This window comes from Notolepis coatsorum (assembly GCF_963971535.1).
Source record: "Notolepis coatsorum genome assembly, chromosome: 2".
NCBI lineage: Eukaryota > Metazoa > Chordata > Actinopteri > Aulopiformes > Paralepididae > Notolepis > Notolepis coatsorum.
The window spans coordinates 51,836,506-51,980,684 of record NC_140166.1 but is presented as its reverse complement, the minus strand read 5'-3'; the positions used below and the strand labels follow the sequence as shown (position 1 = coordinate 51,980,684).

At 43.5% G+C, this 144,179-nt stretch overlaps 3 protein-coding genes across 3 annotated transcripts in view; 1 reads left to right on the top strand and 2 right to left on the bottom strand.

Annotated features, from left to right (window-relative positions):
• The window catches only part of LOC311224179 (SEC14-like protein 2), a 74,325-nt gene extending 54,087 nt beyond the window's left edge, over positions 1-20,238 (bottom strand). The window contains exons 1-2 of the mRNA XM_084309053.1: positions 20,143-20,238; positions 18,063-18,138 (exon numbers count right to left, since the gene is read on the bottom strand). Of these exons, the coding sequence (XP_084165179.1) occupies positions 18,063-18,138; positions 20,143-20,196 (130 nt within the window). The 5' untranslated portion in view covers positions 20,197-20,238. The remainder of the gene's footprint in view (positions 1-18,062; positions 18,139-20,142) is intronic.
• An 8,902-nt stretch (positions 20,239-29,140) lies between these two features.
• On the top strand, positions 29,141-61,197 carry rnf215 (ring finger protein 215). Its single transcript, XM_084309346.1, has 10 exons — positions 29,141-29,478; positions 30,322-30,477; positions 37,602-37,673; positions 37,999-38,084; positions 43,420-43,474; positions 43,569-43,673; positions 45,315-45,431; positions 47,156-47,299; positions 54,058-54,160; positions 60,968-61,197. Exons 1-10 carry the CDS (start codon positions 29,206-29,208, stop codon positions 60,988-60,990), a joined length of 1,134 nt encoding a protein of 377 aa, XP_084165472.1. The 5' UTR covers positions 29,141-29,205; the 3' UTR covers positions 60,991-61,197.
• A 2,276-nt stretch (positions 61,198-63,473) lies between these two features.
• On the bottom strand, positions 63,474-136,198 carry ascc2 (activating signal cointegrator 1 complex subunit 2). Its single transcript, XM_084338164.1, has 19 exons — positions 136,070-136,198; positions 134,906-135,011; positions 117,528-117,686; positions 114,205-114,378; positions 110,658-110,787; positions 106,402-106,469; positions 105,566-105,676; positions 100,333-100,445; positions 98,218-98,292; positions 97,998-98,102; positions 87,278-87,346; positions 87,094-87,168; positions 79,582-79,801; positions 78,671-78,867; positions 77,145-77,264; positions 73,265-73,489; positions 66,324-66,420; positions 66,087-66,181; positions 63,474-64,873 (listed from the first exon to the last, which is right to left on the bottom strand). The coding sequence occupies exons 2-19, from the start codon at positions 134,987-134,989 to the stop codon at positions 64,699-64,701; spliced, it is 2,292 nt and encodes a 763-aa protein (XP_084194290.1). The 5' UTR covers positions 134,990-135,011; positions 136,070-136,198; the 3' UTR covers positions 63,474-64,698.
• Between the last annotated feature and the right edge of the window lie 7,981 nt (positions 136,199-144,179).

The following is a 144,179-nucleotide window of genomic DNA, read 5'->3' as shown; positions in this document are numbered from 1 at the left end:
TTAACCCTTTCACTGCAACAATACAGAAGGTTAACCCCTTCACTGCCACACAACAAATGATTAACCCTTTCACTAACCGCCTGTAGTGTGGTAGTGAAAGGTTAACCTTCTGTAGTGTGGTCGTGAAAGGGTTAAGAGCAATTGTGGGGGACCATAGAATTCTTTAGACAATAGAAAAGCTTTATTTAATTACAACTAACGTTTCGACACAGGGTGCATCTTCATCTTCATCAAACCAAGCCTGCTAACAAGCCTTTTTATTAGAGTGGATAAAAAGGGAAATTATTGAAACGTTCTTTTATCACCATGAGGCAAGTCACCAGGTACAGAATAACAACAGACCAAGATGAACCATGAGGTACAGTAGGCTACTCATGTCTGTCCCAACATGCAAAGGAGGGGGAAGACAACTTGTTGTTTCAACGCTGCATATTTCAGAGACAGAGAGCGTCTTTGTTCCCGCCCTCCATTACCGATGGTTGAAACGTGACCCCGGGATACTCGCTGCTGGCACACTAATGGGGAAGAAGAGGCTCCCCGGATACTCGCTGCTGGCACACTAATGGGGAAGAAGAGGCTCCCCGGATACTCGCTGCTGGCACACTAATGGGGAAGAAGAGGCTCCCCGGATACTCGCTGCTGGCACACTAATGGGGAAGAAGAGGCTCCCCGGATACTCGCTGCTGGCACACTAATGGGGAAGAAGAGGCTCCCCGGATACTCGCTGCTGGCACACTAATGGGGAAGAAGAGGCTCCCCGGATACTCGCTGCTGGCACACTAATGGGGAAGAAGAGGCTCCCCGGATACTCGCTGCTGGCACACTAATGGGGAAGAAGAGGCTCCCCGGATACTCGCTGCTGGCACACTAATGGGGAAGAAGAGGCTCCCCGGATACTCGCTGCTGGCACACTAATGGGGAAGAAGAGGCTCCCCGGATACTCGCTGCTGGCACACTAATGGGGAAGAAGAGGCTCCCCGGATACTCGCTGCTGGCACACTAATGGGGAAGAAGAGGCTCCCCGGATACTCGCTGCTGGCACACTAATGGGGAAGAAGAGGCTCCCCGGATACTCGCTGCTGGCACACTAATGGGGAAGAAGAGGCTCCCCGGCCAGCTCTGGCCGTGGATGTTTTCTAGCCTTCAGTCACTTGGGTCGGTGGCATCTTCACCCAATGTGCAAATAATATGACTTCATCATGATGAATGTAAGAAAACTAAAATAATAATCCTTGGGTTATCAGAGGTTAGGAAAGAAGCCCCTTTTATACAGTGGCATAGAGACTACTGCACTTCCGCGTTACATTGAGCTCATGGGAGGAGAGAACGGGGGGGAGAACATGAATGAATGTGGATGAGAGAGCCTTGACATTAAGTCACTTTGTCGCACCTGCTCCCGAACTACGCACTCGCAGATTGCCCACGGAGTCTAGGTTCATCAATCTGGGCGTGCGTAGTTCGGGAGAAGGTGCGACAAAGTGACTATAGCTCGGCCGAGAAAGTGCCGATCGACTTGGGATTGGTCTCTCCGTGTTCAGGAGACTCAGGTGTATAACAGTCTATTGGATCATGTCTCCAGCACCCACGCAGCCGTAGCTACAACCACTTAATGTCGAGGCTCTCATCCACATTCATTAATTTTCTCCCCCCGCTCTCTCTCCCACGATTTCAGAATACCGGAAGTGTTACGATGGTCTATGGCTATTCTATTCCACAGCGAAGGCTACTTGGATTAAACCAGGGCAAGGCAAGACTGGTATAGTAACCATGACAACAACGGCTTATCCCTGCCCTTCATTGTACTTCTTTAAATGAGAGCGGTCAATAAATCCATCAGTAGGTAGTAGCAGAGGTGTTGCTAATGTACTGCATGGTCCTCCTGACTGCACCACTGACCCAGAATAGAAGGGACACTGAGTATCTACACTAACACTCTATTTAAGGTGATTAGCTGGGCAGGTGACAACAGAGCTACGCAGGCTAGACACTCTGGAGGAACTGCAGCCCAGGTCTGTGGTGTTACTATGAAGTGAGTCTACCACCAGACTTGGATAACAGCAGGGGTGTAAAAAGTACCCAGAAATTATACTTAAGTGAAAGTATGGGTACCGTCTCAAAATCTAGATAAAGTATAGTATTGAATAGATAGTATAGATAAAAACAGTTTCTACTTTTAAATGTAAAAGTAAAAACTTTTTTTTAATTCCGGGGCAATGAAATGTTCTGTTTTCGTCCTCTTCATCACTCGTACTATCGTTTGTGGCCGTCTTCTGTAGCTTGTCACTCTGACTGTCTATTCTTCTGATAGCAAGTGTTTAATCAAAGATCCCTGCTTTCTAGTCAAGGACCAATCAGCATGGGTATGGGTGGGTTCATTTTCCATTGATGGGGATTTGATTGGCTGTTTTTAAATAAAGTGCGGCCGCAGGATTAATAACGTTAACGTTAGTTCGGCAAGAGAAACAAATATACTAATTAAAATGGTTGGACATGTGAGATTTGTACTTTGTAGGTCTGCATTTTAAATGTAAGGAGTAAAAAGTATGTTTTTTTTCCTCTGAAATGTAATTGAGTAAAAGTATACAAACCGAATAATACTCGAGTAAAGTACAGATCCCCAAAAACAGTACTTAAGTATTGTAAAGTACTTGAGTACAATTACTCAAGTACTTTACACCCCTGGATAACAGGCCTATTGGTCTGTGGTGTTATTATGAAGTGAGACTACGACCGGACTTGGAGAACAGCTTCAATCTCATTTAGCTCCAATCACCCCCAGCCTCTAGTTTAGTCCTAAATAATCTTTTCTCACAAGCATACTGATTTTAAGTTTTAACTGCAAATCATCGTGAGTTTTAGCTACAATGAGTGAGTGCAGAACATACAGCCAGTCCCCCGGGATTTAATCAGAGTCTGTAAGCTGCAGTCATCCAGGTGACCCATCCTCCACCTGCTTTGGTTCTACTCTTGGAATGTACCAAGGGAGGGGGTGTAGTATTGGGAATGTACCAAGGGAGAGGGTGTAGTATTGGGAATGTACCAAGGGAGAGGGTGTAGTATTGGGAATGTACCAAGGGGGGGGTGTAGTATTGGGAATGTACCAAGGGAGGGGGTGTAGTATTGGGAATGTACCAAGGGAGAGGGTGTAGTATTGGGAATGTACCAAGGGAGAGGGTGTAGTATTGGGAATGTACCAAGGGGGGGGGGGGTGTAGTATTGGGAATGTACCAAGGGAGAGGGTGTAGTATTGGGAATGTACCAAGGGAGGGGGTGTAGTATTGGGAATGTACCAAGGGAGAGGGTGTAGTATTGGGAATGTACCAAGGGAGAGGGTGTAGTATTGGGAATGTACCAAGGGGGGGGGGGTGTAGTATTGGGAATGTACCAAGGGAGGGGGTGTAGTATTGGGAATGTACCAAGGGAGAGGGTGTAGTATTGCACTCCCTGGGGTACATGGTGTGTTATGCTTTATACCTGCACCAGTGGGTACCTGTAAAGAATTGAACAGTTCCACAACGCCCGACTGCGTTTGCCACTGAGCTGTAAGAGATGGTTAAATGTACAACATGATTCCTGAATGAATGTGTATCAATACAAGGCCTCATCCCAGGGGCGGCAGCAGGTAATTCTTAGAAACAGATGATCTCACTGAACTCTAGTACAGTACGTCCATAATCTTTCCATAATCAGGATACCGTACACTTGATTGAATAGACAGATGCCATATAACTTGGTCTTTATCTCTTAAGGCGAGGTTCTGTGAAAGATAAACACATCTATCTCCAGCTGAAGTCTGAGTCATTCTAGAGTTGCATCACGGTCTGACTGGACACGTGGTTCCTCTCTGCGACAGAGAGGAGAAGAGGAAGGTCATTACCCTCGTTCTTCCCGTCAAATAATGCCATGTTAGGGTTCTACAGTGTCACCATTTATAATATTAAGTGTATGGCGACTGTCCAAACATTTACATAGTCGATAGATGCCTTCAAATCTAGGCTCAAAACCCACTTCTACCTACTAGCCTTTCCCGTTCACCGACTCATGCCCTGTTTTCCTGTGTGCTTTCCTGTGTGCTCTCCCATACAACGGAGTGTGATTGTTGTCAATATGTATCTATGTATCTACCCTCTGTACAGCACTTTGGTTGACACGTGTCATGTTAAATGTGCTCTATAAATAAATCTGATTGATTGATTGATTGATTGATTGACAAGAGACTAAATCTGGGAAATAATGCTACCTGCCAGACGCGCCGCTTGTCATAAAATCACTGCTCCAGGATACTGTGTTTGGTTAGTTTATTGAAGTTAAAACAGTTCATATACTAGTATCAAAATAAAGTGAATCACGGCTTGATTTATCATAGTGTAGCGTGCGTGCGGTCAGCAAAATATGACTTCCCCGTTCACCCCCTCATCATTAACGTACCTGAAACCTGCGGGTGAACAGCTGACTTTTACTACAACTAACTACACCACGTGACCCCTTTGTGAATGACGTGACATAACAACCCATGTTGTCTATACCCGTCACCAACATTAACACTTTAAGGACCAGCCACGAGTTTATACGTGTTACGGTGCCATGCGTTGTGGACCAGAGCCACGAGTTAACTCGTGGCGAGTTGTAATTGTTTTATTCCATATTAATAACGCTATTAACGTCCCCGATCGACTTGCAGGACCTACCCGCATATTTGATTTCCGAAACATGCAATACCGGCCAGATCCGCTTAGGGGCGCCATCGCTCCACTGCAGTATCATTGAGGGCGATTGACATTTTTTTTTACTGTCTGTGGGCGTTTCATATGAGCCAGCATCCCAAACGAACATCCTCCATCTTTGATCACCTTACGGAACGCAGATTTCAATGGACATATCGATCTACCAGATTCCGATGACTAATGACGAAATGCTGCCGGCGATCACATGGGCTGACTGTAGGATACTATTCCCCCAAATTACAGATGGATTGGACATTGTTTTAAAACGCAACGTGATAGATCAGTGAAAATGGCTACTTGAACGCACACTGTATTGCTAATCAATAATAGTAATCGGCGTCCCCCGCCGCCCCCATTTCATCCATAGATGCTCTGTAATAGTCCGGATGCTACGCAGTTTGTTTTATTTCATTCGTATATATACAGCAGAAATGGCGTTTGATATAACGTGACTAGCCTTTAGCCTATTATCTAGCTCCCCAGAAAAAAGACGAGGCGAAAACTGCGATAAACCTTATATTCATGGCGCTATAAAATGACAACCAACCGATGGATTTTTATTTTCTTTAAGCCATTATGAAGGCACGGTTTATGCACTCAAGTGACAATGAGAATGGACAGATAGCAATACTATAAAGTATATATATAGCTGTTAGAAAGTACATCGGTTTGTTGACAAAGCGTTGTCCTCCAGCCATATATTACACTGCAAGCCGTGGTCGTCAATGTGTTAAGTGAAGTTATCTTTATTTATCAAGCTCATTTTTACACGTGACCTGAAATTCGTCCTCTGCCTTTAACCCATCCCAACCAGTTAGGACTAGTTAGAAGCAGTAGTTAGAAGCCACAGTCTCTGGGAACAAACTCCAGCCACAATGTATTTATGGTGTGGGAGGAAACCGGAGTATGCTGAGGAGAATATGCAAACTCCACACAGAAAGGCTTTCCACCGGGGCTACGACCCAGGACCTTCTTGCTGTGAGAAATATTATTTCATGCTACTTGGATAACTGAGATGGGGAGGGGACTAAAAATCTGCTAAGATATGCGTTATTACTGTCTAATCTGATAACGGTGGGCAGAGTGAAACTTGTGGCCATGGACAGACTGAAAGCTATGATAAAAATGGTACTTATTATACTATTATCTCTCATTGTGATAACGTCTAACGTCAATGAGATCATATTCATTCAAACCTTTATTTATTTTCGAAAATTGAGGTCACCCTCATTTTCAATGTCGTTGAGACTTTACAGACATTTCAATACATACATTTTTTACAATATAATAATAAATATTAATAACTCTATCTATATAGGACTTTTCACACATGGACCGCAGTCCAGAGTGCCCCACAGCAATTTATAGAAAATGAACATAGGCATAAAATCAGCACACAGTTGACAGAATAAAAACAATGCATAAAGAGCAGACATAAGCATGATGGGTATAAAATAAAATAAAAGTAGTGCAATGTAGAACGTGCAGACATAAGAATAGGCATAAAGTAAAGTACAATAAGTACAATGTCGCTCGAAGGCATGTGAACAGCCAGTCCCCAAAACACCCCACACATCAATCCCCAACACATCCCCATCCAAGACACCCCCCCGATAAAGCATGTCATGACCGAAGGAAAACCCAAACAGCCCGCGTGCCACTCACACCGCCATGCACGGCGACAGGAATCTCCCGGTCCCGGCGACCCCGCCACCATGAGGAAACCAGCGAGTCCCACGACCCCACTCCCAAACTCCACGGAGGAATGACCATGTGCGGCCAGGACCCGCGCAGCCGCGCCAAAGGAGACACGAATTTGAGAGATTTTTTGGGTTTGGCCTAGTTGGTTCCGTAACCAATTGGGTTAGGTTTTTTCACTAACTTCCTTGAGATTACCCAGAATTACTACCCAGCCAATCTAAATTAAAGTCACCCATTATGAGCATTTCAGTATCAGGATACAGAGATAAAACATTTGCTATTTTATCAACAGAGCCGGCATCAGCCGATGGCGGTCTATACACTCCAATGACAATTAGTGAATTATTTGTGCCCAAGTTACCTTTCACATACATGGTCACCCCACCCCCCCTTCCAACTCTATCTATTCTAAATACATTATAATGGCTTAGTGCAATGGAGGAGTCATCATCAGATTGTTTCAACCATGATTCCGTTATTACTACGACATCTGGATCCGTCTGAGAGATACATTTTTAATGTTGCAATATACTCCTCACATGTATAAAACCCAGGCCAATTCTTTTTTTTTTAAGTAAATGGATTCATACTGACTAACAGACAGTGTTACACAGACTGGTTAACCATCTGTAGGGTGGTAGTGAAAGGGTTAACCTTCTGTAGTGTGGTAGTGAAAGGGTTAACAGTCTGTAGTGTGGTAGTGAAAGGGTTAACCGTCTGTAGTGTGGTAGTGAAAGGGTTAACCTTCTGTAGTGTGGTAGTGAAAGGGTTAACCGTCTGTATTGTGGTAGTGAAAGGGTTAACCTTCTGTAGTGTGGTAGTGACAGGGTTAACCTTCTGTAGTGTGGTAGTGAAAAGGGTTAACCCTTTGTTGTGTGGCAGTGAAAGGCTTAACCTTCTGTATTGTCACAGTGAAAGGGTTAACCCTTTGGTAGTGTGGCAGTGAAAGGGTTAACCTTCTGTATTGTCACAGTGAAAGGGTTAACCCTTTGGGCTGTGTTCTCTCTCCTCTGCTCTACTGTCTATACACTAATGACTGTGCCTCCCACTCTGATTCTGTCTGATTTTTTAAATACGCGGATGACACAACAGTAGTGGGACTAATTAAGAACGGGGATGAATCGGCCTATAGAGCTGAAGTCGATAGCTTTGCTGTATGGTGCAAGGAGAATGACCTGCTTTTAAACATCTCTAAGACAAAGGAAATTATAGTTGACTTCCGGCGCGGGGAGGCAGTCCACCCTCCTCTGTACATAAACGGCCAGCAGGTGGAGAGGGTAGACAGTTTTAAATTCCTCGGCATCACCATATGTGATCATTTAAAATGGGAAGTTAACACCAGCCTCATAATTAGCAAAGCCCACCAGAGGCTCCACTCCCTGCGCCAGCTTAAAACGTTTGGTGTGTCCAGGGAGGCGATGCTCAGCTTTTATAGAGCCACTGTGGAGAGTGTCCTTACCTTCTCAATGACTGTGTGGTATGGAAACACCACCGTCCATGATAGGGGACATCTAGAAAGAACTGTACGCACAGCGTCAAAAATCATCGGCTGTGAGCTCCCCTCTGTGGCCTCCATTTATGCCACACAAATCAGGCGGAAAGGGGAAAAGGTGATCAGGGACCCTTCTCACCCTGCTTATGACCTCTTTAACCCCCTTCCCTCTGGCAGAAGACTCCAAAGTCTCAGGTGCAGGACATCCCGTTTTAAAAACAGTACATATCCTGAGGCTGTCCGTCACCTGAACTCAAGTACAAATGTTCAGGCACTTTGCACAACAAGGGCTAGCACCAGCCGACATGCACTTTAAGGCAATATGCACTTTAAACTGGAACACTGAGCAATTTATTTTAGGTACTGTAGCATTTTTTCTTTTTAATTGTTTGTGTAAAACTTTTTATTGTGGGGATTGTATTCTTGTGTTTTTATATTGTATGTTTTTAACAATGTCTGTACTGTATGTGGCACCAAGACAAATCCCAATCAACCGTGTTGAAATGGCAATAAAGTTTCTATCTAGTGTGGCAGTGAAAGGGCTAATCTGAATCTCAGTCACATTTAGTTTTGAATCTGCTTCAGTCTAGCTACTATATATTAAGAGTCATTTCGCCAAGGGGATCAATAAAGGAATATCTTATCTTATGACAGATTTTCACTGGGATCACTTCCTAGTTTCCCCACAGCATCATCCAGCCCTTCTGTTTACACACACAGGTGCAATTATTTGTCTAGGATGCAAATATCTTCCCCCTTTCCCCTTACCACAGTTTCCAACCACATCAGTGAGACATGACATTCTCACAGGGGGCACAGATTCACTGACAGAGGGACAGAAGGTGGAGCATTCAGAGCGCAGAACCCCCCCCCCCCCCCCCCCCTAACCCCAAACAGGCTCTCATTGTCTGGGCTTGGAGCTCTCCAACGCTGACCCTTCTGGAAGAGGAGGACGGGCTTCACAAGCACGGTGCATTTAATCCAGGCTCTACTTGAGAGGAGAATACACAAACAGAGAGGTAGAGTAGGCTACCCTTGCTGTCACCAATGACTAGGCCCCACGATAAGATAATTTATGACGATACTAGTCACAATATTGTAATATGACGATATTACAATATATTGCGATTTTCTTTACATCAATACTTGGTGTCACTGTATCAATATAATATGGTCACACAAAACAGTGCGCTATATTGCTGTATACATCCCCCCCCACCCACACCAATTACAACTTGATTCGCCTACTTCCCCTGTGCATCGATGGAGTCCCTATTATGATTTGATTTCTCCTGATCTCGTTAGAAATCTTTTCTGAGGGACAACGGGGAAAATGCCGGGAAAAGCATACTACTACTCAACAGACGCAACAGGAGGAAAAGGAACACTCTATCCTCGGGTTCACTTTAGTTCAGCTACCACTGACAGATGCGCTGTCTGCTGCGGCCACCAGGTTGTCCAGCTTTAATGCGCTTAGCCGCGGATTAAGATGATTCACAGAGCTAGCCCTCCACCTCGGAGCAGAGCACGGCAGGTCTTTATGACGCTCTTCTTAAGTCTGCGAGTGTGTAATCGCAGGCTATATAGGCTGGTTCACGTCAGTCTGAAAAACAAACTAATTCTTCTGTCCACATAATGGCCTCTCCCAGGTTCTGGTTTTGCCATGAAGGAATGGTCACAATAAAAGCGAAGTTTATTTAAAGGTCTCTATTAAGGAATGAGTTTTTTTTTTAATATGAATGAAATTATATAATATTATATACTGGGACGTTGGCTACCCTATGAGGATTGTACTCCCTGGTAGTTCTTATGACTGCTTTTTCAAAGAGAAGCAGAGAGCCGATTGTTCGAGCTTAGCTCCCCCTGAATATGTGATGTTGACATGAGACAGAATGAATAAGTTCCTGTGTGTTCATAAAACAACTGTCTTTACATCATACTGTAGCTTGTAAACTAAATCTGATTGATTGATTGAACATTTTGATTAACAGATTGCAGAATGGGTACAATACAGTATGGCTCAATACACACGTCTTGTTTACATCAGGGTCCCCCATTTTCAATTCACCATATATCTGGTTAATATTAGGTATGAATGTTGATACAGTCAGTTATACAAGCCACTGCAAGCCCTGGTTCCAATGTCTTTTTGTTTAGGTGTGAAAGTGGTCAGTCCCTTTCTCAACATCTCTCTCTGCAACCAAGGAGGTTGTTTCCAATAAACTGTCCAAAAATTGTTATTGTGTCCATATACTTAAGCAATAATATAGAGAAGTTGCTTGTAAACCACTGTTACATCAGGGGAAACGATGGTAGAATATATGGTTTACAAGCCATTGCAACTTCTCTGTATTCTTGCTTAAAGGAACACGCCAACATTTTTGGAAATTTGCTTACCGTCTTCTCCAGAGAGACAAGAAGATAGATACCAGTTTCCTCTCTGTGCGTTTAGTAGAAAGCTATCTGGCTGCATGTTAGCCTAGCTTAGCACAATGAATGGAATCGGACATGACCGGTTAGCCTAGGCATTGGCCAACTAACACCTCTCCAGAAGGCTAACCGGTCATGTCTGCTTCCATTCATTGTGCTAAGCTAGGCTAACGTGCAGCCAGATAGCTTTCTACTAAACGCACAGAGAGGAAACTGGTATCTATCTTCTTGTCTCTCTCTGGAGAAGACGATGAGTTAATTTCCCAAAATGTTGGCGTGTTCTCTCTCTCTCTCTCTCTCTCTCTCTCTCATTTCAGCAGCCTCCTTTTACCATATTTGGGCATCTTCCTGTTCCCCCTTCATCATGGCTCATCCTCTTCACCTGCTCAGCCTGCACAGCTGCCTACCATCACACCAGTCTACAATAGATCTACCTTGGTTTTCCATGTACTCACTGCTAGACTCAGTTCACAGAGATAGTAATAGTCAGGGTTCCCACAGACATTGCAAGGACTTTCAAGTACTTTTCCAAGCAAAGTTTTTCGGATCCAATATGTATGGCTTAAAACCCATTTCCGTCAATTAGTTACACTTTACATAAAGAAAATGTCAATTTCTTGATTCAGAACAATTTTATCATGGATGAACAAAACTTTCAATGTGAATGATTGATTTGAATTTCAAGGACTTTTTAAGCACCTTGTTAAAAATGGGCTGTTTTCAAGGAATTCCAGGCCTGGACTTTTTTTTTGGTAAATCAAGCACTTTAAGCACTTCAAGGACCTTGTGCGAACCCTGAATAGTCACACTTCTAGCCTTTTCCTCTAGCAGTTCCGTCTTTGTTCCTTTGTTCCTATGTTCCTAGTGGACTAAACTACCCAGTTAGGATACCTTGTGTACAGTATACTGCACCTTGTGTATACGGTTTAATTTTACTCTTACTCATAGTATACATTCAGATTCAAATTATTTGCCTATATTTATTGTAACATATCATATAACCAATAGGGCATCAAACCCTCATCTGCACCTTTGTTTACACTTTTGTTTATTTTTCCTCATTTTTATATTCTGATCTAATAGGGAGGTGTAGTGGTTACGTCATTTTCGTTTTTTCCTGTTCCACCCTCTGTTCCACTTAGGGTGCTTTCACACCAGAGCTGTTTGGTCCGGACTATCCGACCAGAGTTCGTTTTTTCAGATAGTCCGCTTTTTTTGGGGTGGTGTGAATGCTCAGTCGAACTTTGGTGCGGACCAAACGCGTGAATATTTTAGGCAACCAACTTGTGTTCAGCGTTTCTCTGATTGGCCACTACGCCCATGTGACCGCGGCAGCGCGAGAGAGCGGCAGTGCGGAAATAGGCTGCATTCTATTGCCATTCTCTGCGACAAACTCTAACCTTAACCAACTCCGAAACAGCGCCTAAACTTAACCCTTCTAACCTTAACCAACTCCGAAACAATGCCTAACCTTAACCCTAACCAGGGGAGGAAATTAGGCCACTTTACTCGCCAATTGCGAGTATTTTTTACGTTTGGCGAGTAATTCATGAAGAGCACTCGCCAGTCTGGCGAGTACTAGTAATTACAAAACAAAACAAAAAAATCATTCTGCAATCTGCTGATTCGCTCACTGGCACAAACCGAACTCTGACTCCCCCCTTGATTCCTCCCATTTGCGCCACATAATAATCAGACCATAACCAATGAACATCATCGTTGTACAGATGCGCTCTAAGCTCCTCCAATGAACACTCGTTTTCTAGAAGATGCCGCCCATCTAGGGGAAGTGGACAGACCACTGCGTGCGGCCCTACAGACTCCTGTCACCGGCTTGACAACGTAGACAAACTTACAAAAACACATGAGTGGATGAAAATAATTGCATGTAGAGTCGTCGCTTTCGGATATCGGTGCGGTCTGACATGGGGGCGAACAACAGCACGCGACGCGTCTCCTTCGAGTCGGATGAGAATGACAAGTCAACCAGCATTAGCCGGCTAGCTACCTAGCATGTAACAAGCTACCATAAGGCGCATTCAACATAGTGGACGACTATACTGAGCGGCTTTGCTTAAATGCAGCCGAGTGACATTTTATTATTACCGGGTTTCCCAGCATATCACCACTCGCCCATATGCCCTTCACAACGGTGATGTTGTCATATTTGGCATTCAGAATACACCTGCTGAACCCCTAGCGTTGTCGATTCGGTTCCAATGTATTGTCATCTTACAGCACAAGTACAGTACAACCAGAATACATTTGGCATACAACCAGAGTGCAAATGTAACAAGTCAAGTTCAAGTTGTTTTATTTAGCTATTACATTACAGTGAAATGCTTGGTTCTTTCACTGCCCAACCCAGTATTGATTGATTGATTGATTGAAAACTTTATTAACAGATTGCAGAATGGGTACAATACAGTACAGCTCAATACACACAATTGTTAAGGGGATGCAGACCAGAGAAGGACTTTAGTCTTGTTTACATCAGGGTCCCCCATTTCAGTCCTGTTTGCTTAATGCCTTGTCCACTTCCTCCACACTCCAATATGTTATGATGAATTGAAAATGGGGGACCCTGATGTAAACAAGACGAAAGTCTTTCTCTGGTCTGCATCCCCTTAACAATTGTATGTATTGAACTGTACTGTATTGTACCCATTCTGCAATCTGTTAATAAACTTTTCAATCAATCAATCCCTTCAACCCTGCTCCTGTCAAACCTGCTCTTTCCATTCCCTCCATCATGTCCCCCCTTTCTGATGAATATTTCCTGCACTTAAGAGTCAGACACACATTCCTAGTAGTTGAGCTGTGATGAATGAAAACTTTATTTAACAGATTGCAGAATGGGTACAGTACAGTACGGCTCAATACATGCAATTGTTAAGGGGATGCAGACCAGAGAAAGACTTTCGTCTTGTTTACATCAGGGTCCCCCATTTTCAATTCATTTTCAATTCATCATTCAGTATAACCTAGACCAGCCCAACCCAGCATCTTTCACTGCCCAGTTCAGCCCAACCCAGTCCAGAATAGTTCCCTCTTTCATGTTAATATGTGATTTAATGATGTAATATTTTGAAGAGTAGAGACAGTGTGATTAATTTACTATGATTGAAAATCAATTTAGACGAAGACGTACAAAGAAGTAATTATCACAATTAGCGATTTTTTTTGTCTGGTAAAAAATCTATTTGGCTGGTAAAAAAAATCAGATACCCGCCAGTTGGCTGGTAAGCCAAAAAGTTAGTTTCCTCCCCTGACCCTAACCTTAACCAACTCCGAAACAATGCCTAAACGTAACCATAACCTTAACCAACTCCGAAAGAATATTGCCATGCTCTAAGACAAACTCTAACCTTAACCAACTCCGAAACAGCGCCTAAACTTAACCCTTCTAACCTTAACACTTTGAGTGCCACGCCGGGTTTTCCTTTTTACCCCCTTGATGCCACGGTCCACTTCAATGTTAACGTTAATATCGCCTAATCTATGTTTTAAATTATTGCTATGTGTCTAATCTGCCGGTCGCTTATCAAAGAATACTTTTCCAGTCTGTGCTGTCAAGGCAGATTGGTTTTTTATCGCTTCATTTCCATTTCAGAGCATTTTGAAAAGCACCCGTTTTGAGGTAAAAACCTTCCATTCTGGGGCATTCTATGATAATCGTCTTTTACTGGAATATTCCAGAACGTTGATATTTGTCGGCCTATTTATGAATCGTTTTCAAATAAACGCTAGATGATCAATATTATACATACACGCACGCCCATTCGAGGCGCGCACGGATAATCGGCGTGTTCATTTCCTCATGGATTTTTTTAATAAAACCGAAAGAGCCCATTTCACAAAACAGCCTATATCTTCATCAAAATGTGTCTGATTATCCTAACACTGATAACATAGATTCCTTACCTGACATCAGATGGTATCCAACTGGTATATTCCAATTCCTGATCACCATTCGAAAAAATCGATAAGTGTATGGATCCAACGTGATACAGTAGTAAACATGATTCCGCGGGGCTGAGAGGCTCCAGAATGAACTGTGGTAACCCCGGCTGGATCAGTGGACTGGAAAATGTGGAGTACCGGAATTTTTTCCCCATCCATTTTCATTGAGTCCATTCCAAAATCCCTTATGTCATCTGGGAGACGATAGGGGGCGCTTTTTTCCACATATGATCGCCGGCGGCGCTCGGGTATACTCGGGTAGGCTCGCGTGATGCAATATGATTTCAGATCGCAAAAAAAAAAAAAAAAAATTCGAGAGATCTTGTGAGTGGCTTTCAACATAACTATCGGAAACCCGAGATATCTCGTGTGTGGCAGTGAAAGTGTTAACCAACTCCGAAACAATGCCTAAACTTAACCCTAACCTTAACCAACTCCGAAACAATGCCTAAACTTAACCGGCGAAAGAATGCACGCTAAAAAAAAAAAAAGAAAAAAAAATTGAAGGGATTCGAACTTGTCACCAACGCACTGCAGGATCCACAGCAAGGCGGCGAACCAGTTGAGCTAACCGTCGATGTTAAAAGAGGGGGAATTACGGCTACATAATGCTGCCGCCGCTCTGCCGCTGCCGCGTCGCCGTGGCTAGACGCAAGTTGGTTACCTTAAATAATTACGCGGACCAAACACGCAAACTCTGGTCCGCCTGAAAACGTAGGTCTCGGTTCACTTCATCAGACCAAACGCGGACCAAATATAGGAAGTGACCTGATAAACTGTGCATCTTGGGTAGAAGGAAAAAACAAACACTGCGGTGCGCCTGATAGACATATGGGCAGAAGACCAAATTAAACAGCTACTTGTGGGCACTCATAAAAACAACGCGGTGTACAAGTTGTTTAGCGAGAGGATGGTGGTAATGGGTTTCAATAGAACAATGGATCAATGCCATGTCAAAATAAAAAAAAATCCGCCTCCGCTGATCTGGAGTCAGACAGGGCTCGCAGTCACACACACACATTTCCACTCTCTATTGTGTCCAATAGACGAGCGCCCTTTTCGACTGCGTGACAATGTGACATTGTTCAGACAAATTGCAATGTGAATGCAAACGAACCAAATGAAGAATGCAACAATGTTGCAACTTCACCCCCCGAACCGCACTGAGTCCGCACCGAGTCCACCGAAACTATAATGTGAAAGCGCCCTTAATGTATTTCCCCATTGACCATTTCTAAATCGGCTCGTTTTAGATAAATAAAGCATTAACATTGGCATGGTGTACCTTTCTTTGCGTATTTATCCACAATCTATAGCTCAACATGAAAATATTCGCAATTAATCGTAAAGGTAGCAAAATAACAACGTTTATGTTTTCGTTCGCTGGGAAACTACACTGCTATTTGGCGCTGCTGACTGACGTCACCACAGCGTAGCCTGCCTCCTGCCTGTAGTCACAGACCTAGGATCAGATTTCCCTTACATTCCATAAGCTTAACAATTCGTACAATGGGAAAATAACTGACCCTGAATCTGTGGCTAGTATCCGTTTCACCAAACACTAGTGTTACAGGCTGGTCTACAGCTCATTGTACAGCTACACTTGCAAACAACTAGTGCTCCGGTGATTTATCTCTAAAGCTAACCACTATTTGTAAAAGCCACAACCACATTTGTATTTATAATTTAAATCGTATAACGTTATTTCGCTGCATATTAAATTACTGTAAATCAATTTTTTTTTTTTTTACATTTCTAGAACCTTTATTTACCCAGGCAAGCAAGTAAAAACAAATTCTGATTTTATTTATTGTCAAAAGTATGCATAATGTTGTGTTAATTCCACAACAAGAGATATGTAATGTTAATTACCTGAAATTATTCAGTTTTTTGGGGGGGAAACCCTGCATATATCGGTATCGGTTGATATCGGTATCGGAAATTAAGAGTTGGACAATATCGGTATATCGGTATCGGTAAAAAAGCCAATATCGAGCATCCCTACTGTAAATACTAATGTAAATCATTGTTTGATTGTACATATTGTGTATAGTTTATATTGTTTTTTACATGACGTTAGTAGCTAGCTAGCTTGCTAGCCGGCATTCCCAAAACTCCTAACATGCCCCGATTTAAAATGGTTCTCTCCTCTTTGTATACCTTTGTCCTCACAAACAAAGTATTCTACCAGGGAACTTATGGACACGACAGTAGTAGTAGTTATAAGGTTTTTGAGCTTGTAACATTAGTTAGCTATCGTGGCATCAATGGGCCGTGTAGCTAGCTAGCTTGCTAGCCGGCATGATGCGTGTGCAGTGCTTGCGTGTGCAGTGCTTGCCCCACAGGTCTGAGAAGAGGACCTGCACATTTTACTCATTCCCGAAACTCCTCTACATGCCCCAATTTAAAATGGTTCACGACAGTAGACATTGCTAACGTCTAGTACGTTTAGCTAAGTAATCTTAACGTTAGCTAGCTAGCTAGCTTGATATCAGCTTGCCGTGACACACGTGACTAACAGGCTGCCTACTGGCTACTGAACAACAGGCTGCCTACTGGTAATTGTAGTTCTTTTTTTACGACAAATTAAAAACCTTATAACTACCTTTATTTCAACCAAAAATGCTTAAACAATAATGTTAGTGGTAGAAGGGAACTCATTTTGTGCAAAAATGGAAAGCTTGCCAATGTTCATGCGGCAGAATTGTTACAATAGCCGATAATCCATTTCCCCAATGCTAAATCCCTATACGGGTGGAACAACCAGTGACGTCAGACTACACCTCCCTATTGTATTGCCTATATTTATGTCTTTCTTCTATTACTCTACCGCAGGGGTTCTCAAACTTTTTCATACCGTGATCCCATTTTATTTAGAGTTTTTTTTGGGGACCCTACACTTAACCTTTTCACTGCCATACGACAGAAGGTTAACACTTTACTATCACACAACCGACGGTCGCCGTGGCAGTGAAAGGGTTAACCTGCTGTTGTGTGGCAGTGAAAGGGTTAACCTTCCGTGTATTGTCGCAATGAAAGGGTTAACCGTTTTCATAGTGCGGCAGTGAAAGGGTTAATATATTGCATAATTTCTACATGGAATTAAGGAATATCAAAATAAAAGCACACGTTGTTGAACTTGATCATGCATATTTATTCGAAAATTGTATCACAGCACTATGTTATCAATACACATTTATAAAACGAGGCATATTTAGAAAAAATATGTTGCCAGAACATTAAAAAAATATATATTAAAAGAAATAGTATTTTTTCTTTACTACCCGCAACCCCAATTTGGGAACCACTGCTCTACCCATACCTGTACCCCCCCCCCCCCCCACCCTCCCCATACTGCTATGATTTCCCCAAGGAGATCAGTAAAGGAATATGTTGTCTTATCCTCATTCCTATTCGTCTCCTGTGCCTACAGAAGATTCCACCTGTCTCCTGCCTGCCTCACTCTTTCCCCAGCCTGCTCTCACTCGCTCACCCTGGACTCTGTTCAGCCCCCCAATCAGCCGTGGCCCCTCCTCCTCCTTTCCCCAGCCCTGCCTGCTCGACATATCAAACTCACCCAGTATTGGGTTTTACCTTTTGCCTGTCTGCCTGTCTGTCTCTGTGTTCAGTGCCTGGGTTCCCAGTACTAGCTGTGACACAGTGATCATTGAAATGTGTGTCTTCCCCATCTGATAGGGGTCGTGGGGTCACCCACTGATGAAGTTGCTTGTGTCCGACCTTGGTTAGCTCACCTCTAAGCCACCGCAACAGGAAGTGGTCACTCTGGGCAGGAAGCTGAGTGATAACGTCTTGAATCCTCTCTCGAAACTGGTCACGTTTAAAGATGGGAAAGTTGGGGGAGGGATGTGAAGGAAAAAGATAAGTTTTCATATCTTAGTCCAAACTATGCACACACGCAGCCTTGAAGATCAGACAAGCATATCTGAGGTAATGTTTTTTTTTTTTTTAGATAACGGACTGCCCTAATAACAAAGCACAACAAATAGCTCAAGTATTTTTAATATTATTGCATTTCCACTTTTCCTTTGAAATCATCAGTTCCATTTCCTAATGTTGCTTATATCATGTGACATGACGCCTAAACAAGATTGCGTAGTATGAGATGTTTGTGTCACCTTGACTAGTCTATATGAGCCAACTAGTCCGTTAGAATGGGCAACACTGGCAAGTAAAATATTTTCAACACAAAAACATACCGTTCGTTAAAAGGTGCTGCAAGTGTTGTTCAAATAAGTGTTAAAGAGCTCTACATTCTGACAGCCATCACTGATGAGAGTGTTTGGTCAGTAACATGGGTCTCACAGTCCCCCCACTCTGCAGTAAGCAAAGCATACATTGTATCCAATCAGGAGAGAGAACCATAGATATTTACTTATTTCAAGAAATCTTGCCAAGCCAAATTATCTTGGCAGATTATTTTACTTGTTTCAAGCACATTATTTGCATACAGGGGCACTTCAGCTAAAAACAATGTTTTGCACACATTCATTTAGTTTGAAATATTTAGAGTTAATGAGTGATGTCATCAGAGGACACTGAATCCTTGAGTTGTGTTAATTACAACTCAATTCAATTATGTAGATGAAAAATAGAGAAGGATTATAATAATAGGTATTGCTATTTTTCATCTACATAATTAAATGTAACTGCAATTAACAAAACATGAATGAATTAAAACTTTATTTAACAGATTGCAGAATGGGTACAATACAGTACGGCTCAATACACACAATTGTTAAGGGGGTGCAGACCAGAGAAAGCCGTTTGTCTTGTTTACATCAGGGTCCCCCATTTTCAATTCATAATGAGTGAGACATGATGACATTACTGGTGGCCATATTCAAACTCATTACTCAAAATAAATGTCCCTTGTGGCCAATAAAGAACATAACTGTCAATACCTGTCAAACTAAGTAAATGTGTGCCTTGGGATATGTGTGAGATTATGTGCAAAATAAATTGGCGTTGTTTTTCAGTGAAGTGCCCCTTTAAAACTAGTTTGTATTTCTTATTTTTTGTCAGACCCTTTTTGCAGTGTAGAGTTCTCTCTCCTGGTTGGATAAAGTGGGAACCAGAACATGTATTTTCTCTTCACTGCAGAGTGGAGGTCCTGGCAGACAGACAGACCCATGTTACTGACCAAACACTAGATCTTCACTGCAGAGTGGAGGTCCTGGCAGACAGACAGACCCATGTTACTGACCAAACACTAGATCTTCACTGCAGAGTGGAGGTCCTGGCAGACAGACAGACCCATATTACTGACCAAACACTAGATCTTCACTGCAGAGTGGAGGTCCTGGCAGACAGACAGACCCATGTTACTGACCAAACACTAGATCTTCACTGCAGAGTGGAGGTCCTGGCAGACAGACAGACCCATGTTACTGACCAAACACTAGATCGGCGATGGCTGTCGGAATGTAGAGCTATTATTTTAACACGTAGATCTCTCATTTCAACACAAACATAATATAGCTTACAGCACCTACGACGTGTTTATATTTGAGGCTGAAACATAGTGCACTACGTAATCCACGCCCCCCCCCCCCCCCCCCCCCCCCCCCCCCGACGTTGCATCATAATAATAACCTAACCCAAGTCATAAAAGCACTGTCAGGGATATAATTCTGCATGAAAAACTAAACATTCTGTTGAAAGACTGCAACTGTCGCCACATGCTGGCTTGGGGAAAAAGGCAGAACTGCGCCGATGTCACCTAACATAACATAAGCATCATCATCATCACCACCACCTTACCTCAACAGCGTTGTTATGATGAAAACATGCGCCAATAACGTGATAATGTACCTGTTCCAAAGTGTCAGCCTGTTTGGGACTGAGGTCTCCAACCCGTCCGCTCATCGCGCCGTTCCAAAAAATATGAGGATAATTATTCTATTTTTGATCCGAAGTTGGAACGAAAAACACGCGTGTTGTTCTCACGAGAACCACCGCGCCTGCAGGCTGCTCTGTCTGACGTCCCCGACCCCGACTGAAGTGCGCGTGTGCGTGTGCGTGTGTGTTTGTGTGTGTGTGTGTGTGTGTGTGTGTGTGTGTGTGTGTGTGTGTGTCCGAGGGGGGCGCTGTTGTCAAGCCTGCTGTCAGTTTGAAGGAAGAAATATATAAACAGACAAATGGGGAACGCCCATTTAAAGTGACAATACGCTTGTTTTGATTGATTGAAAACTTTATTAACAACAGATTGCAGAAAGGGTACAATATACAGTACTAACAACTGCTAAGAGTGAATGAATGAATGAATGAATGAATGAATGAATGAATGAATGAATGAAAACTTTATTTAACAGATTGCAGAATGGGTACAATATAGTACGGCTCATAAGTCAAGTCAAGAGTCAAGTCAAGTCAAGTCAAGAGTTTTATTTGTCACGGCATACAAGTATAATGAAATGCGGGGGGTCTAGCCCGCAACGTTTGTGCATAATACAATAGTAATATATAATAATATAATAAGAATCCAATAGAACGGCATTGTGCAATAAACAAGTAAACAAAGTAGGGCATATCGGTATATGTACATGAGTTATTTACAGAGCATAGGACATGCTAGGTCCTGTGGTAGTGCAATACACTGTTAGCAACGGATGATGCACTGGGTCTTTATGTACACTGCTATACAATGCTATATTATACAATCTCAAGTTATACTATACTATTCTTAAAGTGACCTTTCCTTTTGTAAAGTGACCATGAGTGTGAGCGTGTGCAGCATGAGTGTGTGTGTGCTCATGTTAAAGTGGCTGCTAGTGTGTGAGCGTGTACAGTGTGTGTGTTGTGTGTGTGCTCATGTGTGCTTGTGTGTGGAGAGTGTTCAAGACTCTGGTGGCCTGGGGGAAGAAGCTGAGCCGAAGTCTCTCTGTCCTAGTTGCTGGTGTTCGCAGGCGTTTGCCTGACCGCAGCAGCTTGAGCAGGCTGTTGTTGGGGTGGTGAGGGTCTTTCATTATTCTGCAGGCTCTGGATTTGCACCTCTTGTTGTATAGGACGTGCAGGGGTGGTAGTGCAATACCCGTGGTACGCTCGGCTGAGCACACCACTCTCTGTAGGGTCTTCTTGTCCTGTACCGTGCTGTTTCCATACCAGGCAGTGATGTTTCCAGTCAAGATGCTCTCTACAGCTCCGGAGTATAAGGACTGGAGTATCTTCCCAGATACTCTGAACTTCCTTAACTGTCTCAGGTGGTAGAGGTGCTGCTTCGCCTTTTTTACGACTGAGTCTATGTGTGTTGTCCATGTCAGATACTCTGAGATGTTGTTGAGATCAGAGACTCTGTATAGGATTGTTAGTAACTGTCTAACTGTACATATGACTGTTTACACTAGTAACTGTTTACCTGCATAGACAATTGTTTCCACCAGTGATTGCCTTGTTGCATATATATCTGTCCCCACTGGAGGGCACTCTGGGCGGAGCCACCCAGGTATTCTACCTTAGGGCAACTATAAAAGGAAAGGTGCCCACCCCTTTCGTTCTCTCCTCCAACGTCTCTCAGAGAGAGAAGAGTTGTACAACTGCTGCTTATATGTGAATAAAAGAAGCCACGCCAGTTCAGGCACAAGATAGAAACCATGCCTCTTGACCACATTATTGTCGCCCTAAACTGAGTTCTGTTAACAGGTTATGGGCCCAGATAACGCCGGGGCGAAATAGTGGAGGTACTGTAGCAAGCTTAGCTGAAGTTATAGGCTAGGATAGCGCCGGGAGCACCGCGTGGCTAGTCGCTAGGCCGACCAGAGTAAAAGCTAAGCATACCATTAACGAAGAGGATGGAAAACAAGAGAAGAGACAAGTGGCCGACATTCAGTGGAAAAGCAGAGAACTACGAACTCTGGGAAGAGCGCATGCTGTGCTGCATGCACAGGGCGGGGCTGAAGGAGACAATCCTGGGGGCCCCCACCGGAGAACTGACAGCGGAAGAGCAAGCCCTGGACGACCAGCGGAATGCTAACGCGTACTGTGAGTTAGGGCCGATGCTTGACGACACCAGCCTGGGGCTGATATTCCGCGACACTAAAGACAGAGGCCGAGAAAGCCTGGCGGTACTGAGAGAGCATTTCATCGGGCGAGGAAGACCCAGAGTCGTGGCCCTCTACACAGCACTAACGGGCCTGAGGAAGGGGATCACCGAAACTGTGACCGAATACGTCAACAGAGCGGAGCAAATCACGACGCCATTGAGGAGTGCCGGAGAAGCACAGAGCAATGGGCTAATGATGGCGATGATAATGATTCAATTCCAGAGAGACGTTAGAGACTGCAATGTTCTTTGCTTCACCGAAACATGGCTGACGCCGGAGGTTCCAGATCACGCGATTCAACCAGCGGATCACTTCTTTATCCATAGAAAGGATCGGTCATCATCAGAGTCCGGTAAACAACGTGGAGGGGGTATTGCCTTCATGTTTAACAAAAATTGGAGTGACCCAACGAACGTGAAGGAACTATCCAACCACTGCTCCCCAGAACTGGAATATATAACCATCAAGTGTCGTCCTTTCTTCCTCCCGAGGGAGTTAACGGCGATCGTCCTGGTCGGAGTGTATATTCCACCGCAAGCTGAAGCCAGCAACAAGGTTGCGCTCTCCAGACTACACGACGAGGTAAACAGAATCCAAGAGGCGAATGTTAACGCCGCCATTTTAGTTCTGGGAGATTTCAATAGCGCCAATCTGAGAAAGGTATTACCCGACTTCTATCAGCATGTGACTTGCAACACCAGAGGCGGTAACATCCTAGATCACTGTTACACGCAATTTAAAGGTGGCTACAAGGCTCATTCTGATAGTGGCTTCGGTAAGTCAGATCACGCATCAATTTTTCTTACACCGAAGTACAGACAGAAAATTAAAAGTACTCCCATAGTCTCGCGAGAGGTGCAGAAATGGGATGTGACGTCAGAGGATACGATCCGGTCAGTGTTTCACAACACAGACTGGAACGTGTTCCGCGACACAGATAACATTAATGCCTACACGGAGACAGTGCTGGACTATGTTTGTACTAGGGTGAAAGAAACAATCCCCACTACCAAAATGAAAGTTTACCCAAATCAAAAACCCTGGGTAGACAAATCCGTCCGTGAAGCTCTGAGAGAGCGCACCAAAGCATACAACGACGGCCTAGAGGCAGGCAACATGAATGACCACAAGGTGGCGCGATACAACGTAAGGAGGACTGTGTCAGAGGCCAAACGACGCTACAGGGATAAAATTGAACTCCAGTTTGAACAAGCTGACTCTAGAGCTATGTGGCAGGGGCTCAAAACGATGACAGACTACAAAGGCGCCTCCCTCAAACTGAACAGTGACATCTCCTTAGCAAATGACCTCAATACCTTCTATGCGAGGTTTGATGCTGGTAATAACAACACCAGCTCACAAGCCTCGGCAATGGGGGGGGGGGGGTCGGCTGCTGATGGAGGCGCAGTGTTCAGGGTAACAGAGCATGAGGTGAGGCGGACCTTTAAAAAAGTGAATATCAGGAAGGCAGCAGGTCCAGACGGCATCCCCGGCCGCGTCCTAAAAGTCTGTGCCGACCAACTGGCCCCAGTATTCACTGACATATTTAACCTGTCCTTAGAACAGGCTGTCATCCCCACCTGCCTGAAGAAGTCCACTATTATCCCTGTACCCAAAAAATCCAAGCCTGCTTGCCTCAACGACTACCGCCCTGTAGCTCTCACCTCCATAGCCATGAAGTGCTTCGAGAAGCTAGTAAAGGGCTACATCTGCTCCTCCCTCCCCACCAACATGGACCCCCTGCAATTTGCATACCGCCCCAACAGGTCCACGGAGGACGCCATATCCCATGTGCTGCACACAGCAGCATCACACCTGGACAAGAGGCAGGGGAACTATGTGAGAATGCTATTCATCGACTACAGCTCGGCATTCAATACCATAGTCCCCTCCATACTCATAGCCAAGCTCAGGGACCTGGGCTTGGGCTATGACCTCTGCCAGTGGGTCTTGGACTTCCTGACTGGCAGACCCCAGGTGGTGAGAGCAGGCAACTGCACCTCCTCATCCATCACCCTCAACATAGGGGCCCCCCAGGGCTGTGTTCTGAGTCCCCTCCTCTACTCCCTGTACACACACGACTGTGTGGCTCAGCGGAGTAGCAATACAATCGTCAAATTTGCTGACGACACAGTGGTGGTGGGCCTGATCTCTGCCAACGACGAGAGGGCCTACCTGGAAGAGGTCAAGGTCCTGGCGGGATGGTGCCAGGAAAACAGCCTCTCCCTGAACGTCAGCAAAACAAAGGAGATGATTGTGGACTTCAGGAGGTCGGGGGTCAAGGACTACAGCCCCCTCAGCATCGACGGGGCACCGGTTGAGAGAGTCAACAGCTTCAAGTACCTCGGAGCCCACATATCCGAGGACTTGACATGGACCACACACATTAACAGTGTGGTGAAGAAGGCACGACAACGCCTCTACTTCCTCAGGCGCCTAAGGAAGTTCCAAGTCAGCCAGAAGATCCTTAAGAACTTCTACTCATGTACAATAGAGAGCATCTTGACCGGCAACATCACCTCCTGGTTTGGGAATAGCACTGCAAAAGACCAAAGCAGACTACAAAGAGTGACACGTTCAGCCGAACGCACAATTGGAGGGGGGCTCCCCACCCTCCAGAACATTTACTACAAGCGTTGCAAGGGGAAGGCTAAGAGAATTATTAAGGACTCGAGCCACCCGAACAACTGCCTCTTTGAACTGCTGCCGTCAGGCAAGCGATACAGGAGTCTCAAGGCGAGCACAGAAAGACTCAGAAGTAGCTTCTATCCCCAGGCCATCAGGCTGCTAAACGAACAATGAATGAACACTACACAACAACAACCACCAAACACACATAGCACACACATCCACACGCACACACTCACTTTAAACAAACACACTGTAGCACCCACTCCACACACTTTATAGCACACACCCACTTTAAACAAACACACTGTAGCACCCACTCCCCACACTTTATATTTATGGATGAAGGATTGCACTACAACTCGTACACCTTACTGTAAATTGTACCTAAAATTGTACCTCATCCCATTTCTGCTTTGCACTAGATAGTACTGTACATTAGTACACTGCATAGTATTGTGTATTGTAAATTATATGGTAACTCAGAACATTGTACATATGTCTATACCGAACACTGTGACCTCATTTTCTTCTTCTAAATTCATGCTATATTATGTTATTATGTTATTTGATACTATCTTGTCTAGCACAGTCTCTGGAGCGTAACAGTAAGAAGCATTTTGTATGAAAGTATTCTGTACTTCTGTATGACAACTATTAAAGAACTTGAACTTGAACTTGAACTTGAGAGGACTACCGGAGCTGTACAAACCGTTCATACTCCTGATAACACACGGTTCAATGGACATTACGTTGGGACAGTTCAAGGCTAAGTTAAGGAACTTCGAGGCCTCAGAAGACACCCACCCAGCCGCCGCAGAGGGAACACAGAGGGAACACAGACCCCCAGAACGTCTGACAGGCTATGCCAGGGAAGGGAGTGACGAGGAGGACAATACACCTATCCCCGTTGAGCACTACTACAGGGTAGTCAGTGGGGTAAACCCGACCTTTAAAGAGGCCACAATGTCCCCCAAAGAGGGCATGCATACAGTGGGAGGGAAAATGGATGTATTCAACCAAGTTACTAGAGGGCAGGCAGTCAGTGGGAGGGAGATTCAATCCAGGAAGGTATTGAAGACCACGGTAAATACAAAGTATGGTTCATAGAAAATGTATTGAATGCTGAAGAATTGAGCCATATGTTTGGTCCCATGTTTAAGTACAGAGGTGGATGAGTTACCAGGTTTAAAATGCTGAAATGGATCATATGTTTAACCCCATGTTTAAGTACAAAGGTGGGTGGTTTACAATGTTAAAGTACAGAGGTGATCTATGTTTAAAATACAGAAGTGGAGGATTTGATCATCGCTCCTGACCACAAAAGAAAGACCTAGGCAGGTTAAACCATTTTATAGGTATGGACTTCGAACAGTCTGTCAACTGTGTAAAAATATCCCAGAAGAGATATGTGGGAAAAGGTCCTGAGATGTTTTGACTGAAGTAAGAAATGTATAGATAAACTGTGGGTAACTTCATTCTGTTGGACAACCTGTACTCGCCCTGACCTATGTTCTGTAGTGAGTAAGAATGTCATAGTATTTTTTTTGTTGATCCCACAGAGAATCATTGAACTACATCAAAAATATGTTTTTCGTTATCCCAGAGGTGCTGCAGACGGACAGCGGTTTTTCAGGAAAGATAACAAAGGCTTAAGGGCTTAGAGCCTACAGTGATACTATCAGCCTGTGAAGCTGAGTATATGTTTCTAGCTATGACAATGCAAAAATGTGTTTATCTAGAGCAACTGCTTGAAGTGATGAAGATAAGGTTATGAATGTATTGTTCAAGATGCAGCAGGTAATTGAAATATATCCTGTATACCAAATATGGTGTTTTTGAAGAATGGGCGTTCTGTCTAAACCGTTTAAAATGATGAACATTGTGTATATATGGAGACTGTTGTTTATAAGGACAACCAGGGGACCATTGTGATTACTAGGAACCCAAGGTGTCAATATAGATGTAAACATGTCATTATAAATAATATCATCTCATCAGGTATGCCATCAGATAAGAAAGAATGACACCGGTTTACTGTCCAACGGACAACAGAGTAATAGATACTATGAGGGAGCCTGTTTTCAAATTAAAACTGACGTGATTTGTAAAGGTCATGTTTAATGTGAAGGTATTGAATGTCATACCCTATGGATGCTTTTGAGTTTATATATATTATTTCCTTTGTTAAAATGTTTTTCCAAGAAGTCAGCCAGTATACTAAAAAGTGGGAGTGTTGAGATCAGAGACTCTGTATAGGATTGTTAGTAACTGTCTAACTGTACATATGACTGTTTACACTAGTAACTGTTTACCTGCGTAGACAATTGTCTCCACCAGTGATTGCCTTGTTGCATATATATCTGTCCCCACTGGAGGGCACTCTGGGCGGAGCCACCCAGGTATTCTACCTTAGGGCAACTATAAAAGGAAAGGTGCCCACCCCTTTCGTTCTCTCCTCCAACGTCTCTCAGAGAGAGAAGAGTTGTACAACTGCTGCTTATATGTGAATAAAAGAAGCCACGCCAGTTCAGGCACAAGATAGAAACCATGCCTCTTGACCACATTGTTGTCGCCCTAAACTGAGTTCTGTTAACAGATGTGGACCCCCAGGTACTTGAAGCTACTCACCCTGTCCACGGTAGCCCTGTTTATCCTCAGTGGTGTGTGTGTCCCCTCCTGTCTCCTCCTAAAATCCACGATCAGCTCCTTGGTTTTACCAATGTTCAGGAGCAGGCTGTTCTCCTGGCACCAGCGTTCCAGTACCTCAACCTCCTCCCGGTAGGCAGACAGGAGAAAGACGTTTGTCTTGTTTACATCAGGGTCCCCCATTTTCAATTCATAGTGACATTTATGACATACACAACATACATGACATCATGACAGTTATGGCATAGGGACATACATGACATACAGGTATATAGTACTGTTACATTTGTGACATATACGATATGCAAATATACAGTACTGTTACCCATAGATCCTGACAGAGAGTATATACATTTGATGGGGAGGAGACTGTACATTAGGAGAGGGTGGGTGGGTGGGAGAGAAATATACATACGGTGGGGAGAGAATATATACATACGGTGGGGAGGAGACTGTCTATTAGGAGGGGGTGGGGGTGGGGGGGGGTTTGGACATTTACGGTGGCCAGTTTCGAATTGCAGCCTCCCGTAGGTGCTCTTTAAGAGCGGTTTTGAATGTGGGTAGGGATTCACATTCCTTTACAGCTTTGGGTAGGGAGTTCCACATTGATGTGGCATAATTGCGAAACGTGTTTAGTCCCTTGTTTGAGCCGAATCTGGGTTTAACATGATTTGTTGAGCTCCCTCTGGTGTTGTGGTCGTGGTATTCACTGACCTTTGGGAAGTATTTTGACATGTACATGGGTACCTTAGTCGTATAGTGTATCTTGTAGACCAGGCCCATTGCAAGTTGCTGTACTCTGTCGTCTACTCTAAGCCATCCTAGGTTGTCAAAGTGGGCAGGGGTGAGGTGGGTTCTAGGAGTCAGGTCAAGCAGTAGTCTGACCAGTTTGTTTTGTGATGTTTGTAATCTTGTTTTTAGCGCCTTTGAGGTGCTTTGGTACCATGAGGTGCAAGCATAGTCGTAGTACCCTTGAATGAGTGCTCCTGCCAGAGTCTTCAGGGTATTCTTGTTTACCAGAGAGGAGATCCGGTACAAGAGGAAGACTTTCGTCTTGTTTACATACTGTTTTCAATTAATCAAGACATTTATGACATACATATACGGCACTGTGTACGAAAAAGAGATCATAAAAAAATATATAGGGGAATAAACTGTACATTGGAGGGGGTTGTGTGGGTGAAAAGTACATCCACACACTGAGTAAGATGCCTGATTTAAAATAAAAAATATATTTTATGTGATGAAAGTGTACACTACAGAAGGTCCCAGCAGATGGCAACCTCATATTATTAATATTAGTATTAGATATACCAACCAACAGCAACACCCACTATCACGCCTTTTCCTGCGCAGGCAGGAAACCCGTCTTTGCTTGTTATGTTTACATGTTTGGTCGGAGGAGGGGGGCGGTCCGTAATCCGTAGAAAGATAGCGGTCCTAATAATAATAATAATAATAATAATAATAATAATAATAATAATAATAATGAGTGACAGCTGATTGGGGGGGCTATTCATTTCTTGCCATTTACATTTCCTTTGCTTCGCTTTCGGCCATGGCTTCTTCTTCATTGAGTTGCAGCAGCAGCTGGTGTTATCTGTGTGTGTTGTTGTTCCTGCTCTCCGCTCCCTCGTCCTTGTTGTCGTCCTGTCTGCGGGTGACGGGCGAGCAGGTGGCGGTGCTGGAGGTGTTCCTGCACGGGGGGCGGCGGGCCGTGACCAGCGCGGTGCTCCAGGGGGAGGTGGTAGAGGCGACCTGGGACCGGATCCCCCACGACCAGCACCACGGCGATGAAGCGGTGCCCGACCTGGAAGGGGATCTGGTTCTGGTGAGTACTGCGTGCGGACCCTGATGTAAACAACAAGACGAAAGTCTTTCTCTGATCTGCAGCAATTGTGTGTATTGAGCTGTACTGTATTATTGTACCCATTCTGCAATCTGTTAATACAATTTTCAATCAATCAAACCTCGATATCGCTTTGATTGTCAATAATGAAGTACAACAAGTAATAAAACAATACAAAATACAATATCCTCATCATATGAAATAAATCAAGCCGATGTGTACTATTCCATAGCTCACTATGAATTGAAAATGGGGGAGCCTGATGTAAACAAGACAAACGTCTTTCTCTGGCCTGCATCCCCTTAACAATGAATTGTATGTATTGAGCCGTACTGTATTGTACCCATTCTACAATCTGTTAAATAAAGTTTTCATTCATTCATTCATTCATTCATTCATCCATTATGTCAAAATGTATCATCACACCTCGGCTGAATAGGTTACTACTACTAGCTCCAATGTGTCCCAGATGTTCTGTTTATTTGTGGTGGTGTCAGGCAGGCCGGGCAGGTAACGTACACTAGAGGGGCCTGTCCAATTAAAATGAATGAATCTTAAGAAAAACTATTACGGCGTTTCCATCATTTCTTGATCACTATGATGATATGACTATAGTGGTCATGGTTTAAATTGGATTAGCATACACCATGGCAGGCATTAATTAACATACAAAAGTGGAACCTTGGTGATACATGACTTTTACCATGGTAGAACCGTGACACTTTATTTATACCATGGTAAAAACTGAACTGAAATCACCGTACTACATATGATAGTTTCTTTGTATGGGTGGGAAGAACAATGACCACGTTGTGTTGTCGCCAGGTGCAGGACGAGGAGCCCCAGGTGAACAAAGGGAGAAGGGAGGAGGATGAAACCAAAGAGCAGGAGCCCTGGATAGGCCTGGTGCCCGTCAAGATGGAGGAGAGCAAAGCGTCCACGGGGAACCAGGAGTCCTTTGCTGCTGCAGTTGTCAGCAAGGTGAGGATTTTAAGCAGGGACGACAAGGTCTGTCACACAGTTGTGGACTGTAGTGCAATCCGGGGTATGGTATACTCATCTCTTTTCATGGGTATTAGTGTGTAGTGACTCATCATCACCCTAATGCATTGACATACAGTATGAAGGGGGGGGGGGGGGGGTCACTACCACTACACTACTGGTTATAAACCATTGACAGAGCTTAAAGGGATAGTTCCGATTTTCTTAGGCCTAGCCCCATTTGCCACGTACCAATGTTGTTGATCGGTAATAGTCATTTTCTCAGCTAAACTCACGCTGTTCCTCATTCTAGCTCCAGCAAGTTAGCCACAACCAATGCAAAGTCAACAGTAGATTTGAATAGTCTTCTTCAGTCAGCTTGTACAGACAGGAGCTTGACCCCGTTGACATTGCATTAGTCTGTGGCTAACGGAGCTAGTAGTATGAGGAACAGTGGATTGTTTTGAGAAGGGACTCAACCGACCAACAGCAACATTGGTAAGTAGCAAATGGGGCTAGGCCTCCAAAAATGTTAACTATCCCTTTAAGCTCCGTCAATGGTTTATAACCAGTAGTGTAGTGGAAAGTAGTGGTAGTGAACCCCCCCCCCCTCTGTTCATACTGTATGTCAATTAATTAGGCTGATGAGTCACTAGCAGGGCTTGCCATTAACTTTTGGCTCACCAGCCACTGTGGCTAGTGGTTTTCCAAAGTCACTAGCCACTCAACATTTTCACCAGCCAAAAATCACACACTCTATCCAAATATCCAGTTCGTTTTTATAGTGTAAAGTTTGGCTACTTGAGACAGAGAGACTCTAATTACGTGCAACATAAGTAAGCATGCACTGCGTTCCTGTTTCATTGTGTTCTGTCCGTGTCCCGACTGTACACAATGAAGGGTTAAAGCAGACTTGCTTACTTGTACTTTATTCACAGTTGTTATGGTTACAACATAAGCTTGGTTCCACCCCAAGTGAACCCTCGGTGTCACCTCTACAATCTCAACAATCCTATTGTTACATCTTTCTTTTTCTTTTTCCAAGTACAGATATATACAGAATCTCGATATTTAACTTACAGCTACTTAACCTGTGTTCTACTTACTTACACCAGATCCAAACAACATGATTGTGCACACATAACCCATTTCACTCCTTTTTTTTTCTTTTTTTTTTCTCTCCAGTCCATTCTCTAATCACGAAGTATAGTCCTTCAGGTATTGAGGCCTGACAACCTGTCGACCAGACCTGGTAGTTACCGTACCTTGGCTCCCTGCCGGGTTGACTGGCGGGCCGGCCTTCTCAGTCACTGGTGACGCAGGTGTGATTGTACCTGGTGTGTCTATAGTGGCGTGATCGTGTCTGAGGTGGCGACGATTTCTTCTCAGAACACCTCCCGACTCTAACTCCACCTCATATGATCTGTGGCTCACTGGTTGGATCACCTTTCCCACTCTCCAAGTCCTGTGTGTGTCACCAGGCTGTACTCTCACACTGTCTCCTCTTTTCAGAGTGTCCATGTCCTTTGCTGTGCGATTGTAGTATTTTTCCTGTCTCTGTCTGTTGCGTTTCAGTCCCTGGTCATTGTCCGTTACCTCTGGCTCCAGCAGAGTGTCTTTTGTAGGAAGCAGGGTTCTGGTCCTCCTGCTTAGGAGTCTCTGTGCTGGACTTGTGTTGAGGCCCTGGCTCGGCGTGTTACGATGGTCCAACATAGCCAGGTACGGATCCTCTCTCGCCGCTGCAGCCTTCAGCATCAGGCCCTTGGCTGTCTTTACCACCGACTCCGCCTTCCCGTTACTCTGTGGGTATCTCGGCGAAGATGTCCTGTGTTCAAAACCCCACTTCTGACTGAAGTGTCGAAACTCTTGTGATGCATACTGTGGCCCGTTATCAGAAATAACGACATCAGGTATCCCTTGCCTGGCAAAGTGGGCCTTGAGTTTTCTGATTACTGTGTTGCTCTTAGTGTCAGACAGATAGTCAACCTCCCAAAAGTTAGAGAAGTAGTCTACAGTGATCAGGTAGTCTTTGTTGTGGAACGAGAAAAGGTCTGTCCCTACATGTACCTTGGCCCAGGGTCTGCTGGCCATGTCATGTGGGTGTAGTGTCTCCCTCTGTTGCCTTGGATCCACTGACCTGCATATACCACATTAGCGATGAAGGTCTTTATCTCCTCGTTCATCCCATGCCAGTATACACACTCCCTCGCTCGCCTCAGACATCCTTCTACTCCCAGATGAGAGGAGTGGATCCTGTACGTGATGTCACCCCTGAGTGCATCTGGTATCACGGCTCTTTCTCCTCGGAAAACGATGCCGTCCTGGAAACTCATTTCCTCCTGGAACGAATGGTAGTGCCTGATGTCACTTGGCAAGTCTCTTTTCCTCTTGGGCCACCCTGACAGTATTCTATTTGCCACACTCTGTAAATTTAGGTCATCCTTTGTTGCAGCTCTGATAGCGCTCAGCCTCTCTGCTGAGATGGGCAAATAGCTAACCATGTTTACCGTCTCTACCTCTGTCTCACTGTCTCCCTTAGTGCTCTCTGGCAAGTATGCTCTACTCAACGTGTCTGCAAGCAACATATCCCTTCCTGGCACATATGTCACACTAATATCATAGTGCTGCAGTCTGAGTAGCATCCTTTGTAATCTCTTCGGTGCACTAAGCAGTGGCTTGCAGTGGATATTTTCTAGAGGCTTGTGGTCGCTTTGAACGGTCACCGGTCTACCATATGTATATTGATGGAACTTTTCCATACCAAACACTATGGCTAAACACTCTTTCTCTATTTGGGCATAGCCCTTTTCAGTTGGTGTGAGCGCCCTACTACTAAATGCTACAGGCTTACCTTTCTGTGTCAGGGCGGCCCCCAGTCCTGTGTCGGACGCATCACATTGTAGCGTCAACTCCTCTTCTCTGTTGTAATACTGTAGGACTGGTGCTTTGGCTATTTTGTCTTTCAGCCTTTGAAACGCTTCCTCTTGGACATCTGCCCATTCCCACATGTTTTCCTTCCGTGTGAGTTGTCTAAGAATCTCGCAGTCATCTGACAGGTGGTCAAAGAACTTCGCCAGGTAGTTGACCATCCCAACCAGTCTTTGTACTCCTTTTACATCTGTTGGCTTCGGCATCTCTCTGACCGCCCATACTTTCTCCGGGTCAATTCTCAGCCCCTTAGCCGTGAGCAGATGACCTAGGGCACCTCTTTTTGTCGAAGCTTGAACTTATCCGTGTTCAGCTTGATGTTGCGCTCCCTGCATCTGGTTAGAAAGCCTCAGAGTTTCTTGTCGTGGTCCTTTTCTGCCTCCTCCTGCGTTGCTCCTTCCCCTGTGATTAACATATCATCTGCTATGACGTAGACTCCTGGTAGGCCCTCTAGGGCCTGCATGAGCTTTCTTTGGAACACTTCCGGTGCTGGGCTTATTCCCATCGGCATCCGGAGCCAACGGTAGCGACCAAATGGAGTGGCGAATGTGGTCAGGTAGCTTGACTCCTCTTCTAGCTTGACGTGCCAGAAACCGTGCTTCACGTCGCAGACTGTGAATACTTTTGCCTTTGACATCTCCGGCAGGATGTCATCTATAGTCGGGAGTGGATAGTGACTTCTCTTTAGTGCCCGATTCAGAGGTTTCGGGTCTATGCACAGCCTTAGTTTCCCATTCGGCTTCCTTAATGAGATCATGCTGCTGATCCAGTCAGTGCTGTGTTCCACTGGTGTGATAATCCCTCTTCTCTCCAGATCCTTGAGTTCCTCCTGTATCGGTATTGTAACTGAGGGGTACAATTCTCTGACTGTATTGATAAGTATGGTATCATTAAACCACTACCGTCTTATGCACTTTAATTACTGGCCATACAGTACATGATATATATAATGATGAACACTTCCCACAATGAAATCGGTTCCACACAAAGTTGTAATTAAGTATTTATTGCAGCAAAAGGTACATAATATACTTCTCTATTTCACTTTGAATGCGCTTATAAGGCAAAGGAATGTGCGTAGGCAAATCAATAACGAATGTCCATTCTCTGGTTACGCAGGAGGTAATTATACAACCTGAATCTTAGGGAATTATATCTATGGTACACTAGTAATATAGCGGGAGATACTGGAAGGGTCCCCCCGGTTGTAAGCCAGCAAGGGTAGAGGATCTGTCGGTAATAGAGTCTGGGTCAACGATGATAAGGAGACTCCGAGTACGGGAGACGGTGCAATAAGATCTTGATCCACAGACGAATACAGCTGTTCTCCGTAGCCTGTAGCTCCACAGGGAAGAAAGCTAGCCTGCCTCAGGCTTCTGAGGGGCAGACTCGACGTGGCTCCTCACAGGGTAAATCCCACACACGTGTGGGCGTCGGCGATTCTCCGCTCCATTAATCACAGGACCAAAAGCAAATATAATCCAGCCGTAAAGGGCTATGCAGTCGTCGGGTAGATAATCCAGTGTACATGTCCACACGGTCCTCGTCTAGGGCTCCTCGGGTGAAAGCGCCATGAAAGCAGCCCAGCCTGGATAAGCACTCTAGCTGATACGAGGAAAACGTTGGTGATGCTGGTCACTGTAGAACTTTAGCCGCACGATACACTATACACAATTAGACTATTACTGACTTAATAGAATATGTCGCACTCGACGGTATAGCGCCAAACTCTGACACTTCAGTTATTAATTCGCACGCGGTCTCAATGCTCTATTTGGGGCCAAACAGGCCATACTTCACCGCACGTAGTATCGTGGGTGAGGCTTCAACTTATTGGGTAACATACTTCTGTATTCACCTGCGCCGTATTTATACGCTTAGATGAATAAACTAGTACCAGCTTTATTCCTGTCTCATATCCTTGCGCAATACCATTCATGTCCAGGCATGTCCCCGGCGGTGACTTTGAACCTGACTTTGGAGGCATGGCCTTGGCGCCTGTGGACCGCTGTCCAATAGGAGAATGAAATATTATGGTCTGTACTAGGCTAAAGGGATATTCCGTGTATATGTACAAGGAATATACAAGGGATATCAAACGATATACAAATATTATGCAATATATATCAATCAATAAATATATATATTCGGTTTAATCTGATCCTTTGTAACAGGTATGATCATAGCTACAGGCACTCTGCGCTTTGGCAGTTTCACTGGCGGCACTCTGTCATCTATCTCTATTTTATACTCCCCCTCCATGCATCCATCTCCGGTGAACACATCCCCAAACTCAGCATTTATTCTGTCCCTTGTCATGTGACTGTCACTTTCTCCCCCTGTCACTGGACTCTGCTCTTTCCTCACTATGCTGTCTATAGCTAGGATATTTTCGTACTGTACCTTTATCAACTTCATAGCCTCACTGTCTTTCCTGCCCAGTAAAGGGATTCTGCTACTCTGGTCTACCACTTGAAACTCTAGCCTGTAACGCTTGTTGTTTCTGGGGTTTCTGATCTTAACCTTACATGTACCCAGAGGAATCACCCTAGTCTTATTATACATCACCAGCACTTTCTCAGTGTGTTCTAGCTGTGTGTCAGGGTTTAACAAATGTATGGGGATGACATTACAGGTGGCCCCACAGTCTATTTGGAAGTTAACTAGAGTTTCCCCCAACATCATCCCTGCAAAAAGCTGTTGGCCCTGCCTGTGGCTGTCTTTTACCTGATTAACATTTTCATCCTCTCTATTTACTTCTGTTATGCAGCAGAGGTCTTCCTCATAAGAATCACTATCACTGTGCTGTTCTGCTACTGCATGCACTTTCCTAGTTTTCTTGCTGCTCTCCTGTTTTGATTTGCATTTAGCCGCAAAGTGATTTTCTCTCCCACACTTTTTACACTTTTTTCCAAAAGCTGGGCATTTCTTCTTGTTCCTCTCATGTGTTTTCCCACAAAACATGCAGTCAACCTCTCTGTCTGTTTTCCACTCTTCTGACTGTTTTAGCGCATGTACTTCTTCCACTGCCTGTCCTTGTTGCAGTGTCCTGCTATTAGCCCTTGACAGCTCATACGCTCTACATATTTTCAGGCATGTTTCCAGAGTCAGCCTATCGTCCCTGAGCAGTCTCTCTCTCAGTTCTGAGCTATTTGTACCACATACAATTTGATCTCTGATCAGGGAATCTCTAATGTCCTCAAAGCTGCAACTACTAGCAAGCATTCTTAAGTCTGTTACATAGCTGTCCACGTTTTCATCCAATCCTTGGTTCCTGATAAAGAATCTGTATCTTTCCACTGTTTCATTTACCTTTGGATTGCAGTACTTGTCAAACTGCTTGATGATAGTTGTCACTGTTGTCTTCGCCGACGGACTCGGCAGAGTTGACCATAATTCTCTGCCCTTTTCTCCGACGAGATATTTAAATAGCTTGACTTTTGTTGTCTCTTCGGCGTCGGGCATGGTAAGATCTGTATACAATGTGAACTCCTCCTTCCAACTTTTCCATGCCTTCGCCAAGTTGCTGGAGTGGGAGTCCAAAAGTAGTAGACCAGGAGGTCTCAGCGCATTTAGCCCTTCCATCGCCGATAGCTAGTAAGAGTTTTCTCCCCGAAGTCCGTGTTAGCCACAGCTCGCCAGCTAAACTCTTTACTTCTCCAGCTACCGCGCGAATTACTTTCCCGATCTGTACCCAGCTGTCACCATGTTTCATTGTGTTCTGTCCGTGTCCCGACTGTACACAATGAAGGGTTAAAGCAGACTTGCTTACTTGTACTTTATTCACAGTTGTTATGGTTACAACATAAGCTTGGTTCCACCCCAAGTGAACCCTCGGTGTCACCTCTAAAAGAGTCCTACGTGCAACAGCACTTAAATAGAACAATCCTATTGTTACAGTTCCGAGAGACCGAGAGAGAGACAGAGAGACAGAGAGACAGACAGACAGACAGACAGACAGACAGACAGACAGACAGACATCACTACGACTCTAAAAAGGTCTACCCGCCAAAGTGGCTGGTAAGAGTGACAGAGTTACACACGACTGCCGATTTCTACCCGCATTTGGCAGGGTGTTAATGTCAAGCCCTGGTCACTACACACTAATACCCATGAAAAGAGATGAGTATACCATACCATACCATATAATTATCCCTTTAAAGAACAAGTGACTGTTCTGTTCATCTCTGCTATAGATGAAGCGAGCCTTGGTGCTAGGAGCCTCAGCACTCATCATTCTAGCCCTCAACCAAAACACAGTCAGAGAGGTAAGTTTGCAGTAATAATAATAATAATAATAATAATAATTCATTACATTTATATAGCGCTTTTCTCATACTCAAAGTGCTTTACAACGTAGGGTTAGGGAAATTGCCTCCTTCACCACCACTGGTAGCACCCAACCTTGGGCTACGCAGGCTCAATGGCTGCCATACACTGGCACCAGGCACACATCACACTACTACACAATGGTTTTAGTCTGTGATTTAAAACACGGAAGGGACCTTGGCTTGGCCCCAGACAGCGTGTCATTATTACTTTCACCCTAGTAGCAGCTGAGTGACTTCATCTGTATCTGGCCCGTACTGGCAGATGGATCTGTCCCAGGTCCTCTCCAGACCCATCATCGTCATCCAGACGTCGGAGAACGTCACCAAGCTCATTGGCGCCCTCCTCAGGTACGTCTTTCTTTTATTTATTTTACATTTTATTTGGTGGCGCCTTTCATGACATCCAAGGTCCCCTTACAGATCATAAAAACACAGCAAGTGTTATGGTTTGTAACCGACCTCAAACGCAACGGCACAGACAGGAAGTTCAGAGTTAGCCAAAAGCTAGGGCGTATTTATTTACAGAGTCACAAGATGGATGAGGTACAGTAATCAAACAAACGGGGATCTGGCATGTGACGATGTAGCGGCTCTGTAGATACTCCGAGTAGATAGTGGTGAGGAATTGGCATGTGACGTTGTAGCGGCTCTGCAGATACTCCCAGCTTTCACTCACGGTGGAAAAACGGAGAGAGAGAGAAATCAGAAACAGCCCAACGAACACACAGAGGCAGAGAGGTGACTGAGTCCAGTATTAATCCCAAGTGACTTGATCTTCGGTGTACCACACACAAGTTAGCTGAGTCCAGTGAAAAACAACACGGTATTCTTCAGTGTTATTCTAACACACAAATTAGCTGAGTCCAGTGCGAAAACAAAACGGAATTCTTCAGTGTTATCCTAACACACAAATTAGCTGAGTCCAGTACAAAACAAAAATGGTATTTCTTCAGTGTTCACCAAACACACAAAAAACTGATAATCCAAAAGGACTGTTTCCAAAAAACTCACCAGAGCGCAACGCGTAAAGCGGGCAGATAACGAGGCGCAGCTCCAAACGGGGAACCAGGTTCTCCACAGCGGTTCTCCACAAAAAGGTCCTGGAGAGAAAGAAGACAGGAACAGCGACGGGGAATGGCAGGTATATGCAGTTGTATTCCAGAACGACCCAACATCGATAGCAAGGAGGTCTGTGTATATAAAGCCTTCAGGGGCGCTAATTACAAACTGTGACAGCTGCGGGATGAGATTGATACTTGCTCCAAAAGCGTGTGGCGGGGAATGCACCAATCAACACGGCACCTTAAAGGAACGGAGCGCGTGGCGGGGAATGCATCAATCAACATAGTACCTTAAAGGAACGGAGCGTGTGGCGGGGAGCGGACCAAACCTCACAGCAAGGCAGTTAAAAGTCGAGGTTAAAAACAAAACAAACATGTCTGTTGACTGTCGAGACATGGCATTTTAGGGGAAGACAGGAGGTGGGAGGAGGAGGAGGAGGAGGAGAGAGAGGAGAAGGGAAAACGGGAGGAGTAAGATAGCGGCAGTGTGGCATGAAAAGAGAAATAAATGACAGCACATCAGTGGGATGATGCTGAGGGAGGTGTAGTCTGACGTCACTTTAGTTTCCTATAGGGAGGTGTAGTCTGACGTCACTTTAGTTTCCCGCGCGGTCCACCCGTATAGGGATTTATCACTGGGAAAATGTATTATCGGCTGTTGTAATAATTCTGCCTCATGAACATTGGCAAGCTTTCCATTTTTGCACAAAATGAGTTCCCTTCTACCACTAACATCATTGTTTAAGCATTTTTGGTTGAAATAAAATTATACGTAATTATTTTACGATTAATTGTGAATTGTTTCATGTTGAGCTATAGATTGTGGATGACTACACACAGAAAAGGTACACGTGCCAATATTCATGCTTTATTTGTTTTAAACGAGACGATTTAGAAATGTGTCCATTGGAAATTGGAAATTTCAAACGAGGTGGACCAGCCGGAAACAACAATGACGTAACCACTACACCTCCCTATTCCCTTCCTGGTCGTTGTGCGCATTGCCCCACTGTCGGCCTGGGGAGGGTGTAGAACTACCACATGCCTCCTCCGATACATCATGTGGAGTCGCCAGCCGCTTCTTTTCACCTGACAGCGAGGAGTTTCACTGGGGGAACGTAACGCGTGCAGAGGTTCACGCTATCTCCCCCAGATCACCTCTCTGCTGAACAGGCAACCAAACTTACCGGCCAGTAGGAGTCACAGTTTACAACGACCAGGACACACCCCCCCCACTGGCTTCCCACCCGCTAACACTGCCAGTTGTGTTAGTAGGGACGACTGACCAAGCCTAGTAGGGACGACTGACCCAGCCGGAGGTACTGGATTCGATCCCAGAGTCTCTGCGGTGGTAGGCGAGTGCTTAGTCCACTGCGCTACCCAGCCGCTCCCCACGTCTTGTGTTTTAACCCTTTCAGGAGCGCAATCTCGCGCATTGGGATAGAATTTCTAGCTGTGATGTGTCAGTGGCCGCTGGTTTTAGAATTCCATGAAAACAAAAAACTTAAACCTGAAAGCGCTACGAACATTATTGTACATGAGATCACAACACTTCAAAGTACAGAGGGGCAAATACAATTATTAAAAAAAAGATAAACAAGGCACCAAAACTCAATAAATCTTAAAACGCTGTATGGAAATAACAAGAAAGACGATCCAATAAAATCTGCAAGGAATTAGGAGAATTTTTGAAAGAAAATAACTTCATGCCACCCTTATAAAAAGATAACATTAACCCTTTCACTGCCACACGACAAAGGGTTAAGATAAGATAAGATAAGATATTCCTTTATTGATCCCCTTGGGGAAATTCAGGCATCATAGCAGCATGGGGGGGAGGGGGGGAGGGGTACAGGTAGTAAAACAACACAGTATACAGGTAGTAAAAGACAACACAGGCAGTGTAAACAATTTGATCAATATGGTCAATATAATTTACTATCTGACTAGCTGAGGAATATTCACATTATTCACAGTGTCACATGAGGTGCAGTATGCAAGAGGTAGTGTTATAATTTACTATCTACTGAGTATACATTAATCAAAGTACCAGGGTAGTCTACTTTGTCCCCCTTGGGTTCCTATAAGTCCCAGGTCAATGTCTGGTAGCAGTCGCTGTCGCTGCCCCCTGTTGTGGGGCCTGGAGGCTGCTAGTCGCTGCCCACTGTTGTGGAGCCTGATGGCCGCTGGTATGAAGGACTGTCCGAGGCGGTTAGTTGAGTGTCGGGGGGGGATGAGTCTGTGGCTGAACGAGCTTCTCATCTTGACTAGCTCGTCGTAGAGGGGGTGGTAGGGGTTCTCCATGATGGCATCCAGCTTCCTTATCATCCCCCTCTCTACCATCACCTCAAGTCTAGGTAGCTCGACTCCCACCACGGAGCTAGCCTTCCTCACCAGCTTGTTGAGCTTGTTGGTGTCCCTTGAGTTGATGTAGCCTCCCCAGCATGCCACAGCATAGAAGAGGATGCTGGCCACAACAGACTGGTAAAAAGACTGCAGCAGTTTGTTGCACACATTGAAGGACCTGAGTCTCCTCAGGAAGAACAGCCTGCTCTGTCCCTTCCTGTAGAGGGCCTCTGTGTTGTCCGACCAGTCCAGTTTATTGTTCAGGTGTACCCCAAGGAACTTGTATGAGTCCACCATCTCCACATCCACCCCTCGGATGGAGATGTGAATCGGGGGGGGCCTCTTCTTGCCCCTCCGGAAGTCCACCACCAGCTCCTTGGTCTTACTGGTGTTGAGTTGGAGGTGGTTGCTGTCGCTCCACCCCACGAAGCTCTCCACCAGGGCTCTGTACTCCTCCTCATCATCGTCGGTGATGTAGCTTACGATGGAGGAGTCGTCTGAGAACTTCTGCAGGTGGCACCCGCTGGAGTTGCGGCAGAAGTCTGAGGTGTAGAGGGTGAAGAGGAAGGGTGACAGCACAGTTCCCTGGGGGGCGCCGGTGTTGCTCACCAGTACGTCAGACTGACTGTCCTTTAGTCTGACGTACTGTGGCCTTCTGTAGTGTGGTAGTGAAAGGGTTAACAGAGCAGACACCATCACCTGCAAAACGTCAAGAACTGTAGGATGACGACCATTTTGTTGAAAGCAATAGAAGAAACAGGTCTTTGGTCACTGCCACTGAACCACTCTCTGCCTCCCTAAGTGTGGCAGGTTATTCTACAGTAGTGGAATATGTATACTGTATATATTACATACCTACTCCTATTAGTTATATCACCGGCTAGTATGTTTTACAACCAATGTATTCATACTTGTACAACTGTAATAATACTGTACATACATTAGCTTAGCTTATATACTCCACATATTCACATGTTATACTGTATACTGCACACTTTGAATGAATGAATGAATTACTTTTATTTATATAGCACCCTTCACAGCACGAATGCACAGGGTGCTTTACACTACAGCTTAGTATATAAAAACTAAAACAAAATCAGAAATAAATGACAACAACAACAACAACAACAACAACAACAACAGACAGCAGTTAAAAAACAGTGACACCAGATACAAAAAGTAGAATTTAGATAAAATCATCAGTCACTAATTAAAAACAAAACTATAGGAACAGTGAGGACAAGAAAGAGTGCCTATGTATGACCAAAGGCCTGTCTAAACAAATGTGTTTTTAGCTGTTTTTTAAAAGAGTTTTCTGAAGGGGCAGTTCGCAGGTTCAGGGGGAGAGCGTTCCAGAGCCTTGGTGCCGTCACCTCGAAGGCTCGATCACCCCTTGTTTTTAGCCTGGACCTGGGGACCGCCAGGAGGTGCTGATCGGCAGATCTGAGTGAGCGGGTGTTGGTGTAGGGATGGATGAGTTCAGTGATGTAGATAGGGGCCTGACCGTGGAGTGCTCTGAAAGTAAAAGTGAGGACTTTGAAGTGAATTCTATAGTGTACCGGGAGCCAGTGCAGGGATATCAGAATGGGAGTGATGTGACATGATTTTTTTGACCTTGTGAGTAGCCTGGCTGCAGCATTTTGGACCATTTGTAGTTTGTCTGTGGATGATTTGGTGAGACAGGTGAACAGTGAGTTGCAGTAGTCAAGCCTAGAGGAAATAAAAGCATGCACGGACAGTTCTTTACCCCCTGGTTAGATGTCATCTTCATTTCGTTGTACTGTACTTGTGCTGTGCAATGACAATAAAATGTAATAAGATAAGATGATCCTTTATTGATCCCCTTGGGGAAATTTGGGTGTCAAAGCCAAGGAGCATGGGGGGGGGGGGTACAGGGTGGGGGATGCATAGCTTCACAGTCCTATACAGTCCAGTATCTATATACACTATAGATACACTTAAGGTATATATACAGATACAATATAATAATATAAAAAGTACAAACACAAGATAGTCCAGTGATGAGAGTCCAGTGATATGAGTCTCTAGTGCAAAAAGCAAGATAAACAAAATAGTTAATCTAAGCGAATGAGACTTATATGCCCTTACAACATATGTCTTAACATGAATAGACGTGCGAGTAGTAGAACAGTAGTAAGACCCTTATTATAATGTTATAAATTATGCAATAACTTTCACTATCATCCACAAAAATTGGTTAATTCATAAAAACATGAATCTTGAGTGACTCAATCGATGTGATTTCTATGCAGGGGTCTTCAGGCAACAGCCAAAGTCACATACAAGACCATCCTACAGCATAACTTGGTAAGATAGGGTTTCTCCTTGTTATTAGTGTGCTGTTACTAGTACCAGTCACTGGCAATGCGTTACCACCACATGTGTTTGTGTGTTCTGGCAGGGAGCCACCCTAACCTTGTGGTCCAGCTGTGGCCGCTCCAGAGGGGGCCTGTATGGAGAGTGGCAGGGGGTCATCTGTACAGGCGAGACCAACTCCCAGGTCCAGGTGGGATACTCACCTCAGACCCCCAATAGCATACACAATACATCACATAATGTAAACACAGCAATATGGAGGACAAAGAAGACAGCCCTTGAATAACATTTAAGTTCACCTATCGGACCAAACATGGCTCGGGGCTAACTTCCAAATCAGACAGCAAGGACCTATAATGGACACAATGCAGAGGAGGTGTAGTTTCCAGTGGTTAACAGGTAAAACAGGCATTCTTAGGTAAAACAAACAAAAGAAACAGACATTTGTTTTCCCAGTAAGTGCAAACTCTCTGGGCAAGTTACCCTCAGAAATATATTACAGTGTAGTGTTGGTCTGTCCTTGGTCCTTCCCATTTTGGCTTCTTGCTGATATAACAAACGCACATTCTACCCTTGCACTCTGAATAAGGGTAGTTGCTAAATCCCTAGATGAATGAATGATAAATGGAGGAGATGGAGGATGTAGGGCAGTGTTTTTCATAGTGTGAGTCGAGACACACTTGTGGGTCTTGGGAAGGATTCAAATGGGTCCCCACAATATTTTCTGGAAGCATCATATGAAGCCAAAGGCCAAAATAGATGTGTTGAATAAAACACTGTAGGCCATTTAGCAGGCTAAAAACATTGTCCTACATAAACGAGACGAAAGTTTTTCTCTGGTCTGCATCCCCTTAACAATTGTGTGTATTGAGCCGTACTGTATTTTACCCATTCTACAATCTGTTAATACAATTTTCATTCAATCAATCTGCACGGTGATTGATTGAATGAAAATTGTATTAACAGATTGCAGAATGGGTACAATACAGTACGGCTCAATACACACAATCAATTCATCAATTCATAATGAATTTTAAAGGAAAACTCCAACATTTTGGGAAATTTGCTTATTTGCCATCTACCCTGGAGTTAGACAAGAAGATGCATACCTTTTTCTTCTCTGTGCATGCAGTAGGAGTAGGAAGACGTTGGGAACTAGGCTAATGGAGGAACCTACTTCCAGTGATTGACGCTAAGCTAGGCTAACGGTGCACGTCTTCCTACTCCTACTGCATGCACATGCACAGAGAAGAAAAAGGTTATGTATCTTCTTGTCTAACTCCAGGGTAGATGGCAAATAAGCTAATTTCCCAAAATGTTGGAGTTTTCCTTTAAGTAAGGGTGCAACTTGCTCCGTGCAATCCATTCTTTGTGGATCTAGGTGTTTTAACAGGGAGCACGGGAACACCGGGCCCAGGTGTTTTCCGTTGTACTGATCAGCGCTCCAGCCACGCCCACCTCCAGTACCTGTCAACACAACGACTACTGGGGCGACAGTAGCTTGAGAGGTAGAGCAGTCGTCTGGCAATCCGGAGGTTCCCGGTTTGATTCCCACTCCTCCCGGGCAGCGTGCCGATGTGTCCTTGAGCAAGACACTTAACCCCTAATTGCTCCCGATGAGCAGGTTGGCACCTTGCATGGTTGCCTCTGCCGTCGGTGTGTGAATGTGTGTGTGAATGGGTAAAATGTGAGTAACAAATTGTAAAGCGCTTTGGATAAAAAGCGCTATATAAAAAAGCAGCCATTTACCATTTACATGATAGGCGGACAATGGAGACAGAGTGGAAGGGGTCGTAACACATGGCATCACTGGTCTCTGGTGTGTTTGCAGAAGTACCTCCAGCAGCTATGGAACACCGTTCTCCTGGCCGCCCTGATCCTAAGCACGGGGGTCATAGTTCACGCCCGCTGGCAGTACCAGGACAACCAGCTCAACGAGGACTTAGAGGTACGCTGAGGACCTAGACTTTCACTGTGTGGTAGTGAAAGGTTAACCGTCTGTAGTGTGGTAGTGAAAGGTTAACCTTCTGTAGTGTGGTAGTGAAAGGTTAACCTTCTGTAGTGTGGTAGTGAAAGGTTAACCGTCTGTAGTGGTAGTGAAAGGTTAACAGTCTAGTGTGGTAGTGAAAGGTTAACAGTCTAGTGTGGTAGTGAAAGGGTTAACCTTTCACTACCACACTACAGACGGTTAACCTTTCACTACCACACTATAGAATTGTAGTGTGGTAGTGAAAGGTTAACCGTCTGTAGTGTGGTGGTGAAAGGTTAACCTTCTGTAGTGTGGTAGTGAAAGGTTAACCTTCTGTAGTGTGGTAGTGAAAGGTTAACCGTCTGTAGTGTGGTAGTGAAAGGTTAACCTTCTGTAGTGTGGTAGTGAAAGGTTAACCTTCTGTAGTGTGGTAGTGAAAGGTTAACCTTCTGTAGTGTGGTAGTGAAAGGTTAACCATCTGTAGTGTGGTAGTGAAAGGTTAACCTTCTGTAGTGTGGTAGTGAAAGGTTAACAGTCTGTAGTGTGGTAGTGAAAGGGTTAACAGTCTAGTGTGGTTGTGAAAGGGTTAACCCTTTGTAGTGTGGTAGTGAAAGGGTTAACCTTCTGTAGTGTGGTAGTGAAAGGTTAACAGTCTAGTGTGGTAGTGAAAGGGTTAACCTTCTGTAGTGTGGTAGTGAAAGGTTAACAGTCTGTAGTGTGGTAGTGAAAGGGTTAACCGTCTGTAGTGTGGTAGTGAAAGGTTAACCTTCTGTAGTGGTAGTGAAAGGTTAACCTTCTGTAGTGTGGTAGTGAAAGGTTAACCTTCTGTAGTGTGGTAGTGAAAGGTTAACCTGTAGTGTGGTAGTGAAAGGTTAACCTGTAGTGTGGTAGTGAAAGGTTAACCTGTAGTGTGGTAGTGAAAGGTTAACCGTCTGTAGTGTGGTAGTGAAAGGTTAACCTGTAGTGTGGTAGTGAAAGGTTAACCGTCTGTAGTGTGGTAGTGAAAGGTTAACCGTCTGTAGTGTGGTAGTGAAAGGTTAACCGTCTGTAGTGTGGTAGTGAAAGGTTAACCTTCTGTAGTGTGGTAGTGAAAGGGTTAATTTGGCTTCCTGTCAGCTATTGATAACAACAGGAAATGTCTAAGCTGTTCTCCGTCTACATTGAAGGGGTTCCATTTCAAAATGCTAGAATGTCCATTTTAGAATAGATGTCTTTACCTGATATTCTTTATTCAGTGTGTCAGAAATACAGATGCATTCTTAAAAACATAAAATAAAACATTTATAAATCAATTTGCTAAGCAAAGGTCTTACGTTTGGTGGATACCTAATTCATTCATTCAATAATTCATGAAATTAAAGTCCTTATACGTTTATCATTTTTTATTGTGTACGATTAGTCCTTATTTATTTTAATGTGTGTTTCCTACTATTTTACTTGGTTGACCATAATACTACAAATATGTCTGGAGCCTCTGCTGAGAAATAAAATAAGATTAGCCACAAGAATTGTATTCCTCAAAATAGAAACCCACAAGAGATTGTAAAACAGTTGGAGGGGGGGGGGGGGCAATACAGCGCTCTATTGAATGAAAACATCGGCACATTGGTCCAAAAAAATAAACATAATGAACTCCTTTTAGTTTTGTATGAACTCTCACAACAACACAACCTTACTGCGTACCTCTGTTACACTATATTCAGCTGCTACCTAAACAAGACATACTGAAGAGGATGTCGTCACTGAAGACCAAGACATACCGTCGGCCCAAGCCCTGGTGCGACCCGACCCAGCCGGTGGAGATTGATAACTGTGCCGTCTGTCTGGAGCCATTCAATAACAACCAGGTCAGCATCAGTTCATTTCTAAACATAGTGTGAAATGTACCAATACCATTGTGTCTTAAATCAAATCAAATGTGTTTGTAAGGCCCGGCAACCAGGCCCGGACTGGCCATCGGGAGCACCGGGAGTTTTCCCGGTGGCCTGGCCTGCACATAAAAAAAAAATAATAATATAAAAAAAAATAAAAAAAAATATTTTTTTATTATTATTATTTATTTTTTTGCCAGGCCATTGTTTCTAGTTGTGGCGGCGCCGCAATAGTTAGATAACCTAGGTGGGTGGGGAACAACCAGGATTTCACTGTCTGCAACAGAGTTGGAGAACTATCTGACTCTCTCCCTCACGCGGATCACACACACACAATGGAGCCGTGCTGCCGCTTGTGATTGGTGGAGGCGGGACCAGGCGATACAACTGATTGACAGCGGAGGCGGCGAATGGAATGGCAGATGGCACTCAGATGCAGAATAACAGCCAGGCAATGAGCCAGGTAGTGAGGGACTCGGGAGGCGTGAATACTTTCGGCAACCAACATGCCCGTCCGCGTTGCTCTGATTGGCCAGCGCTCTCCTGCGTGAATACCAGCGCTCTACGCTCGTTTACCCCCTACGCCGCGCATGCGCATGAGGCTCCCCCAGGTTAATAATAATGCAAGATGCGACGCGATAATCCCCCTGGAGCAACGCTGGTTAATAATAATAAGCTATTTCGCGTTTTATTCATAACGTTATTTCACGTGACAACACAGCCCAGCTGTCAGAAACTAAACCGTACATTGAGGGGGTTTGAATCACTGTACATTGAGGGGGTTTGAATCACTGTTTACACTCCCCACTTACTGTACCATGTTCTACATATAGAACCTCATCTCATGCACATTGATTGATTGTTCAAGAGTGGATATATGTTGCAGAACATGCCTGTTAATTACCTTTTAAATATCTGTTATGTGGTTAGGGTATGTATGTTTTTTAAATAAATGCCCAGTCGCGTGCTTTGTCACCACCTGTCAATCGGTTCTGTTATTGGTCCATGATGGCAATAAGTGGATGATTTTTACAGCCTAAATGCATAATGCCGCAGCGGCAAAACCTATTAATATTACCTATGTGTTGATATAGAGAGTAGTGACGAATGCATAATTTACACTTGTGCCAATTGCGTGCGTTTGTATAAGTATTATTATTCTAAGTATTGCTATTGCAAAACCTATTAAAACCTGCCGCCGCTGCGGCAAAACCTATTAAAACCTGCTATTAAAACCTGCACAGCTTGCGGCTGTGTGGCGAAAACCTGCTTGGCGTGTGAGTGCCGTCAAAAAGAAAATGCGCATGCGCACGTTACCGGCATAGGGGGGAAACGAGCGTAGAGGGCTGGCCGATCGCTGGCCAATCAGAGCAACGCGGAAGGGCATGTTGGTTGCCGAAAGTATTCACGCACTCGGGAGAGATACAGTAGAGCGAAAGTCAATTAACGCTGATGTCAAGATGGACAGTGGAAGAAAGAGAAAGGGTGGAGGAGAGAGGGATAAAACAAAGAAAAAGAAAGGCCCTTACAGGAGATGCTGCTAAATCCGGCAACATTTATCAAATGTTTTCTTGCACCAAGGTCAAGGAACCAGCAGGTTAGTCAGTGATAAAAATAAACATGTGGATGTTAGCTAGCTAACGTTACCATGCAATGCATCATCTCCCCTGTCAAAAGCCCAATGTTAAATCTGCCAAGAAACAAATAAATAATTTAACCCTTGTGTCTGAAAACTAAAGTGTTATACTCTTACCATATTAGGGGACTAAATTGAAAAACGCCATAAAAAGATTATATGTTGAAATAATTTCCCACTTTCTTTTCCATAAATATTTTATTCAACTTCAGATTAAAAATGAAATACTCCCACTTTTCTGAAAGGAGTTGTTAAATCTAACATTACAAAAAACAATATGTGGTGGTTATGATTGGGGCTGAAGTTGAATAAACTATTTATGAAAGAGAGTCAAAATAATTCCAAGATAATTCAAAGATTACACACCTTTGCCACATATATTGGCTACAAACATAATCACTGCAAAGTTATCAAAAAAATAAGAATCTGATCAGACAAGGGTTAAGTTGTTGTTCCCTTTCTAATTTCCTCAAAAACATCTAGTCTAGTTAATCTGATCAATATTATTTGACAATTGATGCTTTTTGTTGGACATTTCAGTCAGTGAGCTCATACTTTGAGCTAATTTTATAGTTAAAATTATTGAGACAACGCAATCTTCTGTCTTCGTTGTGCATGCATGCGTGTGCTCACCACACGCGATACATGCGTCACTATTCTGGCAGTGGCTACTGTTATTATAGTATTGTAATGAAAGGTCTTATGTGGCCTGATTGGGGCTATATTTCGCGCTATATCTCCCGGTATGAATTATTTCCCCAGTCCGGCCCTGCACACGTTAATGTCCCCATGCGTCGGATACGTCTTCTTTAAACAAGTAAAGAAGAAACATCACAATAAATCAAGAACAAAACAAAAACACCATGAAGTCCAATTTTTTTTTAATAAATAAAATAAATGAATGCAACACTCCCAGACATACCCCACACGAAGGTAAGGAAAAACTCACTAAAACATAGCAATAGGAAAAAATGCACTACAGGCAATGTGGAGGAGAGAAACCTTAGAAGGGCCGTTCAAGGGGGGATCGCCCTTCTTAGATGTTGGTGATAGTAGTGTTGCAATAAAACAGTCTTACCTGCAGATTCTCAATTATTGCTGACTGAATACGTCCCATCACAATGATACGCCCGTCACGTGTTTTTAGAAGTATCCAAATTAACTGAAGCAAATTGAACTATGGTCAAAATGGAAAATCTTTGATATATCAAGACTGTACCTAGATAATGTTGGAATCGCTACACTATTGTACCATTACCAAAATCACCAAATTAACACTTATGTCTTCTACCACTCAATCAGCCAATTTCTTTTAATTCATGTGACATAAATAGGCCTAATAATTACTATAACTGTAACTACAAAATAATTTACAATCACATCATTTCTGATAAGTGGCAACAGGAAACCACCCATTCCTTCCCTCCGTTGCCATCTTGCCGTGTGCTTAACCCTGTAACAGACAGTAACTGTATGTGTGCTTAACCCTGTAACAGACAGTAACTGTATGTGTGCTTAACCTTGTAACAGACAGTAACTGTATGTGTGCTTAACCCTGTAACAGACGTGTGCTTAACCCTGTAACAGACAGTAACTGTATGTGTGCTTAACCCTGTAACAGACAGTAACTGTATGTGTGCTTAACCCTGTAACAGAGAGTAACTGTATGTGTGCTTAACCCTGTAACAGACAGTAACTGTATGTGCGCTTAACCTTGTAACAGACAGTAACTGTATGCATGCTTAACCCTGTAACAGACAGTAACTGTATGTAACTTATTAACTTACACAATGTGAAAATGTGCAAATTGTCACTGTGGCTGGATTTGCATAAAGTTTTGCACACGTTTCCAAAATTTATTTTCACATGGAGCCAGATTCCATGATGACTGGAACAATGATTGTGGACTTTAAGTCACTATTGTGTTAAATAAGCGGAGTATGTAATTCTACTTTGGCTTTCTACTAAATTTGATGTTCATACGTAGGTCAAAAGCTGAACCCTTTCTTAAAAAAAATAAGGAAAAATCATAAAGGTGGACATGCATGGTCCTAGAGGCAAGGTCGTAGGTCAAGGATAGCTGGATATGTACACTAAGGTTCATGTCAATCAGACTTAGTGTAGTAGGAGTAATGACTTTCTGAAGTTTGACCTTTCAATAATAGCACCACCATATGGCCAGTTGGGGTAATATTTGTTGTGACCCGTTCACACATGTATCTTTGTGCCAAATTCATGTTTCGATCATGTACCATCTAGTGGTGAAACGAGAGGGAAATAAAGCCAAGTCAAATAAGACACAAAAAAGAACACGTCAAATAAAACAAAGCTTTTAAAAGAGATTTAAAAGAAGTACTGTTGATTATCATGTCCTATAGTGAAAATGGCTACAACAGGTATGTATATCTAAACTGTAACAAAATGACACCACCACGATATTCTTATTTTTGACGGTAGAACAGTAGTTGATGGTATTTGTTTGTCGCAGTGCTTTTTCACTCAAGAGCATACTTAAATACCGTTTCTAAATTCCAAATTCTTGACAATACTACAAATTGACGATTCTATATATTGTTGACGGTATAATAAAAAAAGGTATAGAAATATACGTCCCAGCCTTAACACATTCGCGGCCATTCGATTTCCCCATCTAGCTCTAGCTGGGCCAGGTTTCCATTACATAGTTTCACTGTGCGTCACCTTGTTTGTAGAGCTAAATCTATATTTTATATTATAGCTATGGATACAATACCATGGTCATTTGAGAGTAACTATCTTCCATTCAAGATGCAAAAAAGAATACATTTTTTCATGAATACGTTCACGCGTTATCCCGTGGTGAATATAAGTATAATTTCGGAATGATCCGGGCTAATTCCTGGGAGGCTGGTTATAGGGCGCAACGTGAATTCTACTAAAACCATTGGCGTTTCATCCCTGGACACGCTACTATTTCCAAATGAAATCTATATAATAGGTATTATGTTTCATCATGAATGCATGAAAGGGGGGGGGTGTCGTTTCTGATTATTTGATTGCCAGTAACGTCATTCGTTATTACCACAACACACGCCGATCAGGGGGATGGGTATGATAACCAAGCTGAAATTTACGTCAGATTGTCCTTACCTGTGGTTGGTGGTATTCCAAAAAGAATATTCCAATTATTTGATCGCCATCTGGTCCATCCTATGTCCATCTGGTCCACGACATAACCCACCACAACATATGGATCGGGGGTCCCGAAAACGATTCAATGCGATCGGGTGAAGCCCTAGGTTTCCCATTACTAGAAAAGTAGTTTAAACGTAGCACCCGGTCTGGAACAGGGTTTATTGCACTCTCGATACTGCCTACTAGCAGGATCTGGCCGGTACTGCACCTTCGGAGTCCCAGTGTGCCTTTTAACGGCAACATACAGGTCCCTGACATTGAATAGGATATTAAAATCATGTTGCTGTTGTTTCCATTTATCTTTTCCATTTATCTTTTCCTTTTCTGTTTACTGCTATAATTTGTTGTGGTTGTTTCTAAATTGTATTGTATTTTTCCCTATTACTTGGTTATCTAACAAACATAATTATGATTTCTTTTCTAATTAAGAGTATCCTATACATGTATGCATCAAGGTTTCCCCCTCTCCTAAAATGTCTATGCAAACCCGGGGGGCTGGGAGTGGGGTTAAGAAGCGACCTGGGCTGTCTCGCAGCCACAGGACCGCCAGAACGGAGGAAAAGACTGTCACAACTGCAACAGGCAGGCTACACAGTATATGAATATACTGACGGACAATCTATACTGAAAAGACACTTTTTATGCCACTGTGTGAATTAATATGAAATACTGATGTGAATGTCCTTCCTCTGAACTTGTTTAAAAAAAAAAAAGACAAAATAAAAAGTTGGTCACAAAAAAAAAAAGGATATTAACACTTTGGTTGCCTTGGGTTAAATTCATGATATACCATAGGTTGCCGGCTCTATTTGTCTATGGAGAAGTACCCCTTCTTTGCATGGCTATAACTTTTTAAATTCTATTGCTACATTGCCATTATTAGGGCCCATTCAAAGTCCTATATGTATTGTTCATTGTGTAGCAACGTTAAACTTTTTCATTCACATATTCATAGTAAAGTATGGTTAATGTATAAGTATGTTTTCATCTCTTTCTGCAGCTTTCTCCAGAACGTGATCTATAGCCCCAAATGCATTATATTGATGATGCAATACAGTTTTATGGCAATCAGCGCGATATAAAAAATTCCAACTAGACGTACTTCTAGAAGTTACTACACGTCATCTGATGTTGACCGGATGGGCTAGGGGCGTTTATAATTCCGTGGGCAGCGTTATACCAATCATCTAATGTGGGTCAAATGTTGATAATAGCAGTTAGTATCGAAGACGGTAACGTTACACGCTAAAACTCACCCCAGTCTCCACGCGCCGTTGGGCGATCATCGTAGAGTAGAAATCTTATCATTATGGGATGTAAATTTACCCGGTCCATCTCCAGCTTGTATAATGGTATATACGTCCAAATCATGTTGTTTATCGAGTTATTGGCAATCGATCACTGTGTAGCGTGACGAGCCAGAGTCCCGGGACCTATAGCGAGTGCCCGGAAGTAATACGGACGTCTAGCACAACCTCTATGGCACACCCTGTTAAGCGATTGCGCCGATCGGCCACCAGATGGCGCTCCTGAACCGCCAGAGAGCTCAGTGGGTCCTGCTGGTGGATCTCAGGCCAGTGGAGGGGACATATGAATCCGATCGCAGATTTTTGAAATATTGATATAAGGACGCTGTACAGCATCCTCCGGCAACTTGAGCATGGCCGGCAATGACGTCTAAAGACGTTTCATGGCAGCCAAAGTGTTAAAATCGAAAAAAAGGGAAAACGACCCAATAACGTATATATACGCGGTTGGTCGCGAAGGTGTTAAAAACCCTTTCACTACCACACTACAGACGGTTAACCTTCTGTAGTGTGGTAGTGAAAGGGTTAAACCTTTGGTCGTGTGGTAGTGAAAGGGTTAACAGTCTGTCGTGTGGCAGTGAAAGGGTTAAATGTGGCTCCTGGTCTCTGTGTTGCAGTGTCTGCGGGTGCTGCCCTGTCTCCACGAGTACCACAGGGAGTGTGTGGACCCCTGGCTCCTGCTGCAGCACACCTGTCCCCTGTGCAAACGCAGCATCCTCAGTAAGCCTCTCCTGATCAAACCATGTCCATCTGCCTTAGATCCAGCCCCCTGAATTATGCACTTCTTTTTTGTAATATATATATATATATATATATTCTTTTCATCATTTCATTTCACAATTTTCCAAAGGAGAAAAATACAATGACATGATTGATTGATTGATTGAAAACTTTATTAACAGATTGCAGAATGGGTACAGTACAGTACAGCTCAATACATACAATTGTTAAGGGGATGCAGACCAGAGAAAGACTTTCGTCTTGTTTACATCAGGGTCCCCCATTTTCAATTCATCGTAACATATATGACATACATGACATACAGATAGACCAGGGGTGGGCAATTATTTTCCCCAGGGGGCCGAATGAGCAATATGTTGGGGGGCCGGGCCAAAATTCCAAACTCAATTATGCATAATATACATTTAATTTCTATATAAAAAGCAGTAAATGGCATTGTTTTGACCCCTGGTAAGAGTGTATGTTATTATTTGGCAATTAAAAGGTGAGGTTAGCTTTCAAAAATATCATTTATTCAAATAGAATTTATTTCCAAAATGATAAACAAAATGTGAAACATTAATAACACAGGGCATTTTGAGTTTCATATACTATTGAAACAAGGATTTTCTTAGCTTTCTAAAGACATCACATCATCTTATAGCAAAAATAAACAAGACATGTCACTGAACTGTGTAAAGAAAAGTGTCCCAGTTTTGTAGCCTTTTTTACTTTACATGCCTATATTAAACATTTAATGTTTTCAGAACTGTGAAAAAAAAAGAAAAAAAAATATCAAGTGTCCCATTTCACTTGTTATATTTCCACATTTTAGTGTTCTTCAGTTCTTTTTTTTTTCATTCAGTGTGAGAAATGCAGTCTCTGTTGAGCTTTAACAAGTCCATCAAAGTCAGGTTGCATGTCTGAGGTGGAGATGCGAAGCACAGCTGCCAGATGTTCATCAGTGAGAGAGGATCTGTACCTGGACTTGGTAAACGTCATGACTGAGAATGTCTGTTCACATATGTAGGTGGATCCAAAGAGAACCAACATCTTCTGAGCATGTCTCCTAAGCGTATATTGTGCGTGTGAACGTTGACATAAAAAAAAAAGTAAAAAGAAATGTTTTTTTTTTTTTTTTTTTATATTATCATGTAATCTTTCGCAGGCCGGTCAGAATCATCCCGCGGGCCGTATCCGGCCCGCGGGCCGTACAATGCCCAGGTCTGAGATAGACAGTACTGCTACATCTATACATTTATGACATACCAGATTTGCAAATACAGTACTGTTTGTGATACAAAAAGAGTCCAGAAAAAAAGAGTATATACATTTGACGTAGAAACTGCACATTGGATTGGGTAGGTGGGGGGGGGGGACTGTACATTGGAGGTAGTTGGGGGGGGGGGGGGTTGGGTAGGAGGGGTGGGTGGGGGACACTGTACAACTGTACAAACAAAACTGTACATTGGAATATTGCCAAGACCATACTTGGTAATTTACTGTACATTGGAGGGGGTTGTGTTAGGACATTTACAGGGGCCAGTTTCGAATTGCAGTCTCCCTTAGGTGTTTTTTGAGAGTGTTTTTGAAAGTGGGTAGTGATTCACATTCCTTTACAGCTTTTGGTAGGGCGTTCCACATTGATGTGGCATAATTGCGAAACGTGTTTAGTCCCTTGTTTGAGCCGAATCTGGGTTTAACATGATTTGTGGAGCATTTACATTTAGTCATTTAGCTGACGCTTTTATCCAAAGCGACTTACAAGTTTTGTTCGACAAAAACAACTCTTACAACTCTATCAGCTGAGTAACAATGTTCAACAACGTGTTAAGACTTGAGTGCTATAGTGTTGAGTGTATGTTAGTTAGGAAAGAGTGCAGGACAGTAAGATCATAAGCCACAAGACAACTTGACATCATACAGTACGATGACAGCACATTAAGACGGGGAAAGGAGGTCTTGTTCTCCCATGGGGGCAGAGAGCACCCAGCGGGTCCCCGCCACAGCACAGCATGGGCACCCAGCGAGAGAGCCAGGGGGGAGGGGGGTAACACCATGGGGGCACAGAGCACCCAGCAGGCCCCGCCACAGCACAGCATGGGCACCCAGCGAGAGAGCCAGGGGGGGGTAACACCATGGGGGCACAGAGCACCCCGGGGGAGCCAGGGGGGAGGGGGGTAACACCATGGGGGCACAGCGCCCTCCGGGGGAGCCAGGGGGGAGGGGGGTAACACCATGGGGGCACAGCGCCCCCCGGGGGAGCCAGGGGGGTAACAGGATAACATTAGAGAGAATGATGAAGTCAGCTCCGCAGCCACCACTAAAATCTGCCACGACAACAGTAACTTTTCCAAATTCTATAATTCAATTAGACCTTTCACTACCACACTACAGAAGGTTAATAACCCTTTCACTACTAAAAGTGTAGTGTGGTAGTGAAAGGGTTAACCCGTTGTCATGTGGCAGTGAAAGGGTTAACATTCTGTATTGTCACCGTTAAAGGGTTAACCCTTTGGTAATGTGGTAGTGAAAGGGTTAAAGGATTATATTTGGAGAACTCATCCATATTTTACAGCCGTCTAATCACTGACTCGCAGGGATTAATGTGATGTATTGCACACATATCATAGCAATTAGGGATTAATGTGATGTATTGCACACATATCACGTATAGCAATTAGGGATTAATGTGATGTATTGCACACATCACGTATAGCAATTAGGGATTAATGTGATGTATTGCACACATATCACGTATAGCAATTAGGGATTAATGTGATGTATTGCACACATATCACGTATAGCAATTAGGGATTAATGTGATGTATTGCACACATATCACGTACAGCAATTTCACTTGCCATAAACATTTATCAATTTGTCAATGAACAGCGGTGATAATGTGAAAGTAATACATAACAACTACTATGCACTATGCCTATACTACTACCTACTATGCTAATATCTATACTACTACCTACTATGCTAATATGTCTATACTACTACCTACTATACTAATATGCACTAACACTGTAGCACTAACACTCTTTGACGACTTCCTTAAATATAAGTAAGTCTACATTTATTTTGTTTGGTAATAAAAAAATACATCCGGATACTCAAGTAGAGATATGCATAGATAATGTTCATCTTGAAAGAGTAAATGAATATACTTTTTTGGGGGTCGTGATAGACCAAAACCTCAGCTGGAAAACTCATTAACTATGTAAATAAAAAAACAGCGCGACCAGCGTCAAGCGCCGATTTATAGGCCAGAGGACCGAGCGTTGTCAACAAACCGATGTACTTTCTAACAGCTATATATATACTTTATAGTATTGCTATCTGTCCATTCTCATTGTCACTGGAGTGCATAAACCGTGCCTTCATAATGGCTTAAAGAAAATAAAAATCCATCGGTTGGTTGTCATTTTATAGCGCCGTGAATATAAGGTTTATCGCAGTTTTCGCCTAGTCTTTTTTCTGGGGAGCTAGATAATAGGCTAAAGGCTAGTCACGTTATATCAAACGCCATTTCTGCTGTATATATACGAATGAAATAAAACAAACTGCGTAGCATCCGGACTATTACAGAGCATCTATGGATGAAATGGGGGCGGCGGGCAACGCCGATTACTATTATTGATTAGCAATACAGTGTGCGTTCAATCAGCCATTTTCACTGATCAATCACGTTGCGTTTTAAAACAATGTCCAATCCAGCTGTAATTTGGGGGAATAGTATCCTACCGTCAGCCCATGTGATCGCCGGCAGCATTTCGTCAGTAGTCGTCGGAATCTGGTAGATCGATATGTCCATTGGTTGATCATAAATCCCATTATTCCAGGCTGAAATCTGCGTTCGGTAACGGGATCAAAGATGGAGGGTGTTCGTTTGGGACCGAGGCTCATATGAAACGCCTACAGACAGTAAAACATTATTTTTTTCAATCGGCCTCAATGATACTGCAGTGGAGCGATGGCGCCCCTAAGCGGATCTGGCCGGTATTGCATGTTTAGAAAATCAAATATGCGGGTAGGTCCTGCAAGTCGATTGCGGACGTTAATAGCGTTATTAATATGGAATAAAACAATAACAACTTGCCACGAGTTAACTCGTGGCTCTGGTCCACAACGCATGGCACCGAAACACGAGTTAACTGTGTGATATGATCATTAGAGCAGTTAGTATAGAAGACATTACAAAATAACGCTGAAACTAGGGCTGCAACGATTAGTCGACATAATCGACGACGTCGATTATAAAAAATCGTCGACGAGAAATTGTTGCGTCGATTAGTCATTAAAAAAAAAAAAAAACTTTATTTAATTTTTTTATTTTTTATTTTTTGTGCACTACCTATCTTTGTGAGAGTGGCTTCTCAGGGTTCCAGACAACATCATAACATGATGATCCCATAGCAAATTTTGGACATTGAAAACATTGTTCCCCTGCAGGAGATGATGATCAGACTAGACACACAATACATTACACACGCACTCCTCTCACTCACACACAGCGATCAGAGTAAGACACACACATACACACTCCTCTCACTCACACACAGCGATCAGAGTAAGACACACACACATTCACACTCCTCTCTCTCACACACAGCGATCAGAGTAAGACACACACACATTCACACTCCTCTCACTCACACACAGCGATCAGAGTAAGACACACACACATACACAAATTACACAGTACACACCTCTCACTCACACAGCGATCAGAGTAAGACACACACACAAATTACACAGTACACACACTCCTCTCACTCACACAGCGATCAGAGTAAGACACACACACATACACACACACACGGACTCCTCACACACAGCAAACAAAAGTTATTTAAAGTACACTTCCACTTTAATTTGTATTATTTAATTTATTTATCTTGTTATGAGTGATTGCTGTATTGTTCTTCAAATACATTTTCATTTAAAGTGGCTTAAAGATCCAAATTCAAATGTTTCATGAGTCATTATTTTAATTTGCTATGGGATCATCATGTTATGATGTTGTTGTTTGGTCCTGACAAGAGTCTCAAAGTCTGGGGTGATGGTAGACAAGCAACTCTGAGGTCATGCTCAATGTCCAATCTGTTCCTCTGCTCTGTCTTCAGCTGGACCAGAGCTGAGAAGCCACTTTCACAAAGATAGGTAATTTATAAAAAAACAAACAAAAAAAAATCATTTTTTTTGTTGTTGTTTACATTGGTTTTCGATTAGTCGACTAATCGAAAAAATAATCAGCAGATTAGTCGACTACCAAATTAGTCATTAGTTGCAGCCCTAGCTGAAACTCACCGTAGCTTCCTCTCGCCGTTGGGAGATGAGCGTGGAACAGAATTTTTTCTATTATGGGATGTCGAAATATCCGATCCATTTCCAGGTTGTATAATAGTATATACGTCCAAATCATGTTGTTTATCGAGTTATTGGTAACCGTTAAGAGAGTTGATAGGGGCTCACCAGTACATCTCATGTCTCCGGGGGAGAAATATGATTTCGATCAGATTTTAGAAATATTGATATCAAAGACGCTGTCCAGCGTCTTCGGCAGAATGAGCATGGCGGGGAATGACGTGTTCCAGCGTCAATGGCGATTAAAGTGTTAAAAACAGGGTTCTATAATCTTATAGTAAAATTTAACCTACATTTTTTTTTTTTACCATGAAACTGGTGTTGCAGATGCATTTTAGATTTTCCTGTTGGCTTATGTTCTTTTCAGGAAAGTTTTTTTTGTTGATGATTTTTTTGTTTGTTTGTTTTATCTTGCAAACTTTAACATTTTTTGTTCTTTTCTGGATCGGTTTTTGTTGATTTGATTTATTTATTTTTTTGTTTGTTATATTTTGAAAACTTTAACTTTTTTGAATTTGTTTTTTGAATTAGGGGTAGGTTGCTCTATAAGCCTTCGGCTTCAAACCTATCCTTTTCGTTTGTTTATTTGTGAAAATGTTCTAAAAATTATTTGTTTGTTTATTTATTTGTAAACATTCGAAATAAAATAATTCATTCATAACTCTTTGATGAACAATACCTCTGACCCTTAGCTGCCAGAGTTGTACCCTTCCTGCTGACTTGTTGTACAGAACTTGTAAGTCACTTTGGATAAAAGCGTCAGCTAAATGACTAAATGTAAAACATTTAAATGTAGTACATTTTCAATTCAAATCGATTAAATATGAGGACATACATCATACATCAAACCTAAAACCCAAAGGTTGATCATTATTAAAATTTAGAAGAAAATCCACTTCCTGCATCGATTGAATTGAACCCCAAATCGGATTTGAAAATAAGAAGGACAAGTAAACTTGCCGTACAATCTAGTCTAGTCAGTGCTAGACTAACACTCCCAAAATGTAGCACTGAACGGCACAGGAAGTCCTTCATTCCGACAGCCATCAGACTTTACAATGCATCTCTGTGCCTCACTGCATCACTGAGCACAGGGTGACAGTACTATCTTCCTGGACTTTTACATTTAAAACAACATTGTCAATATTACACTTAATGTAGATCTCTGTATCTTTTACTGTATATTTTATATTAGATTGTACATATATAACAGAGTGAATGTGAAATGTGAATCCTGGACCGTAGTTTATTATTATTATGTTATCCTTAGGCTTATTTTATTCCTTATTCTTAGGCAATTTTTTGTTATTCATGATTTGTTTTGTCTACCTAAATGTTTACTGTGAGCGATTTGTAGTGCCAAATTTCCTTCGGGATGATTAAAGTATTTCTATTCTATTCATGTTTATCTTCCGACGCCCCTCTCCCCAGGCAACCTCTGCAGGGACAGCTAACGGCACAGAAGACGGCGTCTAGCTGCCCCCCCCCTCGCTTCGGAACACACACGCGACTGGGACCAAGTTTAGTCTCGTCTTTTGGTGACACTCTTCTGACCTCTGACCTCACCACTTCCTCCAGCGCTGGATTGTGGGACCAGCAACCTGGATCTTCTCTCAAGCTGCTGTCCAGAGCAACAGGACCGTGGAACCATCTCATTAGGGCCTCCTGACCATCCAGGGGGTGGGGGTGAGGGGGGGGCAACCTGACCATTCAGGGGGTGGGGGTGAGGGGGGGGCAACCTGACTATTCAGGGGGTGAGGGGGGGCAACCTGACCATCCAGGGGGTGGGGGTGAGGGGGAGCAACCTGACCATTCAGGGGGTGGGGGTGAGGGGGGGGGGGGCAACCTGACTATTCAGGGGGTGGGGGTGAGGGGGAGCAACCAATTCTGAAGCAGTTAAGTGATACTGTAGAAACAAACAATACACTGGTACTGTTTAACTTTCTCCTCCCAGGATCATGACGTTACTGTACTATTGTGGACGGCGTTAGCTGGTATTTTGTATGTACATGTGACCTTCACCAGTATGGTGGTGGCGCCTGACGCAGCAGGATGTCCTGTATACATCGTACAGGGGTGGGGGGGACGGGGCACATTCTAGCACAGGGATGGCCAATGTTGGTCTCGAGGGGAGGTGTGCGTGTCCTTGTCGAAGCTGGACAATCCCCCATCACTGTAGCACCTTCAGGTTCCCATCTTCTTCCTTTGGCAGGCAACGGAGATCAAACAGACATATTTATATAAAAAACGTCTTTTTATTTCTATTAGGAATTTTCCAGGGGCACCACTGTATCGCCCCACGGTTAGGGAAGTATCGCCCCACGGTTAGGGAAGTATCGCCCCACGGTTAGGGAAGTATCGCCCCACGGTTAGGGAAGCTCGCCCTGTAGCCTCCAAGCTTCATAATTGGCCACAGTCTTCCAATAAGATGCACCGGTACCTCTGGTGTGCTTGGTGACTCTGGGCAGGAATTGTATGTGTTTTTAACTGCAAACAAAATAGATTCAAAGCAATGATTCAAACCTAGTTAAAACAGTTGTTATCGAGTGAATTGTTTGTGCATGGATGTTTAATCCAGTGTGGTTCCCAGCATGGACGTGGTGATGTCCTTTAAATGGTTTGGTGCTTCTTTCTAGCTCTCGTCGTCATTTTCTCGCAAAGATTTGGTTTGTAAACCTAACCTTGACATTACACCTACCTAATCCTGACACTTCTTCCTGGGGGGAAATTGTGATAATTGATTTTCAAAGATATGACTATCTTTGACTTGCTTGGCCAATGTGTGTGAACATCCCCTAAAAACCCATAATACAAGTAGCTCTAGTCCTAATGCTTTCTCAAGGACCAAACACTCAATAACAAACTAACCGAGGTTGACTAATTGGGATTCAAACGTGATTAACTTCATCCAATGAAGGAGCGAATAACCTGGTATCTAACTCAAATGTAATGTGATTAACTTCATCCAATGAAGGAGTGAATAACCTGGTATCTAACTCAAATGTAATGTGATTAACTTCATCTAATGAAGGAGCTAACGACCTGGTACCTTAGCAGAACTACCTGCTAGTCCAGAATAAAAATATTACTGGGTGTGACGCCCATTGTGTCATCGTTGAAAATGGAGACATGGAATCGGCCCTTAAAGTGCAGGGTCGTTTAAACATGTCCTGATTATGCCTTATTCATAACTTCTAAGTGGAGTGGACAGTGATGAAACTGACTTATAGTTACTAACATGCATTAGTAGAGGAACCCATTTAGCCGTTTGTAGCATTGTTTGAATGAGTTATGTGATTGAGGAAAAACTGACTCTTGGATTGGCGAGCACACCATATGCAAATAACCTGCCTCAAGCCCCGCCCTCTTTTCTTGATCCTCTAATCACAACTGTTGCTTCCCTCAAACAAACTGAAGCAACAGCTGTGATTGGAGGATCAAGAAAAAGAGGGCGGGCATGAGATGGGTCAATTCAATGGTCTATCTGAATCCTTTTCTGGATTTTAATAATAATAATATTGGATGGATGGGTTTGAGGAATAGGAATTCTAGAAATGCACCAATGTGTTTTATGAAGACAAAGAAATCAAGGAAAGCCCTTAAACATTAAACCCCAGTTTTTGTTGCATTCTCATCGTTAACACCACATCCTTAAAGGAGAATCAATCAGATAGGAAAATGTATAGATAGACATTTTCAGAATAACTCTTGCTAGGCCTCAGTGCATTTCCTGTCAGCTACTGTGTTAGCAAACACCACGACAGGAAATCAATGTGGGCCAAAACAAGAATATTTATGAAAAGGTCTTCAAACACAGTGTGAACAATGTTTGATTCTTTCAGATCTGCAACAAAATCAAAACATAAGGTAGGATTGATTTGGGGCACTATGTAATTTGGGGTCAAAGCTTTAGAATACAAGAACTTCAAAAACAGTATTAATGTATTTATTACTTTTATTTGTTGTTGTTTGTAAGGATAACTCCAAAAAGCAAATTACAAATGTGCTTTTTGTTTGTTTGTTACAAAATGCTCTTAATAGATCTTCTCATTCTCTCCATAGAAAGTACTTACTGTGCATGGCAAAAAAAAGTAGATGCCACTAGCTTAGAAGCTCTTTCTTTTCCATTATTTGAGCGATGTGAGGCCCTTCCTGCTGTATAGCATGTCGTGCTTCCAAACACACACAGGACAGCACTGGTGACATGCTGCCATTGATAATAGTAGCTCACTTTTGATTACATTTTTCGCTGAGGCCAGCCAATAATCTTGTGGGTACTTGGTGGTAGGTGAGGCGTAAAGCAAGCTCACACGCACAACAAGCGAAAACGCTCTCCCAACACACCCCTCCCCCGAAACACACCAAACACACACACTCCTCTGCAGGGCCGCTCCGCCTCACTGCCATCCAAAGCTGTGATGATGATAACACCATGGGTTTGTCCTTCCACCTGCACAGTCTCTCCAATACATGGAGGTGTCTTCCTTTTATTCCTATGTTGTTCATTTGACGATGATAATGATGATGTCAAAGAAACCATTGATTCCATCACTCTGAGTCTTAATAATAAAACTGACTTGTTACTTGGCAAAAAAAATAAATAAAAAAAAACATTTGTCCTGAAGTCTGTTACTGTACTTTTTTTTCTTCTTTTTTTACAGAATCGTGTAAAATAAAATCTGGCCATAACAACGGCAAGCCTTCAGGTTCAATAATAAAATAATAGGATTTGTCGTCTCATTAAAACACAAAACAATAACAGGCTGCTTGGCAACTTCTGTATTATTACTAGACGTATTATTACTAGACAAAGCCGAGATGTGTCTCCTTGTAGAAAAGAAAGAAAAAAACAATTCCTCAGCGACTGAAAAGGCCTGAAGAGGGGGCTCTTCCCCTTCCCTCTTGGGTAGAAAATCAAACTTGTGCGAAGACGACAACGACTTTGGGCCTATGGCACGATCTTGGGGACTGAGGAAGGTCACAGGGTCAACCAAAGGTCACAACCTTTAGAAAACGGAACCCTCTGAGACACCTAAGCCTCGACTCCCCTCTTCTCCGTCGCTCGCTCACTCACTCTCTGGCCACCGTCCTTCTGTCTCCCGTCAGTCTGTCCGTCCGGTTGGTTGGTTGGTTCCCATGGCAGGTCGTCAAGGAGGCGGAGGTCAGGAGGGGATCATGCCTTTGTTCCTCTTGCGGTCGGCCATGTTGCGCCGGCTGTGGTTGGCACCGCTGCTCTTGTTTGCTTCCTTCTTGCGCCGGTCGACCTGTGTCTCCGTGGTCTGACCCTGACCCTTGGGCTTGCCGGACACACTACTGTTGGCAGGCGCCGGTCGGTACCTGGGAGAGGAGATGGAAGGAAGTCAGAGGAAGTATGGATGTAATGGACAGACTTTCTATGAAGCCTGTGTCTATAATGCATTATAATGCATCCGTCCTTCGGATGAAACGCTAAACAGAGGTCCTGACTGAATCTCATCATTAAGGAACCCAGGACGCCTTTTGTAAAGAGTAGGGGGTTCCCCGACGTTCCTGGCCAAATTACCAATCAGGTCTCTGAGGTCAAGGCCACCTAATCATCCCTTCCCCTTAATTGGCTGATATCAATCGCTGTCTCCTGAGCCGTTCAGCCATTGTGTAGTGTGATGTGTGTCTGGTGCCAGTGTATGGCAGCCATTGAGCCTGCGTAGCCCAAGGTTGGGTGCTAACAGTGGTGGTGAAGGAGGCAATTTCCAACCTACATTGTGGGGAGCAATTTGAGTGTCTAGAAAAGCACTATTTAAATGTAATGAATTATTTATTATTATTATAATGACCAAGAACCAAGAACAGATCAACAGTGCCCAGGAAGTAGCCTGAGAAGAGGTAGTTAGAATATATATATTTTTTTACATCTACTTTTTCTCCCCATTTCAATTTTTTTTCTCCCGTCCCCAATTTCGTATCGTCCAATTCTACCCTCCCCTGTCTCGAACGCTGTTAGGCCATGCCTCCCACAAGCCGGCTGCAATGTGGACTAAGCCTTGCATCACGTGTCCCCTCCGGTACTCGAGGAGGCAGCCGTCGCATCTTTTCACCTGCACAGCGGGATCTCTCAGCGTCGGGGGGTCTGCGTGGGAGGCTCACGCTGCCCTCGTCGCTTCCTGCACCCACCAGCTTCCCACCCCCTAATACTGCCAATTGTATTAGTATGAACGACTAGCCAAGCTGGTAGCAACGCCGAGAGCTGGGCTCGAACCCATTATCTCCTGCGTTGGTGGCGAGCGCCTTGCCCACTGCGCCACCTAGCCGCCTGTTAGAAATAAATGTTAAAATAAAATAAAAAGGGAAAATAACCATGAAAAGAACCAGGGCATGCACACTGTGTTCTGCTACCAAGGTGTATATGTTCATTAACCTATGAACACTGCAAGCCTGGTGCTAATGGAGTCGTACACCTGGGGGGCAGAACACTGTGAGCTCAATCTCATTAAAAAAAATAATAATCTAAAAAAAATTATAATAATAATAAAACAGAAGAGTGAGAAAAGACGGATGTGTTTGTTCCCCTCACCCTCTCCGCTGGTGCATGGTAGCTCTCCTGGCCTCGGCCCTCTCCCTCAGCAGGGCTGGATCCTGCACAAACTGGTCCCGCTTCACCGCGTTGTTCTGGGATAAGATAACATAAAATATACATATCAACTAATGAATAGATACAAAAATACAATAAAAAGGTTGCAATGAAAACCGCTGTACAGCAACAACCCAACTAGCACTCGAACCAGTGACTGCGCACGTCTATAAGCGTTACCTCCGCTTCCTCCTCCTCCTCCTCCTCCTCCTCTTCCTCCTCGTCCTCCTGACCCGCTTTGGCTCCTTGCCGGAGGATCTGTGGGATGGTGAAGGGCCTGCGGGGAGACAGACAAATATGTACCGGGCAAATTATGAATTTAGTACCGTTAGGAAATGTAGGAAATGTCTTTTAATTAGTGCCGTCAGGCGATTCAAAAAATGTATCTAATTAATTAATCACATTTTAATCGCATAACCATTTTAGGCCTGATATTCTATAATCATATTTCAAATGGCATGTGTCCGGATGGCAGAATTTACTCTAGTAACAGACAATTTCTGACACTGGGAATACATTCCCTGAGATCCATAGATGTTCCTAGAATCAGATACCAAGAACATGCAAATGGACCATATTAAAAAAAAGTCTGTAAATGTGTATTCTACGTTCTTATGGAATGAATGAGATAAAAAAATATGTAAATAATTTTTTTTTTCAAATAAATGTTTTGTTAATTTTCATAACGCGATAATTTGCTGTGTAATTAATTAATCGAATTAACGCGATAAACTGACGGCCCTACTTTTAATACACCAAAATTAAGGAGGCATCACATCCTGCATAAATTAAGACAACTATCCAAATATTACTGTCGGGCTGTACACTAACTAACTAGACCCCTGTACTTTACCTGTAGGACTGTACACTAACTAACTAGACCTGTACTTTACCTGTAGGACTGTACACTAACTAACTAGACCTGTACTTTACCTGTAAGACTGAACACTAACTAACTAGACCTGTACTTTACCTGTAGGGCTGTACACTAACTAACTAGACCTGTACTTTACCTGTAGGGCTGTACACTAACTAACTAGACCTGTACTTTACCTGTAGGGCTGTACACTAACTAACTAGACCCCTGTACTTTACCTGTAGGACTGTACACTAACTAACTAGACCTGTACTTTACCTGTAGGGCTGTACACTAACTAACTAGACCTGTACTTTACCTGTAGGGCTGTACACTAACTAGACCTGTACTTTACCTGTAGGACTGTACACTAACTAACTAGACCTGTACTTTACCTGTAGGGATGTACACTAACTAGACCTGTACTTTACCTGTAGGACTGTACACTAACTAACTAGACCTGTACTTTACCTGTAGGGCTGTACACTAACTAACTAGACCTGTACTTTACCTGTATGACTGTACACTAACTAACTAGACCTGTACTTTACCTGTAGGGCTGTACACTAACTAACTAGACCTGTACTTTACCTGTAGGGCTGTACACTAACTAACTAGACCTGTACTTTACCTGTAGGGCTGTACACTAACTAACTAGACCCCTGTACTTTACCTGTATGACTGTACACTAACTAACTAGACCTGTACTTTACCTGTAGGGCTGTACACTAACTAACTAGACCTGTACTTTACCTGTAGGACTGTACACTAACTAGACCTGTACTTTACCTGTAGGACTGTACACTAACTAGACCTGTACTTTACCTGTAGGACTGTACACTAACTAACTAGACCTGTACTTTACCTGTAGGACTGTACACTAACTAACTAGACCTGTACTTTACCTGTAGGGCTGTACACTAACTAACTAGACCTGTACTTTACCTGTAGGACTGTACACTAACTAACTAGACATGTACTTTACCTGTAGGGCTGTACACTAACTAACTAGACCTGTACTTTACCTGTAGGACTGTACACTAACTAACTAGACCTGTACTTTACCTGTAGGACTGTACACTAACTAACTAGACCCCTGTACTTTACCTGTAGGACTGTACACTAACTAACTAGACCCCTGTACTTTACCTGTAGGACTGTACACTAACTAACTAGACCTGTACTTTACCTGTAGGGCTGTACACTAACTAACTAGACCTGTACTTTACCTGTAGGACTGTACACTAACTAACTAGACCTGTACTTTACCTGTAGGGCTGTACACTAACTAGACCTGTACTTTACCTGTAGGACTGTACACTAACTAACTAGACCTGTACTTTACCTGTAGGACTGTACACTAACTAACTAGACCCCTGTACTTTACCTGTAGGACTGTACACTAACTAACTAGACCTGTACTTTACCTGTAGGGCTGTACACTAACTAGACCTGTACTTTACCTGTAGGACTGTACACTAACTAACTAGACCTGTACTTTACCTGTAGGGCTGTACACTAACTAACTAGACCTGTACTTTACCTGTAGGACTGTACACTAACTAACTAGACCCCTGTACTTTACCTGTAGGACTGTACACTAACTAACTAGACCTGTACTTTACCTGTAGGGCTGTACACTAACTAGACCTGTACTTTACCTGTAGGACTGTACACTAACTACCTATACCTGTACTTTACCTGTAGGGCTGTACACTAACTAACTAGACCCCTGTACTTTACCTGTAGGGCTGTACACTAACTAACTAGACCTGTACTTTACCTGTAGGGCTGTACACTAACTAACTAGACCTGTACTTTACCTGTAGGACTGTACACTAACTAACTAGACCTGTACTTTACCTGTAGGGTTGTACACTAACTAGACCTGTACTTTACCTGTAGGGCTGTACACTAACTAACTAGACCTGTACTTTACCTGTAGGGCTGTACACTAACTAACTAGACCTGTACTTTACCTGTAGGGCTGTACACTAACTAACTAGACCTGTACTTTACCTGTAGGGCTGTACACTAACTAGACCCCTGTACTTTACCTGTAGGGCTGTACACTAACTAGACCTGTACTTTACCTGTAGGGTTGTACACTAACTAGACCTGTACTTTACCTGTAGGGCTGTACACTAACTAACTAGACCTGTACTTTACCTGTAGGGCTGTACACTAACTAACTAGACCTGTACTTTACCTGTAGGGCTGTACACTAACTAACTAGACCTGTACTTTACCTGTAGGACTGTACACTAACTAACTAGACCTGTACTTTACCTGTAGGACTGTACACTAACTAGACCTGTACTTTACCTGTAGGACTGTACACTAACTAGACCCCTGTACTTTACCTGTAGGGCTGTACACTAACTAGACCTGTACTTTACCTGTAGGACTGTACACTAACTAACTAGACCCCTGTACTTTACCTGTAGGACTGTACACTAACTAGACCTGTACTTTACCTGTAGGGCTGTACACTAACTAACTAGACCTGTACTTTACCTGTAGGACTGTACACTAACTAACTAGACATGTACTTTACCTGTAGGGCTGTACACTAACTAACTAGACCTGTACTTTACCTGTAGGGCTGTACACTAACTAACTAGACCTGTACTTTACCTGTAGGGCTGTACACTAACTAACTAGACCTGTACTTTACCTGTAGGACTGTACACTAACTAACTAGACCCCTGTACTTTACCTGTAGGGCTGTACACTAACTAACTAGACCCCTGTACTTTACCTGTATGGCTGTACACTAACTAACTAGACCTGTACTTTACCTGTAGGACTGTACACTAACTAGACCTGTACTTTACCTGTAGGACTGTACACTAACTAACTAGACCTGTACTTTACCTGTATGACTGTACACTAACTAGACCCCTGTACTTTACCTGTAGGGCTGTACACTAACTAACTAGACCTGTACTTTACCTGTAGGACTGTACACTAACTAACTAGACCTGTACTTTACCTGTAGGGCTGTACACTAACTAACTAGACCTGTACTTTACCTGTAGGACTGTACACTAACTAACTAGACCTGTACTTTACCTGTAGGGCTGTACACTAACTAACTAGACCTGTACTTTACCTGTAGGGCTGTACACTAACTAACTAGACCCCTGTACTTTACCTGTATGGCTGTACACTAACTAACTAGACCTGTACTTTACCTGTAGGGCTGTACACTAACTAGACCTGTACTTTACCTGTAGGACTGTACACTAACTAACTAGACCTGTACTTTACCTGTAGGGCTGTACACTAACTAGACCCCTGTACTTTACCTGTAGGGCTGTACACTAACTAACTAGACCTGTACTTTACCTGTAGGGCTGTACACTAACTAACTAGACCTGTACTTTACCTGTAGGACTGTACACTAACTAACTAGACCTGTACTTTACCTGTAGGGTTGTACACTAACTAGACCTGTACTTTACCTGTAGGGCTGTACACTAACTAACTAGACCTGTACTTTACCTGTAGGGCTGTACACTAACTAACTAGACCTGTACTTTACCTGTAGGGCTGTACACTAACTAACTAGACCTGTACTTTACCTGTAGGGCTGTACACTAACTAGACCCCTGTACTTTACCTGTAGGGCTGTACACTAACTAGACCTGTACTTTACCTGTAGGGTTGTACACTAACTAGACCTGTACTTTACCTGTAGGGCTGTACACTAACTAACTAGACCTGTACTTTACCTGTAGGGCTGTACACTAACTAACTAGACCTGTACTTTACCTGTAGGGCTGTACACTAACTAACTAGACCTGTACTTTACCTGTAGGACTGTACACTAACTAACTAGACCTGTACTTTACCTGTAGGACTGTACACTAACTAGACCTGTACTTTACCTGTAGGACAGTACACTAACTAGACCCCTGTACTTTACCTGTAGGGCTGTACACTAACTAGACCTGTACTTTACCTGTAGGACTGTACACTAACTAACTAGACCCCTGTACTTTACCTGTAGGACTGTACACTAACTAGACCTGTACTTTACCTGTAGGGCTGTACACTAACTAACTAGACCTGTACTTTACCTGTAGGACTGTACACTAACTAACTAGACATGTACTTTACCTGTAGGGCTGTACACTAACTAACTAGACCTGTACTTTACCTGTAGGGCTGTACACTAACTAACTAGACCTGTACTTTACCTGTAGGGCTGTACACTAACTAACTAGACCTGTACTTTACCTGTAGGACTGTACACTAACTAACTAGACCCCTGTACTTTACCTGTAGGGCTGTACACTAACTAACTAGACCCCTGTACTTTACCTGTATGGCTGTACACTAACTAACTAGACCTGTACTTTACCTGTAGGACTGTACACTAACTAGACCTGTACTTTACCTGTAGGACTGTACACTAACTAACTAGACCTGTACTTTACCTGTATGACTGTACACTAACTAGACCCCTGTACTTTACCTGTAGGGCTGTACACTAACTAACTAGACCTGTACTTTACCTGTAGGACTGTACACTAACTAACTAGACCTGTACTTTACCTGTAGGGCTGTACACTAACTAACTAGACCTGTACTTTACCTGTAGGACTGTACACTAACTAACTAGACCTGTACTTTACCTGTAGGGCTGTACACTAACTAACTAGACCTGTACTTTACCTGTAGGGCTGTACACTAACTAACTAGACCCCTGTACTTTACCTGTATGGCTGTACACTAACTAACTAGACCTGTACTTTACCTGTAGGGCTGTACACTAACTAGACCTGTACTTTACCTGTAGGACTGTACACTAACTAACTAGACCTGTACTTTACCTGTAGGGCTGTACACTAACTAGACCCCTGTACTTTACCTGTAGGACTGTACACTAACTAACTAGACCTGTACTTTACCTGTAGGGCTGTACACTAACTAACTATACCTGTACTTTACCTGTAGGGCTGTACACTAACTAACTAGACCTGTACTTTACCTGTAGGGCTGTACACTAACTAACTAGACCTGTACTTTACCTGTAGGGCTGTACACTAACTAACTAGACCTGTACTTTACCTGTAGGGCTGTACACTAACTAACTAGACCTGTACTTTACCTGTAGGGCTGTACACTAACTAACTAGACCTGTACTTTACCTGTAGGACTGTACACTAACTAACTAGACCTGTACTTTACCTGTAGGGCTGTACACTAACTAGACCTGTACTTTACCTGTAGGACTGTACACTAACTAACTAGACCTGTACTTTACCTGTAGGACTGTACACTAACTAACTAGACCTGTACTTTACCTGTAGGACTGTACACTAACTAACTATACCTGTACCTTACCTGTAGGGCTGTACACTAACTAACTAGACCTGTACTTTACCTGTAGGGCTGTACACTAACTAACTAGACCTGTACTTTACCTGTAGGGCTGTACACTAACTAACTAGACCTGTACTTTACCTGTAGGACTGTACACTAACTAACTAGACCTGTACTTTACCTGTAGGACTGTACACTAACTAGACCTGTACTTTACCTGTAGGACTGTACACTAACTAGACCCCTGTACTTTACCTGTAGGGCTGTACACTAACTAGACCTGTACTTTACCTGTAGGACTGTACACTAACTAACTAGACCCCTGTACTTTACCTGTAGGACTGTACACTAACTAGACCTGTACTTTACCTGTAGGGCTGTACACTAACTAACTAGACCTGTACTTTACCTGTAGGACTGTACACTAACTAACTAGACATGTACTTTACCTGTAGGGCTGTACACTAACTAACTAGACCTGTACTTTACCTGTAGGGCTGTACACTAACTAACTAGACCCCTGTACTTTACCTGTAGGGCTGTACACTAACTAACTAGACCTGTACTTTACCTGTAGGGCTGTACACTAACTAACTAGACCTGTGCTTTACCTGTAGGGCTGTACACTAACTAACTAGACCTGTACTTTACCTGTAGGGCTGTACACTAACTAACTAGACCTGTACTTTACCTGTAGGACTGTACACTAACTAACTAGACCTGTACTTTACCTGTAGGGCTGTACACTAACTAACTAGACCTGTACTTTACCTGTAGGACTGTACACTAACTAACTAGACCTGTACTTTACCTGTAGGGCTGTACACTAACTAACTAGACCTGTACTTTACCTGTAGGACTGTACACTAACTAACTAGACCTGTACTTTACCTGTAGGACTGTACACTAACTACCTAGACCTGTACTTTACCTGCGGCTCAGCAGACTGTCCCCATCCAGGTCATTGGCTCCTATTTGGTTGATTTCATAGGTGTCGTCGTACTCGTCATCATAGTCGTCCAGGCCATAGCTCTCTGCCGTTTGGCCAGGTTCGATAATGACCTCATCCACTACCGTCTCGTAGGTCAGGTAACGGTCCTTCTGTTCCGCTATGTGCCGCTTGTCGTTGAGCATCTCTCGAGCATCCTCTCCTTTCCTGCAGGATCCAGAACATATATATATGACATCTCATCACCTCACCAAAGCTGAATGATGTGATGATGTGATGTGACATAAGACAACCAGTGCTAATTTCAGTATCTGAGGTATAAATGGAATCAAGGCACTTCTACAGTTTCCCTGCCAAAAAATAATCCCCATTGTTCTGAAGGTCCAGATTAATGATTAGAATTAGTTCAACCAAAAGGTAGATTAGGCTATCACCTAAAGTCCACGTTTATTATTTTCTATACCTAATATATTGTTTATTTGTATAAGATATATTTACTGTTTATTATATTTTCGTATGCTCCTTGTATCGCGCGCTGTATACAGCGCAAGCCCACGCACCCACGTATTGGGACGAAGAAAAAGTTACCGTTAGTTGGGCAAGATAAGTGTATGATGAGGTGTTTTGCTACAGCGCTGTGGTGGTAACGTTGAGGCCGTTATTAGTTGGAAACGGTGTCGTTGTGTCACCAAGGGAGAGGAGGAGTACCATACTCCAGCATCGATCTGCCGACGGGCAGAGGATAAAGGAGACAGCGGCGACGTTAGACTAGAGACCAACGGACTGTATGCTAGTTAGCCCCAGTATAAAGGGCTAACGAACTATCGTACCAGAAGCTCTGGCGTTTTTGGACAATAGGAACCCGGTCCGTATGAGACCCTCCTATCCAGCAGCGACTACCCGACGGTCTTCCTACATCAGCCTCTGGACCGGAACTCCAGAGATCATCGTCTCCGTCATCGCCATTCTCCTCCGGACAATTCACCATCCACCCCCCTCCTTCAGAGCTCCAACGGCCTGGTACCATTAACCCATTCTCTGCCACCACTTTGATCATCCTAAACCATTATCTGCCAGTACTGTAAGTCTATGGAGATGTTCACCTTCTTTGCAGGGCTATAACTTTTTAAATTGTATTGCTAAATTGACATTACTATGGCCCATTCAACATCGATTATATATCGTTCAGGATGTAGGAACGTTTTACTTTTTCATTCACACATTCATACGAAAATACCGTCTAGAGTATAAATATGTTTTTATCGTTTTCTGCAGTATTTCCTAGAACGTGAGATATAGACATAAATGCATATATTAGATTATCAAATGCCGTTTGATACCGATCAACGTTATATAAAAAATGTCAACTGTACATGGTCCTAAACGTTATGACTGATCATCCGCGGGTGAACGGAGGGGGGGGGGGGGGTGGTCGTTTATAATTTTTATTTTTTTTGCAGTAACAGGTAACATGGTGTGACATCAAAATCGGTATCTGTACATAGTTATTTACAGAGCATATAGGACATGCTAGGTAGCTTTGGTAGTGCAATACCAAAGGACAGTAGTGCAATACACTGTTACTGTTGCTAATACTGATTTAAAGTGGCTTTTCCTTTTGGCAATAAGTGTGAGTGTGTGCGCATGAGTGTGTGCCCGCTCATGTTGAAGTGTTAAAGTGGCTGCTAGTGTGTGAGCGTGCACAGCGTGCGTGTCGTGTGTGTGCTCATGTGTGCTTATGTGTGGATAGTTCAGTGTTCTGTGGTACTCAATGTTCATTGTTCAGGACTCTGATGGCCTGGGGGAAGAAGCTAAGCCTATGCCTCTCTGTCCTAGTAGCTGGGGTTCGCAGGCGTCTGCCTGACCTCAGCAGCTGAAACAGGCTGTTATTGGGGTGGTGGGGGTCTTTCATTATTCTGCAGGCTCTGGATTTGCACCTCTTGTTGTATAGAACCTGCAGGGTCCCCTCCGGTACTTGAGGTAACAGCAGTCGCATCTTTTCACCTGCGCAGCTCGATCTCTCAGTGGCGAGGAGTAACGTGTGGGAGGCTCACGCTGCCCCCGACACTTCCTGATTCTACTGCGCAGGCGCACCAACCGACCTGTAGGAGTCGCTGTCCACAACGCCCGATCCCCACCCATCAGTTTCCCACCCCCTAATACGGCCAATGTGTATTAGTACGGACGACTGAAAGCAAATGTGGAGCGCTGGGCTCGAACTGACGAGCCCAGCGTCTCCAGCATTTCGTGGCGAGCGCCTTGCCCACTACGCCACGTAGCTGCCCAATTTAGTGATGATATCTGTAAACTATTGTAATAAAAAAAAAATTGCCCTGGAAAATATCATGAATTTGGTTTGATTAGAATTGAAAACAAGCTTAAGTTGGTGTAGAGCATCTTGCAAAGCAATAAAAGAGAGGCGCAAGTTTTCAGTAGCTAACTGCACAGAATCCGCCATACAATAGATAACTGTGTCATCAGCATATAAATGGGCTTGACAGGATCCATTTAAAAGATAATAAAATATTGTTTATGTAGATTGTGAAGAGGACAGGGCCCAGCACCGAACCCTGAGGAACTCTCTTGCCTATGGACAGAAACTCACACACTGACGCCTGGATGTTAAATAGTCATGAAACCAGTTAAGGGAATTGTCATCCAGACCAATATTAGTTAGTCTATGCAGTAGAAGGGAGTGATCGACTGTATCGAAGGCCTTCGAAAGGTCTATGAAAAGTGCTGCGCAATGTTTTTTATTATCCAAGGCTGAGCTAATATCGTTCACAACCAGTGTAATTGCAGAGGTTGTACTATGCTGGGCTCTGAAACCATACTGATGAGGACTAAGCACGGAGTTAATTGAAAGAAAATGTTGAACTGATTGTTTATTTAGTGACTCCAATACTTTTGCCAAACAGGGCAGCCTGGAGATGGGTCTATAGTTATCTAAATTAACTCTCTCACCGCCCTTATGTAGTGAGAGTACGCTAGCCGATTTCCACTCAAGAGGAAGCTTACCAGAGGCAACAGATATTAAATATGTACCGTAAGTCAACTGCTCAGTAATAATCAGGTAAGCCTCCAGGTCATCTTCACCAGTGGAGCACTTATTGTCTAATGCTACTACTACTTGATAAACATCATCAAGTGTAAATGGGATGAGAGAAAATCTTAAATGAGGAGACATTTGACCCTGACTATCAGTTGCAGCAGCTGAAAGATACCCAGTTATATTTCTGTCAAAAAGAAGTCCTGCCTCAGCAAAATGCTGGTCAAATAACTGACAGATGTCATTCTTATCAGAGATCTCATGGTTGTTGAATTCAATATGGGTGGGAAGGGAATTAGATGATTTGTTTTTATTTACATTTACTGCACTACAAAATTTTGCAGGATTAGAATATTCATTTGTAACTAGATCAAGGTAATAGTCTGTTTTTGCTTTTCTTACAGCATTTGTACACTTGTTCCTAATCTGACAAAAGGCAAGCCAGTGTCGAGAGTCACCAGAGCGCCTAGCTAGACCAGGCCGAGCTCCTATCCCTAAACAATCGAGGGCTAAACCATGGTGTGACTTAATGCGAACCCTCTTGAATGGAGCGTGTTTATTTACTACAGCATCAAATGAGTCTATAAGTGAGTACAAGGCTACCTGAACATCAGGCTCAGACATGACATGACTAGGGGTGCTGTCATTTATGTCACCCATAAACCTCTCTGTGTCAATGTTTTTAAAATTCCTCTTTGAGACCACTTGTGACCCTGACTTCCTTACATGCACATCCCTTAGACAAGCAATAGGACAATGATCGCTCACACCTAGACATGTCCAGCTGGTCTCTATTGACGACGTCAGACTCACCTCCTGCCCTTCCAGACGCGAGACATGTCCACCTGGTCTCTGTTGAAGACATCGAACTCGTCGTCGTCGAACACGTTGGACCTCGTGCTGAGGACGGGTGGAGGCTCCTCCTTCACTGGCCTGGGAACACAGAGAGGCGTCACACATATAGATTCATATACCAACTTTTTTATTATTATCATTATTATTATTATTATTTATTTTATTTACAATTATCCTCAGATACCATCCAGTCCATTTGTACACCATGGTCTACTACACATAAATGGAATTGGGAAAACGTTATCTCAATGGAGTAATGAATAAAATGTATAAATGGTTTCAAATGAATGTATCAACCCACAGGTGATACTAGTTTCCCAAACACCTACTGTATATGTATGCAGCGAAGAGACGGCTAACAACACTATACAGGTGAGGGGTAGCCAGTTGTAGGCTACTTGTGGTCTATGCCTTTGCATATAGTGGTCTGGTCCATAGTCATAGAAAGATTGGGTATCTCTTATCAATACACTAGAAACTCTTCAATGAGTTATTCCATCACACACAATCTCAACACAAGTATGCCAGTGACCAATATCTCTGGTCGAATGAGGAATGAGTGTCACTGTCTTGGCATCTTCTAGGAGAGCCGTACTGGTCAGTGTGTGTGGCGTTACCTGGGCATGGCACGGTCCAGTTTGTCCAGTGTGTGTGGCGTTACCTGGGCATGGCGCGGTCCAGTTTGTCCAGTGTGTGTGGCGTTACCTGGGCATGGCGCGGCCCAGTTTGTCCAGTGTGTGTGGCGTTACCTGGTCATGGCGCGGTCCAGTTTGTCCAGTGTGTGTGGCGTTACCTGGGCATGGCCCGGTCCAGTTTGTCCAGTGTGTGTGGCGTTACCTGGGCATGGCCCGGTCCAGTTTGGTCAGTGTGTGTGGCGTTACCTGGGCATGGCACGGTCCAGTTTGTCCAGTGCGTGTGGCGTTACCTGGGCATGGCGCGGCCCAGTTTGGTCAGTGTGTGTGGCGTTACCTGGGCATGGCGTGGTCCAGTTTGTCCAGTGTGTGTGGCGTTACCTGGGCATGGCCCGGTCCAGTTTGTCCAGTGTGTGTGGCGTTACCTGGGCATGGCACGGTCCAGTTTGTCCAGTGTGTGTGGCGTTACCTGGGCATGGCGCGGTCCAGTTTGTCCAGTGTGTGTGGCGTTACCTGGGCATGGCCCGGTCCAGTTTGTCCAGTGTGTGTGGCGTTACCTGGGCATGGCACGGTCCAGTTTGTCCAGTGTGTGTGGCGTTACCTGGGCATGGCGCGGTCCAGTTTGTCCAGTGTGTGTGGCGTTACCTGGGCATGGCGCGGTCCAGTGTGTGTGGCGTTACCTGGGCATGGCCGCGGTCCAGTTTGTCCAGTGTGTGTGTCATTACCTGGGCATGGCGCGGTTCAGTTTGTCAGTGTGTGTCGTTACCTGGGCATGGCGCAGTCCAGTTTGTCCAGTGTGTGTGGCGTTACCTGGGCATGGCGCGGTCCAGTTTGTCCAGTGTGTGGCGTTACCTGGGCATGGCGCGGTCCAGTTTGTCCAGACCGGGAGCCAGTCTGTCCTCCAGGATGTTGTTGATGACCAGCTCCGAGTTGTATCCGTACTCGTGGAGGCAGGCCAGCAGGAAGCCCTCGCCCAGGTCGGGCAGCAGCTCCCTGATGCAGGACAACAAGGACTCCATCTCCCCGGCGCTCAGAGAGCACGCGGCGCCCTGGAGCACATGGAGCACAGGAGAGACATCCTTTAATAATCCAGAGGGAAATTCGGCACTATACAGATCGCTCACCTTGAACAACGATAAACATTTAGGTAGTCGATAGGATTAAAATAAGAATAAGGATATAATAATAATATTAAAAATAAGAATAAAATACGGTCCGGGATACACATTCTGGTATGTACATATATACATTCTAAAATCTTAAATATACAACTATCCAGCCAAACATATACATATATACAGTCAAATGTACAGTAATAAGTGTAAAGATGTAAAGTGTCCAGTATACATATTAAAAAACCTTGGCCTATGCACATACAATAGAGGCCTTGCACAGAATGTTTGTGTGGTTATCTTTCTTCCAACATGGCTGCCTGTAGACACTGGTGACTACTTTCAAAAAGAAAATGAAGGCCTTGATACATATAATTTCAGTGAACTGTGTTTACTATGTCCTGGAATAATATACATCATAACTCTTTAAACTCAATAACTCTCAAACCAAATTCATTTTGTACAAGACAGTTTATAGTTTTGGGATATGTGTGAGATTATGAGCATGATTCAGTCAGCTTTATTTAATTTTTTTTATGTGGAGTGTTCCTCTGGAAGAAAAGCATCATGTGATTGAAGTTGCCATAGCGATCACAGAACTTATTTGTCTCCTCTGTGGGGCGTATCCAGACTGTCCATCACAGAACTTACATTGTCTCCTCTGTGGGGCGTATCCAGACTGGGGCTCTCCCCTCCTTCGCCCGGTTCTCGGACCCCCTCCTCGGGGCCCCAGGCACCAGCACCACCCTCTGCCCCTCTGGCAGCCGGAGTGGCGGGCTGGGCCCGGGCCTGGTTCTGGGGTTTCCTGCGCCCCACACTGTCCCAGGCGCTCTCCACCCCTTGGAGCAGGTAGGACGTCCTGGTTTCATCACTGATGGCACGGGAGGGAGGGAGGGTTAAGGAGAGAATACCGACCCACAGGTTGCTTCCCACTGCATTTCGCCATGATTCCTCTAGCTCATGGAATGAACTCCAACAGTGCTTAATTCTCCCCTCTGTCGCAGAGTTTAAAACCCTGATCTCCAACCTTTGTCAATCAAGTTGTCCGTGTTTTAATTGATTTGTTATTCTTGCTTTTTGCCTCGTCTTATTGTCTTGTGATTTCATATGCTGTGTGATCTTCTATGCTTATTTCCGTATGTACACTCGATGTGACTAAATGAAGGAAACCTCAGTTGTCTTTTGAGTTTAACCATTTCACTACCACACTACAGAAGGTTAACCCTTTCACTACCACACTACAGACGGTTAACAGTATGTAGTGTGGTAGTGAAAGGGTTAACCTTCTGTAGTGTGGTTGTGAAAGGGTTAACCATTTGTCGTCGTGTGGCAGTGAAAGGGTTAACCTTCTGTATTGTCGCTGTGAAAAGGTTAACCCTTTGGTAGTGTGGTGGTAGTGAAAGGGTTAAATAAAAGTTTGAAAATGAAATTCTAATAAGTGTAATCGTCTCTTAACACATCCAGTGCCATTCAGCAGAGGGCGCTGTGGGCCTTTAGTGCCAACGATCTGTTCAATGAGATAAATGCCGGTGTTTTGCAGTGCTAAACCTATATTAAATATTATAGCTATGGATCTAATAACGCCGTCGATTGTCAGTGAGTTTCTTCCGGTCAACATGCAAAAAACTGATTATTTTTTCACCAATACATTTCCGTTTTATACAGTGGTGAATACGAGCATAGTTCCAAAACATCGTTTATCTGCATTTCATTTTAAATCGTTTAATTTCTCGCCTGATTATTGAATTGATCTGAAATCAACGCTAGATCATCGGTATTATGTTTCCTCATGCATCCACGAAAGGGTGTGTGTGTGTGTGTGTGTGGGGGGGGGGGGGGGGGTACTATGCTTCGAGCGCCACCAACGGCATACGCTACACAGTTAGGCATGTGCCAGTAACCGGTTTCACGGTTTACCGCGGTTTGAAAATGTCGCGGTGTCAAAACCTTTAAAGCCCAACTTGCAGGTTAAACCCTACTCTTCAATTATGGGTAGTTTACATCATTGGTATCTAATTTCATTATTTATTTTTTTCCATTTGACGCCGGAAATGCCACTCAGAAAGGGTTAAAAAAGGTCCATGCACGAATAACATGCACGCGCGAATCAAAAAAGCTTATCAGACGCTAGCACGGCCGTGACGTCACTCGGGACAACATATGCCTTATGCCCGTCCGGGTCATAGTACTACTGGGCTGGCTATATGGCTCCTGCTAACGTTAGCATTATGGCTACTGTCGTGAACCATTTTAAATCGGGCCATGCAAAAGAGTTTGGGGAACGAGTAAAATGTGCAGGTCCTCTTCTCAGACCTGTGGGGCAAAGCACTGCTCACACATCATGCCGGCTAGCAAGCTACACGTCCCGGCATGTTGATACGATTTTAGCCCCACTCGGTGCATCAGTCACGATAGCTATGAGCTAACTAAGGTTACAAGCTCAAACACCTTATAACTACTACTATTGTCGTGTCCATAACTTCCTTGGCAGAATACTTGTGAGGACAAAGGTATACAAAGAGGAGAGAACCATTTTAAATCGGGCATTCATGCCGGCTAGCAAGCTATGAGTCACGGCATGTTGATAAGCATGAACCGGTTGGGATTCGATGTTGATAAGCATGAACCGGTTGGGATTCGAATAGACGCAGCCCCACTCGGTGCATCAGTCATGATAGCTATGAGCTAACTAACGTTACAAGCTCAAACACCTTATAACTACTACTATTGTCGTGTCCAAGTTCCCTGGCAGAATACTTGTGAGGACAAAGGTAAACAGGGAGGGAACAGATGGAGGTAAACGGTACCTTATCCCCCCCCCCTCACAGTGAGCTGTGGTGTTCCACAAGGAAGCATACTAGGACCGCTACTATTCCTAATTTATGCAAATGACATGTCGTCAGCTTGTGACTGCAACTTGTTCCTGTTTGCGGACGACTCAGCCCTGCTGGTCTCTGACAAGAACAAGTTACAGGTTGAAAAAGCCCTCAGCTCGGAACTAGGCAAAATCTGCATATGGCTCGCCGACAACAAACTATCATTACACATGGGCAAAACAGAGTACATTCTCTTCGGTTCAAATAACAAACTCAGCAAGACCGACGGCTTCTCGGTTACAGTGGGTGACAATATTATCACAAGGAAAGATGAAATTACCTACCTGGGTTGCATCCTAGAGGCTAATCTTTCCTGTGACAAAATGGCATCCAATGTAATAAAAAAAGTCAACCAACGAACGCGATTCTTGTACCGGATCTCCTCTCTGGTAAACAAGAATACCCTGAAGACTCTAGCAGGAGCACTCATTCAAGGGTACTACGACTATGCTTGCACCTCATGGTACCAAAGCACCTCAAAGGCACTAAAAAACAAATTACAAACATCTCAAAACAAGCTAGTCAGACTACTGCTTGACCTGACTCCTAGAACCCACCTCACCCCTGCCCACTTTGACAACCTAGGATGGCTTAGAGTAGACGACAGAGTACAGCAACTTGCAATGGGCCTGGTCTACAAGATACACTACGCGACCAAGGTACCCATGTACATGTCAAAATACTTCCCAAAGGTCAGTGAATACCACGATCACAACACCAGAGGGAGCTCCACAAATCATGTAAAACCCAGATTCGGCTCAAACAAGGGACTAAACACGTTTCGCAATTATGCCACATCAATGTGGAACGCCCTACCTAAAGCTGTAAAGGAATGTGAATCACTATCCACTTTCAAAAACACTCTCAAAAAACACCTACGTGAGACTGCAATTCGAAACTGGCCCCTACAAATGTCCTAACCTAGTTGTACAGTACATGACCAAGTAAGGCTTTGTCAGTATTCCAATGTACAGTGTAAAATGTGTGTGTGTCCCCTACCCAACCCCCCCCACCCCCCACCTCCAATGTACAGCCCTCACCCACCCACCCAACCCCACCCCACCCACCCAACCTCCTCCAATGTACAGTTTCTATGCCAAATGTATATACACTCTTTTTCTGGACACTTTTGTATCACAAACAGTACTGCATTTGCAAATCTGATATGTCATAAATGTATAGATGTCATGTAGCAGTACTGTCTATCTGTATGTCATGTATGTCATATATGTTATGATGAATTGAAAATGGGGGACCCTGATGTAAACAAGACGAAAGTCTTTCTCTGGTCTGCATCCCCTTAACAATTGTATGTACTGAGCTGTACTGTACTGTACCCATTCTGCAATCTGTTAATAAACTTTTCAATCAATCAATCACACAAAGAGGAGAGAACCATTTTAAATCGGGCATTGTTATGAGTTTCGAGAATTCTGGCTACCAAGCTAAGCTAAGCTACGTTAGCTAACTTAGCTAGCTACTAACGTTATATACACAATATGTACAACGACACAATGATTTACATTATTACAAATATGGTAACGTGGTTGTGGCTTACAAATAGTGGTTCGCTTTAGAGATGAATGGCTATGATCACGGAGCAATAGTGTTAGGTGAAACAGAGACTAGCTCCTCGGCTAGTAGTAACAAGAAGGCTCTCTGCTTCCTGCCGTCTGCCTGTGACTCTCAGAGCCCCTGCTGCCCTGTACCCAGTGTGACGTCATCATTAAGATGACACACGCACGCTATGAAACCATGGATTAAAATATGCATGTGCGTGGAGGTTGTGGTTTTCTCGACAAAATGTTTGATAAAAACGATAAAACTGGGTAAATTTAGATAATTCCCCCCCCCCCCCCCCTCTTCATGAAAGTCACCGTTGCCCTAGTCACATTGTTTATTGAACAAAAAATTACGTTCAGACGGTAGGCGCCGACGGTATTTTGCGAATCTGCCTGTCTGTTTACAAACTGTCAGTAGCTGGCTAACTAGCTAACTTAACGTTAACTAGCTCCTGTTAAAACGAACGGGTTGGTATGGCCATTGCGTTATTTATACTTGACATTAGCTATTGATGGGTGGAATATTCTGATTCTAGCTCACTAGATCAGTCACATTAAACGTTCTTTGTCTATAGCTTGCTAGATATGTAGCTACCGTTAGCTAGGCTAACGTCGGAAGCTGTAGCTAACGTTACTGTCCAGTGGCCATGCAAACCACTCGCCGAAGGGCTAACGTTAGCTCACGTTAATTACCCCCTGTGTATAGAGCATTATTTTCAGATAACTAACAGCTAGGGGTGGACGGTATAAATGGTATACGGTATAAACGGTATGAATTTGCTCTACGGTATGGATTTTGACTATACCTTGTAACTGGTAGAGCAGCTCTAAAATAGCAATGACGTCATGTAACCACAGCGCGACTATTTCACTCGCATTTGCCCCTAAAAATAGATAGAATTAGTCATAGATAATAGATATGTGCAAACTGGAAAAAGTTATTTAGGAGGCTTCGCACAGTGGGCGTGTCAACACGCAATTGTCATTTCATAATAAACACATATCACCGCGGCGCACAGCAAGTTTCAATTTCAGTTGCTGGCATTTTTAACCAGTGGAGAAAGGTAAGAGATTTCCCTATCGTTTTTCTTATATGAATTATTCTACGTTAATAAAACATACCTGGTGTTCAACTACAGTTTGCTGTGAACATTATGATATGTGTGTAGTGTTCTGATAATGACGGCTGGGCAGCGGGAGCTGGATGCTGGATTTTGCAAGAAGCATGCAGCTGCAGAGCCGCAGAGCTGGACAGCTGTGCCTGCACAGTGCAATACTCCAATTCAGCCATTGGCAATTCAGCCGTTGGGTGGGGGGCGCTGTTGAGCGGGCCTGTGACAGGACCCGAAAGCGCCCCTGCTCTGCGGCTCTGCAGTTGCATACTATTGGGATTCGTTGGGAGCAGCACGGAGTCTCGACTCTGGACTTATTTTATTTGGAATATAATGACTGTATACGCAAAAGTAGCCTAGTTTTAAGTAAAAATATTATAAATCTACATGCCTTGAGGATGTCACTTTATATAACCTGCCTATCAGGCAAAAAAGAAATCTAACGGAAACACTGATACCGTGATATATACCGTTACCGTCTATGCTTCAAATTATACCGTGATATAAATTTTAGACCATACCGTCCACCCCTACTAACAGCACACCACATCATGCATGATCCATTACAGCTTAACGTTTTGACGGGAGATAGTTAACGTTAGCTAGTTAGCCAGCTAGCTAGTAGTACCAGTGAATCATGTTGCTAATTGATTTCGGTCGAGTAACGTTAGTGAGATTGGCCTACGTTCCGTTACATTCATAATCATGAGAAGGATAGGAGTCTGAGGCGGGGATGCCGAAAGACGACGATAAACATTTATTTAATGTTAAACTCTGTTGACGTTAAGCTAACAGTTTGTGTGCCGACAGGAAAGTAACAAGCAATATGGTCCGTGCGGAACCCTTATCGCCAACACATAGTTCCGTGGGTGGTTGTTGATCTTCCACAAAAGATGAATTGTTTAAATGTACGTTTAATCCAGTAAGAATAGTACTAGGCTATATAACATACATCTGTGCAAGTAGATTACATTACATTAACAAAAACGTCCATCATACTGCTGAACACCTATACACATACACCCCCCCCCCCCCCAAGGACTTTGGACTACTTAAAATAGACATATATCACCTGTACTACTATTATTTATATACATATAGAACTACTCCACATGGATTTTAATATATCATGCTTTAAGTACTGTAGTTTTAATGTAGTTTGTGTTTTTTTATATAGTGGTCTTTTTACTGTAGTTTAAACATAGCAGTGTTTTTTTTATAGTGGTGAGTATCTATGTATTGTGACTGTATGTTTGTCTTTTAACTACTGCACAAATGAAGTTCCGAAAGGAAAATAAAGTAATTTGAAGTTGAAGTTTGAAGTACATAGGCCTATTCATAAATGTACTTAGTTTGAAAGTGGTCAGACAGTTCCCTCTGTGTGTAATATATCTTCACACATTCATAAATAACACTTACAGAAAAGCTGATTTGTGCACTGTAATAAAAGAAGTTTTGTTCAATGGGATTACAAAAAAAATAAAAATACCGAATACCGTGAACCGGGGTATTTTTGCCCAAGGTTATCATACCTTCAAAATGTCATACCGGCACATGCCTATACACAGTACATTACAGACACACGCTGCAATCGCGGCGAACAAATCATCGGATCAACGCAAGAATGGTAACATATAGTCCTTACCTTGTCTCTGATGTACTGCAAAAAGAATAATCGAATTATCTGATATTCCAAATATATATATTTTTATATCTACTTTTTTTTCTCCCATTTTCTATTTTTCTCCCATCCGAATTTCGTATCGTCCAATTCTACCCTCCCCTGTCTCGAACGCCGTTAGGCCATGCCTCCCACAAGCCGGCTGCAATGTGGAAGAAGCCTTACATCACGTGTCCCCTCCGGTACTCAAGGAAGCAGCCGTCGCATCTTTTCACCTGCACAGCGCGATCTCTCAGCGGCGGGGGTCTGCGTGGGAGGGACACGCCACCCCTGTCGCCACGGGACCCTCGTCGAGGCAACTGTGGTGACGGCTTGTCTTGCCAGAGTGTTCAGACCCCGCCCCCACACCGCAGCTCGGCCAAGAAAACAAACCACATCGTTTCAAATAGAGTGCAATAGCGTAGATCTACGTTTCTGGCACTCAACCGCTGGGCCACAGAAACGTAGATCTCTGTTTTTGGCAACCAAAGGGTTCAACTCCATGCGCCCCAGCAGAATGAGCTGGAACCCGTTAACGTTACACCAAAGGTGTAATTACAATTACATTCCAATTACATTCCAGAATTTCCAATTACATTCCTTTATTGTCAAGGAGGAGATATTTCTGCGTCTCGCGTCGCAGCGATGACGTTGAGGGAAGCCGCGACTAACTGCAACTGGAGGTGTAACGTTACGTCAATCCTCAACAAACGGTCTATTAACCCTTTCACCACCACACGACCAAATGGTTAACCCTTTCACTGCGACAATACAGGTTAAGCCTTTCACTACCACACCACAGTCTGTAGTGTGGTAGTGAAAGGGTTATCCTTCTGTAGTGTGGTAGTGAAAGGGTTAAGTGGCAGTATATGCGGAATGCAAAATAGTTATTGTTCACAGAAAGGTATTTGTGCGTGAGGTGACTGGTGGGGTGAGTGTGTAGTAGAGGATACATGAGCGGGAGCGCCTGCTGCAGAAGGCTGATGTCGTCCGCGATGGAGAAGCGCTCGTCGTAGTCAGACAGGAACCTGAGGAGAGACAACGGCAACAACATAAATATAGGTTGTTTAAACGCCGTAAAACAATCTGATAATCATTTTAGACATGTTAGCGGCCATTCTAGACCTTTGACTGTACCTTTTCTCAGGTAGAAAAGCTGTGAAATGTTGGAGGAGGTCTTCTGCGAATGTTTGGCTGTTCTCTCCCCTAAGAAAAAGCAACAGCAACGTTACTGGCCCTCTCAGAAGGTAAAAGACTAGACACGCGTCAGTTCTATTATTTAGGAATAAAAAATAAAAATAAAGGACAAATGGGAAATGTATCCTTCAGAATGATGTGGTTCTTTTAGGGGAAAACAACATCTGGTGGTTCTTTTAGTTTGATTGGTTCTTTTAGTTTGATTGGTTCTTTGCGTGCGGTGCTGCGTTGTAACTTGTACACCTTACTCACGGTGAACACAACCGTTCATTCTGGTGATTGGCTACTTTAGGAATCCCAACCTGAACTTTATGTTCAGGTTGGGATTCCTTTCCACCCCGTTTCCACCCAAGCAAAACGGACACCGTGTGAACATGGTAGATTCAGCTGAGGTGCTCAGGGGGGCCATTCTATTCCTCAACCAACCATCTTCCCAGTGTTGTCTCAAACCCTGCCCGCTTTTCTTGATCCTCGAAGCAACAGCCGTGATTGGAGGATCAGGAAAGGAGGGCAGGGTTTGAGATGGGTCAATACACACACATCTTGTAGAATGTTAGCAAATTCACCCCACGCCAAAAAAGAGACTGAACCCTGTCTTTTCCTTCTAACCAGGAGCCTTTTTAAAGAATAAATCAACCTTAAAAAGGCTAAATCCACCCTAAAATAAAATGCACATGTTATTTCTACACTGAACAATTTACAAACAAATGTAAATGCAACACTTTTATTTTTCACAAGTTTAAATACAAGATCAATGATTCTTTCTATGTAAGTTTTTGTAAGGGATTTGTTGACATCCCTGTTGGTGAATATTACACCTTTACCAAGATAATCATCTACTGGACAGGTGTGTCATATCAAGATAATCATCTACTGGACAGGTGTGTCATATCAAGATAATCATCTACTGGACAGGTGTGTCATATCAAGATAATCATCTACTGGACAGGTGTGTCATATCAAGATAATCATCTTCTGGACAGGTGTGTCATATCAAGATAATCATCTACTGGACAGGTGTGTCATATCAAGATAATCATCTACTGGACAGGTGTGTCATATCAAGATAATTATTTACCCATTTGTCCTTCCATGTTGGAAGAAACAATGGTTGCTATTTATTTAATTATTTGAACCTTTATTTACCCAGGTCCCAGGGTAGGTTCTCGGAGCACTTTTTCAGTAACGCCCTGCTTCACATTCACACCTGGGAGCTGCCCAGTACAACCACAGTCCGACACCGTTAGCCACTGAGCAACTCCACTGGAGCAGTTGGGGGTTGAGTGCCTTGCTCAAGGGCACTTCAGCGGTTGGTGTTGAGGGTGTTATTCATTCACTTCCTTTTTCCTGCCGGTCCGGGGGATCGAACCGGCGACCTTCCGGTCACAAACCCGCTTCTTTAACCTTTAGGCCAGGGGTTCCCAAACTTTTCAGGCCGGGGCCCAGAAAATAAGGCGTCAGAGAGCCGCGGCCCAATGCACATCGTCTGGCTTTTTTTTTTTTTTTTTTTTTTGCCAGGCGACCGATTTTTTAAGCCAAATATCACTTCAATCCTATTAAGTTAGTTCAAGTTAGTTATTCATTTATATGTGCTATTTATGAGAGGGCTAACTTGTTGCAAAATAATAATGATAATAATAATAGCCTCATTAAAATACTATTGTTGCTTCGGTTGTTTTCAGCGTTTTATGTGCATAATCTGTTATTTAGTTTGAAATGTTCGTTGAAATAAGTAGATTTTTCGTTTTTGTTTATTTATTAAGTTAATATAAAACCATATAGTCACATTTTAGAATACAATAGAATAGAATTTTAGAATACAACTAGAAACACTGTCCTGGCATGCTTCTAAGTTCAGTGGCCTGACCAAAAAAATTTAAATAAAAAAATTAAAAATTAAAAATTAAAAAATTAAAAATTAAAAAAATATTTTTTTTATATTTTTTTTTATTCATCTCGCGGCCCACCCGTGGCTGCTCGCGGCCCACCTTTGGGTCGCGACCCCGACTTTGGGAACCACTGCTTTAGGCCACCGCTGCTACAGTATGTGTCGATATATGAGAACTATATCAGGTGTGTCATATCAAGATATCATCAAGATGCTGATTAAACAGCATGATCACTACAGTACACAGGTGTTTCTTACGATGAGGACAAAAGGCAAATGTGCTGTTTTTGTTGTACAACACCGTGTCACCGACACCTCAATTTTTGAGGGATGATGCAATAGAGGCCTGGCACAAAATGTTTGTATACCCTTTCTTCCAGCAGAATGTCTCACAGGGTTCCCACGCTTGCCTTGACATTTTTTTCCATACTACCTCCTGATTTTCCAGGTACCATATTAAGTGATGATCTATAGGCCGCTGAAGTTTTCCGCGCCCCCCCTCCCCTCACACACACAACCCCCTAGGACACCTGACTACTTACTCGATTTAAAAGATGTGCCAGTCAAGTCTACATTGTAAATGCTTAGAGATTATGTCTTATTGATAATATCAATGCATGAAATAATGCAACAAGCTGTAGATGAACAACAATTTATTAACAACAATTTATTGAACTGGAACACGAGCACTGGGATTGATATATGTTCTCTCTTCCACTCCTCTCCTATCTCATCCTGTCCTCTTCTCTCCACACCTCCCCTCATGTCCGCTCCTGTCTTCTCTTCTCAACTCCTCTCGTAATCGTAATCAAAATTAATCGTTGTGAGGTTGCATCGTTTCACCCCTACTACTCTTACTCTGTAAAAGCTTTTGTAAATCAAACTGGTTATCGTTATGAGAGCTAACGTTGGCTAGCTACTGTACATGGCGCTGGCTAACTGGCTCGTTATGAGAGCTAACGTTGGTAGCTACTGTACCTGGCGCTGGCTAACTGGCTCGTTATGAGAGCTAACTTTGGTAGCTACTGTACCTGGCGCTGGCTAACTGGCTCGTTATGAGAGCTAACGTTGGCTAGCTACTGTACATGGCGCTGGCTAACTGGCTCGTTATGAGAGCTAACATTGGCTAGCTACTGTACCTGGCGCTGGCTAACTGGCTCGTTATGAGAGCTAACGTTGGTAGCTACTGTACCTGGCGCTGGCTAACTGGCTCGTTATGAGAGCTAACTTTGGTAGCTACTGTACCTGGCGCTGGCTAACTGGCTCGTTATGAGAGCTAACGTTGGCTAGCTACTGTACATGGCGCTGGCTAACTGGCTCGTTATGAGAGCTAACGTTGGCTAGCTACTGTACCTGGCGCTGGCTAACTGGCTCGTTATGAGAGCTAATGTTGGCTAGCTACTAGGGGTGTAACGGTACGCGGATACGTACTGTACCGTCTCAATCTGGTCCTCCGGTACAGTACGGGCTGTGCACCGAGCGATTGCAACGGTATGGAACCTTTTTTTGTAGTGTAGGCTAGCTATTTTTAGACCCAAGTAGTTACTCGCTACTGCCCGGAGAAACTGGACTGCTAAATAAAGATTAAAGATCTAGCGTCGTTGATGCTATTCAATATTAGCTAAATAGCTAACAAACTAAATACAATGTATAGCATAGCTGCCTACAACACACAATAACATTAATACAATTACATGCATCATTGTTTACAATGAACGGGTGGGGCTAGTCAAAGGACTGGACACGGGGACAAGTTAAACATGAATTAATTTATTATAACAGGTAGTTTCGAGTCGTGCCTAAGTACGCACACAGGGCTATTCTATACGGCTTTGACGCTTCCTCCTCATCGTTGATTGCCTGTAGTAGCTGCATCTAACGTTAGTAGCTAACGTTAAAACTAACCTAAAGTTAGTTGTTCACCAACAATCAACATTTGTTTTATCATTAGCTCAAAAACACAGAACCGGACGAGACAAGTTGTCGGCTCAATACGTTCTGCTAGGCAGCTAGGATAATAACAATAATACTTCTGCTCCGGTCGGCGGGCTTCAAAATAAAAGTCTAAAACAGCGGAAAAGCTCCGGTCGGTGGGCTTCAAAATAAAAGTCTAAAACACCGGAAAAGACGTTTATTTTGTACAGCGTTTTCCTCCACGAGTACTCGAGTACATCATGTGATCAATCGATCTGGATTATTTTTGCCCATCCCTAGTTTATCCTGTGCTGAAGTCTCCATTCCAATAGAGATGGTATATATTTTGGTGTTTATTTGGAACACTCCCTTTTATTTATTACATTTCCACAGTTTTTTCCTCATACTAACATTTTGTACATGGTACCGCAAGCTACATTAATAATGTAGATGTTAAAAGGATGACACAAAAAGCCAGACAGAGGGCTTGTTTCCAGTTTCAGTTTGTTTTATAATAAACAATCAAACTGAGCATTTTTTAATTTAGGATATTTAAAATGTCTTCCAATGTTAAATAAAGGTTTGTTGCACTTTGAAACGGTTTCCTTGCATTATTATGCTATTATATTAGTAAAAAAAAATAAAAAAAAGGTTAATTGAAAACTTTTGGGAAATACACTGTACCGAAAAAATACCGAACCGTGACTTCAAAACCGAGGTACGTACCGAACCGTGGATTTTGTGTACCGTTACACCCCTACTAGCTACTGTACCTGGCGCTGGCTAACTGGCTCGTTATGAGAGCTAATGTTGGCTAGCTACTGTACCTGGCGCTGGCTAACTGGCTCGTTATGAGAGCTAACGTTGGTAGCTAGTGTACCTGGCGCTGGCTAACTGCCTCGTTATGAGAGCTAACGTTGGTAGCTACTGTACCTGGCGCTGGCTAACTGGCTCGTTATGAGCTAACGTTGGCTAGCTAGTTAGCAAGATTGCACTGCTTACTAACTAACGTTGATAAACCCAGGTTTACCACACAGTTAAAACACAGCTACATTTGAGGATAAACTTGCATAAGAAGTTTCACTCAAGTTTCACTGTAGATGCCAAGGCTCCCTTGGCTCACCAAGTTGCCTGCATCAAATTCCAACATCCAATATACCATATAGGATGCCAAGAGCATGCTCTACAACATGGGATCATTCATTTCTATCTACAGTAAAAGCTGTTCACATGTAAAGGGTTTTTATAAACTCATGTTAATTCTGTGCTCAATAGTTAAATTTTATTACACATCATCCAATACAATTTTCCAAGACAACTGTTTCTATTTCCATGTAATTGGTCACTTTTGCTCAGTTTCCATGCCTTTCCATACCTGGAAAATGAAAAAATGAATCCCATGTTTTCAATGTTTTCCAGGTACCGTGGGAACCCTGTCTCAGTGGTAGAGTAGGTAAAACATTGGAAATACGTGATATTGCTGTTCCACTATAATAATAATAATAACTATTTGTAATGTATAGCACCTTTCATACAGGGGATTGCCGTTCAAAGTGCTTTACATCAGTAAGAAATAAGACATAAAATCAGTGTAAAACAAGCAGCAAGAGCAAAGCATAAAGTGGGATAAAATAATGCAGATATATTAATCAAATCACATCAGAACCTCACGTTCCAATAGGCTTCTTGAATTTCTGTAATCAGTTACAAAACATGATAATGGTCATAGTATGCACCCAGCGGATAGTGGGGCGTAGAGATAGAAGTAAAAATAAATAAAATAATAGCAAGGGTTAAATGAGCAGACATAAAATCACAGTTTTTCACATTAGGATCTAACATCCCAACAGGCCACATTGTTTATAATAACTTGACATGACCCTCTGCCCCATCCCACCCACTCCTTTTCATCCTTCTCCCTGGTGGACACCGACTCCATTACGAAGCTGGTGTCTGGCTCTAAATCTTCCACCTGCTCTCTGGACCCTATGCCCACCACCCTGGTGAAGGCTGGCCTGCCTGCCCTCTGCCCTCTCATGGTAGACATCATTAATTCATCCCTGTCCACTGGCTCCGTCCCTGCTGACTTAAAGGTGGCAGCAGTCACCCCAATCCTAAAAAAACCCGGTCTGGACCCCGATAACCTCAACAACTTCCGCCCCATCTCAAACCTCCCCTTCCTCAGCAAGGTCCTCGAGCGCGCAGTAGCCGCCCAGCTACAGAGTCACATGGCCTACCATGACCTGTTTGAACCACTCCAGTCTGGGTTCAGGACTAAACACAGCACCGAGACCGCCCTGATCAAGGTGACAAATTACCTCCTCATGGCTGCTGATGCTGGCAACATCAACATCCTCATCCTCCTGGACCTCTCAGCTGCCTTCGACACCATCTCACACTCAATCCTCCTAGACCGCCTGGAAAGTGTCCTTGGCATCACTGGTACCCCCTTGTCCTGGTTCACATCCTACCTCACCAACAGGTGGCAGTATGTTTCCCTCGGGGGCTCCAGGTCAGCTCCAGCACTTGTTAAACAGGGTGTTCCCCAGGGTTCGGTGCTAGGTCCGCTCCTTTTTATGATTTACCTCCTCCCACTCGGTGACATCATAAGGAAACACGGCCTCCACTTCCACTTCTATGCAGACGACACACAGCTCTACCTCCACACCAAACCCTCGGCCCCCCTTCCTCCCCCCTCCCTCACTGCCTGCCTCCAGGACATAAAAATATGGATGACCACCAATTTCCTCCAACTCAATAGTAAGAAAACCGAACTCATAGTTGTAGCCTCCCCAGCCCTCCTCCAAAAGATAGACCACCTTGTTCTCTCCGTGGATGGCTACTCCATCTGCCCCTCCACAGAGGTAAGGAACCTGGGCGTCATACTGGACTCCACCCTCTCATTTCACCCTCACGTCAAGTCTGTCACCAGATCCGCCTTCTTCCACCTCAGAACCATCTCCCGCCTCCGCCCCTCACTCTCCGACACCTCAGCGGAAACACTCATTCACGCCTTCATCACTTCCCGCCTCGACTACTGTAACGGAGTCCTTCTTGGTGCCTCCAAGAAGGTTCTGGATCGTTTACAGTACGTCCAAAACTCTGCTGCGAGGGTCCTCACGCGCACCAAACGCTGGCAGCACATCACCCCCACCCTGCAAAAACTCCACTGGCTCCCCATCAACTATCGAATCCCCTACAAGATCCTCCTCCTCACCTACAAATCCCCGCACGGGTTGGCCCCTTCCTACCTGACCAACCTACTCCACCCCTACACTCCAGCACGAGGCCTCCGATCCTCCAACTCCGACCTCCTCACCATCCCCCGCACCAGGCGTTCCACACTGGGAGACCGAGCTTTCGCTGCAGCAGCCCCCAGACTGTGGAACTCCCTCTCCCCCCTCATCCGAGGCTCTGACACCATCAACCTCTTCAAAACCAAGCTAAAAACCCACCTGTTCACACTTGCCTTCACGCAACACGGCCCCGCTCCCAAGTAGCCCACCCCTGACTCTTTTTAAGCCACAGATTCCGTTGTTTTGTTTTGTTGTTTGTTTGTTTGTTAATTTTAACCACTTCATCCAATTGGACAGAACTTGCCTCCTTTTTTTTATTTATTTTTATCTCTTATCTTATTTGTTTTTTCTTGTTGTTACTATACACAGATCTTTTATGTATTTTATTATATATATTTTTTCAATTTTATTACTTACTTTTATTTTTTTCCATCCTTTCCTTGTACAGTGTCCTTGAGTCTGAGAAAGGCGCTTCTCTCTTAAAATTCAATCTATTATTATTATTATTATTGATTACAACTTGATTACAATTTGATTATCAATGACTCATTTCCAGTCAACATTGTCGAAGCGGATTGTTTTTTTATCGGTTCATTTCCGTTTTATAGCATTTTGAAAAGCCCTCGTTTTCACAAAAAAAAAAAAAAAAGATTCCATGATAATCGCCCTGTACTGTAATATTCTAGAACGGTAATTTTTTGGCCTATTTATGAATCGTTTTCAAATAAACGCTAGATTATCGATAGTATGTGTGTACGTGTGCACACTGGTGCTGCGCACTGAAAATCGATTCTCTCAGTTCCTGATCGCTCTTACAGTCAAACAGCCATATCACATTATAGGGGAAAAGCTTATATCTCCGTAAAAACGGGTCTGATTATCCTAAGACTGGTAAAATAGATTCCTTACCGGAGAGCAGATGGTATCCAAATGGATTATTCCAATTCCTGATCGCCATTCCAAAAATGTATCCTTTTATTGATCCCACGCGTATACTGTAAAACACATATTACACGCTGTGCTGAGGGTCCAGAATGAAGCTGATTGGCTCCGGTTACATGCGTGAGAAGTAAAATGTGGATTCCGGAGTTTTTTTTTCTCATCCATTTTCATTGAGTTCAATCCAAAAGGGTGCATTACCATCTGGGAGACGATAGGGGGCGCTTTTTTTCACATCTGAGCGCCTGGGGTGGCTGATTTACCAACGGTAGACTCGGTTGATGAAATATGAATTCAGATCGCTAATAAAAAAAAATCACGAGAATCCTCATGATGGGCATTCAACCTGCGGGCTGATATCGCGTGATGGGCATTCAAAGTGTTAATACAATTTTCAATCAATCAATCAATCAATCAATTCACCTATCTCAAGCCCCGCCCTTTCTCAGCATGACCGGGGAAAGCAACAGTTGTGATTGGAGGATCAAGAAAAGGCGGGCTTGCGATAGGTCAATTGGCAATGCAGACTCCAGGAATGTCTACTAGAACTGTTGCCAGAGTGTTGAGTTCTGTACAGTTCTCTTCTTAAGATGAACGCCAGAGAGACAAGACTCTAGTGATGATGTCATCAAGAGACTGATCATGGAGGACAGTAACCATGGTGACTGACAACTCCTAGGACATTATGACACTAACCATGGTGACAACTCCTAGGACACTAGGACATTAACCATGGTGACAACTCCTAGGACACTAGGACAGTAACCATGGTGACAACTCCTAGGACATTATGACAGTAACCACCATGGTGACAACTCCTAGGACACTAGGACAGTAACCATGGTGACAACTCCTAGGACACTGACAGTAACCATGGTGACAACTCCTAGGACATTATGACAGTAACCATGGTGACAACTCCTAGGACATTATGACAGTAACCATGGTGACAACTCCTAGGACATTATGACAGTAACCATGGTGACAACTCCTAGGACATTATGACAGTAACCATGGTGACAACTCCTAGGACATTATGACAGTAACCATGGTGACAACTCCTAGGACATTATGACAGTAACCATGGTGACAACTCCTAGGACATTATGACAGTAACCATGGTGACAACTCCTAGGACATTATGACAGTAACCATGGTGACAACTCCTAGGACACTGACAGTAACCATGGTGACAACTCCTAGGACACTAGGACAGTAACCATGGTGACAACTCCTAGGACACTAGGACAGTAACCATGGTGACAACTCCTAGGACACTAGGACAGTAACCATGGTGACAACTCCTAGGACACTAGGACAGTAACCATGGTGACAACTCCTAGGACACTAGGACAGTAACCATGGTGACAACTCCTAGGACATTATGACAGTAACCATGGTGACAACTCCTAGGACACTAGGACAGTAACCATGGTGACAACTCCTAGGACACTAGGACAGTAACCATGGTGACAACTCCTAGGACACTATGACAGTAACCATGGTGACAACTCCTAGGACATTATGACAGTAACCATGGTGACAACTCCTAGGACACTAGGACAGTAACCATGGTGACAACTCCTAGGACACTAGGACAGTAACCATGGTGACAACTCCTAGGACACTAGGACAGTAACCATGGTGGCAACTCCTAGGACACTGACAGTAACCATGGTGACAACTCCTAGGACACTAGGACAGTAACCATGGTGACAACTCCTAGGACACTAGGACACGATGACAGTAACCATGGTGACAACTCCTAGGACACTGACAGTAACCATGGTGACAACTCCTAGGACATTATGACAGTAACCATGGTGACAACTCCTAGGACACTAGGACAGTAACCATGGTGACAACTCCTAGGACACTAGGACAGTAACCATGGTGACAACTCCTAGGACATTATGACAGTAACCATGGTGGCAACTCCTAGGACACTAGGACAGTAACCATGGTGACAACTCCTAGGACACTGACAGTAACCATGGTGACAACTCCTAGGACACTGACAGTAACCATGGTGACAACTCCTAGGACACTAGGACAGTAACCATGGTGACAACTCCTAGGACACTGACAGTAACCATGGTGACAACTCCTAGGACACGATGACAGTAACCATGGTGACAACTCCTAGGACACTGACAGTAACCATGGTGACAACTCCTAGGACACTAGGACAGTAACCATGGTGACAACTCCTAGGACACTAGGACAGTAACCATGGTGATTACCGTTATCACCATGGTTTGGATATAGAAGAGCTCAAGCATTCAAAAATACTTTTTTTTTTTAGCAATGAGCCACCAATTTGTTGTGAATGGACTGAAGTGTCACTTGATGACATCACACATTTAAGTCTTGATTCTCCAATTTCCAGTTTAGGGAGATACTCGTTTATATTTATAGATTGACCCGACTAGATTAGATTGTCATTAAGTACAAAGTACAACGCAATTAAGTTGGCATCTAACCAGAGTGCAAAGTTAGTAGCAGTACTCGACAGTGCAGACTATCCAAGGTCATTGGAATAGTACAATGCATGTACATTCTGTTGTTACTTTTTTTAGGGTGGATTTGTCCACCTTTCAGAGTGTCGTCATCATCATCTCACCCCTCCAGGACGTGCTGTAGGCAGGTGTGTTGCAGCAACAGGTGTGCCGTCTCCACCATCTTCCTGCAGGAGTGGGCCGTCCTCCTCCACAGGTCCTCCTGGAGGCTGCACGGGGAGCGAGGAGAGGGAGCTCTTAATGCGTTTCCTGCCTCTTTTACGCGATCACATTTTAACACTCAAAAACACATCAACGCGACGACCGCTTAGCTTGAACACTCACCTTTTATCATCAAAGTTCCTCTTCCTCACGGCCTTCTCCAGGTCAGGCACTGCCGTCTCATAGAAGGAGGCTAGTCTGTCAAGAGAAGAAACAACAGGACTATCACATGATCTGCTTCGAGAACATCCCTTAGCACGAAGCTCTCCTCAGCATATTATTAACCTCAAATAGACCATCTAAGCTCTCCTCATTTTACAGGTGGTTCTAAATCACAGAAGCTAATAGCAAAAGTAGACTCATGTCAGTAGCTTCAATACTTAGCTAAGGTAGCTACAGTATAAACACGGATCAGAAAGTCACTAACTTAAGTGTATACTTAGCTAAGGTAGCTACAGTATAAACACAGATCAGAATGTCACTAACTTAAGTACTTAGCTAAGGTAGCTACAGTATAAACACAGATCAGAATGTCACTAACTTAAGTACTTAGCTAAGGTAGCTACAGTATAAACACAGATCAGAATGTCACTAACTTAAGTACTTAGCTAAGGTAGCTACAGTATAAACACAGATCAGAATGTCACTAACTTAAGTACTTAGCTAAGGTAGCTACAGTATAAACACAGATCAGAATGTCACTAACTTAAATACTTAGCGCTCATCGACCCTGGTTTTGTACAGATGGAAAAACATGCTACACTATAAACACAGAATGTCAGTAAAAATTAGGGGTGTAACGGTACGCGTATCCGTACTGTACCGCCTCAATGTGGTCCTCCGGTACAGTACTCGCTGTGCACCGAACGATTGCAACGGTACGGAACCTTTTTTTGCGGAACTTAAATCCCCCCGTCCCAAATATAACATGCACAACTAACCGGATGTTGTTTGTTCATCCCACGCAGCACGCAGCTACACTGAACGATAGCTGTAATTCAGCATAGCATATTAGCCTTAGCGAGTGCAATACTAACTGACAAGACAGAGCTAGAAGATGCTCCCACAACATTCAAGTCTCCCGTTTGGGATCATTTCGGATTCCCAGTTAACCACAGTAATGGACAAAGACAGGTGGATTGCACTAAAGCTACGTGCCGGCTAGCCCCTTTCGTGACTGTGATGCACACTTGTGATGCAAGCCTTGCATCACAGTCACAAAAGGGGCTACGTGCCGGCATTGTTCAACTTTATTGCGAACTTTATCACGCATTTGAAACGGCATCACCCGAATGTGAATATCACTGGTACAAGGAAGAAACAGACCCTAGTGCAAACCCAGCTCCCTGTGGCATTCAAGCAGCATCTCGCTATTAATTCAGACCGGGCCAAAGCAATAACAAACGCCATAGGTGTTTTTATAGCAGCAGATCTGGGACCATACTCCGTTGTCGAGAACACGGGGTTTAAACACATGTTAAAGGTAATAGAGCCCCGCTACCTAGTTCCCTCTCGTCCGTATTTCAGCCAGCAAGTCATACCAGCTCTGTATAAACAAGCACACGCTACAGTTGTCCACGACTTATCCAAGGCATCTGCTATATAATAATCTTCAGATTTACTTTAAGTGTTATTAGTAGGTTACAGCAGTAAGCCTTAGTTCGCTCAGTAAATTATGGCCAATTCGTTTTATATTGTTTAATAAAGCTAAATAAATAAATAGATAAATGAAAAGCAATTTTTTGTTTTGTATTCCCCCCCGTACCGTTACACCCCTAGTAAAAATGTAAATGTAAATGTAATCCTACCAGGAGCGTTCATACCGTGGGCTGGGCAACTTGTGTTGATGTTGTGTGGAATTGTGTATTTTTACTATTTTATTTTCGAACGCTTTTCAACAAGCTCCAACAGTGCTTTTTGCGCCTCGCTTCGGGCTATTGAATGTGTTATTGTGTCTTCCTTTATTTGATCAGGCGGGTTGAACAAGAACACATTCTAAAAGCTCTTGCCACCCGCGTGGTCTCTCCAGTGTGAGTGGTGCAGTGCTGGTGAGAGCTCTTGCCACCCGCGTGGACTCTCCAGTGTGAGTGGTGCAGTGCTGGTGAGAGCTCTTGCCACCCGCGTGGACTCTCCAGTGTGAGTGGTGCAGTGCTGGTGAGAGCTCTTGCCACCCGCGTGGACTCTCCAGTGTGAGTGTTGCAGTGCTGGCGAGAGCTCTTGCCACCCGCGTGGTCTCACCTGGTGAGGAAGCCGTGCAGCTGAAAGGTGGAGCAGGCGGCAGGGAAGGTGTCCAGGAAGGCATGGATGGTGGTGGTGGAGTCGCAGAGGTACAGTACCAGGTCTACCAGGTCCTGAGGCGCGCACACACACACACACACACACACACACACACACACACACACACACACACACACACACACACACACACACACACACACACACACACACACACACACACACACACACACACACACACACACACACACACACACACACACACACACACACACACACACACACACACACACACACACACACACACACACACACACACACACACACACACACACACACACACACACACACACACACACACACACACGTCAGCTCTATGCACTGTGGAAGCTGTACTATCCATTGAAGAAATTATCTTTCCTATGTCATTGGATTTGGTTGAGGAGAAATAATGCCAGTAAATAAGAGTATTATTTGTCCTCCATGTTGTGTTGGTGTTTCATGTGTGATATTGTTATCAGGAATTGTTCCATTTTTGACCTAGGGCCAAATTGGGCCTGTGGGTATCGTGGAACATGGGAGTTATGGAGGTAGCGTGTATGTAAGGTGATTACATGGGTAATGATGACATATTGGGATGAAAAACTGTCATTGAGGTATGTAGGTGATTACATGAATTTATAATAAAACACAAGATGATGATGCCCTAATGATGAGGATAAACGCTCAATGAAGAAACCCAATGGCCGTCACAACCCAGCGTGTAGATCAGGGGTCTCAAACTCAATTTACCTGGGGGCCGCTGGAGGTAGAGTCTGGGTGAGGCTGGGCCGCATCAAATATTCCACAAAAAAAGGGTTTCAAGTATTCCAAAAATGTATTAATACATCAACAAACTACCCCTTTGCCTCATCATAAAACCTCACAAACACCAGCAACTGAGCATTCTCAGTGGTGTCAGTGGACTCATCCACAGCTATGGAAATGCACTGTGCATTTTTTTTATTCTATCACAAAGCTGTTTAATGAAATCATCAGCCAGTATTTCAGTTATTCTGGTTGCTGTGCGATCTGAGGAGGATTTGCTTTTGTTTGCCTTCAAACATGGTCTCCATCACTTCAGTCATACATTATTTTATTATGTATGCATCAGAGAATGGATTCTTGTGTTTAGCCAACACCCATGCCACTGAGTGAGGACTTGGTTGCTTTTTATCGTTGTGACATAACTTTAACAATAATTCTGCTTGCAGCTTGATATGATGATTTCATTCCATTTATTTTTGTGGTTCTTAGTGCTGAAAGGTTGCATCAAAATAACTGTTTTGTTTCGTATTGGCGTTTCAAATTGCGTTTCAAATTGCCACTCTTCACAAGAGCTACCGTTTCTTGGCACATTGTGCTGGTTGGAGGGAGGATGAACGCATATTTTTCAGTCCATTGACCATTCACCTTTGAATTGCAGCGATTTTCACTGTTGACTTTTATTTTACTGGCCATCTTTGAACATGCCATATTTTTCTACTAGCTGCCTGCTGGCAAAACTATGCTACTAGCTACAGTACCTGCAGATTAGACTACTGTAGATGCGTTGTCAACTCTCGCTCTGACTCCGACCCGTTGAAAGAGACAACATGCATTCCGTGAAGACCCGCCCTACTCTGCCTCTGATTCACAGACTGTGGGTGGGGGGGGGGGAATGGTGACGGGACGCTGAATATGATTGGACCAAAGCAGTAGACAGACACAGACAGTTGGAGCAGTGCAGCCGGACAGGAGCTTGCAGAGGAGATAGGGGAGAATTTCGAGGATACCTGCTATACGCACTGATGACAGGATATATTTCCTTCCACTTGGTATCACTCCGGAATCACGTTTCAACCACTAACGTTGCTGCCATGAGCCTGCGCTATGGTAGCCTACAAGTGATAAAATAAATAAAACGCCCAACTCGCGCAACGGGTCGGCAAAAGGTTGCACGCGGGCCGCACTAACACTAAACTTTGATGTCAAGTAGGGGGCCGCAAAATATCATCCTGCGGGCCGCAAATGGCCCAGGGGCCGCGAGTTTGAGACCCCTGGTGTAGATAGATAGGCAGCAAGAGCCAGCATATCACCATGGTTATCAAGTGGCTACCCCCCCCCCCCCCCCCCCCCTTCACTAGTGTTTCATCAAGGTAGGCCCACGAGGTGCGGCTGGGTAGCGCAGTGGACTAAGCGCTCGCCTACCACCACAGAGACTCTGGGATCGAATCCAGCTGTCGGCGGTACCTCCGGCTTGGTCAGTCGTCCCTACTAAACACAATTGGCAGTGTTAGCGGGTGGGAAGCCGGTGGGGTATGTATCCTGGTCGTTGTAAACTGCGACTCCTACTGGTCGGTCGGGACGCCTATTCAGCAGGGAGGGGATCTGGGGGAGATAGCGTGAACCTCCACACGCGTTACGTTCCCCCAGTGAAACTCCTCGCTGTCAGGTGAAAAGAAGCGGCTGGCGACTTCGGCAAGCGATACCGGAGTCTCAAGGCGAGCACAGAAAGACTCAGAAGAAGCTTCTATCCCCAGGCCATCAGGCTGCTCAACGAACAATGAACACTACACAACAACCATCAAACGCACATAGCACACACATCCACACGCACACACTCACTTTAAACAAACACACTGTAGCACCCACTCCCCACACTTTATAGCACACACTCACTTTAAACAAACACACTGTAGCACCCACTCCCCACACTTTATATTTATTGATAAAGGATTGCACTACAACTCGTACACCTTACTGTAAATTGTACCTAAATTGTACCTCATCCCATTTCTGCTTTGCACGATATAGTATTGTATATTAGTACACTGCATAGTATTGTATATTATATGGTAACTCAGTTACGTCTATTCTGCATCGAACATTGTACATATGTCTATACTGAACACTGTGACCTCATTTTCTACTTCTAATTTACATGCTATACTATGTTATTTGATACTTATCTTGTCTAGCACAGTCTCTGGAGCGTAACAGTAAGAAGCATTTTGTATAAAAGTATTCTGTACTTCTGTATGACAACTATTAAAGAAACTTGAACTTGAACTTGACTCCACATGTATCGGAGGAGGCATGTGGTAGTTCTACACCCTCCCCAGGCCGACAGTGGGGCAATGCGCGCAACGACCGGGAAGGGAATTGGGATAACAACTAAATTGGGATGGGTGAAAAATACACAAAGCCCAAAAATAAATAGAATAATAAAAAAAATAATTAGGCCCACGACACCTCGGGGAGGCTCAACAGTTAGTTTCAGCGTCCCACAACCAGCTCCCACTTTTCCATAATATCCACTAGGGCTGTCCCCGACTAAGGATTTGGATAGTCGACTTTGATTGGCCGAAATTTGCCGATAGTCTATGCAAATGTGTTTTTTTTTCTATTTTTTTTTCTTTAATTTTTTTTATATTTTCTTTTTTTTATAATGTTTTAAACATACACATAAACATAACATAAAATTAGATATACAAGCATTAATTAACAGTACACATCCAATTAAATCACCATTTAAATGTTTTTTTTTTTTTTTTTTCATTCTTTATTATTAATATATTTTTTTGTATCATTCCATTTGGGCTGTGGGGGGTGCTTAATGTCTGAAGGAGTCGACTGAAGGCTTCTTGTCCTCTGCAAAAGCATGCAATTGGTCCACTGATGGATACATCTTGATATTTGTCTAGTCTAGTGTGTTCATTAGACGCGTGAAATCCTCTATCCGTGCCCATTTTCTTAGGCAGTTAGCCTTGCTGGTATGCACGCCATTAGCGTTAGCCACGCGTCTAGGCCTCTTTGCCTTTGGAAAGAATGATTAAAAAAAATAGAAAAGATTATTATTATATATATTTTTTTATTTGTATTTTTTTGCATTCGACTAAGAGGTTGGCAGTCAACTACGGTTCCTTTGGATCGATTAGTCGACTAACCGGGGTCAGCCCTAATAGCCACACGCTGAACCTCCCTGTTATCATGTCAACAACACAATCCTGAACCTCCCTGTGTTATCCTATGTCAACAACACAATCCTGAACCTCCCTGTGTTATCCTATGTCAACAACACAATCCTGAACCTCCCTGTGTTATCCTATGTCAACAACACAATCCTGAACCTCCCTGTGTTATCCTATGTCAACAACACAATCCTGAACCTCCCTGTGTTATCCTATGTCAACAACACAATCCTGAACCTCCCTGTGTTATCCTATGTCAACGATACAATCATGGAATTGTATAATTGATCAGCAACAAATTTACTTTTAAGAATAAGTTGAAGGATGCTGTTATGAATGGTGAAATACAGTTGAGTTACTGATGTATTTAGTTAGTATTGTTAGTTTAGTTAGTATTGTATTTGTGGTTTGAGCCTGTGTGTGTGTGTGTGTTTTTTATTTATTTTTTATTTTGAAGATGTTGAGAATGTGCTTAGGCTAAGGTGTTTATGTTTTTATTGTTTTTTTTGTTACTGTAATGTAATGCACTGTAATGTTGTAGGTTGTGTGTTAGGACCCCAGGAAGAATAGTCTTTCACCCATGGGTGTAGACTAATGAGGATCCATAAATAAACAAATAAACCTCCCTGTTATCCCATGTCAAAAATACAATCCTGACGCCAATATCACACATGAAACGGCAACAACAACAAGAAGAAAAGTAATACTCTTACCCTTTGTTTACTTTGGCCCCCAGCTGACATAATTTCTCCTCAACCAAATAATAACATATTGGGATTAAAATATGAAGGTATGTAAATTGATTACATGGGTAATAATAACATATTGGGATTAAAAGCTGTGATGGAGGTATGCAAGGTATTCCTGTGCATTGATCAGAGGAATCCATGACACATCGGGGACCATGTAGCACAGTGTAGCGCTGCCTTAGCACTGCCCGTCAACATCAAAGACAACAACACGACTAGTCTCTGCATGTCACTCACAGGGCAATAAGTGGGATCCCCATTATGAAATTCCATTATTAATATTTCCATTATTAACCCTTTCACTACCACACTACCAAAGGGTTAACCCTTTCACTGCGACAATACCTACCACTGCCACACGACAAAGGGTTAACCCTTTCACAACCACAATGCAGAAGGTTAATAATGATCCCTTTCACTGCCACACGGTAGTGAAAAGGTTAACCTTCTGTAGTGCGGTAGTATTTCCACGGTATGCGTCTGTTTGCGTCTGACCTGTTGACTCATGGTCATGGAGGTGGGTCGGTTGTGTGCGTTCAGCTTCAGAGGTTCCAGACGGGCTCCTTCACACTCCAGGCCACACTTGTCTAGAATAGTGTCCAACACCTGTATGGGGGACGAAGGAAGAGGAAGAGAGACAGGCTTTAAACGCCCCCCGTCCTAAAGAAAATACGTCACTCTCCTTCGACAGACTACTGTAGCTCTGCACGATTCAACACTGTTGTTGTGCATTAACCCTTTCACTACCACACTACCAAAGGGTTAACTCTTTCACTGCGACATGACAGCAGGTTAACCCTTTCACTGTCACATGACAGAAGGTTAACCCTTTCACTGCCACACTACCGTCTGTAGTGCGGTAGTGAAAGGGTTAACCTTCGGTAGTGTGGTAGTTTTGTACTCCTTGCCGTCTGTACGGTCTCTGCGACACCGAGTCGCTTTATATAGTTATTGTGGTTTCTTTTCTGGCTTTAACATCTAGCCCTCTGGGGACTACAACTGAAAACCCTGCTAACGTTGGCATATTTACAGTTTTTTCATTTTTATTCATTTATAAAATGTATAACTGTTAATTGATATGCACTGTGTCCCTGATCAAATAAACAGAGTAAATAAATAAATAAAATAGGAGAGGCCCAAGGAAGGGGAAGCGCATGTTCAATCACCATAGCGACACCAATCAGTACGGCCCCCTGTCCGCAATGTTACCCCCACACACACACACACACACACACACACACACACACACAGCAGTTGCACAATATCACCATTGATGCGATGTAGACCACACAGACTGCAAGAAGCATGAATCACATTTCACTGCATTTCACCTGCAGCACTGAGGTCACCGTCTCTTCCAGGTCACTGTAGTAGCAGGGCTGTTGGGTGAAGATGTTCTCTACAAACATGTTGAATAAATAAAAGACATCGTAATGAGCATCAATATTCAGCAGCATTAAGAGCAAATCACATTAGTAAAAGAACTCTAAATATGGGCATCTCACCAGTTTTTTTTACGTTTTTTTGTGGACTTTCTGTATTTTTCACCCATCCCAATTTACTCGTTATGCCAATTCCCTTCCCGGTCGTTGAGGGCATTGCCCCACTGTCGGCCTGGGGAGGGTGTAGAACTACCACATGCCTCCTCCGATACATGTGGAGTCGCCAGCTGCTTCTTTTCACCTGACAGCGAGGAGTTTCACTGGGGGAACATAACGCGTGCGGAGGTTCATGCTATTTCCCCCAGATCCCCTCCCTGCTGAACAGGCGCCCCGACCGACCAGTACCAGGGATGTCACCAGGGAACGTGCTGTATCCAACCAACTTACTGCTTATCTCTTACAGAATGACCTCCTAGACCCTAATCAGTCAGGCTTCAGAACTGGTCACTCCACAGAGACAGCCCTCATTGCGGTCACAGAGGCACTTCACTTAGCAAAAGCGAAAGGCCTCTCCTCTGTCCTGATTCTCCTAGATCTATCTGCAGCCTTCGACACAGTCAACCACCAGATCCTCCTCGCGGCCCTCGCAGGAATGGGAGTGGCTGGCTCTGCGCTGACATGGTTGTCATCATACCTCAATGACCGCTCCTACCAAGTGTCATGGAGAGGGACCCTGTCGGCCACCCGCCCCCTGCGGACGGGTGTCCCCCAGGGCTTGGTTTTAGGACCCCTTCTCTTCTCCCTCTACACTAAATCACTGGGTAACATTATCACGTCTCATGGCTTCTCCTACCACTGTTATGCCGACGATACTCAACTCTTCCTCTCCTTCCCTCCCTCAGATATCCACGTCTCTGAACGGATCTCGGCCTGTCTGTCCGACATCTCCGCCTGGATGACGACCAACCACCTCAAACTGAACCTAAGCAAAACAGAATTGCTCCACCTGCCGGCCAAATCCTCCCCCCTGACCGACCTTTCCATCACAGTCGAGAATGCAGCTGTGACCGCGTCCCCGACCGCCAAGAACCTTGGTGTTGTCCTCGACGACCAGTTGAACTTCTCTGCTCACATCGCAGCGACAACCAGAACCTGCCGATTCCTCCTGAGCAACGTCAGAAGGATCCGCCCCTTCCTGACAAAAGAATCCACCCAACTCCTCGTCCAATCAACAGTCATCTCCCGCCTCGACTACTGCAACGCACTGCTCGCTGGCCTCCCGGCCACTGCCACTAAGCCTCTTCAACTCATTCAGAACGCAGCGGCCCGCCTGATCTCAAACCTACCGAAGTCGGCCCATGTCACCCCACTTCTTAGGGACCTGCACTGGCTCCCCATTGCTGCACGAATCCGCTTCAAGGCCCTCGACCTAGCATACCGTGCGGCAAAGGGAACTGCTCCCGCCTACCTCCGGTCAATGGTCTCTAATAGAGCCATATGAAATCCGTTTTATTTTTTTCCAAATTCCATTTTATTTTTTTCCAAATTCCGTTTTTTCCGTTTTAATATTTCAGAATTCTGTATTTTGCTTTGTATGCTCATTTTACCATCAGAAATAGTGTCTAATAAGTGGGAATGAATAAATGTCCACAATTTAATAAGATATAACAGTCCATTTAATAGGGCTGTCTTAAATACTTTGAAGCTTCGAAGCTTCGTTCGATGGGCATGGGATTCGAATATGAAAATAAAATTTGATTATAAAAAAAAAAAAAAAAATGATATATATTTTTGCAAAATCAACTCTGCCTCTCTTTGTTAACTACAACAAGCAATGCTGTTTGTTATTTAAGATGAGGTCAGACTCGGCACTGACAGATTTGTGTTCATTGTGCTGCTTTTATAAAGCCTCAAATGACGGCTTACAATATTTCATGAAAGCAAAGTGTTTTGTTTGTCTAAGATTTTAAAAGGTTTAAACTTTACAGCACTGACAAAGTTGAACAAAGTGCTGTACAAGTCCCACAACATAAAAAAAAAGTAAATTTTTTTTTTTTTTTTTATAGTGGATTCCATTTTTATTGCTCAATTCCGCGATTCCGTCCGCGATTCCGTGATCGCGGATTCCATATGGCTCTAGTCTCTAACTACACACCCTCAAGACCCCTACGCTCTGCTTCTTCTGGCCGCCTCAGACCTACTCCTATCCAAGCTCCGGGAGGGTCATCAAAGAGAAGTCGCCTATTCTCAGTCCTTGCCCCACAATGGTGGAATGAACTACCCACCCCAGTTAGGACAGCCGAAACACGTCCAATCTTTCGCCGTCGACTAAAGACGCACTTCTTCAACCATTATCTGAATTAAAAAGAACAAAAAAAAAAAAAAAAAATTATCTAACCCTAACTAACCATACTGTCATGCACTTGTCCTAATAAACTAACCTACACTGTAGCACTCAACACTTTGACGAACATTGTTACTCAGAGTTGTGCCCTTCCTGATGGCTTGTCGTACAGAACTTGTAAGTCGCTTTGGATAAAAGCGTCAGCTAAATGACTAAATGTAAAAATGTAAATGTCATTGCATTGATTGCAAAAAAAAAAAAAAAGAAAAAAAAAGGGAACATTTTCGAAACTACCTTTTTTTTAAAATAATAAACACTCCATTTGAATGAATTAACACATTTTTTTTTCACTTTTTCTCCTTATTTTCTATTTTTTTCTCCCATCCCAATTTCACGTTTCCAATTCTCCCCTCCCCCGTCTTGAACTTTGCTCGCATATGCCCCCCACTGGTCGGTTGTAGGGAGGATAGAAGCCTTGCATCACGTGTCCCCTCCGGTACACGAGGAGGCAGCCGGTCACATCTTTTCACCTGCCAGCGCGGACTCTCATTGGCGAGGTGTAACGTGTGGGAGGCTCACACTAGCCCCGCCATTTCCTGTCTCTGCTGTGCAGGCATCCCCCAACCGACCTGTAGGAGTCGCTGTCCACAACGTCCAGATTACCACCCATCGACTTCCACCCGCTGACTCTGCCAATTGAGTTAGTATGACGGCCGGCCCAAGCCGGAGTCAATGCTGACACCCGGATTCGAGACCGGAGTCTCTTGCATTGGTGACGAGCACAATCTCTGCTGCGCCACCCAGCCGCCTCACAACACATTTTATTTGTATAAATTGAACTGTTCACAGGGAAGAGGACGGTGAGAGAGGAAAGGGACAAAGAAAATTACTCAAATATCTCAGTGTCCCCCTAAAAAATTTAAAGGGGGTCATCTTGACCCCTCCCAAGTCATCCTGGCTCAAACACTAACGTTAGGACCTTATCTTTTCTTCTTTGCAACCAGATTGTGCAACACCTGTAACCGCCTCCTCTGGAAGTCTTGCCTACTGCGAAGGGCTGCAGTTGGACTAATGGACTCTTTTGCTTTTCTTTTGCTCTCAGGTCGATTTTGAGAATGAAGGTGGTGACATTTCTCCATCTCAGCTTCTTGGTTATGTCTAGGTTGGCTTCTGTACCTCATGCTTGAGAGTTTGATGTTTCTACAGAGCTTCACATTAACTGGACAATGCTTGCTCTCCCTTGAGTAGTGTCGAGTGGCAGACTGCTGCACTGCTTCCAAGTAACCTTCCCTGGTTGTTCAGTTTTACAAAAGCAATCAAGTGTGTTTCCTAGTGTGTTGACGTCTTTACAGCATCTCGCGCCACTCAAAAAAAAATAAACTGAGAAATCACATCCCTGCAGTAGGAGTCACTGTTGACAACGACCAGGACACATACCCCACCGGTTTCCCACCCACTAACACTGGCAATTGTTAGTGTGACTGACCAAGCCGGAGGTACCGCTGACAGCTGGATTAGATCCCAGAGTCTCTGCGGTGGTAGGCGAGTGCTTAGTCCACTGCGCTACCCAGCCGCGCCATCTCACCAGTTTTTTACCTAAATCCCATCTTTCTCATGTGAGGAGGACATGTGATAATCGAATATAAAACTTACCAATGTGTTCTGTACCTCGAGAGCTTGGCTAAGTTATGTAGTGTATATATATGTACATATATATGTATAACATATAATTAAAGGTTCTGTGGTATGAATACATTTTGAGGCATACAGAATTGAAAATCTAATCAAATCTTGACCTCAAAATTGGCAATTCGTTATCAAATCTGAAAAATGTGTGCATGGCTTGGTGCCAGCAGCTCACCGATCATCTTCTGCAGCAGCTGGTTGTTACCCTTTCCAAACAGCACGCACAGGTCCAGGATCTTCGGAATGTCAAACAGGAAGTTCTCATAGATGATCTCTCCAAACACAGCCGGGGTGAGGAAGTTCTCCTGAGGGAGCCGGCAAGTGGACGGCTTAGTTTCTGAAAACGCTCCATTTGCGCGTGACTAGGGCTGGGTAATAAAAAAATAAACGATTTCCCGATTCTGAATTGATCTTCATTTGAATTAGTGATTATTGATTCATAAAATCCCAAGATCAATCTTTTTTTTTTTATCCCCCAATTTAGTCATTATGCCAATTACCTTCCTGGTCGTTGCACGCATTGCCCCACTGTCGGTCTGGGGAGGGTGTAGACCAGGGGTCGGCAATTAAGTTTGGCCCCGGGATAGGCATTTTCCATTGGTTCTCCCAGCCCACGTGACCATTTCTAGCATTTCCATTGGTTATAGTGACAGACTGATTGTGGAAATACAACAAATCTACGAAACCACTTACTGAGACATCACCCAGACGTGACATATGCAAAAGCCAATGTTCCAATAAAAAGTACATTCATGTAACTGCTTGAGAGTCAATTCTTAATGTAAACATTGATATTTTTAACAATGCAACATGTTAGAGCAGCGGTTCCCAAACTTTTTTGGCCGTGCACCCCCTGTCACCTCCCGACCTAGCTGACGCACCCCCCAATGGGTTTCTGTTAGAAAAAATTGTTGCTGGTCTCCGTGCACAGATTTTTTATTTTATTTTATCTCTTCCCACTGCGACTATGGATAGGGAATTTCTTTATTTAATTAAAATGTTCACGACAACATGGATGCATGTACTCTGCCAGCATGTTTAATATCCATAATACTAAAGGTTTGACTAAGATTTTTATGAAATATATTTTTTTTAAAATTATAATATATTTTATTTACCACTATTAGCCTTTTCATGTCACGCACCACCTAGAGGGCGCTCGCGCACCACAAGGGGTGCGCGCACCACAGTTTGGGAACCACTGTGTTAGAGGGTTCCTTGAACCATTTACATTTTATAGCATTGAATCGAATTTAATCGGAAATCAAATCGATTCGGGACATTGTGAATAGAATCTAATCGATTTGGGAAATCAGTGGCGATACCCAGCCCTACGCGTGACACAGTGCTCGACACATAAAGAAGCCCTGGCAACTGTCCTAACCAACACTCTTGGAACTCCATCCTGAAACATCGTGATGGATTTTCATCAGGTCAAACCTGACGACATCCACATCCGATCGAAACAATGTGTAGGCGCCGTAATGGAGGTCTCAGTATTCTCTATTTGTGTATTATTATTATTATTAGTTGTACTGTCACTTTAGGTGGTGGGCGTGTTCACGGGGATGCGGCGGTAATGGGAGTGTTCTTATGGAATTTCATTCACCTTTTCACGGGTTGACAGTTTACGGAAAGAGGGGGTGAGAGTTGGAGCGCATAATTTCTTTTGACCGCAAGAGCGCAAGAATGCAAGATAGTTTATAGGAACGTGAACGTGAACTTGAACGCAATATAGTATCATTAGAACTAGGGATGCTCGATATTGGCTTTTTTACCGATACCGATATACCGATATTGTCCAACTCTTATTTCCGATACCGATATCAACCGATATCGATATATGCAGGGTTTCCCCCCCCCCCCCCAATTTCTTTTTAATAATTTCAGGTAATTAACATTACTTATTACATGGCGTTTTAACATTCGCCAAAATGCTTGATTGTGATTGGTCAATAGCCTTCGTCAGAGGTCCGTTATTACTCGATAACGGACCTCTGCCGAGCAATAATGACCGCTGTTCGCAGCTGTAGCAATCAAGCCCACTGACACACACTGCATCAGTGCAGCCAATCAGACACACCTGCCGGCTGCCGGCTATAATAATAACTTTATTTGGGCAGACAGCGGACGGAGCCACAGAACAACTGCGTCTGCATTTGATCTCGTCTCGTCGATGGTGTAAAATGAATTAGGTATATTGTTAGTAAGTTAGCCATGTAATAAGCGGGATAATGTATAGCTATACTCGGTCATTGTCGCAAAATAATTGACATTCACTACGTTTAAAACACCTCGGCGAGGCGCCTCGGTATTCTAAACTCCGTGTCGGTCAATTATTTTGCGACAATGACCTCGTAGCTATACATTATCCCTTACTTATCTCTTGTTGTGGAATTAACACAACATTATGCATACTTTTGACAATAAATAAAATCAGAATTTGTTCTTACTTGCTTGCCTGGTTAAATAAAGGTTATAGAAATGTAAAAAGTAAAAAAAAAGAAAAGAAAAATAAATACCGATATTAGAACGCATCAGTATCAGTATATTAGTTTATGTAATTAAGTGTATTTTGTTGTTTCATGAAGCAAAGGAATAAAAGCTTGAAAAGTATTTTCTGGATGTGGAACGCAGTTATTTCACTACGCGCGTCAAATAGTTTGAGCTCCTCTGCTCAGCCCCTCGGCACGGCTTGTCTATGACAGCCTACTGCCGCAACACAATGGTTATGTGCAAAGTGACTCGATGTTCCGTCTTTTTTAGGGTGTTCGGTTTCTTTAACCCCTTCACTACCAAAGGGTTAACCCTTTCACTGCCACACAACAAAGTGTTAAAACCCTTTCACAACCACACTACAGAAGGTTAACCCTTTCACTACCACACTACAGAAGGTTAACGATCTGTAGTGTGGTAGTGAAAGGTTAACCTTCTGTAGTGTGGTAGTGAAAGGGTTATTAATGGAGAACTGGATCAATGGAGATCTGGAGAAGGCCAGGCAGAGACCCCGAAGAACTATGGTCTTATCTATTATTATTCGGTAATAAAGGAGACAGATGGGATACAGCATCTGCCAATCGTATCAGCGGTAATAAAGTGGTATGAGTGTTATGGTTGACTCTCCTACTAGGGATGAGTTAGAATATTGGAATTTTCGAATAGTCGATGCCAGTCGATTTTCATGTCAGAGTCGAATTTTTTTATATATAATTTTTAAATATATACATTTTTATTAAAACATTTTTATATAAAATATATTTTTTTAATTGAAGGAAACCATTCTTATTTAATTCATTTTTATATTTAGAGGCAGCATAATTTTTTCCATAGCCTAATTGATCTAAAAGATGCACATGCTACTGTTTCTGTTTGTTTATTAAAACCGATTGATAGGCCAATGCAATGCTGTTATTATAGGCTACGATGGTGAATGGTGTCATTTTGATTTATTGTCAGTCAGCTGAGCCGGTCAACGTTCTGAAGGATCATCTGAACTTCAGATTCTGAAGTGCCTATTTATGTGCAATACCCTTTGATTTTAATGATCCATTCTATTAAAAAGAATAACTGAATTTAAGTGAAACTGAACATTTAACGGAATTGAAACTGAAAATAACAATATATTTTTAATATAATAAAAAAATATTAGAATATTCTGTCTTAAGAACAGTAGACTATTCGAAAATGATTTTCAGTCAGTCATGCAAATCCCCATCTCCTACCTTGGACTCCTTATGCGTGGCCATCCGGAGGAAGGTCATGAAGACGGCTCGGTGGACGCAGCGCTGCATGTCGGCCACGGCGGGGGACGAGGGCATGGCCCCGGGGTCCAGGCCGCGGGGAGCGTGACGCAGGTAAGAGTCCAGACACTTCTGGAGAGACTCGTCAAACACCACCTAGCAGGAGTCAAGTCAAGTCAAGAGTTTTAATTGTCACGGCATACAAGTATACGATGAAATGTGGGTGAAATGAAGGAGGGACACGGAGGAGGACAGAGGTAGAGGGGGGGGGGGCTGATTTAGCTGATTTTAAACCTGAAGTTGTGAGGATTAAAGAAAACAAAAAGCTCTCGAGACATACTTGTCCAAATTATCATAGGTCCTCCTCACAAAAGAATAATTTCAACACATCACATGATGGCAATGTGTCTTGTTTACATATTTGTAAATCTACCGCTCGGCAACATGGATATGAAATAAAACAAACATCATGACACTGATTGTGATAATAGAAAAGGTCTTCAGTGTGTCATATAAAAAGGTCTTTGGTGTGATGGCTTTAAGTCATATAAAAAGGTCTTTGGTGTGATGGCATTAAGTAATATAAAAAGGTCTTTGGTGTGATGGCATTAAGTAATATAAAAAGGTCTTTGGTGTGATGGCATTAAGTTATATATAAGAAAATGTCTTTGGTGTGATGGCTTTAAGTAATATAAAAAGGTCTTTGGTGTGATGGCTATTAGTTATATATAAGAAAATGTCTTTGGTGTGATGGCTTTAAGTCATATAAAAATGTCTTTGGTGTGATGGCTTTAAGTTATATATAAGAAAATGTCTTTGGTGTGATGGCTTTAAGTAATATAAAAAGGTCTTTGGTGTGATGGCTTTAAGACAAAGTCATATAAAAAGGTCTTTGGTGTGATGGTTTTAAGTAATATAAAAAGGTCTTTGGTGTGATGGCTTTAAGTAATATAAAAAGGTCTTTGGTGTGATGGTTTTAAGTAATATAAAAAGGTCTTTGGTGTGATGGCTTCAAGTAATATAAAAAGGTCTTTGGTGTGATGGTTTTAAGTAATATAAAAAGGTCTTTGGTGTGATGGCTTTAAGACAAAGTCATATAAAAAGGTCTTTGGTGTGATGGTTTTAAGTAATATAAAAAGGTCTTTGGTGTGATGGCTTTAAGACAAGTCATATAAAAAGGTCTTTGGTGTGATGGTTTTAAGTAATATAAAAAGGTCTTTGGTGTGATGGCTTTAAGACAAGTCATATAAAAAGGTCTTTGGTGTGATGGTTTTAAGTAATATAAAAAGGTCTTTGGTGTGATGGCTTTAAGTAATATAAAAAGGTCTTTGGTGTGATGGCTTTAAGTAATATAAAAAGGTCTTTGGTGTGATGGCTTTAAGACAAGTCATATAAAAAGGTCTTTGGTGTGATGGTTTTAAGTAATATAAAAAGGTCTTTGGTGTGATGGCTTCAAGTAATATAAAAAGGTCTTTGGTGTGATGGTTTTAAGTAATATAAAAAGGTCTTTGGTGTGATGGCTTTAAGACAAAGTCATATAAAAAGGTCTTTGGTGTGATGGTTTTAAGTAATATAAAAAGGTCTTTGGTGTGATGGCTTTAAGTAATATAAAAAGGTCTTTGGTGTGATGGCTTTAAGACAAGTCATATAAAAAGGTCTTTGGTGTGATGGTTTTAAGTAATATAAAAAGGTCTTTGGTGTGATGGCTTCAAGTAATATAAAAAGGTCTTTGGTGTGATGGTTTTAAGTAATATAAAAAGGTCTTTGGTGTGATGGCTTTAAGACAAAGTCATATAAAAAGGTCTTTGGTGTGATGGTTTTAAGTAATATAAAAAGGTCTTTGGTGTGATGGCTTTAAGTAATATAAAAAGGTCTTTGGTGTGATGGCTTTAAGACAAGTCATATAAAAAGGTCTTTGGTGTGATGGTTTTAAGTAATATAAAAAGGTCTTTGGTGTGATGGCTTCAAGTAATATAAAAAGGTCTTTGGTGTGATGGTTTTAAGTAATATAAAAAGGTCTTTGGTGTGATGGCTTTAAGACAAAGTCATATAAAAAGGTCTTTGGTGTGATGGTTTTAAGTAATATAAAAAGGTCTTTGGTGTGATGGTTTTAAGTAATATAAAAAGGTCTTTGGTGTGATGGTTTTAAGTAATATAAAAAGGTCTTTGGTGTGATGGCTTTAAGTAATATAAAAAGGTCTTTGGTGTGATGGCTTTAAGTAATATAAAAAGGTCTTTGGTGTGATGGCTTTAAGTAATATAAAAAGGTCTTTGGTGTGATGGTTTTAAGTAATATAAAAAGGTCTTTGGTGTGATGGTTTTAAGTCATATAAAAAGGTCTTTGGTGTGATGGTTTTAAGTCATAAAAAGGGTCTTTGGTGTGATGGTTTTAAGTAATATAAAAAGGTCTTTGGTGTGATGGCTTTAAGTCATAAAAAGGTCTTTGGTGTGATGGCTTTAAGACAAGTCATAAAAAGGTCTTTGGTGTGATGGTTTTAAGTAATATAAAAAGGTCTTTGGTGTGATGGTTTTAAGTAATATAAAAAGGTCTTTGGTGTGATGGCTTTAAGTAATATAAAAGGGTCTTTGGTGTGATGGTTTTAAGTAATATAAAAAGGTCTTTGGTGTGATGGCTTTAAGTAATATAAAAGGGTCTTTGGTGTGATGGTTTTAAGTAATATAAAAAGGTCTTTGGTGTGATGGTTTTAAGTAATATAAAAGGGTCTTTGGTGTGATGGTTTTAAGTAATATAAAAAGGTCTTTGGTGTGATGGTTTTAAGACAAGTCATATAAAAAGGTCTTTGGTGTGATGGCTTTAAGTCATAAAAAGGGTCTTTGGTGTGATGGTTTTAAGTAATATAAAAAGGGTCTTTGGTGTGATGGTTTTAAGTCATATAAAAAGGTCTTTGGTGTGATGGTTTTAAGTAATATAAAAAGGTCTTTGGTGTGATGGCTTTAAGTAATATAAAAGGGTCTTTGGTGTGATGGTTTTAAGTAATATAAAAAGGTCTTTGGTGTGATGGCTTTAAGTAATATAAAAAGGTCTTTGGTGTGATGGCTTTAAGTCATAAAAAGGTCTTTGGTGTGATGGTTTTAAGTAATATAAAAATGTCTTTGGTGTGATGGTTTTAAGTAATATAAAAATGTCTTTGGTGTGATGGCTTTAAGTTGCATTAAAGAAAAGGTCTTTGGTGTGATGGTTTCTAAGTCATAAAAAGGTCTTTGGTGTGATGGTTTCTAAGTCATAAAAAGGTCTTTGGTGTGATGGTTTTAAGTCATACAGATGATATGTGACAGCCCCACACCTGGCACCAGAACTTGTCATGGGGCAATGCTAGCAGCCACTCCAGGTCCTCGGCGATGAACTTGGCATGTTCCAAAAACTCCTCCACCTGAGCAGGGGAGCTGTCCTCCGGCAGGGGCTTGTAGGGTACAAAACACCGGTCCTCCTTCCTGTCAGGGTGCTAACATAAAACAGGACAGTGAGTGAGGCAAGGTTTCCGTTATCCGGTAATTGCTGGAGCATGCGAGTGTAGGACTCTATGGATGAAACGTTTATTGCTACCTTAGCGTTATCTAAAAGATAAAATCAATGGTTCATGTTTTCCACAACATTTCACCCACTTCGCATAACACTCATAAGCTATTGATAGGGTGTGGCTAACCGAGTTACGCTACATGGACCCAAACACTCCAGTCCTGACTGAACCAAAACTAATCTTTTTCTCAAGAAATCTGCCATTCCATGAGTGGAGAGAGCTGCTGCAGTGTAGACACAGTGGAGGTAATGTAACTTATGTTAATTATTCCAAATGAACAGGAGAGTACAAAGTAACTGTGACTGTTTTCATTGAACATTAAACCTTTCACTACCACACTACCAAATGGTTAACCCTTTCACTGCGACAATACAGAAGGTAACAGTATGGGTAACAGTACTGTATATTTGCATATCGTATATGTCACAAATGTAACAGTACTATATACCTGTATGTCATGCATGTCCCTATGCCATAAATGTCATGATGTCATGCATGTTGTGTAAATTGAAAATGGGGGACCCTGATGTAAACAAGACAAACGTCTTTCTCTGGTCTCCATCCCCTTAACACATTGACTGCCAGCCATCAAAAAAGTACCCAGTCTGTCACCATTGAAAGCCTATGGAGATGTTTACCTTCTTTGCAGGGCTATAACTTTTTTAATTGTATTGCTATATTGACATTACTATGGCCCATTCAACATCGATTATCTATCGTTCAGGATGTGGGAACGTTATACTTTTTCATTTGTACATTCATACAAAAATACCGTCTAGAATATAAGTATGTTTTTATTGTTTTCTGCAGTAATTCCTAGAACGTGAGTTATAGGCCTAAACGCATATATAGATTATCGATTGCCGTTTCTTCCCTAGACACGCTATATTAAAAAAATTTAACTGTATATGATCGGTATAGTTATGCTTCATCATGCATGAAGGAAAGGGGGGGGGTCGTTTATAATTCCTTGATCGTCACTAACTGCTTTATGTAGTATGGGTTGATTTATTGATCAGATGGTTTGTAAATAAAGAAATGTACAATCGGCTTGAAAATAATGTTAGTTGCCTCTTACCGTTCGCCGATGAGACTGGAGGAAAAAGATCCCACTTATTTGACGTCGATCTCCTAGATCCATTTCCGGTTTGTATGGCGCAATAAACGCCCAAATCATATCGATTATTGAGTTATGGCAGCGATCCATATGCACGCCAGTGTATGTCTGGAGTCCCGCAACGATATGTGACTGCCGGACGGATTTCCCAGATGCACCGATTGCCACTTCCGGTTTGACTTAAATGTAACTCTCCCGATCATCCACCAGGCGGCGGTATTGAGGCGTTGCAATATTGTGCAGGGTCCCAGTGGATCACCAGAGGCTGGGTGGCTGAATTATGAATGCCATGGCGAATGTTGTGAAGGGCCAGATTAAACCGAATATATATATTTATTTATATATATTTAATTGTATTTGTATATTCTCTAATATTCCCTGATATCCCTTGTATATTCCTTGTACAATATGCATTGAATATCCATTCTAGCCTACTGAACATCCCATAATAGTCTCCATTCTACTATTGGTCGAGACCTTGGTGCCAGGCTGCCATACCCCCCCAGACTCAGTTCAAACGTACCGCTCAACATGTACGAACAAGTCCTAGTTCCGCGTAGGAATCTGGCTACCGCACCACTAACGGTACTATTTGTTCATAGTGCGTATATATACTGCGCTACTAAAGTAGGACTTCCTTTTTAGTCCAGTTTCTTACCCTCCAATAGAGTGACAGACGTAAAGCCTCCCCGCGACGCCACGTGTGGGAGTAAGGCCAAGTTCGGCCTACCATCGGTATTGAGACATCGTGTATATTAATATTTGAATAGTCATATTTGGCACTATATCGTCGAGTTGGACGTAGTCTATTAAGCTAATAATAGTCTATTAATATATAGTGCTTCGTACGGTGAGAATACTACCATAGTCAGCACCCCATCGTTTCGGGCAGAAAACTGGCTGCTTATCCAGGGTGGCCGACCCCATGTGAGGCTGCACCCGAGGAGCCCCAGAGCCGACGAGCGAGTGGACCTGCATACCGGATTATTCTACCGACGACAGCCCGCCTTCCCAGGCACGGATTATGCTTTGTATACAGTGATTATTCTATGGATAAAGACCAACACTGCCGTGTGTTGGAAACCCCCCCCCCGGAGAGGACGACAGGTGAGGAGACGCTCTACACGACGAGGTCGCTTCACGTCTCTCCATCGTGGACCGAAGGAACCTTCTGTAGTGTGGCAGTGAAAGGTTAACCTTCTGTAGTGTGGTAGTGAAAGGTTAACCTTATGTAGTGTGTTAGTGAGAAAGGTTAACCTTCTGTAGTGTGGTAGTGAAAGGTTAACCTTCTGTAGTGTGGTAGTGAAAGGTTAACCTTCTGTAGTGTGGCAGTGAAAGGTTAACCTTCTGTAGTGTGGTAGTGAAAGGTTAACCTTATGTAGTGTGGTAGTGAAAGGTTAACCTTCTGTAGTGTGGTAGTGAAAGGTTAACCGTCTATAGTGTGGTAGTGAAAGGTTAACCTTCTGTAGTGGTAGTGAAAGGTTAACCTTCTGTAGTATGGTAGTGAAAGGTTAACCGTCTGTAGTGTGGTAGTGAAAAGTTAACCTTCTGTAGTGTGGTAGTGAAAGGTTAACCTTCTGTAGTGTGGTAGTGAAAGGGTTAACATTCTGTAGTGTGGTAGTGAAAGGTTAACCTTCTGTAGTGTGGTAGTGAGTAGGGCTGGGCGATATGGAAGAAAATCATATCGCGATAACGATATGATAATTTTATTTTATTTCTCGATATCGATAATTATCGAATTGTTATAAGTATAAAAAAAAAAAAAAAAAAAAAAAATTAAACAGATGTATGTTTATTATTTTGCAGCAATTCTTTGTCATTGCCGCCATCTTTAGTGTTACATCCCCTCACACCAGTTCTCAGGCTGCAGCTGGTTTAGAAGCTAAAGTAAACCGGCTTCTCTGCTGGCTGTGGCTCCAGAGGAGTTGAACAGTTCTGGCTCTGCTAGTTTATTTTCGATCTTTTGGCGCTTTTTTGGTGGACAAACCACTGCACATGTGCACTGTGACTCGTGACTGGAGTCTAGTTCTGCTAGCACACATAGCCTACTGTGTACAGACTGTTTCAAAATGTATTTTAAATTAGAAAGCAAACAAAATAAATGGACAAGAGAAAAATAAATCTGAATTTGGTCAGTATTGTCATTTGGACAAGCAAAGCCATTACTTTAAGTTGCAGGCAAGAAAGACAAGTCTGTCCACTGTCTCTGGTTTTAAAACTGCCCTGTTGCAGGTAAAAAAATTAAATAAACGATTTTTCGATTTTTTTTTAATTTCGATATTCGATATCGATTATTAAAATATATCGCGATATTTATCGTTATCGTTATATCGCCCAGCCCTAAGTGAAAGGTTAACCTTCTGTAGTGTGGTAGTGAAAGGTTAACCTTCTGTAGTGTGGTAGTGAAAGGGTTAACATTCTGTAGTGTGGTAGTGAAAGGGTTAACATTCTGTAGTGTGGTAGTTAAAGGTTAACCTTCTGTAGTGTGGTAGTGAAAGGTTAACCTTCTGTAGTGTGGTAGTGAAAGGTTAACCTTCTGTAGTGTGGTAGTGAAAGGTTAACCTTCTGTAGTGTGGTAGTGAAAGGTTAACCTTCTGTAGTGTGGTAGTGAAAGGTTGACCTTCTGTAGTGTGGTAGTGAAAGGTTAACCTTCTGTAGTGTGGTAGTGAAAGGTTAACCTTCTGTAGTGTGGTAGTGAAAGGTTAACCTTCTGTAGTGTGGTAGTGAAAGGTTAACCTTCTGTAGTGTAGTAGTGAAAGGTTAACCTTCTGTAGTGTGGTAGTGAAAGGTTAACCTTCTGTAGTGTGGTAGTGAAAGGTTAATAGTGCGGTGGCTTATCACCAGATTTGAGGAGGATGTGGACGCGCCGGACAAAAGCACCAAATTTTTCCCACGTGTTCCTCATCATCATAGCTTTCATTTTGGGGTAGGGGCCACGTCATCATGATGGTTTTCAAGATGGCCGCCATGTAAAATCAAGGTAACTTCTGCCCATTAATAAATATCTTGGTCCATAGCGTGCTCAATATTTGAGCGAACACAAAGGTATTGGTATCCCTGTAAACTAGAGAAGCTAAGCTTTACATTGGTATCATTAAGCCCAACTGTTGGGAAGGTGGTTTTAATAGGCAATGATTCAAAATTATGTTCAATTTTCGCCTAGAAAAAACTGCCATGCTCATCTTCCAAAAGGTCCCTTGGCCGTTCACATGAATATATCAGAGTGAACATTGGTTTTATAGGTACCCACAAGCCTCTTCTTTCCAGACATACCCACTTTGTCCAACTTGCATGCTATTTGGGGCAATAATCAAGCAGGTTTGTGTAGGGGTGGGCGATATATAGAGTATACTCGATGTATCGCGGATTGTTCTACCCGAGATGTAGTACTGTACTATATCGCGAACATCAAGTATTTAGTTTATATGGCGCCGCCCGCGGCCGAGAGACACTCGCAGTGCTTTCCTCGAGAAGGGACGGCGGAGCTATAGGCTAACGTTAGTGTAGTCAGGGCTATACAGTGCGATATAATGTTGCGGTTGTAATTTCATTAGACAGACCAGCGCGGACCTTTAATAACATGTAATTTAATTGACACAAGCAATGAGCTAACGGTAGCTGCTAACCAAGGTATCCATTAGGATTATGCTAAGCTAACTAGCGATAGCTGCTAACCCTGGTAAACGGTCAAAGCGGACTCCACAAGACTAGTTCCATTCGTGAGGAAATGGGGTGGGTTATATTGACAACGCTTGACAACAGCAGTTTAAACATAACTTCATATTTATTAGTTATTCGTTTCTGTATATCATTCAATTTCCATCTCCGTGTGTCTCCATCTCTTCCTGTTTACATTCGAGTGTGACGTTATCACCTACGGCAGCTTAGACGATCAAAACGCGAACCTAGAACAAACCCCGAGGGGGGGGGGGCTGGCTCTCTTGTTCATTCTCGCCCCCTCTCTCTCTCTCTCTCTCTACATTCAATGATTTAAAGTAGCCAAACGTTACAGACAGTATAAATACTAACTGGATAGTAGGGTGCATCAAATTGCAATGCAAAAATTTAATCTCAACATATCAATCTGTGTGGGGTTGCATTCTGTTCGGACAAACATAAAAATGATCTGTGCAAAGTTTGTGAAAGATTCGTTGAGATTTAGAGGTAGCACACAGCATGTGAAATATATGTAAATTGGCCTTTTTGGGCGTTTTACTAGATAACATGACAAGGCAATTTCAAAAACGGCAAGAAATTGTTTTTGAGAACATTTATTAACCCTAACATTTAAGAACAAAATGTTTGATAACAACATTGAAATAGTCTTTCAAACATGTCTCAAGCATCCTAGAGTCCTAGACCTGGTCCAGCTTGCGCTTGCAGCAGCGAAGATTTGGCTGTGTTGAGCAGTCATGCTCAACTGCCTGTAGCACATTCTGCAGGTGCTCCTGGCTGCTGCCACAAAGTCTGACGTCAGTTTGACGCCACGCTCGGCACAGTCATTCACAACATTGATGGCACGTACATTCACTGCACCCATCTGAAATGCTGTACTGGTAACCCAATCCTCTACATCCAGTGAAAGAAACGCGGGATCGATGTGCAGCAGGTGCATGCCGAACCAGCAGTCTGGGTTGGCAAGGTCAGCCAAGCTGGTGGTCGGCGAGAGGGTTGGAAACTTTGGCTTGCCGAAGCCAGTGCCAAAGCGGAGCTGTGGGGCTTGCATGGATATATCAGCCGGCTTGTGCTCCAATATAGCATCTGCAAGTGCGCGCCGCTCGCCAACTGGCACCTTGGTGCTGAAGAGTGCCAGGGGCAGCATCTCGCCTGACAGGTACCATAGGTGCCGCTTCAGCGCCTTAATCGCTGATGCTGCGATGCCCTCGTCAACAGACTTGTATGCGTACAGGTTGTGGTAGAGTGTAAGGTCATTCCATGCCGCATCTACGGCCGTGTCGCAGGTCAACCACCACGTTGCGTAGATGTGCGTGATGAAGTTGGCAAACGCCCAACATTTTCAGCACCTGCTGCTGTGTAGTGATGGTCCCCTGAGGAAGCAAGGCAATGTGCTGCTCCATCAAGGCCAGCTTGAGAGTGTAGAGCAGCTTAGCCATCCACCGCGCCTTGTGCAGTGCTCCCGGTCGTTGGAAGTTAACTGGAGTGTGCTCTGCACTGTCTGCACTCAGATACACAAGACATAGCTGCACGAACTCGCGATAGTCGCCTCGCTTGTAGTCGAGCACTCCTGCAGCGCACACAATTAGTTCAGCACGCAACTTGCCCAGGAACGGTGTTTCGGCATCGCCAGGAATGTAGCGGGCCAATGGGCCGCTGTCCTTGTGTGGCAACAGGTTCCAGTTGTCGCGCAGACGTGTAAACAATGTAACCTCTGGCGAGTGTGACGTCTCCACCTTGAGGTCAGTGAAGATGTGGCTGAGGAGCACCTCGCCGATGTGGTGCCGGCACCCGGACCAGAGCAGTGGTCGACCCAGTGAGAGTTGGATGGCAATGCAGGCTGCCGTGAGATGGCCAGTGTTTGATGCGGTGGTGTCAAATGCCATGTTGACAGCCTGATCAGTGCAGCACCAGTCCTGCAGCAGCTTGCATGTCAGCCGGGCAATGATCGTTCCACATGCCTCATCAGTCCCCTTCATGTATGCTGGCACACCAAGCAGTTTGAGCTGCTCCACGTCTCCGATCACCACTGTCAGACGCTCCTCCAACTGGCGCACATTGTTGAGCATTGGCGTCAACTTGCTGTCCCAGTGCAAGGTGCACATGGCAGGTGGTGTCCACTGTTCTTGCTGGTCCTCACTGATGGCCTGCAACACGTGGCGGCGCGCTCTGTCTGCTGTTGCGTAGGATGTGGAGACCTTTGCCGAATTGCCACCGGATTCCTCGATCAGACCGCGCGTGAAGGCAGCCTGCTGCATTGGTGTGATCTTCAACCGTGTAGCCAGTGACACAAGACTCGGCCGGCTGAGAATGTCTGATGGAATGAAGGCTGTGGTGCCAGTCTTCTTACGCTCACGGGTGGGTGTGTTCTCAGCCGGTGGAGCAGCTGTTTCATCTGCATTGCTGTCTTCATCACTTTCCAACACCACCGCCATGCTGGACCTCGCAGTCATCTCCTGCTGCTCCTTGGTAAAGCATGCCTGCTGCGCTGCTTCACGCTCCTGTCGCTGCTTCAACTTGGATTGCAGATTGGCATCCAATGCTCCAAATGTGGCCACTCTGTCGCCCTTCATGCTGGCCAGGAAAGCAATGTCCTCTGGATCACAGATCAGCTCCTCTGCATTTGGAGACCACAGCGGGAATGTGGCATTCAGCTTGTGCTCCATTGCGTCCACCAGTCGAGCTGTAGCCTCACTGGAGCGCCTGGCCTTTGGAATGTGCCGCAGCTTGTTGCTAGCATCGACAAGCGCTACCATCTTGTCGCATGCTCGACGATCACTCACCATTGGAATATTGGCCTTTCCATAAAATGGCTGCACCTGCTCCAAAACGTCCTTAGCCGCATGGAACCGTGACAAGGCTCCGGTCAAACCTGGCCGCTTGGCATGCAGTTGCGTGTCGCAGTTGTACAGCATGCACCGCAAGATCTGGCGACCACATGGCAGTTTGGCACCAGTGATGATGGCATCTGCATTGGTTATGCTGGGGCCCAGACCAAAGACCAGGCTGCGGCTGCTCTGGCGGGAGCCTAAGGGCGGCGATGCCATCTTGTGAGAGCTGGATCCTGTGGTGGGTGATGGTGGCGTTGACTCCATTGAGGGATTGAGTAAACTGATGAATTGAGTAAACTGCGATGCAGAGCCACACAGGCAAAGCTATTTATAGGCCCATCCCCCCCAAAAATTGCAGGTGCGAGATGTAACAATGTTGCAACTCACACACACACACACACACACACACACACAGACTAACGCTCGCGCACACACACACACACTAATAGCAGGCCATGTTGGGGGAGGACAGCATGTACTGATGTACCGTTCCACCTCTAAATCACCTCGTATTGCAAAAATATTTTGCATGTATTGTTTTTACATGGATGGTAACACTTTTAGCACCCAGACAAATCAATACGCTGGAAATGTGTATTTTGATGCACCCTACTGGATAGTTGATGATAAACATTTAATTTCATTATCTGAAATATTCTAAAATCATTAAGTCTGCTATAAGCCATTATACCTTTGTGTGTGATTATTATTTTCTCACAGTAGGGTGTGTATATATACATATATATATATATGTGTGTGTGTGTTTGGCTAAAGTGGATAGAAAACACAGTACTGTGTAAAAGTCTTAGGCACCCAAGAGTTTTTATATAAATTGTCTTAGATGTAAATATTTTTTTTTATTAGTGTCAGTAGACTACTCTTAGTACATTTTCATTAAATTATTTTTTAAAGCATCTTCATGGTTTAATAATGCAAACATATGTTGCAGGGACTTATTATAATCATCATATTGGCGTGACTGTATGCATCAAAGGGTTAAATCAAGCATTTTTAAGTGATTTAGAGGAAATGTAAAAATATCGCGATATATATCGTGTATCGCGATATAGCCAAAATATATCGCGATATAATTTTTGGCCATATCGCCCAGCCCTAGGTTTGTGCATGTGGTACAAATGTGTCGAACATTCTAACAACTGCCAAAAATGTGAATGTTGGGTTAGGGTTTGTTGTTAGAACGTTGAACATAGAAGATCAATTTGGGTGTCAAACTACACATTTTCTGGGTCAATAAATGTGTTAATGCTATGAAGAATGTCACCAGATGAATATTTGTACCATTCTAACAACATATTTACATCATTTTTTACTTGTTTAACACTTTCAGTACCGGCCATTAACATGGTAAAGCATGGTTAAATGCCACCACCCACTTCAATGATAGTGTTGTGAACGCATAATCTCTGTCTTAAATTATGGCTATGTGTCTAATCTGCCTGTCACTTATCAATGACTTGTTTGCAGTCAACATTGTCGAAACGGATTGTTTTTTTTTTTAATCGGTTCATTTCCGTTTTTATAGCATTTTGAAACGCCCTCGTTTTCAAGGAAAATATATAGATTCCGTGATGAAAGGCATTTACTGGAATATTCTGGAATACACAAACACGTTGACATTTTTCGGCCTATTTATGAATCGTTTTCAAATAAACGCAACATTATCGATAGTATAATGTGTACTTATGCACGCTATAGAGGCAGGCTGAAATATAGATTCTCTCATTTCCTGATCGCGCACACACAGACACACACACACACGCATACGCTTATATCTCTGTGAAAATAGCTCTGATTATCCTAAGACTGGTAAAATAAATTCCTTACCTGAGATCAGATGTTATCCAAAAAGATTATTCCAATTCCTGATCGCCATTCCCAATATCGATCAAAATGTTTCTCTCTTGTTAGAAGAGGGATAACTTCTTCAATTAGATTTGATACTCCTACAGGTCAGGTCTGGGCGCCTGCACGCGTGAATATTTTCCCTAACGGGGTTGCACTTCCGCGTTCGGTTTGCGCGATCTGATTGGCCACTGACGTTTCTGGTCATGTGACATCTGCGCCAATCGTGTGACGCCTGTTTCTGCGCCTATTTCCGCCTCGAACAGCATGCAAACTACCTAACGCCTAGTTTATCACTGGTTAAGCTTAGGCGACTCTTTCGAAGTTGGTTAAGGTTAGAGTTTGGAATGAGGGCTGGTGTTCTATCGCCCTGCTCTAAGACAAACTCTAACCTTAACCGACTTCGAAAGAGTGCCTAAGCTTAACCGGTGATAGAAACAGGCGTCACACGATTGGCGCAGATGTCACATGACCAAAAAATTGTTGCCGGTCTCCGTGACCTGCAAGATTTCAATCTACCGGACAAATGAGATTAATTCCGGTCATAGTTTATTGAGCTTTAAAACAATTGATAGGCAGGCTATATAAAGAATGTCATCCTCAAGGCATGTAGATTTATAATATTATTACTTAAAACTAGGCTACTTTTGCGTATACAGTCATTAATATATTCCAAATAAAATAAGTCCCTCGATACTCCGTGCTGCTGCTGACTTGAAATAAAATAGACCGCGTATGTGGGCAGTCGGTCCGACACTAAACAGCAGTCTGTTATAATCACATTTTTATGAGCTAACGAATTCCGTTATATTGGACATTTGTATTAATTATATCAAGCGAAGAACTGAGAAAGCAGAGAGACGGCAACATTATCGTGGTTTGCGTGACGACTCTCTCCACCTCGCAACGACTTATTTGCAAAGAGTATGGCGCTGCAGAGCAGCTCATTTAGCTGTTATTGGCTCTTTTCTGGGAACCGCACAGCAGCGCCCCCCACCCAACATTGGCTGAAAATGGCTGAATTGGAGTACTGCTGGAATACTGCATTGTGCTGTTGTTGCTCTGGCTCTGCAGCTTCACAAAAGTTCGCACACCCAGCAGTAAGCTCTCGCTGACAACGTCGTTGTCATTATTAGAAGCAACGAGGAAACAAATGTAATGATCGTTTCGTTTATCGCATAGGCTATTTAATTTTAGCCTATTTTAATACAATTCAAATAATCAAATTGTGCTTAGACTCAGGGAATTATTTTCACCGGACATTAAGACCGGAGAGATTACATATGTCGGACTTCAACAGATTTTGCCGGTCAAATACCGGTAATTACCGGCTAACGGAAACGCTGGTCAGTGGCCAATCAGATCGCGCAAACCGAACGCGGAAGTGCAACCCCGTTAGGGAAAATATTCACGCCGCCTGCACAGCAAAAGACAGGAAGTGGTGAAGGGAGCGTGACCTAGAGCTGCCGCGGTATTGCTGTTTTCCTTACCGCACAAATTTGCGAAATATTTCCTACCGCTGCGGTAATAACCGCACACACACACAAAAAAAAAGTTTGAATGCATTTTTTTTGTAGTCTACTCTTTATAGCCTGCCTCTAGTCTAAATGTCTATCTTTAGAGGATGACTTTGCAGCATGAATATTGTTTGGGATTCGGCAAGCACGCATTCGTTAAAAGTGAAACACGGATTCGAAGTATCCCCTCTGTGTCGCGGGCAGGTTACCCCCGACCCTTTCTTCTTCTTCTTATTATTATAACGTTACTACTTATGATTACAAAGGCATTCGTTTTGTGGCATTACGTTATATAGTTACACGTTCGTATTTACCGGACCATAGCAAGGCACAAGCGTTACTCAATTCAATACGATTAATTGAAAATGGGGGACCCTGATGTAAACAAGACGAAAGTCTTTCTCTGGTCTGCATCCCCTTAACAATTGTATGTATTGAGCTGTACTGTACTGTACCCATTCTGCAATCTGTTAATAAAGTTTTCATTCATTCATTCATTCAATTCATATCTCAGTTCCTTTCTTTGCTCAGAGCGTGCAGAGTTGTACCCATTCTGCGATCTGTTAATAACGTTTTCAATCAGACAAGTGTATAGAACGAAGGGCTTTTATTATAACATTTCGTTGCAGTAAAATCATTATGCCTCGTTCCCTGAGGAGCGAAGGTACGTCGGTAATCCACTCCGGTCTCCGGTGGGAGCTAACGTATATTAGCCGTGTTGTGACTGAGCTCTGATCAATGGCTGAGATTCAGGAAGTAAAAGCACTGCAAGACGATCCAACGTGTGAAGCGTCTCTCTTCTGACCAATCAGTGGTCTGCAATGTTTCACATGACTTTTCTGGTACCCAATAGGGTCGCTTGGAACCTCGATAGAGGAGTAGGGTATATCTGCAGAGCCGCAAGCCCAACGAGAGAAGGGTATTTTATTATTATAAAAAAAAAACAGCGGTGACGCGGTATTCAGCCTACTCTTGCGGTGGGCGTGATGTAACAGCGATACCGCGGTAATGCGGTAATCGCGGCAGCTCTAGCGTGACCTCCCACACGTTACACTTCACCAATGAGAGTCCGCGCTGCCAGGTGAAAAGAGAGCCGCTGGCTGTCTCTGCATGTGTCGGAGGAAGCATGTGGTAGTCCTCAGGGCTCCCTAGACCGACCAGTAGGGGGCACATGTGCACAACGACCAGGTAGGGGAGGGGGGAATTGGTACAACGACTAAAATTGGGATGGGGGGGGGGGGGGGGGGGGGGGGGGAGTACAGAAAAATCTGGCGGAGAAAAAGAGGATTAAAAAAAAAAGAATATAGAATATCAGGCATAAAATGGTTATGTGATTAAAATGCGATTAATTAGATTCATTAATTACAAATCTTGTAATTAATTAGATAAATTTTTTTTAATCGCCTGACAGCACTAATAATAATACATGTAATTTATTGAAGTTCCTATGTCTCTGTGCCACCTCCCTCCGCCATAACTTTACGAGATAATTTGTTCTTATAGTAACGAGTGATCCTAATTAAGTCAAGTCAAGTCAAGAGTTTTATTTGTCACGGCATACAAGTATACAATGAAATGCGGGTGGTCTTGCCCGCAACGATGTGCAATACAGTAGTAACAACATATAATAGAATCCAATAAAACAACATTGTGCAATAAACAAGTAACATAGTGGGGCATCTCGGTATCTGTACATAAGTTATTTACAGAGCATGAAGGACATGCTAGGTCCTGTGGTAGTGCAATACACTGTTAGCTACGGATGAGGCACTGGATCTTTCTGTACATTGCTATTTTATACAATCTCAGGTTATACTATACTATTTTTAAAGTGACCTTTCCTTAGTGGCCATACGTGTGGGCATGTGCAGCATGAGTGTGTGCTTGCTCATGTTAAAGTGGCTGCTAGTGTGTGAGCGTGTACAGTGTGTGTGCTCATGTGTGCTTGTGTGTGGAGAGTTCAGTGTTCAAGGCTCTGATGGCCTGGGGGAAGAAGCTGAGCCGAAGCCTCTCTGTCCTAGTAGCTGGGGTTCGCAGGCGTCTGCCTGACCTCAGCAGCATGAACAGGCTGTTGTTGGGGTGGTGTGGGTCTGGATTTGCACCTCTTGTTGTATAGAACCTGCAGGGGTGGTAGTGCAATACCCGTGGTACGCTCGGCTGAGCGCACCACTCTCTGTAGGGCCTTCTTGTCCTGTGCCATGCTGTTTCCATACCAGGCAGTGATGTTTCCAGTCAAGATGCTCTCTACAGCTCCGGAGTAGAAGGACTGGAGTATCTTCCCAGATACTCTGAACTTCCTTAACTGTCTCAGGTGGTAGAGGCGCTGCTTCGCCTTTTTTACGACTGAGTCTATGTGTTGACCATGTCAGATCCTCTGAGATGTGGACCCCCAGGTACTTAAAGCTGCTCACCCTGTCCACGGTAGCCCCGTTTATCCTCAGTGGTGTGTGTGTCTCCTGCTGTCCTCTCCTATAATCCACGATCAGCTCCTTGGTTTTACCAATGTTCAGGAGCAGGCTGTTGTCCTGGCACCAGCGTTCCAGTACCTCAACCTCCTCCCGGTAGGCGTTCTCATCGTTGTCCGAGATCAGCCCCACCACCACTGTGTCGTCCGCAAACTTCACTATGGAGTTGGAGCTGAACTTGGCCACACAGTCGTGTGTGTATAGTGAGTACAGCAGGGGGCTCAGAACACAGCCCTGGGGGGACCCGATGCTCAGGGTGATGGTGTTGGAGGTCTGACCCCCCACCCTGACCGCCTGGGGCCTTTCGCTCAGAAAGTCCAGTATCCAGGCGCTCAGAGCGGAGCTCAGACCCAGCTCGATCAGCTTGTCCACCAGTCTGGTGGGGACTATGGTGTTGAACGCTGAGCTGTAGTCAATGAACAACAGTCTCACATAGCCCCCCTTCTGGCGGTCAAGGTGAGAGAGGGTGCTGTGCAGTACTTGGGAGACCGCATCGTCAGTGGACCTGTTTGGCCTGTATGCAAATAGCATGGGGTCCATATCACTGGGGAGGGAGGCACAAATGTGATCCTTGACCAGCCTCTCGAAACATTTCATGGCCACAGAGGTGAGTGCCACCGGTCTGTAGTCATTGAGACATGTTGGGGAGGGTTTCTTTGGTACAGGGATGATGGTAGACATCTTGAAGCAGGCAGGGACCACTGACTCCGCCAGGGATTGATTTAAATATGGCAGTGAACACAGGGGCTAGCTGGTTGGCACAGGACTTAAGTATGCGTCCTGTTATACCATCTGGGCCAGCAGCTTTTCTGGTGTTCACCTGCATAAATGCTCTTCTCACACTGTGTTCCGACAACGAGAGAGCGTCCCCGCCCCCCCGCGGATGCTCGATATTGGCTTTTTTACCGATACCGATGTACCGATATTGTCCAATTCTTCATTTCCGATACCGATATCAACCGATCAGGGGAGGAAACTAACTTTTTGGCTTACCAGCCAACTGGCGAGTATCTGATTTTTTTTACCAGCCAAACAGATTTTTTACCAGACAAAAAAAAATCGCTAATTGTGATAATTACTTCTTTGTATGTCAAGCCGTGTCAATGTTGTGTATGCATCTGGGTAGGCACACTGTGCCTTTAAGACAGCACGGTGGTCTTACGACAGTGCTGTGAAGTACCGTCAAGTGTTGTGGTAACGTCAGTTGGGTTGGTGTGCTGTTGTGCACAGTGCACTGGTTGAGCTAGCCCCTTTCGTGACTGCGATGTGCAAGCCAGGGGCTTTTGAGCATGAAATAAAATGTCTAACCTTACGTCGTAGTCCGGTGCTTTTTTGGAAACATTATAGTCATAACAGATACACCTAGCTGGCTGCTTTGAGCACACGGGGCTAACGTTAGCTAGCAAGCAGCTATAGCTAAAACGCTAACTAGAAGCTAACCACTGTATACATTTCCAGTAGACTAACATTACACCTCTGTGATTTAAATGTGTCCTTAGTAACTTATACTCGAGGGTTGTACTAGGGTTGGATGCAGTTCCCCGTTGGTCAGTCTGTCTATTTTCCATCTTCTGCTGTGTTTAACGTTATCTGTTTGCGAGTGCTCCTGATGGCTAGCCTAGTACCGCGGGACTTTTATTATTATATGTCCGCGGGTTGGCCAGTACTGCGCAAACGTTTATTAAACATTATATGTCCGCGGGTGGTCTTGTGCAGTGCTCTCGTGGCACTGTCAACTAAAGCGAACACTCAGAAGACGCGCACCGTTTGCCAGTGCAGTGATTGCAGAATGTTTTATTTTTTTTGTATACTCGCCAGCAGGGGAGGAAACTAACTTTTTGGCTTACCAGCCAACTGGCGGGTATCTGATTTTTTTTACCAGCCAAACGTAAAAAATACCAGCATTTGGCCAGTAAAGTGGCCTAATTTCCTCCCCTGCAACCGATACTGATATATGCAGGGTTTCCCCCCCCAAAAAACGGAATAATTTCAGGTAATTAACATTACACATCATTATGCATACTTTTGACAATAAAAAAATATATGAATGTGTTCTTACTTGCTTGCCTGGGTAAATAAAGGTTAAATAATTTTTTTTTTTAAACCGATACCGATAATTTCCGATATCACATTTTAATGCCAATATCGGTAGGCCGATAATATCGGTAGGCCGATAATATCGGACATCCCTAATCCTAATAAAATGTCTATTCGATTCATGCATGTCTGACTGTTAAACAAGTAAAAAATGATGTAAATATGTTGTTAGAATGGTACAAATATTCATCTGGTGACATTCTTCATAGCATTAACACATTTATTGACCCAGAAAATGTGTAGTTTGACACCAAAATTGATCTTCTATGTTCAACATTCTAACAACAAACCCTAACCCAACATTCACATTTTTGGCAGTTGTTAGAATGTTCGACACATTTGTACCACATGCAGAAACCTGCTTGATTATTGCCCCAAATAGCATGCAAGTTGGACAAAGTGGGTATGTCTGGAAAGAAGAGGCTTGTGGGTACCTATAAAACCAATGTTCACTCTGATATATTCATGTGAACGGCCAAGGGACCTTTTGGAAGATGAGCATGGCAGTTTTTTCTAGGCGAAAATTGAACATAATTTTGAATCATTGCCTATTAAAACCACCTTCCCAACAGTTGGGCTTAATGAAAATGATACCAATGGAAAGCTTAGCTTCTCTAGTTTACAGGGATACCCATACCTTTGTGTTCGCTCAAATATTGAGCACGCTATGGACCAAGATATTTATTAATGGCCAGAGCCTTGATTTTACATGGCGGCCATCTTGAAATCCATCATGATGACGTGGCCCCTACCCCAAAATGAAAGCTATGGTGATGGGGAACACGTGGAAAAAAATTTGCGCTTTTGTCCGGCGCGTCCACATATTTTTGCTAAGCCACCGCACTATAACCTTCTCCTGTAGTGTGGTAGTGAAAGGTTAACCTTCTGTAGTGTGGTAGTGAAAGGTTAACCTTCTGTAGTGTGGTAGTGAAAGGTTAACCTTCTGTAGTGTGGTTAACCGCCAATGTGATGACTCAGCACGCGTGGACCAGCACTCTGGAGTGACGGCCGATGTGATGACTCAGGATGCATTCCAATAAACTGGTGTGTGCATCCTGCTAGTCAAGTCAAGTCATTTATTTATATAGCACATTTAAAAGCTCAGAGAGCCGACCAGTACTACAGTAACTACAGAATTAAAAACTATAGACAGTCACACAGTGTAACAGAGGACAATACAACATGACAAAAGACAGGATGGACAGTCAATGCAGTATAGGACCACAAGACACTAGGAGTATACAACAGACGATGCAGTATGACATAGGACAGTAGACAATATGTTAGGACACAAAGACTATAAAGCCGACACTATGGTAATACATAGGAGACTAGCCGATATGTTATGGCAGTAGGACTATGCAACAGACAGTACAGTAAGTCATAAGACAAAGGGAATGACAATAAAGTAACTGGACACTGTACAGAATAGCAACACAAGGGGTACCGAGTAAGCACTAGGCTGACAAGAGATGAATCCTAGCCAAATGCTAGCTATGGAGCTATTGCTGAGGTGAAGGCTGCCTCTGTACAAAGTGTACACATATAAAGGTTCTGAAGTGGGTTGACCTAGTCTTACCAGTGCTGGCAAGGTGCGCTCCCTCCCCATGGACCCTGGTTCTGTCACCTGCTGCTCGTCCAGCGGCACTCTGGCACACGCCATGCTTTCTCCCTTTCTATTAATCCTGAGGAAGACGTTTTTGTTATCAGCATTATGCTAACACGCTGATACAGTAGCTGCTGTGCCTAATATACTCGTAGCAACCCTGTCATGTGTGGCTGGGGTGGGTGTTTCGTTTTCTCTACCAAAGATGGCTAAAATAGTAGGACCCTCTAGTTCCCCAGCCCCCCCCCCCCCCCCCCCCACCTCCAATGTACAGTTGATTGATTGATTGATTGATTGATTGAAACGTTTATTAACAGATTGCAGAATGGGTACAGTACATTACAGCTCAATACATACAATTGTTAAGGGGATGCAGACCAGAGAAAGACTTTCGTCTTGTTTACATCAGGGTCCCCCATTTTCAATTCATCAAGACATCAGTCCCCCCCCCCCCCCACCCCACCTACCCAACCTCCTCCAATGTAGTTTTACGTCAAATGTATATACTCTCTTTTTTAAACTCTTTTTGTATCACAAACAGTACTGTATTTGTAAATCTGGTATGTCATAAATGTATAGATGTAGCATTACTGTCTATCTGTATGTCGTGTATGTCATAAATGGCATTATGAATTGAAAATGGGGGACCCTGATGTAAACAAGACGAAAGTCTTTCTCTGGTCTGCATCCCCTTAACAATTGTGTGTATTGAGCTGTACTGTACCCATTCTGCAATATGTTAAATAAAGTTTTCAATCAATCAATCAATAACAAAACGGACCGGTGTAGCCATCAGCTGAGCTAACTAGCTAACAGTAGCCAAGTAACTAAGTAAGGTTAGGCAGCTGGCTAGCCATTTCAAACCTGGTTAGAAGCTGTAACTTATTAGCAGTTTCGCAGTTAATATAGTTGACTGACGTTCCGTTAGTGCAGTTAACGTGAGCTAACTGGCTAGTTTGTTAACATTTACTAGCTTGTAGCTAAGCTACGTGTAAAGAAAAGTGACAGAGCGTCAATTCTAACAGGCTAATGTGGCTAACTACTAGCCGGCTGGTGCTGTTATTAATTCCCATAGATTGTGTGAGACAGCAGCAGGTATGAACGTACAGAAAACACAACGTTAGCAACTCAACTTACCTTTTTACTCTGCCTGTGTTCGTTACCCTTTTCAAGCCATTACATTATTATCAGGTCAAAGCCTTGACAGTTTTATTTACAACGTTTTCTGATGATCTGTCTGAAGTGAACGTAGCATGGATTTCTACAACGACGCATGCGCAGTACACCGGTGGTTTGGTTGGTTTTACTCCCCCTAGTGGACAATGAAAGTTATTAAACGTTGGTTCATATATATATATGTGTTCTATATATATCTATGCGTTGGTTCACCCGTTGGCGTGTATCACTTCCGCAACGGATTTAGTCGGCGGCATTTAATACAGAGGTGCTTCACAGCGCTCATAGCGCGGAGTTTCCAATATTATAAATACGGAAACAGCTGTTCTTCTGCGAGGAAGTCAGCGAAAGAGCTGTAAAGCGTCGCATAACGCGCGTCGATAAGGGGGGCGTGTAACGGCCCGAACTCACTGCTCACGAACGAACACGGACGGACGGACGGGCGGCTGCCTCTTCACTTCCGCTCCCATGTTAACGGACGATAGTAGGCACACTGGCCGCGAGCGGGAGCGCGCCTCCCGAGTGGCTCGCGAGCGGCAAGCTATTTTTTCGCCTCGATCCTATTTGAGGCGGCGCGCCACGCGCATTGTCACAGAAATACAATTGAATATCTGCATTATTACCACAGATATAGATGTTGTTCAACCAGCTGTGTCTGTATCTGCAAATAAACGCCTTGAATGTTTGTCTGTATGTTTGTTTATACCTATAACTATTACAATGTTGCATAATAATAATAATAATAATAATAATAATAATAATAATAATAATAAGCTCTTGCTGCTGCTGGGGCTACACGCTGCTCTTTCAGGAGTACAGTCACACTGATCATCATTCTAAAATGACTGACTTCGCATATAGACTAGGCATTTACTGTTTACAGCTGTCCCAATGTAAATATGCCTTCCTCGGTGCGCTTCCGCACGCTCAAGTCGTAGGTCCAGTGTGCCTGACCAGGCGCGCGATCTCACGAGGGAGCCGCACGTGAAATTCGTTCGTGAGCAGTGAGTTCGGGCCGTAACACCCCTTCCTGACAGGGAGCGACGCGAGCGAGCGTGATTGCGAAAATGATTAAAATGTATTCGTTTCAATCAGACTATCCTGACCTGCCGCGAGCGACAGCGAACTGAGCAGCGATGTCGTCCACCCCTCAGATATTCGCTCGCTGTGTCTCTAGTTGAGCGATTACGCGGCCGAGTCCCGCCCCTAAACACTTTTTATTGGTCAAGAATCGCAGCCCCCCCCCACGTGTGCTTCCAGGTAACACACACACACACAGACACACTCGGACACGCGCCGCCTCATATCAGGACAGTGTCGCGCGCGATTTCGTCTCTACTCCTCTAGTTCGCTCGCTCGCTCCCTGTCAGGAACCGGTGTAATAGGGTAGGGTCACGTGGGATCAGTGGCCAATCAGAGGAACCAGGAAACCGAATTCCGACTAAATCCGTTGCGGAAGTGATACACGCCACCCGCTGTACTAGCAGGCTCTGCTAGCAGGTAGTGGGCAACTTAGTCACGTGACTCGGTTGGTATTGCTGATTGGCTCGAACACGGTATGTTTGTAAACAGGGAACACACGGTCTATGCATGGGTCTATGGGTTTCTCTCTCTCTCTCTCTCTCTCTCTCTCTCTCTCTCTCTCGCTCTCCCTCCCTCCCTCTCTCTCTATACTGCAATTCACATACTGTATGAAAGGTGCTATACAAATAAAGTGTAATATTCATATTATAATAATAAGGATAATATAGCAACATGCCTAGTCTTGTTTCAAAGCAATATTTTAGTCTATTATTGGAAGGTGTATTTACTTCAATTAAATATGAAATGTCCATCTAATTGAGTTATGTAATTCTAACATAAAACAAGAAGCAGCATGTATGTAATTAATTCAATATAAACTGAGAAAAATAGACTCAGAATGCAACTAGAGTTGATAGAATTTACATAATTGACTTCGTTTTTGACTTATTATCACTTGAAGCTAATGTGTTGTATGCTATGGCTTGGTTTATCTCGAACATCAAGTGGAGAATAGGGGAATCCAATTAAAGCACTATTGAGAGTATCCAAATGTAACAAGTGCCTTGTTGCCTTCCCAGTGAGCAAAACACGTCTTTTCAACCGAGCGTCTTTGCAAATGTAGCAGGGTGGATTATCCCTGCTTTATGGTAGTGGTTGTACACGGCCACCTGGTAGCGGCACGCAGCAGAGCTGAGTCAGCTGGATCCCCGACTGTAGGCCAGGAATGTTGAAGTGGAGGTCGAGCAGCAGGAGCGGATGGGGCCTAGGATTCACTGACCTAGGGATGGTACTCTGGTCCTTCTTGCCCTCCAGGGCGATCAGCAGTAGCTCCCCACACACCCACACTTCCCCCAATACTTCCTGAGCCCTCCCACACCTGATGGCAGTAAGATGGATGATATATTCGCTCTCCAAAGCAGTACTCTTCCTTAATGATGAGTGGAGACCTTTCACAATAAACTATAGGCAGGGGGTGGGGAAAGGGTTAAACAATAATGAGCATTACCCGGAGAGAAAAGGGTTAGACGAAATGCACATTAAAGACACGCACACAGTGATCCCATTTACGTCTCCTTTATATAACCTAGTTCCATTTACAAGTGTATTACTCAATTGGAAAAGCTATTCCCACACTGGGCACCTAGTGCTCTCGCTCTACAATACACATGGATGAAAGTTATTCCCACATAGATGAAAGTTATTCCCACATGGATGAAAGTTATTCCCACACTGGGCACCTAGTGCTCTCACTCTTTATTACAGACACAGTGAGAACCTCTTCCCTTTAAGGGTTATCTACTGCTCCGCTTCGCGGTAGGTGAACACAAGGTAAATAGTAAAGGAGTTCAATGGGAATTTTATAAAGAACCACACGTTATTATTACACTCAAAAGAAATTAACAGTCGGCAAATAATAATTAGCAAATAAAAGTGCAGCTAGCTAAAGCCGGCTTGAAATGGTTGGGGCGCCCCTATACACTGCTGTCAGCGTTCGTTCAAAGCACCGTTTATCTTCGCCCTTAGAGAGCCTGCGCCACACAGTGAATTGTCTACCGATAACGTTTCAGCACTCAGAGCGCTGATGTACTTATCCAAGATGGCGGGCCTACTCTCACCACCACTAGTCCGGGTGTAAGATGGCCGTCGGGAGATCCCGCGATAACAGCCAGCGGGGCGGGGTAGACGCTGGGGCAGGTGAGCTGCTGGGGCAACGGCTTGGAGGGGCTGGAGGAGCGTGCAGTGTAGTGGCATCCTCTGCTGGGCTGAAGAGGTGGGCCGACACGCGGGCTAAACTGTGGTGCTCGCCTAAACAAAGCTAAGCTGTGGGTCGTGGTGAACCCTCCTGCTATGACGCCTATACACAGCTAACGCAAGGTGGACAATATCTACCACCTGTCTTTGGCGGTCGCTCACCTGCTGGTTCATTCACAATGTCTCTGGCACATTAGCCAAACGCTAAGCTACCGCATATACTTCTAGGATAACCCATTGTGTAACTGAGTTTATCTGGCGCATTAATCAAACGCTAAGCTACCGCATATACTTCTAGGATAACCCGTTTTGTAACTGAGTTTATTCCTCGCGTGCTGTATCTCTGGAGCTCTCGTTCCAGACGTCCTTCTTCCTCCGTGAAAAACGCAGAAGAGAAAGCCCCTCCCTGCTGCACCGTGCGTTGAACCCATTCTTCTTCAGCTGTGGCTCCCTGCCCAATCGTGACCACCAGCGCCCCTGGCGGCACCTGTATCCTGTCCCACTATGAAGCGTCAATGTTTAGGATAGGGAGAATCAGAGAGCAGCAAGTTAATAGTCAATGTCGGGGTAGGGAGAATCAAAGAGAACCACACGTTAAGTGTCCATGTCCGGGTAGGGATGATCAAGAGCGGTCAACCGGTTACAACGTCCTCGTGAACACAGGGAATGCAAAAGATTAGCGTTAGACACCCTGAATAATAGTCAGACATATTCAGGTGGCTACACATAGCTCTCATATAACCCAGCAAAATCGTTTTTTTTGTAGACGTATTTTAAACTATGCACTAAGTATATTATTTCAATGCATTAACATCTGCAAATATGAAAAATATGCACCAGAGAAGTCCTGCAAACGCGCCTAGAAATATCTGAGCACGATATTTTTGAAGATTTAATGTGACGTCTATCCATAGCTCTCATTTAGCCCAGGATAATCTTGTCTAAGCAGCTTAGACGTATTTTAAACTATGCACTAAGTATATTATTTCAATGCATTAACATATGCAAATATGAAAAATATGCACCAGAGAAGTCCTGCAAACGCGCCTACAAATATCTGAGCATGCTATTTTCGAAGATTTAATGTGACGTCTATCCATAGCTCTTATTTAGCCCGGGAGAATCTTGTCTACTTGTAAACGTATTTTAAACTATGCACTAACTATATTATTTCAATGCATTAACATCTGCAAATATGAAAAATATGCACCAGAGGAGAGAAGTCCTGCAAGCGTGCCTGTGCTGAAGGGTCTGCAGTTATGTAGAAATCAACCTAAGATTTCCCCCTCTAAGTTCATTAGACCTGTTTGATATGTGGGAGTTCAGTAATTATTTTCCATATACAGCTGTTTACTTATACCGTCTGCCTGTTGATATTGCAGCTCATGTTGTGTGACAGTGCTGCCATCTACTGGGCAGAGGTGGAAGTGTTTAGTTATCGTGCGTCACTTCCTGTCGTTCTACTTATGTCCAGACTTGTTGCGGGAGAGAGAGAAATGCATTCACCGTGGTCACAGGCATTTTGACCACGGATAAATGTTGCCTATTTCGCGGACATTATTCCCCCAGAGAGTGTGAGTTGGAGTAGTTAGCTAGTTAGATGTTTAGGAACGTCAGTGATTCGCGGACTACAGCTAACTATCGTATTTCCAGTTATTGTTAGCAGTTAGCAGAAGCTAGGTAGCGAGGAGCTAATAGCTAACGTAGCTCTTAGCACATACCACAGGAGCTGCCGACAGACACCGTCTAAACGGCGCGCTATTTGATATTTCCGGTGAGTTAACGTTAGCTGTTATAGCCAACAGCAAATTAGCATGTTCATAATTGATGTTTGATATGTTTATAAAACCAGTCAGGATAAGCTAATACCTGATTAAGCTACCAATGGTATCGTTTAATGTGAAATTGTATATTGTGCATTTAGAATAAACGTTTTAGTTGGTTAATTCAGCTACAAGCAGATGGGCCATTGGACAGGGCATATTCAATCTAAGCTGAAATGTTCTTCAAATATATAGTTATTGAGATATTTGTAGTATGTAAAAGATGTATTTAGTCCAAGTGAACTGCTGATATGGACAACTGAGTGATTACTCTGCACATTTTGTGCAGGCTGTTTTTTTTTTTAGACCGAAATACAAAGAGAATTGTGCTGTGAGTCGCCATCATTCAACTGTCCTCCGTCACCACTCACTGGATCTTCGCGCCAATCTTCATACGGTATTCACCTTCTCCACAACCAGGCTGGATAAGCTGGTCAGGAAGGCCAGTAGCGTGGTTGGGGTGGAGCTGGACTCCCTAGCGAGGGTGGCGGAGAGGAGGAGCCTTGCTAAGCTCCAGGCCATCAGGGAAAACCCCTCCCACCCACTATACACAGACTTGGCTGACAGGAGGAGCATGTTCAGTGCTAGGCTCACACTACCCAAATGCAGCACTGAACGGCACAGGAAGTCCTTCATTCCAACAGCCATCAGACTATACAATGCATCACTGTGCCTCACTGCATCACTGAGCACAGAGTGGCAGCTCCATAGTGGCAGGAGGCCGCGACTAGCGGCCTCCAGGCTCCACAACAGGGGGCAGCAACTGCTGCCAGACATTGACCTAGGATTAATAGGAACCCAAGGAGGACAATAACACTACCTTAGGCATACTGCACCTTATGTGGATACTGTGATACTGTGAATAATGTATATTTCAGTTAGTTAGATAGTAAATTATATTGACCTATTTGTTTACACTGCTTGTGTTGTTTTTACTACCTGTACCCCTTCCCCGATGCTGCTATGATGCCTTTCAGTATATTTTTACTGTATTTATTTACTGTATATTTTATTCCATTTTTATTCAATTTTACTCTACTCTTATCCTAGGCAACTTGATTTGATTTGTTTTATTATTCTAATTCATGACCTGTTCTGTCTAAATGTTTAAATGTTGAGCGATTTGCAGTGTCAAATTTCCCACGGGATAATAAAAGTATTTCTATTCTATTCTATTCTATTCTATTCTATTCTATTCTATTCTATACTACTACTCATCAGGTTCAACCTGCTTGCTCTTGGATGAACAGTATTCCAACTAAACTAACTTTAGGTTAGTTGTAACGTTAGTTTAGGTTTGTGTTAACTTTAAATAATGTACAAAATAAACGTTTTCCGCTGCTATAAACGTCGCACTTTTATTTTGAAAACCCCAGAAAGGAAGTCATTATATATGCTTTACCATCCTGATCTGTGTTAGCTCCGGTTAGCTCAGAGCGTCCGGTATAACAATACCAGCCATTGGATTACTGTTTTCTAAATTGGGGAGGCTTTTAATCATCAAGGTAAGAGGATTTTAAGTCATGGTATCCATAAACTTCAATCGGTTCGGATCCTTTGAATGAATGAGAATGTCAACAATCACGACGACACGTTGAAATCACTGGCTGCGCTCAGAGAGGAGTGGTTAGGCAAAAGATTGTTCAGAGTATATTTGCTTATAAAACGTAATTGTCTAATTCAATTATTTTTTATTTCTCCACGTGGTGAATACACAGGTCACAACATGTTTACATGAACGTTTTGGAGTTGTATTTGGAGTGTATTTCGTGACTGTATACAGTGTAAGGGAACATCAGGCTCCTGATATCCCCCACTTCCAGTGATGAAGCTAAGCTACGCTAACGGAGCGACTGTTCCCAAAGCTAAATGCACGCACAGAGACAAAAAAGGTATGTATCTTCTTGTCTAACTCCAGGGAAGATGTTAAATAAGCTAATTTCCTTTAAGGGTGATGGTAGGTACTTGAGTGCACTCACACAAGTTGAACAGACATTTCATTTAGTATAGATTGTTAATTCCGAGATCTCGGTTGTTTTTTCTTTCCTAGTTGTTGAGTCTCAACTGTGAATATTTTTGTTGGAGTACACTGGGTTTGAACCTAATTTCCAAGCTAGATTTAGTTGCCATATTGAATAAATTTAGTTAGCCATACTGAACTTTAGGTACAAATTAATTATAAATGAGTAAACAATAGATATCTTAGTAGGTTGTTGTAATTGGTCCCTATTGTAAGTGCAAATAAATAGTTCATGCCCAAGATGTGTACAATTGAAGTATGTGTGGACAATGCTGTGCTGTAAATATACTATAAAATACTGAACATGAACTTATGTTCACTGTTGTTTAAAGACAAACACAAAAGGAACTTAAGACCAATACAGTACAGTTAAACAAAGATGTTCAGTTGTTGGTGTGAGTCATTTAAGGGAAAGTAAGAAATGTCATTGGGTACTTCACTGTTTTAATGTGTGCCAGTGTCCTTTTAGAGCCTAGATATTTAGATACAGTATACCTACAAACTTGGCCACACACGTCAAGTGGGTTACATACTGGTGAGCCCAGCCAGGAGATATGGGTGTATGTGAAAGCAGTTATTTCCCTTTTGAGTATTTTAACTAGTGAATATTGTAGTCTCACACCAACATTGATAGAAGACATTTCTAAATGTAGCTTAAATAAATATTGAACAGGAGAAAAAAATGAACTTTGTAACATATGATCTACGTGGACAGAATTGCCTTTATGTAAATGCCATTGATGATTTGTACTCAGAAAAAGAAATCGCCAACTTCTTTGAAGTTAATGGAGACATTGCAAAAGTTGTTAAAATCCCAGATGAGCAAGGGCACACTATAGGCAGAGCTCTAATGGAGTATGCTTCAGAAGTTCAGATAGCGCACTCTCAAGACTAGACCCTGCAGCTAGCTGTGGGTAACTTACCAAGCCCTAGACATTCCAATGTGACTTGG

Excerpts from the sequence above, each read along its gene's own strand:
- rnf215 (XM_084309346.1), top strand. The coding sequence starts at position 29,206 with ATGGCTTCTTCTTCATTGAGTTGCAGCAGCAGCTGGTGTTATCTGTGT. Across the intron at positions 30,478-37,601 it reads CTGCTGCAGTTGTCAGCAAG|ATGAAGCGAGCCTTGGTGCT; the intron begins GTGAGGATTTTA and ends TCTCTGCTATAG. Across the intron at positions 45,432-47,155 it reads AGCTCAACGAGGACTTAGAG|CTGCTACCTAAACAAGACAT; the intron begins GTACGCTGAGGA and ends CACTATATTCAG.
- ascc2 (XM_084338164.1), bottom strand. The coding sequence starts at position 134,989 with ATGGCGTGTGCCAGAGTGCCGCTGGACGAGCAGCAGGTGACAGAACCA. Across the intron at positions 87,169-87,277 it reads GCTTTTCTACCTGAGAAAAG|GTTCCTGTCTGACTACGACG; the intron begins GTACAGTCAAAG and ends GTCTCTCCTCAG. Across the intron at positions 66,182-66,323 it reads AGGAGGAGGAGGAAGCGGAG|AACAACGCGGTGAAGCGGGA; the intron begins GTAACGCTTATA and ends ATCTTATCCCAG.